We start from the raw sequence: 119,372 nt of genomic DNA, 5'->3' as shown, positions 1-119,372 counted from the left end.
TTATTTCTAAGGTCAATAATGAACCTTTGAGCTCAATATTTCTGCTGTTGATGGTGGTTTTGTCTTTATCTCTGATAGACACCATACAGCTTTAAATGTGCAAACTAGTTTAGTTAAAAAGGTGACATTTCTCAATTACAATATATTCACCATACTAAGAGCATCATGCAGCAAACTGTAAAAAACGAAATAATAAAACTAATAAATTAAATCCAGACATTATCTGTTTTAACTCAGTAAGTGACATGTAGTGACACTGATAATAAATTAAAAACCAACATGGAACAAACCAAATGTCAAATGACCAAAAAAAAAAAAAAGATCAGAAAACTAAATATTACAGTTACAGCCAAAAAAGGCAAAATGTCTTTAAAACGTAGCTTATAATTGTCTCATAAACAAATGTGAAAAAATATGATATTTAAAGCTGCACTTATAAATATTTTTAGATTTAAAATAGAAATAATTGCTACTTGTAGTATGAAAGGGCTCATTCATTCTTGGTGTGGAGCATTTTAGCATCTTTCAGCTCTTGTTTTGGTTTTATGGCTCTCAGTGTCACTTCCAGCATCAGCAGGCAGCTGTTTGCAGCCAAAAAGCATTAAAACCTACTATATGCTAGATGCCAGCAGCAACGGCAGCAGTGGCCACGTATAAAGTTCCCAAGCCAGATATTTCCCTCAGGAGTTGGTGGAGACCAAAACAGAGCTAAAAGAAGAAAAAACATTGAATTTTGGGTGACCAAAAATACAATGTTACATTAATGGTAATGCTGCTCTGTATCTTCCAGATGTATACTGTAAATAGGCAACTGTTTGCTTATACGTCACCCATATCTCAAATTTATAAGGTGATAATGTGTCTATGCTTCCCTCAAATGGCCAAAATAATCAGTTAATGCAGGTTCACAGACTTCTGTGTCTGTTTGTATCACTGAGTATCATGAGAAGTATCTGATTGAGGCTTAAACAGATTTGAGCCTAATGTTTCACATTTGTTTCCTTTTTTAACACCGATCTTGACACAAAAAGACACAAATCACCATCTCGTATAACACAAAACAACCAAAAAAAAAACAAAAAAACTGCACTGTGATCGTTTTGCTAGTTATTAAAAGCAGAGAGGGCTTAAAGATTCAGGTTACTTAAGCACAACAGGAAGGTTAACCTATGCAAAGTGACATTTAGAGAATATTAGAGAATACTGAGAACACCCTGGGGTGGTGTGGTGGTTGCTGATGCTATCACAGTATCATTGTTCTGGTGCTTAATCGCTGTGGCTAATGACAGGAAATGAAATCACCCACTGAAGACCAACATGCTTCCCACAGAATAATTACCGCTGTTGACCTTGTGCCTTGCTCTGGTATTTAAGTGCACTATGATAACTGTCAGCACACACTCGCAGCTTAGTCACTGTATATCGCCGACTACCTCAGGCTGTTCTGTTAAGCTCTTACTCATTTAAGACAGAGAGATGCCAACTGAGTCACTGAACTCATTTTGTAGTTGTAGCCACTGTTAGGAATGAAAGCATTTGTCTGATAAAACCATGATGACATCATGAGGAACTGTCTGCACATTGGCTATTTTCAGTTCTTCAGAGTTTGTGCAAACAGTGTGATAGTCTGCAATAGTTTGTTCTGATGGAACATGTCATGCTTGGTAATATTTCTTGCATTTACTCAGTTATTGCAGTTATGGATTGCACTTTTATACCTATCACTGTTTTCCATATTACAAAGCAGTGTGTAGAGTAGTTTTGCATTCCAATTTCACTTCAACTTTTTTGTTGTTTTTTATCTAATTGCCTTGTCTTAGACATTAATTTAAAAATATATAGGAAGGAAGTTGTCTTGCATGATGTTAGCTACAGATTAGTCGTATTCTGTAAAGATTTACATGCAATACATGATATTTGCATTTAAGAATCAACCAATAATCTATATAGAGATATTGTACATATTGAGGCGTTTAAAGGATTAATTTGACATTTTGGGAAATACTTAACTTTTAGTTTATTTGCTAAAAAGGGGGAAACAGCTAGCCTGGCTCTGTCCAAAGGTCACAAAATCCACCTACCAGCAAAGCTCACTAATCTACATGTTATATCTCTAAACAAAGTGTAAAAATGTCTAAGCTTGCTGTCTGTGTCCTTATATTTATTTACATTTAAATTAATATAAACTGGACAAATATGAGAGTGATGTTGGTCTTCTCATGCAAGAAAGCCAATTAATGTATTTCCCAAATTTAGAAACTACTTCTTTAACCCATACATACAGTATTCAAGTCATATTTGACCCATTTCAACATTTGAGAGTAATAAAGGCACCCTGAACACCTTTCTTTTAGCCTGAAATTTTATAACTTTTCCCACAGTGTTCTGAAATACAAAAAATTGATTTTTTTTTCTATTTTTGCGAAGATGATGCACATTTTTGTACATAGAGGCTGTTCTGGGTTAAATTTGACCCATATTTATTCAAAAATGACCATTCAAAAATGTTGTTGCCATTCTTCACATTCAATAAAATGAACTGAAGTCATTATCACTGTTTTAGGTAACACATGATCATAATACAGCATCATTTTTTATCCATAAACAAATAGCATAAAACCTAAAGAATACACTCTCTCTGCTCTCTGAAAGCTTGTTAAAAATAGATTTGTAGTTCAGAAATTTGGTATTCAGACTAATTATGAGAGGATACTGTGAAGGGTCAGAATATGAACAGTATCTAAGGGTTAAATGTAAACCAGTGAATCAATGATCCAAACCAGTGTTTACTAATCCCATTAGAACTCTGTTTATCTCCTAAAAGTCAAATCTTGACAGCGCCCTTTACACCGTAGAAGCTTTGGCTGCTGCTCCAACCCCAGGTTTGTTAGTGGGGTGATGCTGTGTGTGTGTGTGTGTGACCTTGGAAGCACTGCTGGGTGCCATTGATTTGTTTACCTGTGTGCTGCTGACAGTTTCTCATTACGTTTCTTTTGCACAACACTTCCAGGAGAGGAGACCGGAGTCTGCACTTCACAGCCGACGATGCGTGATCAATGTACCTGATAGATTGGCGCTGGCAATATAATTCTGTTGAATGGCTGTTTAATGGATGTGAGCGCTCCATTTAGTAGCCACAATAAGGTGCCTTTTGTGACTAAAGCAGCGTTGTGGGGCTGTATGAGGAGGAAAACAACATCTTGAGGAGATGTGTTAGAATTAGATTGGAAGACAAAAGAGTGTGGGAGAAATTGTGTATTATTATTCTGTTATTGGAGAATATTGAAACTATTTGCAAAGTATAAAGAGAAAATGTAATTTTGCCTCATCAAGGCATTTTATATATTATGTAATATTCTTTCAGATGGCGTGCATGCAGTTTGAAGAACCTTTTAAACACAACTAGAGGATAAATACAGAAAAAAGAGAAGCACAATGACATAAAAACAATTTCCTTTGTATATGTGGGCATCTTATAATTTTGTTCTAATTTTGTAATTACCCATTAAAACTATTTTCTCCAAATACTTCCAATTTTGGATTTAAACACAAGACCTCTGGATCTCTGTAATGATGCTTTTTCCAACAAACCTGCACAGCGTACACTGGGGCTGTGGATAAATTAAACAAATTCCACCATTTCTAAAAAGTCTTTATAGCAATGAGCAAGTCTCTCATCATAGACAGATAGAAGTTTCTAACTCCAGCAGTGTTTTATTTTCAACCCCTCTCCCAAAACCCCCACAAATGCTTTCTTTTTCATGTCTCCTTAAATAATGTGAAATGGTCACAAGGAGGCAGTGTTGTCACTCTCCTGGCAGTCCCTCTGCCACCACCAAAATGTGGCGATGGAATGAATCCACTTATTCAAGGTGTTAAAAGTGCTCCTGATTTGCCACTGTAATCCTGTCCATTTCACAGGGCCAAAACAAAGTGGGAACACCCTGAAGCTTCCTCGCTTCGGGGAATACCAGTTCCTGTTCCTTCTATGACACGAAGTGACACAGCAACCGACTCGCGGACACGTCAAGGTCTAATTACACCTCAGGTGACAAGACCCTCATGACGTCCTTTCACTGAAATGGGATTTTATGAAGATTGAAAGCTGACAAGACAAGTGCTTCCATTTAAATCAGTTAGGATTTGCATCAAGTCGGTGGGAAGAAGTCAGGAGCGCTGATTAGATCCCTGGCTCTTGTTTAGAGAGGGAGGAACATTGATTCTGAATGCACAAGTGTACAGATACAATAGTAAGAGTGAATATACCATATATGATACCTCGGGGCACAGCACAGGCTGTCTAGTTCTAGGTGTTGTCAACATCATATTTAGTGGATTGGGACAGGCTGTAGGGTGAGGACGGGGGCAACTATTCTCTAATGATCAAAATAACACTTTGTCAATGTAATAACCCACCGTTCTTCATTCTTTACACCCATCTGACAGAACATTTCTCATAGCTTTGTTTACACCAGCGCTGCTGCCCTTGTGGTCCTCTCTGACTTATATAAAAATGTTGCCTCATAAACCATGATTATTTTCATTGCGATTGATGTATTGCGATCACTTAGAGAAGTCCCTTTGGAAACACGCGTCTTGAGAAAGACGTATAGGCCCGCAACTTTGATTCAAACATCAATGACAATGTGAGGCTTTGTTTATGAAGACGGGGAGCAACAGATGGCAAGCATATCTATAAATAAGTCGTTCCTCTGAATAGGAGATTAGTGCATTTGAGCCGGTTTTAATGGTCTCTGGAAGAGATTAAAAAGTAAGCTGATTCATAATGCGTTTCTCTTTGCAGTGAATCACTCATAAACAAGAGTCTGGGAAGAATCAGTGGAAAAAAAAATCTCAAACATGCTTAAGACAAGAAGTTATATGCATAAGAAAGCGAACATGATGCGTGTGTTCTCTGCATGGCTGCAATTTCATGAATCTTACAATGTTACCAGGTGCATCACTGGAAATTATTAATGAAAGCATTTTACAGCCTCGCAAATGACATATTGCCTTCATTTTCCTCTTGCATCTAGATCGCTGCAGACCTTTCAACCCTGCAGACCTCACAGAGCAATACGTGCATACATATTTCCATCCATTTATTTTCCATACACACTATATATGCTAACACTAACACTGCAGCGGTTATTCCAGAGTACAAATCAAGCCATAAAAGTATAATAACCAATAGCACATTCCAAAGTTCACGGAGGATATAATGTTGATAAATATAAATAAACCATCTTGGTTTTCGCCTCTGGGTCACATTTTCTCCAAGTTATTGAAATAGAATTGAGAAAAAAGTCTCAATTATATAACCAGTGCTCATCAGCCTACAGATAGCCGCCCACCTGAGGCTACCTCAGCATCCTACACAAATATTGACAGAATTTTTTATCTTCTCTCCACATTTTCTAACAAATATGAAGCTCGTATACAAATCCTATTTTTTCTGGCCGCTAAACATCCTGAATTCCCAACAAAGACAATTTTGCATTTATTGTATGTTTCCAGGAACTGCAAGGCTGAGGATGTCTTATAATGTAGATTTGTGGATGTATCTTTAGATATCTGTTGTCTGGACAAGCTCGATATCTGTCTTTTAATGACACTGTCCTTTCTCTTTTAGAAAACTGGAGTCTCACCAAGTTTTTTTTTTTTTTTTTGCTCTAATAATGACCAGGGCTTTATGTGGCTGTTTTGCTAAACAACAAGGTTTTCTTATTTAATGAATTCATAAACACGCCCAGGAGAAAAGCATGCTTGACCTATGAGAAGGTGAATGGATTTCCTGAGAACGATTGACAGGTTGTCCTGACAATTAAAAGCAATCAATGGCTTAAAAGAGTAAACAGGACAATTACAGTATGTAGGCTTCTGAAATGTTCTTGTAACTGGTCCAACTGATTTAAAATATGACAGGTCAGCTGTGCCTTTGTTAACATAAATCATCTGAACATCTTTTTAATACCATACGTATAGTGATGATTAGTATGCTGAAGCCATGCACATGTGGAAAATAATTTGTACAGTCACTTCTCAACCAATTCACCCCAAAACATACTGCATATCTCACTCATATGCAAACTGATGACTGGCTATGCTATTTTCACATTTGTATCTGCTAGGTGGATCTGTCAGCAGCTGTCAGAGGTCGTTTGTATGCCTGCATCGTTCTACTTCAGTAAAACAGTGTGTGAATCAAACCTACAAATATAACCGTAGAAATGTGTTTGGCTTAATATAATATTTGTCTAGTGACTCATTTTGTGTCTGACTTGCTCATTAGTGAGTTCAGCTATCATAGTAGATGATATTTTTGTTTCCTGTCATAGTATACAGACAGTATTAATAAAGCTTTTCCACCATAGTGGTATTTCTATCGTGTCTTCTTAAATAATTTCTGTAAGGATGAGAACATAGATCTATGTTGGAGAAAAATCAGATCAAATTATAGGCTAGTAAACTACTTTAAAGGTATATGTTGAATAAATGTCCTGGGCTTATCTCACCGATAAAACACATGCTCTTGAAATAATGCATTTACATGCATGTGCATTGACATTTTTTAAACATTGCAATCATTTCGGTGGGTGACACTTGAGGTTTTTATTGTTATTTTGTATAGCAAAGGTCACGCAACTTTCACTAGATATTTGGAAGCAACATATTCCCTCAGTGGAGATTCAGGACTGATGGTCCCTGTAAAGCTGATAATAATTTATAAGTCTTAATCACCATGTTTGGATTACTAGCCTGGAAAAGCCAGTAACTGCCCCAAAAGCCCCCAGATCCACTGTGTGTCAATCGCTTTTTGGTAATTTGATAACATGAAAAAGTACATCAACTGGATCTTGTATCACTACCTAATCTTGTTGTCTTGTCTTGTAGAGGGATATCACAAAATGTAGTTCTAACATCTGTATTATTTTAGTTTTGTGTTCATCTGTTGAATTTTCCTACATAAAGGTATGTTTAATCAAATTACCACAAATTAGCTGACACACAGAAAACCCAGGGCTAGTTAATATTCCGGTATAGCAGTGTTGATTTGTTCTCTGTTCAAAAAAATATAAATTCAGAGTGTGCTGTAGCCTATTTGATAGGAGCTAAATATGTTTATGTAAGTTAAATATTTGCCCCGACGCCCTGAACAGGTATGTTAATCACACTTATCTCAACTACACTGTCGGTGATCACTGTGTCCCCAGATCTGTATGAGCAGGTGTGAAGCTTTAAGTGAATGGCAACGGTGAACCTTCATATGAAAAGATTCCACATTCCAAAAAGCTTTACTGTACTGCACACCTTCAAAAAGACAGTGAGCTACAGTGAGATGAGCTGCTGTACAGATATTTAGAATAATTAACATCATATACAAGCAGACAGGCTTTGTCTTGACAGAGGATATCAGACGCAGACACTTTACCTTATAGCTCTGTGGTTCTGAATCACCGCGTGGTGAGTATATGATAATGATATGGTAATGGCGGGATTCAGCACCGCGGACAGCTCCTGCGTGTCGCTCCGCCTCCTCCACCGGCTGCGTGTGGCGGGCGGCGACCAATAGCTGCGGCTGCCTCAGTTTACCACTGGATACATCAGAGGGAGCTTCAAAGAGCTTGGAACCTCACTCCTGCTGTGATGCGTAGCGGGGCTCTGCGGGCTGAGCAACACTTCGATGGGATAAAACCTCCCGGTCACATCTAACCGCTCAGTGTGTGTGTATGTGTGTGAATGTATGTGTGTGCCGAGAGGACAGAGGACATTACCGCCCGCGTTTTTTTTATTGCTTCACAGAAATAGCTGGCGGTGCCCTAACTTGGAGCTGGTTGGACGTTGAGCAAGTTTTGTATTTTTATTTGCTTGAATTACATTTGAGTCGTTTGCTTGGAGTCAAAGGCAGAGATGGGGAGCGAAAAGTACTTGCCGGAGCTTATGGCAGAGAAGGACACGCTGGATCCGTCTTTTCAGCACTCCATGCGGCTACTGGATCAAGGTAAATGTCCGTGTTTGAGTCTCTCTGAAAGTCCTTTATCCATACTGCAGCTCCTCTGTAGAGTTACAGCAGATATTGGCCATTTCTAAAAATCAAATGAAAATGATGGAATACTTGGTTTATGAGCCAGGACAGTTTGAGTCTATAGCACAATGTTCAGGTTTAAAGTAAACGCTCAGTAAAGGTGGCTTCAGGCTACATGACACCACCAGTCCGCCTACTTCAAGTTATAAATAAGAGGTTTGTGGGTCTGCTTACAGTTTCCTGTTCGGTCACACTAAAATAGAGAGGTCCTCTCAGCATCATGGCTGTTTTGCCAAGTTGTTATGCAGCAAAGGTGCCATAGTCAGCCTTCTGTAGTGTAGAAATCAGTGTAACAGGGCACAGGCTTGACAGAAGACACACCTGCTTCATCACTCGGACCAGAGGTTTACAAACTTTTTCATGTGAAATAGACTCTAAAGGGTGAAATTCATGCTGTTGGAACCTTTAAATGAAGATTAGCTGGTTGTTATGTGACATCAAGCAGGAAAAATGTGCATGAAGGTAGCCTATCTGATGGAAAAGTGAATAGCTTCATATATTTGAACCGAAAACCCATTAGGCTATTTCAAATAGCATAGTATGAAATTATAGTCCACAGTTTATTGATGGAAACAACAATGAGACCTTTAAACACTAAAACCACTTGACATCCCAGTTTGCATGCTGCAGTCATCTCTATCCCATGCAGACATGTGTAAGCTGTGGTGGAATAATCACACTCTCATTCAAATCTACATGTGTTCCCTCCTTTGAAGAAGTGGACGTGACTGAAATGGAACTTTGAACGCATGGAGCAGCAGCAGCGCTCACAGACGCCTTAATTAATCCGTTGCTCAGCTTTCTGCTTTGAAGCTGTCGGAATTTTTCAAACACTTCTTTAGACGCAACCCATGGAGCTCCTCATGTGGGAAGTGCCAGTGCTGTAGCATCCCAAGTGCATCCTTCAAGTGCCACTCGTGGGCTTTGTGTAGAGTGTAGCAGAATGTTGTTGGCTTTAAAGGTAACAGACAGGAGCACTAGTCCACTATAAACAGTCCTGCTGCACTGTTACTAATTCCATTTAACCCCCAGATGCAGCTCCTGCACCAAGCTGTTTTTATTCTATCTGGCTGTCTGACAGTCCTAGTCGCTGCTTCCCAAAGCTGGGACCTCAGCGGGTCCTTAAAAAGGTTCCAAAGGGACCCCAAGCAAAGAGAGGCATGATTAAATTTTAATGTTGTTTACTTGCTGGAGTTAACCAAAACAACAAACAGAATGACTTTCTGATTAAACTGTCACCTTCAGAAACTACAGTATGAATATACATTTACTTTAGGGCAGCAACTATTGTAATTTCATTTCTCATTAATCTCCATTAATCGATTTACCGTTTATTCTGTAAAATGTTAGAAAATAGTGAAAAATGTCCCTCGAAGTTCCCTAAAGTGCAAAGTGCTGTCTTCAAATTGCTTGTTTTGTCTGACTAACAGTCCAAAGATATTCAGTTTATAATGAAGAGTATAAAGAGTATAAAGAGTAAAGTAGCAAATAATATGTAGGATTTTTGCTCGAAAATAACTGAAATGATTTGAATTGATTAATCCTTTCACCTTGAAGTCACTTTATGACATTTTTACAAAATGTAAAAATCTTCATTTCTAATATAAACAGATTTAATCAGATTAAAATTGGCAAATTAATTGCATTTTGGAAATGCTGGTGGTCTAGTTGTTAGTCGCTGATATGAAAGAGCATGATGCTCCTGCAGTATCTCTAGATAAAATAATTCTGTATGTGGCACATGCTTCACTGTGGAACACCTGTTTAAAACTCATGGATTCTTTTTTATTAACCTCCAAACAGTGTGTAATCACCTTTTGTGATGTGTAAAATGAAATCCCTCACAGAATCTTCTATTCATTCAGTGTATGTTGGAGAAATGGATGTAATGGCCTCAGTCATATCAGTGGCAGATTTTGAGTCTTGTTTGAATGAATAGAGTTGGGTTAATGCAGAGGCAGGAGAGCATCTCTGGATATCTCTCAGTGGGCTGATTCATATACTGTAAGGTAAATTCACTCCAGTCTGTGAGGAAGAGCGGTCCGTGTTTTACTCAGCACTTTTTGTTATCGGCTGGTTTCGTTATTCAAATCTGGGTTAGTCTCTTTATTTTCCTACGAAGGAATATTCTCCTCACTGAAAGAAAGATTGGTGCAATGAATACTTAATGCCAGTTGAAAGACACTTACCAACCACTTCCTTGACAGAGTCTTTCTGAAAATCTTTTATCCATACTGCGGGTTCTCTGTAGAGTTACAGGAATAGTTGGTGTGTGAGCCAGGACAGGCTAAAAAAAAGGAGACTTGTAGAGTAAATGTTCCCGTGTTTTACATTCAAATAGCTTTACCTAACACAACTTCTTGATAGAAGACTTCCAATAAAGTTAGTTTGTGATATTTATGGTGAGGGCAAAGATTGCAGTTGAAAACCATTGCGAGAGGCAGAATTAATCCGTGACATTTTATGAAGTAAGCAGAACTCTGCGGTGCACAAAATTTGGCCGAAACAGTCTGCCGCAACTCCAAAACTGTAAATACTGTTATCTCTCTCTTACACAACAGATGGAACACGATGCAGCTTAATAGAGCACTTCTTCTGCCATCTTGCTGATGAGTTCTGGAGTTGATTATGCAATTGGCAGGGGATGCAGGGAACAGAGAAAGAGTAACTAGAGTTACTGCATGCAAACGGAGAATATGAGATTACTCCAGGTCTGGAGAGACTTCCATTCACTAGAAATTAGGGAAGCATTGTGTTCGAAGCTCGGGGACTGGGCGGGCTGCTTTGATAAGTTTGGGCCATTTGCGGAGCTCCTCTCCCACAAGGACCATATCTCTGCCCTTGTGACGAGCCTCATACAGTCAGCAGCAGACACTTGGAGCTGAAGAAATATCTTAAGCCAAAATAAGAGACATGCAGGACCAGCAGCCTACATGAAATGAAAAATCCTCAGCAGCATACTAATGAGTGATTTCTAGGTGTAGAAACACCTCGGGTGGCATGAAGTGCATCTGTTATTTACATGAAATGAGTGCAAGCCTAAGGTACACAGGGGCATGTGGACTGCAAGTGACACTTAATTCCAATATTTAACTTTTTTGAGTGTTAAAGGTAAAGTGTGTAAGATTTAGTGGCATCTAGCGGAACGGACTTGGCAGAAAGAGAATATGATATTCATTAGTATTAGTAATTTAATTAGTGTATAATCACCTGAAAATAAGAATTGTTGTGTTTTTGTTACTTTAGAAGGAGCTCTTTATATCTACATAGGGAGCAGGTCCCGCCATGTTGCACCGCCGTGTTTCTATAGTAGCCTAGAACAGACAAACCAAACTCACCGTAGGTTCTCCTGTATGCTTGTGTAGCAGTTATGGCAAGTGGAATCACTAACTTTGTTACACTTGGAAGGGGAGGGGCCTGGGGGGTATTCAGTTTGTTGCAATCTGCAACCTCACCACTAGATGCCACTAAATCCTACACACTGGTCCTTTAAAATGTATTCTTGACCTTGGAAACAGTAATTTGACAGAAAAAAAATCTTAAACTTGGGGCTGTCACTTTTTGTTCAAAATTCAGATTTTAATTCAAACATGGGAAAAAATAAAATATTCAGTCTTCCTATTACGTGCCCTATTGTCCTGTAAACAAGGCTATTGTTCTGTGTGCTAACATAAATGTAGAAAACTAGCGAGCCGTGCTGAATTATGACAACAAAGCATCTGAGAAGTAATATGTTGATAAAGGTTATGTTGATGTTGTTTGCTGGCTTTGTAAAATACAGCTGCCTCACAGTAATGTTAGCTTGTCAGGCAGGGGAGGCACCGCAGATTAACAGAACATCAGGTCTACATCTGAGTTTAGGATTAAGCCACATGGCTAGTACTGTAAGTGTATCTTGAGTTAAAGTTTTTGTATTTTGGTCAAATTATTATTTTCGGTTAATCGATTTAATCTTTAAAATGTCAGAAAATAGTGAACATGACCGAGGCTATATCTTATTTTGTCTGACAAACAGCCCGAAATGCAGGGATTTGAAATTTGTAATGATATAGAACAGAGAAAAATATGCTTGATAAATAATGTAAACATTTAAGGGATTGTCAAAATTCTTGACAATTCATTTTTCTTCTGTAAAGAGTAACACCTGCACACTGACTCCAAACCACACAGTCGTTTAAATGGACAAGTTTTTGATCCCGGTTTGATCTTTTCTCAGGTCAAAATATTTAAAAATGCTCATCACATCCATACATATACTGGATACCAGTAGGCTGATTCCAACCCATCCAGAGTGATAAACCTCTCAAAACAGTTCACAATTCAATGTAGTATACAATGAAATCTACAGAGAAGTACAGAGACGATAATACGCCAAATATATCAAGAATATCAAATAAATCCCAAAAATGTCAAAAGTCAGGTGTAATTAACAGAAAATCTCCACTCATATCATAGTTTTTATTAACACACAGTAACATACATGTATGTTACTGTTGACACTATGAGTAGTTAGTAGTCTCAACAATAATGCTTTTTAAAATGTTCATTTTTTATATACTTGATATATTTGATGTATTATTGTCTCCATTCTCCCACTTTTTTCGACTGAAGTAGACTGGATGTGAATAACACTACTTATGCATAATACATACTGTATATACTGTAGGGGCTTTTATTCATATAATAGAATTCCCATTGTTTACCCATATGATGAATATTATCTTTGTGTAATTTTCCTAGAGAAGCTGTTAATAGTTTAATAGTAGTTTAAACATGTAAAGTTCCTCCTTGCACCAGATGTATTCTGTTTATTCAGCATGTGGATGCAGAGCAGCATGCAGCCCAGTCTGAATGTTTCAGCACCTCTGGCCCACTTTGGACGTTTTAACCTCAATGCTGCACATAAGCTTCCACATCTAGTGCTTTTTAATTGGATATTCCTCAGCAGGAGCCCAGCTCAATGTTTACATTACATTAACAGCCTCTGCTAGCTTGACCATAAAGAAAAAACACCAAAAAAAACCCCTACAGTATCTGCATGGACTGAGCAGGTGTGGGAAAGTATCCTTATTGCAGACATGATGCCCCATCCTTAATTCATACATTTCCATCTCATCAACAGAACAGAGGGGTATTTTTAGCTGTGCTTTAGTTTTGCCCCAAGTGAGAGCAGTTCCTGGGTTAGAATGCCCAGAAGTGAACAAAAATAAGCTTTGGCATACGATCAAAGGCAGAGATATCGTTTTGTTGGGAAAACAGTGCTTGATAGCGATAATGATCTGTGGATCTGCGGCTGGCCGACATGCTAAGCCACACAGTGAGGTGGAGGCGCAGCTACAGCGCTGAACCTGTCTGAGTCTGAGAGCTGACTGGTGATTTGACCCGCAGATGTAGTGAACTTGCAAGTGAACTGTAAGAGGGCAGACGGGGAGCTCCAGCAACCCGCTTTGCATTCAGACAAGTAGTGGAAGGCTGCTGAGCGGCGCTGTGGCTAAGAGGTGTTTGCAGAGCTCTGTCTCTGCTTTGCAGCAGCTCTCGCTGGAATCCAGGGGTGAAATGTAGGCCAGGACAGATTCCAGCTATAAAACCTAACGGCACCTCGTTTACAGACGCGACGAGTCACATGGCTGCATTGATTTCACTGCTAATGTGGGATGCATGTTCTTATTCGTGACAGCAGCAATAATGAGCCAATGAATGTGATAGTGCTGGAAGAAAGCCATGTGCAGTCATTTCCAGATTCACCTAAAAGAACATAATTGACCAAGTCTAACAACTGGTGAGAAGCCAGAAAGCAAAAAAAGTGCCGAAATACAATAAACAATTAAAAGCTTGACATGTGCTGTGTATATAATTACAGCTGCACTAATCAGTATTTTAATATGAACAATGGAGCATATACCGTATTGGCCTGAATATAAGACCATATTTTATTCTGGAAATTACGTTAAAAAGGTCTCATCTTTTACGTGTTCACAACATCAGATATTCTTTTTGAATGAGTGTACCACTGTAACACTGGCTCCTACAGAAATGTGCATTATGGGTTGTTTGTAGCCTTGATGTTGCTAGGCTAGCGAGTATCTTACAGTCTGATATTGAGGCTTGTGTAACGTGTTTTTCTGCCAAGGAGGAAATAAATTCATGACGAGTGAAAATGAGTCCAAAGCGTCTTCCGACGTCTTTACTGCAGAGACGGACCGCAGACTGAATCTGTCAAGCTCCCAATTACCACTGTCACAGATGATGAGGATCGCAAAAAGACAGACAGTGTGAAAAAAGCTAACTGTCAGAGAAAATAATTTTGACCGCTTTCAAGATCCTGACAGGAGAGTGTGTGACTATACTGTGGTATATCTTCAAAAAGTCTTTTTTCGAAAAACAGGTGTTTGAAACTGGAGGTCACCTTATATTTGGGCAAATATTGCACTATGTGTAATGAGAAAGAGGTTGCTCAGAGTTTAAAACCCTAGGGAAAATACACCTCACTGTGATGTTCCCCTCTGCTTTAGGCAGCATTTTAGCATCTTTCAGCTCATTGTTTTGATTCTACCTATTTGTTTCTCTCACGCCACTCTCCTGAAGCTTATTTACAGCCGTAGCAGGACACTGTTTTAAGAAAAAGACTGTGATAAAGTGACTGTATGTCACCTGACCAGCACACAAGAGAATGCAGACAAAGTTAGCAACAAGCTGCTAGCTAAAGAGACAGATAGTTCCCTCAGTATGTGTTGGAGAAGGAGAGTGAATGTTGTGTTTACATTCATCTGGTTGCCAGAAACATGACTGCATGTCTCCTGAATGTGCAAACAGGCACTAACTTGATAATTTTGTGTTAGTTTACAAGGCCGTACTACACTGATTTATTTGCTTTCTCAGGAGTTCTGCCTCCAAGTGTCCAGAAAGGCTTTAACTAGCTTCCCAGTGTAATACACATGCTTTATTCAGGCTGGGTAATACTTTTTTAGTATTGACTGAAATGTGTCTTTTGTGCTGAAAACTGTAAGGTAGTGAAAGTTAGCAGCTCCTTCTCTCTCTTTTTTTTTTCTGGACCTATTTCCTGCTCTAATCAAGCTAGAAAACAGTAATTAATAATTGCGTCACTCCTCTCCAGCTGTTGTCTCATTACTCTTTTTCTCGCATCTCCATCGTCGTCAAGTCGGTCCCATCACCATATTGCATAGGATACAGTCTCCACCTGGTGCAAAGCTTGCCTCAGGCTCAGCTTGTTGATTTAATGTGGAGACTGTCAAATGTCCATGTTGAACATGTTCTCCGGTATAAATGCTGCATTCATATTTCAAATACCACGAAGATGTGCATTTTCCTCCTCCACCTGCGCGCATACATTGCTGAGGGCCTGCCTTAAGCTGTCTGCTAGAGGAGACTCTCAATTAAAGCGGCCAGCCAAGGCAGCTTTAATAATGCAAAGTGCACTTGTTCAGGTAGGAGCCTATGCTGGAAGCTGATATTACACATCTCAGTTAAGGAGATCATTTAGAAGTGTGTTGCTAGGTCTTTGGTACAGCTGGGTATCCTTTGAAATGTTTTAATACTAGAACTGCTGATAAGATACTTTAGTTTCTGCACCAATACTGAAACTATACTTTTTTTGATACCTCACTTTGAGTTTTTGTGTTAATTTAACAAAAGAAGTTCTCTAATGTTAAACATTTAAACACAAGCCGTCGTACTGGAACATTTCCTAAAAAAAAAAAAAATAAAAAAAATAATTAAAATTCACCCGAGCAAGGCTACAACAGCATTAAATGCCAACGTTGGGTACTTGACAGTTTTCGAGCAGGCAAGGAAAGACCTTTAATTGCAGGATGAATTCAGAGAAGAGCACATGTCCTCACCTCAGCAATATATCCTCCGATTAAGGCCTCTCCGCATCACTTCCAGATTCATTAATCATCATTTTAATGATAGTGATAATGTTCTCTGCAGTACTGCCCAAGACAGGACGCAGACAGACTGGGATTACACTGGATTAGTTTGAAAAGCAGAAGAAAAAACCCCCAGACTGTATCAATCTGTTTACTGTGCCTGAGGCTGAGAGACAAAGGGAGATGGGGGACAGAAAAGAAAGAGAGAGTAGGAGTGAGTTGGCAGCGCTGTAGAGAACGTAAGAGTCTTTTACCCGAGGGAAAGGTTATTTGTAAGGGGATTGTACCAAAGTCAGTTACAAAAGGGAAAATGCAATCAGAGGGAAGGGGGACGAAAAAATGGAGGAGCAGAATGGAATGGGAGTTTGAAATCGAAAAAAAACAAAAAAAAAAGCGGTTATGGGAGTGCTTTCATAGATGAGTTAGTGATAAGTAAAAAAAAGTTCAGATGTCTTAAAACAAAATATAAAAACTCACTCTACTGCTTTCATACCATGTACCTTAATGTCATCATTTATAACTAAAACACATCCTCAGTGAGCATATACTGCACTTAAAGGTGATGAATCGGGAGGAGTGGCGCATTCCATACATGACTAAATCATTGTCATTACTGCTGTGATGAAAGACAAATGTGATTTTCCACTTCGTCAAAGGGTAGGAGTGGTGTAAATTCATTACTTTTACACCGTGGAGGCTTTCCAAACACCGCACGCGTACAGTTCCATCCTTTTTAACGATAAAAGCGTTTTATTTTTGTCTCAGATTCAGTAGGAAATGAGAAATATTTTCTGCACTAAACTGCACTATTACAGTTAATATTTGACTTTGGAGCTTGTCTTTACTTGAAGGGGTCCTTTCTGCGCCCCTGTCTTGATCTCCCCCGTGACAGCCGCGGCTTCCCTTTCCCTCTTCTTTATTTATGTCGTTTTGTGTGGTTGGCACCTCTATAGAGAGGATTGCACTGGATTAGCTTCTCCGCCTTCCCAACTGATCCGATCCATTTTGTGTAATCCAACTCAATTTAATTATGTTTATCGTTCCACCTCGCTGGTGCCGAGGAGCAGCAGCACACCTCTACCGAGATAAGCCCGGGGACCTTGTGCCTTTTTGCTGGCAGAGTGTCTGCCTGAGCCTGTTGCTTTATAAACAGATGGTGTAAGTCACCTACACTCTCAGTAAATAATGTGTTTGGTGCAATATTATGTTAACAGAGCTCTCCTCAAACATCGGTGTGACATGGACAAAAATATCCAAGGTTGGAGATCATAACCTCAGTTTTTTTTTGTTGTTGTTGTTGTTGTTATGTGAATTTGTACAGTTTAGCAGGCTCTCCATCCTTTGCTCCCTCTGATGTTGGGAGAATTAATGTGCCTGCTATGCATACTGTGTACCAGGCTCAGAAAACACTGGCCTATATATGAACCGCTTTTGAAACTGAGTGATGAATTGTTGTGATTTTATCTCATATGTCTTGTTTTGTTTGTTTCTTTTCTTTTTTTATATGCTACAAACCCTCTCGTGAAATAAAGTTTGAATTTACAATCTTCCTCCATTACGTCCGCGAGTCTAATCCTTCGCATGTGATATCGAAAAGCGCACAATAAAAGCCCTAAAAATACTTTTTCAAGCACTATGTAGTCAGCGGACACAGTTCAAGAGCTCACAGAGAGCCTGACCATGTTGGGAAATTGGACTTTTTCTTCCTTCTGAATGTAGCAATTGTGCAGCAAACAGCGTTAAATTTTGTTGCGAGATTAAATGTATTCAGGCCTTTGGGCTACTGATCTCACAATTACTGTATGGGTGAGAAATGGGTGAGAAATGCCTCCAATCCAGTCTCACACACACACACACACACACACACACACACACAGCCTGTGTCGGTGTAGTCGACCACACTGAGCAGCAGATGTTACAGTACGACGAGTAGTGAGGATGAGAGGAGAGAATAGAGCCTGCTCTGTTTTCTGTCTTGAATGCCTCTGTAAAAACTCTGGTTTAATACACCGGGGCTCTTCTTGTTTTATATATTTTTTTTATTTTTATTAGGTTTTTTAATAGGGGGAGTTGTGCTGAGCTATACCACACTGTTTTCCTAAGGAGCCCTTTCATAGCAATGCACACAAAGAAACCAACAAAGGATAGTTTCACATTGTGTATGTCATGTAGAAAATGGATATTGCAAATCCCATTAGAATAAAAATAACATTCTTTTGTCACCACGCATAGAAAATAATTATTATTTTGATGTAATAGAAAGAAACAAAAAAGTCCCCGAACGTCACCATTCTTTCATAAGCGACCATTAACAGCATTCATCTTCTTTGGTGTGTTAAGTATTAAATGTCCTGCTCACCTTTTTGAAAACAGAAGAAGAAGCAGAGGCTTTGGTGGCGGTGGTGGTGGTGGTGGTGGTGGTGGTGGTGGACATGAATCTTTAATGAGTGAGGGCGGTGGGATATCAGTAAATGAAAGTTAAGTGCATTTTCTGGGTTTTTAGAGCAGGAAAAGTTATCCTGTAATGTACCGAGAGAGGAGGAGAGATGGATGCTCATTTACCACCAGTGCCAAGAGACTTTTCCTCATGTCCTGCTGGGCCGCTTGCTTCGCTGTGTCTCCCGTCTCTATTTTAAGAGCCTGATATTAAAGCCTAATTGTGTTCAGACTTTTTAGGGACATCTCCCTCTGTTTCTTGTACCCTTTTTTTTCTCTCTCTCTCTCTCTCTCTCATATGACATGCAAACAACATCATTAAATATAAAACAGCAGTGTATGTAATTTTTATGTGTTGGAATGGCTGCTTTTAAAATACTTAGCGAATGATCTCATCCCCTCATTTCTGTTAATACAACATAGCAACCAGATGCAACCTGTGTATTGTTTGGTTTTTTTTTTGTCACCTTGTTAACAGGTGCCTACTGTTGCAGCTGGCTGTAAAACATTCATTACTGTAAGTCTTAAAGGCAAACCATAAACAAGGGGTCTGATCAGGATATACAACCCTCATAACAAGCACAGTTATCCACTCTCTCCTCGGTAATAAAATGGCTCTGTCGCTGCTTGTCTTGCTTGACACTCGAGCTGATGGCTCATAGTGAATATGCTCCTGCACTGTGCCATTTGGCAGCACTTCTTGTTAAAGTTTGACCTAGGGTTTGCCCAATAAGCAGGCTTGTTAAAGTTTGACCTGGAAGTGGATCTCTGTCTGTCTGCTTGTTAATCTGTCTCTCTCTCTCTCTCTCTGCAGCTATCATTAGTCTGTGGAAAAGATTTGCAGTTTCTATGGAGTCTGTTTTTTTTTTTTTTTTTTTTGAATATCCTCAGAAAAAACAAAGGCCTTGCAGCATACTGTTAGCAGTACATGGCTCTCACAAAAGGAACAGATTGGAGTTTTAATTATACAAACCTTTATTTAAAAGGCACAGCTGTTCTGCATGCAGAAATTATCTGGGCAGAGCCAAAGAACCAGTGTTATTTGTATGTTGCTTAATACTGATAAAAAAAGACTTTTAATATAACAACTTGACAATAGGAAATATAATTACCCCAAAAATAATTACACTAGTTCCAAGTGCAGTTTTTCTTGTTTCAGAAGTTTTCCATAATGATTATCAAAACTAAGTGAGGCATTTGAATCAAGAAAATGACAATTCTAGGAAATTCTTGAGACCTGTTGATTTGTATTTTAACCTAAAGGATAAGGCTGGCATTATTCTCCATTTTTCTTATTGCTAACAAATTGCATTAAAAGACTAAAACCAACAATGTCTCTTAATACTAGAATCACCCCATGACGTTTTTTCATTTGCATGTTACGATGTTTTAATAAAATATTCATGTCCCTCAGTCTTTTATTTTCCTAAAATAGTATTGTTAGTATTGTTTCCAGATTAGAAACATGGGCATTTATAGCTATAAGCGGCTCCTGTATATGAAATGCGTTTATTTCCACGTTCATGTTTAAACATTCTAAGTTGCTAGGCAACGGAGTTGGAGTGTGTGATCTGACAACTACGTCAAGTCATAATTAAATTATAAAAGGGGCAGAGGAGAATGACCTGCAAAAAAAAACCTTCACCAGGTTCTTGTAGTGCAGGAAAGCTGACTGTGGAAAATGCACAGTCAAGGTGCTGAATGTCTGCTCAGAGTGTGTTCAGATGAGGATGATTTATCCTACTCACAAATGTTCATTGTGTGTAAAACTTATATTTAGTTTATTCATTATTCATTCATTTTTATTTGGTATGTTACCATCTATTGTTAATAGGTTATTTAGCCTTATTTGCATGTTGCCTCACTCTAGTTTCATGACCAGAACATCAAAAGAGAAATATATAAGCTATTTGCATTATGATGTGATGTTATACATTTTTAAAAAAATAAAGCTTTAATGGTTACCTCAAGTTTCTTGGTGATATCTTATTCACAGACAGTTAAAATGTCTAAATTAATAATTGATTAGGTGAAATTGTGCGCTTGACTTTGTCATGTCGATTTTGTTGTGACATTAAATCATCCATAAGTGCGGCAGTTGTTTATTGTTATTATTATGGCTTATTATTGTCCATTTTGGGACAATGATAATAGGCTACTTTGATGAATGTCATTTTATAATAAAATCACACCACCAAAATATGCAAATATTCCTTCTAATACTCATTTTCTGTGTCATTTTGGATGAATTATATTGACCTCCATGCAAAGTGATTGGTGCTCTTAAAGACACTTAGATTATAAAACAAGAGGACCAAAACATAGGTGATGACTAAACAAACTCATTTTGTGACTTAAGACATTCTTTTGTGAAGACATTGCCTTAATACATTGACAGAGTACATTTTTTAGTATTAGAAATGCGGTAGCCAGGAGCATGGGTAAATTTTACCTGTTGGTGGTTTTATGTATATAGCGCCCCCTGGCAGCTCTAGTGTTAATACTTTACAACTTCCCTCCCCTGTCTGTGGCCCTCAAAAAAACCTGTTTGTAATGTTTTTATCAAACATTACAGGGGTAAATAGTATACATTTGGCAGGGACTAACTGCAAGGTTGGTTGGTGAACCACTGTAGTTGGTGAGCTAATCACTAACCCACTAATGATAGTCAGTCACAATACCTCCTGGAGCTTCTCTCTGTTTTCTCTCTACTGTTCGGTTTATTTCTCCTTGGCATTTTGTTCACCACTGCACACCATTTCGTTCAATGAAAGGTTATTGAAGAGAGAAAATAAAGCTCTCAGACCTAACGAGCCTTCTAACAATGAGTTAGCAAACTCGTTTGCTCGTTAGCTTAGCTCTGTCACTAGCGGGACAATAACCTCACACAGCTTCTTCAAAAGACACATAATATACGTATGATTGACTCCTGTCTCATGACTGTCAGCAAACCATTGCTCTTTTGTGGAACAGTTTCAATCCAATAAAGGAAGATGAATAAACGTGATTGGTGTAACACAGTTTATAAGCTATGATGGCTTTCTCCATTCTGTACTCAGTCAGCACTGTCAAGGCTGCTTGAGACTGGTCAATGGTGCATAGCCATGGCTCAGATTTCACCAAAATTGGACTTGATGTGAAAAATCCACGCAGATTTACTTCACCTCCTGCGAGCATATCCACTGACTGCGACATTTCTTTTTGGAATTAATTGAATTTGCCTCAAAATGTTGCAGTATAAAATCCTGGTGTGTCCAGGCCCTTATTCACTAATTATGGCAGCAGGACAGTGTATGTGGGACTGACTCAAAATAAACTAGAGTGCCCATGTTCATTGTAATGTAGGAACATGTCATCCAGTACAACAGTGTGGCTCATTGGTGTGTTTTTAATAGTATTTTGACAACAATGGAGCTCTATGGCACAGAGGAACAAGATGTATCAGGTTTTTGATATGCAGGTAATACTTGTTCATTGGATCAATTCTTTGTTGCATTTGGTCTTTTCATGGAATTTGGTGACAGAAAATAGAATTTCACCAGCCTTCTCCTTAAAGTATCTTAAATGAATGACTATATTCTGTATTAAGAAAATAAAATTTTAGGACTTAATAAAAAGCAAAACATGTTAAGATGGATTTTTTTTGCAGTGCACAGCAGCTCTGTCACTGTGAGATATTTATAAAAACTCCAATTGCTGCAGCTGCAGCTACTTATTAGGCAACTCATTCATTAGTGACAGGATCACAAGTATCACAACTCAATTCTTCTCTGTCATATGCAATGCATCTTTGGCAGAGATGACTGTAATTACAGCGAGCATGCAGTCCACACAGCCAACGCCTCCTGAGCAGGCGTGTCGATGTGAGGCTGCAAGAGGTGAACGGATAGAAATCAAGTTTATAGATCTGTGGTTCGCGTGCGCTCAACCTTCCACCGGAGGGCCGGGGTTTTAATTGCTGTCTGACCAGGGCTGGTTCTGTGTGAAGATGGGCCACGTTGATATGAGAAGTAGGGGGAAGGAATGGTTTTCTTTCTTTGTGGTTGTTGTATTGACAGCTTCTCATCCTGGAGGAGCTGATAAGAACACAGGACCCAGGGAGACACACAGAGGAGTGGATTGCATTTCAGGGCCAGGAATCAGAGCTGTTTTCGGGGTCTAGTCAGCCTTAGAGGTCCTGCGCTGGCAGTCATATCCAGCATCCGAGGACACAAAAGCGGGCTGAAATCTCACAGAGGCTAACAGTATTACTGCAGGTCCGCAGCTGAGGGAGAAAATGCCAGAGCAGGTGGCATGCATGAGCAAAGAGCTTGTAACCTTGTAACATAAGTGAAACAGCTGCATGCGCGAGGAGCATCGTATTCAAAATCAATGAGGGAAAGTGCATTGATTTACAAAACAAAACACAAACACAAGGGACCTTGCTGCATGCTTTATGTTAGGTCAGTGTTTCAGCACTGCTTTGTATACTAGAGCATCTGCTCAGACACATTTAAACAGAAACAAAGGGATGTTAATGTTTGCTCCCTATTGTTTTACTTAGTTGGTATACTGTCACTAATTTCTCAAATCATCAGGCTTAATTTAGTTTGTGTTTTATTAACAATTGTAATGATAGAAAGGTGTAAGCAATGCAAGAATCATTTATGACTAGCATAATATACGATAGTTTATTATATTGTTTAGTCATATAATTGTGTGATAGTGTGACAGAATACGATTTTAAAAACTGTAACTGATAACAATGTTGAAGGCTGATCTCAGTATTTTTGTGATGTTGCTGCTCATAGTTGAAATATTTTGTCATTATTTCATCTGCCATTATGTAATACATCTTATTATATATATTCACTGTTAAGTTTTATTCTTTTCAAAGTGGAAGCGTCTCTGAAAACAGCCTTTAGAACATCATAAGACACAAGTTACTAACAGAATAATTAATTTACTGAACACTTTTGATTAAAAGTATATGATGCAAAGAAAACTTAATTTGACTGCAGACTTTTCAGATCAATTCAGCGGAGCTTCAGTCAGAGACGAACCTCCATATATCAGAGCAAGATCACATCACCGATCAATATATGATGTGTAACAAAAGCCAAATATCGGGGGACACTGATACACGTATCTAACCCCTCTGTCAAGTGACATCACTCCAAACACTTGACTTATTGCTTCTTTTACTCCTTTACACAATGCTTTTGAGGCTGGAGAATCTCCAGAGCTGTAGGACAAATTGCACTATATGTGTCATAGATCTCACTGTCAGAAGTATATTACCCCCACTGAGCTACTCAGGTCGCCCAGTGAGAGATAATTGTGACCCCCGCTGAGAGGGAAGAGCCCAACTTACAGGAGCCACCTTCCATTCATCACAAAGCACTTGTTTAAAGCCCTTTCTCTCAGAGACTAAGTGGTAATTCAAGGCTCATTCCTATGATGTTTTTTTCTTATTTCCTCTCCATCTTTGGTGCTTGTTACAGTTTAGCAGCGGTGTCCCTCGGCAGATTTCCGATGCTGTTTTCTCACAAGTTTTCTTTCGTTCAGAAATAAAGGTTTGTGGTTCACATAAGGATCAAAATCATGTCACGTTTTCCTCTGACATATGTTACACTCAACAATAGCTCCACTGTCCACTCTAGGGCTCTATTAGCTTTCTATTCATATGAAATGCAAGTGTTTTAAATGCGGTAAAAAAAGATTTTCTTTAACAAAATGTTTCTATATCAGGACTCATTGTGTGCACCAAAGCATATTTGCTTTATTTATAAAAAAGCACAAGGCACATTTCCATTGGAAATCGGTTCTTTTTAGTCTAACTGTATTTCTAACACGCATTATTCCCTGTGCTTTTTTCTTATTCATGAGTCAACAGTGAATTACCTGAATAAGGCAAGGTGTATTTTTAGAATATATGAAGCCAATAAGGGCTTTTTTTTTCTTAACTATTCACTCGAGTACCTGATATGTAATTGGATTTTGTCTAACCTTATCCATGAATAGAGCGTCTTTTTAAAAAATAAAAGTTGAATTCATCGTTCAAAATCATGTTATGCTGCCAGAAACATTCCCATTAGCACCTTTTTCAACAGTGTACTATACTGAAACACTGTTGTGTTATATCAGACGCAGTGAGTGGCTAATCAAATATTTCTTATAGAAAAACGTCAAATGCCACTTGAAAAACCATGAGGGAACATATAATATTTCACATTTTTCAATTTTTCAGCAATCACATCATGTGAAGACATTTAAGTATTTGGATAGTGACACAAATCTCATTCACACGTACACACACAGCACAGCACATGCCATCTTCACTGCAGTGTGCTGCTGTGCCAGAATCACTTCCACTTTCACTGTAGCCGTATTATTCATTTCCAGTCTACCTACTGTTCTCTTCACATAACACAAATAACCCCCCTGGCAATCGGTAGTGTCTGCCTTATTATCATATTTATTTAAAGTATCATATGACCCATTTCATTCCAACATAGATTCCTCTCGTCATGATTGAGTAGTCCCATATTTAAGGGTAGTCTCCAGAGATGCTGCTGTGCATAATGGGAACATTACTATTAAGCATAGTCACAGGCTTGTCCTTGTCATTAAAATGAGAAGAGAAACACTTCTGCTCTTCCTAACTAAGCGTTATTTTAGGTTACAATGACTAAATTATTACAGATACATTCAAAAACTGCAGACTGTAAAAACGGAATCCTTGATCTTTCCGTAGAGGGAATGTTAGAAATCCAACTCACGCGATCAATGATCTGTCATGTAAGCAATATGAGATGAAATAGTGAATATGTTTGCCCCGTGGCTAGTGATATAGTATATAGAGTCATGTTGGTGAAAGGAAAGGGCTGCGGTGCCTCCCTTTGTAACGTGACCACTCTAATGGACCACATCTGATGAACGGTCATGATTGCACCAATAATACAAGGAGAAGTCTGCCTGATTGCCAGGTATACACATCAGCGCAAGCTTTAATGGCCGAATCTGTCACTAAATGTCTCAAGCTTGTTGACAATGGCCACTGGCCTGTGGCTGGTAATGGAAGATTAATAGCGGGTTACAGGTTCCATCTCTGATCGGAGTTATCGAATGGTTTCCCTTGGATACGTTTCTCAGGACTTGGCCATGTCTGGGCTGTATTGATCTGCTGCTTGCAAATTTATGGTTATGTTTCTTCAATTTGCACAAAGGCAAAAACATCGTTGTCTCTGCTGGCATCAGTCATTGACCTCCTGCAGATGCGGCTGCGGCAGTAGGTCTCAACTCTCTCTGTTCCTCGGTCCCAGTGGGCCGGACCCTCTCCTTTTGTGACAACATGAATGTCATAGCTGTTATTTTATCCACCTAATTAACCGTGACCTTCTCGATGCTTTGCATTTAGGAAACATTTATTGCTAAGCACTGCTGCTTTAAATACTGTACATGCTGATATGATATGGCTGTCTGCATGAGAGGGGGCTGGGGGGGCAGACAACTGGTTTGTTGTTTTTGACCATTCAGCTGATTTCAAGTACATAATGTCCAGACTTTCAGGCTCTACTTGAGTTGGGGTCATGACTTTCTTATAGGAATATCTTACAGGCTTTTAGATACTAAGCTTAGCCTAACCCACCCAGCCTTATAGCCCCAAACTTTAGCCAAATTGATTTAAACTCAGCTATGGCTGTAGCTTCAGATTTAGCTCCATCTCAGCCTAGCAACCCCGGCCCGCCCTCCGTCCCAGAGCTGTCTCGTTTAGCTTCAATGCACGGGGTTTCATTACCTCTGCCTTAGTCAAATGGCTGGGAGCTCTGGACTAATATTTCAACTGAGACATAATTAATGAGATGTGCATGTCTGGTTCTCTCTCCTCGGAGCAAAGCACTGTACTACGTCTGCTGGGACTAAGTATAGGAGCTAAGAGCAGCGAGAAAAGGAGCGGACTCTTACTGCGGCTACTGAGGTGTAGCAATGGTGGAACAACGATAACAAGCCATTTCATGTTTGTTCTACTGGAAGAAAAAAAAACATGCTGACTGCATTGACTTTGCATTGGCTGCACTTTGACTCTGTATTACTTGACACAGACTTTCAGACACATTTATCAGTCCAACACTCTCAACACTGAATTTATAGAGAACATGCTGTGCCTTGTATAAGATTGCCTTAAGCACATCATGGGTTTCTAAGCATACACAGTGTGTGGTGCTAACCTGTTTAGAAATGCAGGATAGAATTTAAATAGTAGAAAGTACTGCACAAGGAAATGTTCTTTAGGTAAAGCAAGAAGGAAAGGTACTGTACAGAGAAAATAATTTAAAATGCCAATTTGTGACCTCACAGTGTTTTCATCAGGGTGGAAATAATAGAAACTGATTGCACCAGATACTCTATAGGCAACACAAATTTTACAATAATCATAGATACAATTACAAATGAGTATAATGCCGTCCTATATGCAATTAAGAATCATGTCTATTGAAAGGGTTTATAATATTTTTACCTCATTCGACCCAGATATATTAAGGCATCACATTTGAAAGTGTTATTTACTATATAGTGCACAATGTTTACTGTCCACCGTTTTATTTGTGTGTCTAAATTCTGAGTGTGACATTAATACACTATGTAGTGCCCTCACAAATCCCCACATTGTAAAGACAAAGTAGCGTCCACAGTATGTGCACTAGATTCTGCTTATAATCCCATAATGCAATGTGTGATATATGCAAAAACTATAGTCAGGCAACTGTCTGTGAGGATTAAAAATGAGAGTGATTGATGTGTTTTAATTGCATAATCCTCTGCAAAGTGTCTTGTCATAATGTGTCTTGGATAATCTAGATATTTTTTCTGACGGTGTATTCATTTCTAAGCGTTTAATATACCTTTTGTCCTTGTTCTGCCTAAGAGTACCTTAAGAACTATTTTTCTGTGATCACTTGTTTCATCTTCTAGGTTCCCTGTATGTGAAACTGAATGAGCACTTGGCTTGTGCAAGTCATATCCCACATATTAAATGTTTCACAGTCACAGGTCTGAATGTGTTAAAAGCAGAATTTTATCCAAATTTCTCTCAGATATTCATGCCAAGAATGTAAGTGGTGAGACTTGGCATTGTATTTCCTGAATTCAAAGCCAGACAGAGCCTTTAAAGGTGGAGAGGGAGAGCACTAACAGTCAAATGCACGTTGTGACAATGATATTTTATGCAGTATAGGCTTTTCTAACGTTCTTGCACAGTGTTAAAGTTGTTTTGCTCATGTAGTTTATTCATTGAAAACTCTGGAAAGCAAGGTAGTAAACACAACATTTACAACAAAGCTACTTTACCACAGTGAATACAGCCCTTCAGCAACACTAAAATCATAAACAGGATATGCCATGTTTTTGCATAACAATGTTAACGATGGCTTTGCCACAGCATAACGACACAATTGTAGAAATAAAATGTAATTGTAGAAGCAGTTTCCTGGCCCTTGATCAACACTATTCCCACGTGATATAGTGTCTTCAAATTAGTAAATCCAATACAGATACTCAAAAATAACTTGTTAACTTTGTTAGCTCTGAGCTGACCTTCCACTCCGCTTCACACTCGTGTAGTCTACTGCTATAAGGTGGTTCATTATTTTTCGACTTAGTTAGATAACTTGAATTTATGATTTATCTTCATAGAACATAGCTTAGGGTGTGTTTTAGCAGTCAATAGTATGTAGTTTTAAAGTTTTATTGGTACATTTTTATATTTCACAATTTCAAATGAACAAGATTGGAAGATATTCTCTACCAGCAGCACAGTTAACACCACATAACATGTGCATGACCTTTAGCTGCTGAGATGCATGTAAATGCTTTAAAGGTGTGTTTTGCACCCGTATTTTCACAGCGATCATTTAATGGAGACTTTTCCTTTCAAAGTCTCATGCAACGATTTTCAATTATCTACCATTGCCACAGGACAACAACAGTGCAGATTTTTTGTTACAGATTTAAATAAGCCATTAACCCTGTAAGGTGCAATTTAAATCTGATCGCTCTAAGCGTCAGCTCAGACTTGAACCGGGAGAACTTGACTACAGCAGTGGACAGCTGCCTCCTATATTTTTCTACTTGGAGCTGCCATGCTAATGATGTGCAGTGGGTGGTGATGCACTGAGGCATTACACATGCCTCTGCCATGGTGTGAGAACGCATTCTCACATTCAGATGACATAAAGCCACGTCTTCAATGTGTTACACTGTGAACTGTCATCCTGAAGAGTATGCATACCCTTCACAGTCCCTTGTTTTTTTCTCATTTTGACAGCCTTATTTGCTCATATGTCTCAGGTCGCAGGTCTGACATTGACAATGCTGTCAAAGATTACTGTCTGACGATATACCCAGAGCTTTAGTGCCGGCCTACATCTCTAAGATAAAGGACAGTGGAGGGAACAATGTCTTTTAAGAGCGATGTCTTACCTTGTGGTTAAGATGCTCAGTAATTGGAAAACAGTCCCTGTTATTTTAGCTCATCCTCCCCTTGAATTTTTATTCCTGTTGTTGTTTTTCTCCTGCTCTGGTTGCTTGACTGAAGCATCGTGCCAGTGGGTGACAACACGCAGCAAAATATGGTTAACATGTTTCATGTGACACTTCAATTTCCTCACTGTCAATCAGTGCAGCTGCTGTATCTCTCTTATTGCTCTGCTAGACTGACAGTTCATGATAGATCTAGTTCTCGGTTAGCTGCAGATATGTGCGATTACACAGACGCGTATGCAAATACATGCATATACTGTATGTAAGTGAGACACACATACACCTGCTCATACTGCATATTAGGGATACAGTGATTAACCGATTTCACTATTAACCACATTTTAAAATTTCACGGTTTTGTGACCATAAAGGTTCAGCTACACTGAATGTTTCTGTTGTCACTCTCAAAAAAGGGACTTTATGGTACGTTACTTTTCTATGAATAACAGTTTAACTGTGAGGAAAATTAAACAAAACTAGACAGGTGTGTTAAAACAAATGTGTCCATAGGTGCAACCATCAGACTGCAGGCAGAAGTTCTGCCGCAGATCCAAAATAAACTTTGTGTACCAGCTTAAAACGCCATGTTGCAGTGTAGGTACACAAAGTTACACAGGCTGTCACAAGAGTGACTCCTGTCATTTGTGTTTGAGGGGGTCTAAAATAGCTTAAGAACACGAGAAGTGTTCTGGCAGTGGCAGAGGGACTCAACATTTAAGTGTTGTATTCATCAAAACGCCTACATCCTCAGTGTAGGAGTATTTTGAATACATAAAGAATGGCCAGGGGGTTGTTCAAGAAGATGGATCTCCAATTTAATCAAAACTTGCTGAAGAAAAGTAGCTGCTAAAGGATTCTAAATCTCAAACTTAATGCAACATCCTCAAGATCACCATCCAGCTATACATGCTCAAGTGAAGGTAAACACACTAAGTAATAACTAAGTTAAAAAATCATTACTTTAGTGGGAAGTTACTCAATGAAACATTGAGTTGGTTGGGAATTAAAAGTGTCACTTACAATCAATGAAGTAGTGGTGAGTTAAGAGTTGGGCTTTCAGTGCAAAGTAAACCAACGGCAACAAAGCAGCAAAAGGAGCACTGCACCATTTATAAATTAATGTTCACCAAAATGACATGTAATCCCCTAAAGGGCCTCGGTGCAACCATTTACATCCTGTTGCTTCCTTCCATCTGTGTTGAGTTAACACAAGGTAAGGTAGGTTAATACGCCAGCTGTAAAAGACTAACTTAACATTAAGATCTTGTAGACTTCCAGCACTATACCATGGGATCTAATTAATTGCATTTCTGTGATTAATAACACCTGCATAAGAGATGTTCTCAATTTCTTTTCTTTCTTTCATTTTTACTAAAACTGCAAAAAAAACCAAGCTATAATTGACAGGATTTCCAGGTCATGTGTAAAATTAGATTATTATTAAAATAGATGATTAAAAATCAATTTAAAAAAAAGGCACGGATGACAGTTGATAATAAAAAGACTTCAGTTTACCTATTACCTACATTAGTAATATTTTCCTCTAGGGGATCAATAGAGTTCATCTTAATCTTATATTATTAATAATAATTCAAAATACTATATTTTCAATATTAAATATCAACTAAAGACATTACTGCAATGTCCAATCGAAGTTCATCTTGGCATGAATTATTTATTTTCATTTTTCTTATTCACTTTTAGCCTGAGACTACCTCTGATACTGCTGTAGTTCAACCCACTGTTGCAGAGTCCTTGGTGTAGAGTGTGTCTTATGCTGTCTCATCAAAACAAAACACGCTTATGTGATTTTATCCATCAGTAGTATTGTGAAATATATTAATGCATAATAATTGTGAAACTGTGACTTTTCCTCAGACTATAATCATACCATCAAAATCTATAATCATTGCATCCCTACTGCATATGGGCTCACACACTGTAAAAACTCCATCTTAACAAGCCATGTAAATATATCTTCTTGCAGTTTTACACTTTTTTTTGAGAATACCATCCCTTAAATAAAGCAAAATACTACATAGTCCAAGACTTGAATCTGAAAACCCTTTAATTCTTGCAGTGAGAGTACTTTAATCCTGCACCAAATCACTTGTTATCTTTTACAGTGTTATTAAAAAGAGCAGCCCTTATGATTTATGGTTCTAAAATAATCTGAAAACCCTTGCAAATAGATTTTATTTACTGTAAATCCTGCACAATCTGGGCACGGAGGTGATAGCTCCCGGGCCATCATACGCCTGTTGTGGCCTTGGAGAGATTGTCATAAAAATGGTGCGTCCTGGAGAGACAGCCGGCGGCGTTGCTGAGTCGACAGCCCCGCTGCGTCTTAGAGTAGTCCATTAGCTCTACCTGCCCCTTTTCTCCACAGGATCCCAACAGCACTAAATGAAGCCAGGCATATTTTCATCTTCCTGACAGCCTGGCTGCGGCTGCAACCATGGGAGATGGAGGTCTGTGTCAGCCTGCACATTCTGCTGCATTTCTGTTGGCTGGATTGGCCCAGATGCTCATGCACAGACCACTATATCATTCATGCAGGGCTTACTTTTTTTGTTGCTTTTTTATAGGAACAGATTTCATTACAATGAGGAAGAGGGAAGCTGTCGTAACCATATAGCTGAATGTGAATTTCATTATACAGTCAGAATATAGCTTATACTTTGGAGAAAAATGAGATTCTTGAACACCTTGACTACTTTATTTTTCAGAGGTACTGCACTGGAGGAAGAAATTATATCATTTGTTAAGTTAAAATTCAGTGGGTGGAGTCAAAGAACCATATTTTGTTTGGCTGAGTGCCATTACATTATGAAAGCCAAATAAAAAGGCAAGAAGTAATCTAGTTTTTTAAGCTTAGCACTCCTCCTACTTGCTAAAAAAAAACTAAAAAGAGAGAAAACCATCTGACTGTACTGAGCTGACCAAGTTGGCTAGTTAACCTCCAAGTTCAAATGAGCCATACAAGCCTTCAGCTGCAGTATCTAGGCAACATCAGAAATGCAGTGGTGTAATGGTAGCTGTGGAAGTTGCCATACAAATCTACCCTATTGGTTCACAAACCACCTACAGTGTGTCTGGTGAAGTGCTCTATTGCACACTTTCCATAAAACGCAAAGCAGCTGCAGCAAATCCATAATCTGGTCATTACCTAACTTTATGTGTCACTCAAGTGAGTCACTTTAATTAATTGCTATTCAATTTATAAAGTTGAATTGTTGGTAGTAAGTGGACCTTGAGTAAATATTATTTTATCAAATGTTATTAAAGATTTGGTTGTTGCTGCCTTCAGTTTAAACTTCAATTATGATTCTGCAGAATTTCCAGTAAACGTCATAGCCGGTCTCCACAGAGGATGGTGTTAAGGGTAACTATAGGTCGAGCTGATGCCCACCTCCCAAATCTCAACACTTGCAGCCCTGTGTCCTAAGCATGCTGATTGGTGGATCCAACTTTGCAACATCCAACCTTTTACTTGGAGTTGTGTCTCTGGTCACCTGGCAATTATCAATTTGCTCTCCTTCTAGCTCTATTTTGGTCTCCACCAACACTAGAAATAGCTAGAAATATCTAGCTCTTTAGCAGCTAAATGCTCCAGACCTAAAGTTGGGCGCTGTAATACCAAAATATAGTTGGAGCAAAATCTCTGTGGGTCCATCACTACTTCACATTAGGCATAGTCATTTTATGCACGGTTAATATAAAATATGGATTGCTACAGCTTTAATGTATAAGAAAAAGTATAAAAGAAAAATCTGTGAATGACACCTTTGCATGTTCACTTATGAAGAAGAGGACGTACATTTACTCAATTCTGTACAAGTAATTGTATTTTATTTATAGTCTAACAAAGGTTTTCTTACTGCTGTTTTTGTTTACTGTTCATATGACTCCACAAAGCGGCATTTTTTCTTAGCTCTGCACACTGAGTGTTAACCGAACCATCTGCCTCTGAAAAATGTTAGTAGAACAAAAACTCCAATCTGCAGAATGAATGCTACCCCATAACACTGGCTATACCTGGAGTATGTATGTGCATTTAGTAGCTGTTGATGCTAGTGGAGAAAGCTTTCAGCAGTGTGGAGGAGTTGGTACTGCAGCTCAATCTTAAACCATGGTGACCTATACAAAGCTCACCACCTACACAAGTTAGAGCAAGTTAGAGATACATTTAAATGTGTCTGTTTGCCAAAATGACAAAGTGAGAAAGTGAAAAGAAAAAAATATGCACAGTCAAGAACCATACATTCAGTCTGAACCAACAGTGAAAATACGCTCCAGTGCTTTTGCTAATAATTTACTCTTACATTTCTCAGAGAGCCCTTGTGAAAACGTGTTATCATTCCCATGTTGCATCTCCATCTACTTATTACTTGCTAAGTTTTGTGCGGTTGTGAACACAGTCAAAAGAAACTTTCAGACATATATAGGCTACATACACACACTCAATAGAGCAAAAGATTTCTACTGAGCACTGCTTTTATAGCTTTCTCCTCCTGCCACTACTCTCCTACCTCGTTCAGTTACAGCTTTAATTTTCTCCATCCTGATATTGTTTGGAGTCATGGCAAAGTTAGCGTGGCTCTGAGGACGCAGGTGCTGAGAGCCACAGTGTCATCCCCTTTGGTGTGTGGTCGATAATGAGACTGAGAGAGCGGCATGAATAACTCCATGAACTCTTTTTCATTTCCTTAATCTCTGCCCACAGGCTAGTCCAGTAACACTGAGTCATTATTTTCCATCAGTTTGCTGGCTACTTGATCACACATATCGCCTCCTATGGGATAGGATAAAGAAGGGAAGAAAAAGCCACTGCACAAATGAAAAATGCTCTGTAATTCAATATCTTTAATAAAGATGGTGAACAAATCTCATTGTTAAGCTCCATGTAGGATGATTAATTGCACACTTCCTTGCAACTTCAGGCTCGCAAGCAACTTGTGACCTCAGGCTACCAGACCATAGAGATGCTGTATAAGTAGCCGCAGGACAAGCTCTCTCTGTTTCAGGCTTTGACCCAGTACAATGAGCCTCACAGAGGCGTATATTCTTTATATTGCTTCTTCTCATTTTCTTCCCGTTGATCTTGTCACCAAGCCGGCTCCCCATTGAGGTCCTCTGCAGTATCCTCTTTCATAGAATCCCAGGTTTGATGTGCTTCCCGGGGATCTGGGAAGTGCTTGGCAGTGCACGCCGGGTGACTCAGCGAACATGGAATCAGCAGGCCGACACTATCACTCCTACAGCAAGGGCCTGAAGCAAGGCTAAGCACTCCCAATTGATTTAATCACTTAGAATAGGAACAGAATATAGGGAGGCTCTGTTCATGTCTCCCCCTGCTTTTAAAAGCTTGGCCACGTACAAAAGGTTAATCAGATATGGTGACCTACTGGAGACTGTGCTATCAAAGTAGGAAGGTTTATTTTCAAAAAGGACTGCAGATTAATCAATCAATAATGCCATCCACTGGGTCAGCCCAACACAGTAACATACTCGTTTTACCTTTCATTTCATTTCAAAATGGGTTCCCAGCAAAAACAGGGAGAAAGGTGAATTATGAAATATAAGTGGCAAAGCATGATGAGGTGTAGTGATATCAGAATATTATAGGCAACATAGATCCAAAGATCATAACATCTATTACTTCCTCTACTGCGAATAGTGCTGAAACAATAAGCCAATAAACCACTTAGGTCATCTTCAGAAAATCGTTTGACAACAACTTTGGTAATTAGTTAATTGTTCCACCAATCAAAAATATTTGCTTCACATATTTTCAGATTGTCTTTTCTTTGGGTTTTGGACTGTTTGTTGGACAAAAGAACATTTGTAGACGTCCTTTTTAGGGCATAGAAATTTTGACAAAACAATTCATCATAAAATTATCAATAGATTATTTGATAATAGAGCTTAACTGACATTCTTCAATCAAAAATGCCAAACATTTGCTGGTTCCAGCCTCTCGGTTCTTAAATATGACCATCTGCTACTTTTTGTCTTTGGGTTTTAGACTGTTGTTTGGGCAGACATTTGTCTTCACATTGGGCTCTCAGAACTTGTTTGAACTACCTTTTATAAATATATAAAGTGTTTCGACCTTTTGTGTAATAACCGCCATCTGTATAATAACTTTCTATGTGGTTTAAATTCACTGGTTCTGTCTTTATGTATACTGCATTTATTTTGAAATATATATATACATTTTCATAATTTACATTTTCAAATATATATTTATACATGTTTTGTTGATTTTTATATGTTATTATATTTGATGTCTTTTTATATATATATTTATTTAATGTTTTTACTATAATAAAGCCTCCCAGCCAAAGTATTTCATACAATTGTATGTTTATAACTGGAGGGACAATAACGATCTTGAATCTTGAATCTTGTAACTATTCAGTTTAAATATAATCATTTTAAAAATAATTCATACAGAATCAGTACTGTTGCTATGGTTACTTGTAGTATTGAGAACCTATGTAGAATTAGCAATGACTATTAAACAGTTGACTGTTGTTGAGGTGTCCCAGTTTACAGATTTAATCTGCAATTGTATATCACAATTACCCAGCTGTTATCCTTATAATGATACGATTAGTTACAGGCATAATTGTTTCATCTATATTTTTACAGCTCTTTCACCTCAAGGTACAATTTTTAACAATTAGATGTGCTTTTTTCCTCAAATTTATTTTATGTTTTAATATCTCTCCCAAAAGAAGTCTTTCTATAATTAAAGTGTTTTAAACTGACTGTAAAACACGTTACTGTTCCTTTGATTAAATTGCTGTTACTGTAATTTGTTACTCTCTAACTCTACACAGGGAAGCTTCAGACAGGGGCATGACTTCAAAGCTTGATGAAGTAGTTGAGAAAATGTCAAGGGCTTTACTGAGGACTTTGAGTTTAGCTGTGAAATACGACAACAGCCCCACTAGACACTATGGGAGAGAATGTGAAAGTACACATGTGGTTTAGAGGAGGGGGTTAATTTGCATTGCTTTGCTCTTTCTCATTATTTATTTAGTCAGAGTACACTCATAAGCAGCGTGACCTTTTAGCACAGACCTGATTGAAGTGACTTGTATAGCTACTAGCAGGCCCTAAAATACTTCATTCATACCAAGAGAGGCAATGATGATCCCTGGTGTCATAACCTGTAAAACCACATGCCAAGCCACGGCCAAGGAGTCACTCCACTCATAGATGCACTGCAAATGACAATGAGATAGGAAATATGTATGAAAACAATATGGGCTTCTTTCCCGGCAATTAGTCTTGACTGAATCGATGAGCGGCTGGATTGTCTTGTTTTTCAGCACTGCTCCTGGCTCGCAGATGATACTGGTATTGGTAGACAAGTCATTTCTGCGAAAATGATATCAGATTTGTTTAGAAAAGATCTTTTGCAGGGGTCTCTCAAATCCACTGCTTGTGGTAGAAATGTAGCCTCTCAGATTAAGTGGCTCAGCTGCATGTTCACCTCCATCTTTGGAGACATTTCAATGACGATACAGGCTGAGACATTGTTAAAAGGGGAGGGGTGGCGGTGTCCGTTTACCCAGGAGAGAGCCGATGTAATCCATCAGCCTGGCTGCTGCCCGTTCAGCACAGCCGGCCCCAGCTGCCTACTGCTAACCACCCCTCCACCTCGCTCCCTGACTTCCCTCCTTCCCCCCTCTATCAACATCTCTCTTTCTGTCATTCTCTCCTCCCCATACGCGCTGTCTAGCTATACTGTACACTTAAAGCTTCCCTGGATTTTATAATTTATCACACCTGATCATCTGCAGCTGACCTGACCACCAGCAAAGTCAGATAGAGAAGCCATACAAATAGTTAATGTTAAGTAATGAATTATAAACCACAGGCTGGCTCTCAGTAACCCTGCACACAGTAACAAGAAGGTGTGAGGAGAGTACCAGTATGTTCTCCACAAACAGAAATTTCATTTTATTCTTATTGTCAACAAATCCAATAGAAAGATCAGAACCAAGAATGTGTGAGTCTGTCTCTTGTCTGTGGCACTCAGCCTCAAGAACATTTGTTCCTAGTGAGGCATTTTTAAAATAGGCTAAAAGAAAATATAGTTTCCTTTTTTAAAGTAAGTAATTTCCTAAAACAGCTGGGCACTGTAGTTTTTAGCAAACAATAAGACTAGTAAATAGTGCATTTGTTGGAGACCATTTTCATGGTGGCACGCTGAGCAGAACTCCAGTAGTTCAGTATTTTTTATTTGAATTTTGCTTTGCCTATCTTTGTATTTTGGTGACCAGCGCTGAGCACACGGTACACAGGTGGGAGGAGAGACACTAACAGGTGAGAGTCTCATTCAAATGAGGCAGTGCAAAGTTAACTGTTGGTATTTTGTTGGAAACTGGGTCTGTTGTTTGTTTCGGGTGCAAAATCCATCCTGCGCTTTGGTTGATTTCATTAACAAGAACAAACTAAATACCTGAATGTGCAGCAATACCAGAATAACGCTTAAAATGTAAGTAAACTATTTTAAAGGCTCTCTTACCTGTAGATGCATTTAAATCTGCATCAAAAATGAATGTCAGTAAAGCAGTCTGCATTGATCTATGAATTAATGTGGATGATTCTTACAGTATCTCCACAGCTGTTTTATGCTGTGAAAAGCTTCTCCTTCAGTTCATTAAATCTCTGCAGCATGTGAAGGCAGCAGGACTGATATGTTGAAAAATCTGCAGCCTCTGATTTGAGAAGGGCCATGTCAGAGCGCGTTTCCATTATGCACAGCCATTCACTGTTTACCTTGATTAAGTCGTGTAAATGACACCAGGCTGCTACAAAATAACCACACACACCTCTACACACATCAGACTGACGATGTAAGATTACCAGGGCTCATCAATCCTGTTCATCATCGCCTCCTTTCCAACTTTCTTTTTAGCAAAAGCGGCATTTCATGTTTGATTCTTGAAATGTATTTCGGTGCTGTTGTGTCACATCAGTTCCTATATGATGTGACCATCGTTTTAACAACTTCACCAAACTGTCCTTTTTAATAAATGATTTTTTATCATTGTACTAATTAACTGACACCCTCCACACCCGCTGCCTCTGGCTGCAGACGTGTGTTGCTGTGTGTTTATGTCGTGCTGCTCTGCATGTTGCACAACAAAATGATTTCCTGGAGCGTTTTTCTATTTATCGTGCTGTTGTCATGCTTCACTGTGATTGGCTCAGCTGTTTCAGAGCTGTGGGACCAGTGATGTGACTGGCTGAGAGTGTTTTTATTAATCACCACACCCACTGATCTATATTCTATATTGCATTTTGCGCTGCTACAAACATTGCAATTGCGAGATTAAAATAAGGCACTTTGTGTTTGTAATGCTTGCCTAAACCTTTAAAGAAATTGTTTGACATTTTTGGAAATATGCTTATTTGCTGTCTTGCTGAGAGTCAGATGAGAAGATTTATACCACTGTGATGTCTACACTCCGCCAGACTTACTTTCCAAAAACATTTGTTCATGCAGTCTCTCCCATAACATGCTAAAAAAAGACACAAGCTTAATACATCGTATTTATATGAATAATAAACTCATGTCTATACATCGTAGGTCATTATTTCATTTATGATCAATGGCAAAAATATCTGTTTTTATTATTATTCAGTAATGCTTAAGTACTGTTTCTTTTGTTAATAGCTACCAATGCACAAGAATCAAATAACAGTGCTGTGGTCATATAGTGATACCATTTAAAATAAAATGTATACTACTTTCTAGTTTCCAGTGAGTGGCTTCAGGGGAACCTGAAGTTAATTCTCCAGATTTGCAAGTTAAACAAGCAAAAGTAAAATAAATGAAGCTACCAAACTACAGTAATTAGTGTGAATGTAATTCCACTCTTGAATTAATGATTCATAGGCTAATGTTTAGCATCCTAATTTGCTACTGCAGATTAAACATGTGTTCGTCCACCTTGGATGTAATCTCAGCGGTGTTCTGTCCCAGTGATAGCTCACCACCCTGTTTCTTTTTGCTAAAATTAGCACCTGTGTCCCATTCTCAGTAGCCTTATAGTTTCAAAGTGAAAGGTGCACAGAAAAGTAAAAGTGAACAATGCTTTCAGTGTGCTTGCCTGGAAATAAGAGAACTGTGTGTATCCATTTCTTGTCCATTCAAGGATATCACTTACTGTAACTCTATATGCTGTCATGGGACACTGAGTAGGCACGCTGAAGTACTTTTCACTGTTGTCCAAACTGTGTCCATGGCTGTGAGGAATACATAAAAAGAGTAATGTTCCTGTTCATGAAATCCCTCAATCGAAACATTTGTCTTCGTAAAATCAGATCGCTACAAAATAAGAGATGATCATAAACATAAATAACTCTGATGATTTGAAACTTCAGACAAAAGCTTAATCTGGAGTAATTTGTCTATGCCTTTTTATTGGGGTCAAGTCTCCCGCAGACAAATGATAAGGGAGTAAAAATATCCCGTACAAGTGAACTTATTATTAAGAAATATGAGGGCAAAGAGAAATGATCACACTAGCTGTATTAATATTTGATCATTATGAAATCATTTTAATCTCCTTTTGTAATTAAACTTTTGACAGTCATGTAATGGAGGTTTGGCAAAAGAAATGTGGAAAATATCACCTAACTATTTAATTAGTTCCTGAACTCATTAGAGAATTTCTGCATATACATTACCTAAAAATCTGATGAGTCATATGGAAATGACATGATGGGTCATTTCAAACAGAGAAATGAAAACTATTGTTTTGCCGTCATTTATGTGTCAAACATGAAGAACTAATTACTTGCGTATCAATTTATTGAGAGGAGGATGACATAAAGATACATATGCATTAAGCAGCTTAATGAGCTTTTCCTCTTCTTCATCTCTGTCTTGTAGCAGTCTCAGTAGGGGCGACCTGTCACAGGGCAACAGGAAAGGAAATGGACTGTATTCTGCAAACACAGAATAGAGCTGTTGGTTTTCCTTCCCCTGCGGAGCTGAGCTCATGGTCAAAACATTTTCTTTCAGTGAGCATCTATAAATTGTAAGTCTGAGCTTCCCACTGTGTATCTAGAAGCTCAAATGATGACATCTTCCACATCACAGTTATAACATTTTACATTTTAGCCGTTCAGCTGATGCATTGATTCTGAGTGACTTTGCTTTGGGTAGAATGAGCTTCAGTTCCCTGGATTGCAAAAAAAAAGAAAAATCACAATCAAAAATAAGGAGTGCAAAGGTTTCGGAGCCTTAGAGGCCTTAAAATATTCATGTGACTATAGAAGGATCATGTAAGTGCAAAGTGGAAGTAGAAGGAAAAGAAAATAAGAGCTAAGGAGGGATAGAAGGGATTTCTCCCCTCATAGGAGGCATATCATCCATGCAGCTGGCCTAAGCAACTCTGTCAAGGCAGTATGGAGTCTCTCTTCCCCTTTCAGACCCTTCTGAGACTCATTAGGACCTCCCTCATAACTGTAAAACTTGTCATGGTCTACTCCCAGAGCAGTAAGGCTGGAATCTTTTTAGGAATCTGGGTATACTTCAAAATGTCTGACTCCAGCTTAATCAAGACATTTTCTTTTAGATCTTATTTTACTTTGCTTACATGTTACCTGCTCCACAGCTGCTATTCTTTGCACTTAAGTAGGTCCGGCCAGTCAAAGGCAAATACATAACAGCGCTAAGTAGTATTATGTTTGAGCAATTATGAATTCTTCACAACCCATTACATAAAAGGTGCTCTTATCTGCAATAGTACTCTGGTGTTAATGTTGCAAGGTGCAGTTAGAATGTGAGGAGGGGAATTAAAGTAGTGGTCATTTTGTCATTGGGAGTAAGTGGTGATTATTTTTAGGGTTAGTTTTCCAATATCAGCAATTTCTGAAAGACATCCATTTGAAAAGCCCTGACTAATGAAGACATCTGCAGTTTTTTGGGATCATAATGAGCATGTGGTACTACATTTAATGATGTTTTTGTAAATCTTTTATTGCACTGTTAATAGGAAGATAAGAAATGAACATAAGTCAAATCTCTCTGACTTGACTCATAAAAAAAATCGGATTTCAGTGTCTGAGAATGTAATTTCACAATTTACTTTAATGAAAAACAGTTCATATACTGCATGTTTCTGAAAGGTATTTGTACACTTTGAAATGCAGACTTATTTTGTCATTCGTAAAAAAGATTTGTCACTACAGCATGACTGTAGTACAGCCAGGTCTTCACAAGATATAATCTTATTTGGCTCCTTTCCCATGTATTTACTCTCAGTTTTACACAGGAAATGATGTTAAGATAAAAGAGAGAAAAGAGAATTACAAGATTCCCTGGTTATTCCAACGCAAGGTGTTGCACAATTGCCTTCCATATCATTCTAAATCACTTTTTAAAAAAAATGCGATGAGCAAGCAACTTAAAGCCCCTGGAAAGGCGAATCCATGATTGGCTCTTAATTATGTAATTTGGGATAATGTAGTAAACACTTAAAAAGTATGAGAACATAGCCTTTGCTATGTTCTCATACTTTTTAAGTGCATTGCTATGTCATTCTTTATAAAGTCTCTCTCTGTCTTCCCTTGTTACTGGGTTGCAGTTAGGCGTGGCAAAGCAAGGATTTTAATTATGTAATAAATGTTTGCCCAATATATTTAGGAGAAAGATGATTGATGTGGTTATCTCACCAAGCTGAGTGCACTGCACTTTTTGCTTTAGCCTGACATGGTTTGAAAGCTACTGTGTTAGCTAACTAGCAGACTGGGGTATACCACCCAAATCTGTATAAATTACAGAGTTGATAAGTAGCTTAAAAGTGAAGCACAGCAAAGCTGATGCTAACCATTTCATGTAGGAGAAGGGAAGATGCTAAGACACTTAGCTTCTTAGTCTGGGAATTATAGTTCAATAAAAACACAGATATGTTTGGTCTACCCTAGTCTGCTAGTTAGCTGATTAGTCAAGATAACTAGCAGACTACTGGGGTAGTTTATAATGAGCTCAAAAGTTTCACATAGAAAATACAATGCTAACCTTGTCATGTAAGTGAATGGAAAATGAATGATTAGCGCCATGCTCCGAGAGGTATAATTAAATATAAACACAGATTCTAACCTAGTTTGTTAGTTAGTGAATTATTCAAGCTTTCTCACCATGTAGGGTCAGTTTGATAGATTTGGTAGTTTATTCCATGGCAGTAAAATGTTTAACTGATTGAATGGAAAATAAAATGTTACTTGAGTTGAGCCAGGCGTGATCTGATCACGCCCCCACAGCTGAAAAATGGTTTGAGCATCCAAATGAGCTGTTTTTGAACTAGGTTTTCTAATAGTTATGAACATCACTCAGATTTTTGTTAATGCTCAAAGAGACACTCAACTTTGATATTGTACATGCATGTTTAGTATTTTAAGCCAAGGTTCGTGGCTTTATGGTTGTTTTTAGTACAGTCAAAGAGAGCCTGGCATGTAAAGAACATGTTATACTACACTTTATATAAGTATAACAGTATGTTCCTGACCATGCCTAACTCTGCCTTACTGAACTTGTTGTATCTTTATAGGAGCCAATCACTGCTTGCTAACTACAGGCTATACTCAGTATCAATCACCATTTGTTTTCCACTTGGTGAAAGTAAATTCTAGTCATATTTTAAAGTCTATCAGATTCAGCATTGACTTCCTGAATGAGCCAGCTGTCTTCTGTTCATGAAAAACAAGCAAGTTTACATTTGTGGCATAAGCAGTTGGAGTCAGCATGTTGTCCTGCAGTACATCATACTTTATGTGTGCACCAGCCACAGCTTATTTCTAATGCTGCAGTAGAAGCAGAGAGAACATGAGCAAGAGCAGGAATTGATGCAGGAATTTACCATTTATGTGGTGCACTTTTCCTCTGTGGAATCTAAATAACCTTTCTCACTAAGCTTTTTGTTCCACAGGGTCTTTACAGCTAATTATTCACTAAAACTGGTGACATACTGTAATGTTTGAACTTGTTCGTATTACTATATAATGTATATGTTTAATAATTAATACTAATTAAGATTTCACTTTTCTAATTTACATAATTAATGTTAGTTTCTATGTTACCAAAGAGTAGCAACAGTGCTCACTTTTGCCTTTCAGGGTTTCATTGGAATACTCCCTGGAATTAAGGGAGTATTCCAGTGATTTAATACTGCACTGCCATGAAGTTAGGGTCAAAATCTTTTGGTCCCTAGTGTGGGTCAAGCTTCAAAAATGGGATGGATCCTACTTTTCAATGGAACTCAATAGCATCTCTCCTTAGACCCTCCATGCCTGGTAAATGCCTGTGTTTTTCAGACTCCACACCCCTAGTTTGTAATACAGGCTTAAAAATAACCTTTATGCTGTCGTCAGGCTTATTTTCTATTTTTTCTCTTCTACTTTTGAAAGCTCCCTTCAGAGCCACACAAGACAGTTTACAACTGTTATCACATACTGAGTAGTACTCCTCGTGACTGGGAAACTGAAACCTGTGTAAAATCGGCGGAGTGCCACTTTAAGTTACAGTTATTTTCTTTGCCAGAAAAACACTGGATGCTGGGTTCTGCCCACTGAAATTACTCAATCTACCTTAAAGAAATGTTTAAATACCAGAAGCACCAATCTGTCTTCTTTTTTTAAAAACTGTGAATAATGATGTGAGTTCACCTGCGATGAATAATCTGTGCCTCTTTGAGGAGCTAACATAGAGAAAAATACACTGAAAAGCATTTATAACAGGCACCTTTCTGCCTGATACTAGCAGTCAGTGTAATGGGTTTAAATGAATAGCAGAGATGGACTGATTTTAGGCTTGTATATCTACTGTGTGATCATGTACTCAGCGGCATTGACTATTAATCCAAAATACAAAACTGTCAGATAATCTGTGGTAATAAAACAACAGAGGATGTGTTTGTAGAGCTGATCCAGCGAGTCTTTGCCAGCCCTCGCAGCTGATGCCAGACACTGTCTCTATCTCTGTGTAGAAATGAGTGTATCTCCGCTGGAGAACAGCAAGTGCCTTATTTCATTTGCAATATTGATCTTTTTCGTTCTCGTATTGTTTGATGCTCACTACCATGAAAAGGCGACGAACTGCAATCTAATTGATTTTGCTCAGTTAGGAACAGGGTTTGACTGAGCTTGTTACGATCAGAGGACAAGCGATGCTGAGACGCAGTGTATTAGCTCAACACCATGTTGCAAAATGTTAGAAAATAATATGGATCTGATAATATCATAACCACTCACGCACCCTTTAATGTTTTCCTAATGCTTGGTGTGGAAATGAATTTCTCTATTTACCAGAATCTGAGACGCAGAGTGTGTAGATCCAAACCAGCGCAGAATGCTTTTATGAGGCACTTACACGCTTTCAAGGATTTGTCTGCAGTTTTAATTGACACTCAATGAGTAATTGAAATAAAAAATGAAGGTGGTCTGGTCATTATGAGTTATGATGATTCAGTGTATTTTGATAATGCAGCCTGAGATGAGACACAGATAATGATGTACATTAAGCTGCACAGTTTTCATTTTCATCCTCAAATCCCCCTCCCCAGCCCGTCACCCGTTCACAGCCTAATGACAGTTTTATGGGAAACTTCATTAGGCGAAGGGATGTTGAACCGATAAACATCAGCTCATGTTAATTGTGGGAAAAGTGGCCATGCTGTGGTCCTTTCATGTTAAGGTCCACCAAAAAAAAACAAGTTTAATGTTGAGGTTAGGGTGTCACCAGACAGATGATTTATTGTTAATTAATACATGTTTCATATAATTTATCTTTTTACAGCTCCATCCTTTTACTTTCTCTCTATTCATTCAGGACATTCATTCACTGGGGCTTGCTGTTTTGTTGTACACAGTGGTCTGCAGATAGTCTAATGAAGAAAAAGCATCACAGGCTCTTTGGTACTGTGGATTGCTAAACAAAGACAGTGATTAATCTAAACTGTAATCTGAGCAGAGAACAGTAAATGTGTGTCTTTGAGTGTTAGACCAATATATTGGGATCATACAGGCCTTTTATTAAGTATCAGATCTCACCCAGTCATGTGGTCCACCTCTGAGTCATGTGGTAGGCATTTTTTTTGTCCAACAGCCAAAGTAATTGTGTATGTGTACTAGCTCTCTATCACTCTTTTTTCTTTCATAGGCACATGTGCGCCCACACATACCCACATAAAGAGTCTCTGTAGAGATTAATGTTTGGATTGATTACAGAACATTAACTTCTTCTTATTAACCAAGCTCAGCTGTTACTGACATTTTGGATCTTCTTTAAAAAGGAACAGATGTCTTAATTTGCTTCTGGGAGGAATTTTCACCAACAGTCATACAGTTGTGTAATTAAACAGTATGTCTAAGCAACAATCAGAAATTAGCCAACAACACCTAATGCCTGAAATTAGATATAATATCAAATGATCTTAGTTTTAACCAGTCCAAGTCGTTTTCAATTCTGTGACATTTGGAATGTTTAAATACTAACCGCTTCAGATTCTCCACCTCACTGACTCCACTACTGCTGCTACTGCTGCTGCTGCTGCTAGTCAACAATGCACAGCTTGAAGTTGAGGGTTGCCAGATCATCAGATTGAGTATCTCCCATATCCTGCTCTTTCATTCTTTATCATAATAGCACACTTTTTTTTTTTTTTTTTTTTTTTTGCAGAAAACACAAAACCTGGCAACTCTGCAAAAATCTTGCTGTTAACATTACATGGAGTTAAAGTGACTGGATTGTTTGTGACTGGTAAAAATATTGGCAGGGACAATGCAACACATCTTGATATTGGTATGGACATGTCCGTACCATCCATACCCAAATCTACACCTGATTGAGCAGCTCCCCTTACCACAAATGCCTAAAAAGATCCTGCAGTAATGTTGTACTCTACACAGTGTCACTACATGTTATTCATTCACTTCATATCCATTACTTGTTGTAAAAGCATTCCTCTCTGTCAGTCTTACTGTATTTATCCCCACCAATAAATAGGTGCAACGGATCACTCTGCAGTAGGCTTACAATATACTTGCTTTATATGAACACAGATGCATAGTTCATCACATACTTGACTGGATACTTTGTGTGTTATGGAAAATTAATAAGCACAAGTACATTAAAAAGTACTTACCAGTACAGTAATTCAAGTGCTCAACTTACAACTGGGAAAACTTCTGATTTATCAAGTCTTTTTGTAGCTTTTCTCCTTTTGCAGCTTTTTCTTGTCTTGTGTTTGTGTTCTCACTCTTGGACAGGTTGTGTTTTACTATTTGTATCATTTTTAGAATTGAAGGACATTTTTCTTAAACCTGCATTTACTGATTTTTTGGCCACTTGGGGGCAGCGGAAACAAGCTAACACAACACTAACATATTATCACCTTTTAAGTTAATATGTTGAACTTGTTAGTAAACAGTTGCTTATTTACACATCTAGCAATTATAGAGCATCATTGTCATTCATTCTGAGTCGTGTTTCTGTCCAACTGGTGAATGTAAGTCCAGTATTCACTCTCCTTAAGCTCTGTTTTTGAGTTTTACTAACTCTTTAGGGAAATATCTTCCTAGCTATGTTCACCAGCTAGTCGCTAACTGTGTCTGTTTAGTGCTGAGCAGGTAGTCTACAGCGGGTTTTTGGTGTTTTTTCCCAGAAAACAGCTGCCTGCTGGGGCTGAAAGTAACACTATGAGAGCAGTGAGAGTCAAACGAAACAGTTCAGTTGCAGCCAGACAGCTAAACAATGAGCTGAACCTTGCTATAAAGCGCCATAAAGCCGAGGGGAGCTGCAGTGTTGCTGATAATTCTGTTTAGGTTCATCACTACATGCAATGCCTCTCTCGTCATCAATTTCATACATTGTTATTATGAATATAATATATAATATATATACTTTGTATAGATACTTTGTTTGTGTTTTTTTGTATGTGTTTTACTATTTGTTGCATTTTCTTAATGTTTTTTCTATTGTATATGTTTCGTACTTTGGGGCCACCGTACCAAAGGCATGCAACTGCTTAGTTAAAAGCAAGTACTGCATTTTAAAATGCTGCTGTAAAACTGCTGCAGTCTTCAGAGTTTAGGCCTTTGAGTGGAATACTTGTAAAAACTCACTATGTTCAGACCCAGCTGTCTTCTGCAGGATGTTTCTTTTCCACTTATGTCTTATCACTGAGTTGTCACGCTTCTGTAAAGCCACCATGGATGTATAAAGAGAACTGGATACAGCGTTGGAGGTGGGGCCCCGCTCATTCCTATGAAAGTTGCTCAGTGGTGCACGAAGCCAAAAAAGCCACTTCCTGCTGTAAAGAAATTACTCAGATGAATGCATGCTGTGCACACTCTATGGGTACATTGGGCCCATAGAGTGTGCGCACCGGAGACTTCCACTGGCTGAGACAGCTAACTTCTGGTTTAGCCCTCTGGCTAATTTGAATGGGGTTAAAACAATTTAATCGTGTGGCTCTTCTAGACTTTCCAAATGTTATTGGACCAAATGAATCGAATTCTGATAGTGAAACAAATAAATTCACATGGTTTGTGTTGCTCAAAAAAATGTATTTACTCTTTTACAGCTGCTCCTTTTCCCATGATTGTGTGTGGGAAAAATGCTTTTTGGATCCCTGTCAGACCCAGAAGTTGTAATTCCATGGTTTAGCCACTATGTCAAATTGGCTTCAAAGCCCAGTGCTCTTCCTGGGGGCTTAAAAACCACGGACAAAACACTTTCTCCTTACAGAAACTTTTGCTCATGTGCAGCCTCTTGTGACAGTGCAAGAAATTACAAGGAGTTATTAGCTAAACCTTATGTTGCTGCCTAGCTAGCATAAAATGTAGCCATTGTGTTCACTCTCATTCCTGTTGCAGCGTGGCTGTATCCTATCAAACATTTTCAAATGTTATTTTTGTTCACAATTTCACCAAAGTCCAGTCAATAGTGATGCTTGAAGCATCACTCAATTGTCTGTCTGTGTGGGATTTTGTAGCTGTTTGTGCACCATCAGTAGTCCCTATTTTTAGCTGTATCTGTATCAATTTTTTACTGCATCAGGTCATTTGGGGATTTGGGAAGTCTAATTGGCCTTTCCAGTCCATTTCCAGCCCTAGTAACTTTTGGTGACAACTACCTATATGGCACCTTGGCAGATATGTACTTTAAGAGGCCTTGATGTTTTGGCCATGTAACAGAGAGGGATAATTAGTCTGCATTGGTTGATGGAAAGCTGCTGGATGTTTTCAATTATACTCAATTCATAATGGAAAGACCTCATTTTACTGTGTCTTTAACTTCTTTTTAAGGATCTAAAAACCCTCAATTGTAAAACATGAGTTTGTTTCAGTGGAAACTTCAGAGCAGTTTGCTGTTTTCTCATCTATTGTGAGAAAACAGAATATTTCATGATGAAAAATATTTTGAATTATGTATGGTGGAATATTGTTAACCTATATAAGATGTTTTAGGGAACTCAAACTCATTTCATATTCAGCATTTTTTTGGCTACAGTTTTGAATGTTCTATGAAATGTTTGTTGAAACTTACACTCACTGTACAGTATATATAACATACTGAGCAAGCTATAGAATATTCTTATATAAGATTCATAAATGCACTTAACACTTTTGTAGCAAGAGGCTGAAGCAGCTCAAATACAATTTTTTTTTTTATTTTTATGAACAGTAGTATTTGTTTCTACTCAAATATTTGGTGTTGTTTCATGTTATGTTTAATAACTCAGAAAAAGCCATCAACCAAAAAGTCTACTTTATCAAATGGTAATATGGTAACTTAACTCCAATATTTGCATTGCACCACTGACATCTTTATCATCTGAGGAGCAGGAGGTGGGTCTTGACGTTTAGTCGGGTTATGGCTAAAAAGTGATGCTCACACAAACACATGCACATTCTTTCATGTGTCTTGGATTCTTCTGAACCTCACAGCAATCTGCCTCCCTGACCTGCTGTTTGGAAATGTGGATGCTAATGTGTTTTTTAGAAAAAAAACTGTATAAGAGAATGAACTTAGTTTCTTCTTTTCTGTCCTTTTTTCTCTCTTCTCTTTTTTTCTCTCTCAGTTGTCATGCAGACAGGGGAACTCTGGAAACTTATTAGTAGGGAAAAACCTTTTAAGGACACACCATACATGTTTATGTTTAGTAATTCCTGCTAATACGATTTTATTTAAAACTTATGTGACCTCTAGGAAACACGTAAAACTGCTAGATACCTGCATAACACTAACAGTTGATGTCTTATCCTAAAAAACCTCCTGCCACCTATTACACCTTACTGTTTAATGCATCTGCTCATGGTTTCATGGATGAGGGCAAATTTATAAACCAAAATCTTGGCAGGTTGAGAGCACTTTGATAATCCTCTTGTAAGTATGCCTTTAAACGAACAGGTGCCAAGATAAATGCACCCTGCAACTATCGTAATGATAATCAAATAACACAATATGGAATGATGTCACACAAAGTAGAAGCCTGTGGCAGTTTTGGGATATTTAAGAGGAGTAAAACCCTTAAAGATCCTAAAAAACAAGTTTGTGCACTTTTAACAACCCCGCCACCCAAGGACATTTTCGGGGAACTTTAATGTTCTTATTCAACCATTTTAAATTCGTGACTCACCCCGAGGGTGACAAGAACATCCCGAAAGATCCCTACATTTTTGCAGTGAAAATGTACTTTTTTATTTGTCTAATGCTATATCCAATACCACTGAGTTTGGCGGATTAAGATCATATGCTACCATATACTTCCATAAGAGGACAGAGTTTGACTTCCACAGAGATCCACTGAATGGAGTCCCCGACTGGCTGGATGTATTTATGATGCTTCACAGGCTGGATACTGAAATGAAAGAGGCACCACTCGAGGGGCTCTCTGTCTTAATCCGTGGACATTATCTCTACACTGTAAGCGGGTCTTGGCTCGTTACCTCGCAGTTGAGAGCCAGGCTGGCAGGGTTGCAGGGAGAGAGGCAGAAAGGGAAGGGAAGGAGGGAGGGCCTTGCCCGGCCGCCGAGAATGTAATCTCCAGATTAGGGGGCGAGACGAATTCATGCTGCCAGCCTGACCTTGTCAAGGCAATGGAGGAGCCAGAGTGAAATTGAGATTTCAGCAGGACAGGAGCAAGTTGAGGCTTTTTTTTTTTTTTTTTTTTTTTTTTTTTTGAGCGTTAGCATTTCTCTTTCAAGGGTCACAGCCTTGACATCATGATTCACGCTAAATGTGTGTGGTCACACTGGTAGCACACATGAAATGTGTGTGGGGCAAACTGTTTCTGGCACTGACCATACTGACTAAAACCCTCAGCAGTTAGTCATTCTAGTCTTTATAGCATGAAGAAACAACATTTTGTTTGTCCATATTTATTGAACTGGGAAATGGTAGTATTCTGAATTTCATTTTCATATGCAAATATAATTTGGATTTGAGATTAGACACGTATGTCGATTTGGATATGTTATGCCTAGAATGACTTTTGTCATTTAGACAGCAAAATACATTTTATTTATGTTCAGAATAATTACTGTATTTCAGCTAAAATTCAATCACTTAAAATGAACTGGAAGCGTATTTGAGATGTATTTAAAGCCCCTAAAACTTGGTTGTCTTGGAAGAAATCTCCATAGTTATTTATTAAGAGTTTAACACTCACACTTTTTTATATAAAATCCATGCATCCATGTAGGATCCCATTGCTCACACTAAGAAGTGGACCTAAAAAATAGGTTTTCAGCACCTGTAAATGTATACAGGAAGTTTTATTTTGTTAACAAGCTTCTTTCTTGATTTTTTTTTAACATTTCTACTTCTGAGTAACCTCAATGTCCTTTTATTGTGTTTATATAAGCATGTTCTGGTGGATAGAAACTGGAAAATGAGAATAATGATACAACATTCCTGTTTGAGCATTTCATTCATTTGATCCGTAATTGCAAAACAACAAAATAATGAGTCGTCTGCAGCAGACAACAGCATACAGCATCAGTTGCCGGAAAGCTGCCGATAAACTACAATTGTGCTATTTAGACAAGATATGCTTTTATTGCCTCAGACGCTTGCTGGAGCAGAAGAGAAACTCACTGTCTTCCAATTTTCAATTCAATTATTTACGCAAGGCAGCACACTGAGAGCTAAGCTTTTCTATGCAGGTGCATTCAGTATGTGTAGTGGTGAAATGAGTGTGGTGCAAATAAATAATAATATTCATAAAATACAAATGAAGAACAAAAAAATTAATGATTAGGAATGCAGGCAACATCGCCTAGAGATAACAAATGCAACTCAACACATAACACTTCACATCAAAGACTGTGAAAGATACCATACCATGTTTCTTAATTGAAATGTCAAATGTTTTTCTTATTATTTTATACCAAAGGGACATCTATTAATACTACATGAAGGCTGATATAACTCCTGACAGCCTGTCTTTACTGCAGTTAAAAGGTTTCTGTGAGAAGCATATGTTGCCAGGGGGCACTACAGTTAGATAAATACCAAAGCTAGATAAATACCTTTTGGTTGAGCCACCAACAAAAACTTGTGGCATGAAACAGTTTTTATGTACAATTAATTTCAAAGTGCCAGTCAGTTCCACTAAATTGAACCATGATATGGGTTTATATGGCTCTACTCGCTCTGTTAAAGAAAACACGTGTTGGATTTTCATTCATTTCCATGCTACCTTCACAGCTTTCGATCACAGCATAAAAGGTGTCATTAGATCTATAATTCAAAGTCTGTGTCGAGTTAATTCCAAGTTTGAGACACAAACTGGTGTTAGAAATCCCTTGAACATCCAAAGACACTGTGAGCTCTTGGATAATTAGTGTTTGAATCAGTGCATACACCGGGGAGAATGTAGTTCTCATTATATTTGTTAGCTGTGAACTTTTGCTTCACACATATTGTTTACCAAAGTGGCACCACTAAGGGCACCCAGACTGCCTTATTAGAGAACTGCTGAACCAGTGCTATTTTTCACATGTAAATTAAACTAACACTGGCTCGTTCTGCTTTGATATTATTGGTAATCCGTTATGGGAAATGAAACTAAGGTAGGTCTTAAAGTGAAAAGAAAGCATTCCTTATATTGCAATGTAAAGCATGTATTCTAGATCTGCAATGATTAGTTGGTTTAGTCGATTGTTGTGTTTACATGCGTTTTTCTCAAAAAAAAAATTGTTAGCATTGTTCATTGTTCTTTTTTCTTGCTTGGCGCATTACCGCCACCAGCTGTGGATTTGCGGAATAGCATAAAACCATTGACAAACTGTGTATTATGTGCACGCTTGCAAATGTGCATATCGGTAAGTATGGGCACTAGTGGGGGACTTGCAAGGGACAGATTTGAAAAAAAAAAGTTTTTAATACATTGGTGTTCTCTGTTTTTCACTCAGTGCATTCAAGGAAATTGTACAGTATGCACTGGGTGAATGAAAGAACATGACCATCAGAGGTCAGTTATGTGTTCAGTGGATTTGTTTTACACGCAAAAGTCAGTTGTGTATCAGTTTTTATTTATGAATTAGTTACCACAGTTTACATCCATTATCATCAACAGGTGTTTGGCATCAGGAAACAGTTATTGAACATCATAAAAATCATAAAAACACATCATCGCAAGAATGGTTAATATGGTAGTTGGATTTTCTCTTTAAAGAGGCCCAACGAGAATTACTTTACTTAGCTGATAAAATATAGAAAATAGAGAGATGATAGGAAGTGAAGGGAAAGAGATTACATGCAACAAAATCCCCTTCTAGAATCAAACAGGGATGTGTAGCGGTTCATGGTGGGCACCTCAACGTTTCAGCCACGGGGTGCCTCAAACCCTTTTACCTTCATGTGTTCAAAGTCAGAATCTAGGATAAGTTTCAAAAATGTCAGAAAAAGGTTTTCTTTCTATAAGGGGGTTGCTCATAGCAGTTTAGGAGACAGTTCATGTTTCAGTTTCAGGTTTCAATTCATCACTTGCTGACAATATGCAATAAATGTAGAGAAGTTGATTTGGGTAAACAGGGTGAAGCCTTTAAATGATGGAGAAGAAAGTTTGTTGCAGCCTCACTTCCTGGTTTACACAGATAAAACGTAATTTTATTTTCATAGAAATCTTACGCAGCTTTAAAGATTTATAAACTGAATTATAAACTGAAAAGATTTACATTTATAAACTGAAAAAAGAGAAAAGGTGCATTCTGTTTGCATTACAGATCAGAATGAGTTGCATTGCATTCACTACATGTATAACAAAGTGACACACGATCCTATTAGTTGTGAATCTCCCCTCTGTCTTGTCCAGTAACAAGATCCGGTGTCCAGATACTGTATGTATGATATATCTCACATCTCAACATGAAATTGGCAGACTTAATGACCCAGTTGCTTCCGTCACCAACTCAACTCTCCAGCACGCAGCTGAAGCCATGCATAATCCTACAAAATCTACCCATCTTATGAATTTTAAATGGGAGGGCCTAAATCACAGAATTGCTTTTAAGTGAATCCATTTCTAATAGACAGCAGACAGCAGGGATGGTGTCCTGTTGTGGTGTGTCCTCACCCAAGCGAATGCATTTTATAGACCATAAATATATTTTTAATGTGTGCAAAGGTTGTAAAGTTGGCATTTCATTCATGGGAGTCCCTAAACAACCTCACACTAGTAGAGCTAGATCTGGAAAAACAGATTATGGTGTAAAAAGTAGGGTGCTGCTGGAGCTCTCTGCTTAAAGGATGAATTCTATTTTTCTCACAACGTGCATCCTAACTTCATATCTTTACTGCAATCTGTAATAATGAAGGTAGGACTGTAGTTAATTGCCGAGATCTAGGAACATACCAACATCCCCAACAAGAAGTCCAACTAAGTGTGACACATCAACAGTCCGACTATCAGACAGGTTTTAAACAAACCTTCAAAAGTGTTTGGAAGCACTTTGAAAACTTAAGACTAATTGAGAAGTGTCACAAAGCTACAAAGTCTCATTTGTATTTGTTAGGGTTTCTGTGCTTTATGCTAATACTCATCTACCATTCACCAACAATGTCGACTCGTGGAGCTACGTGAAGAATGAAAGGAATTCAGCTTTTAAAGCCAGTGTGTCTCAGCTGCTCCGAGACCCAAATGGAATGAATATACAAAATATTGAATTTTGAAGATTTCCTTAAGTTATGCTTCACTCTGTTTGACTCTCTGATCTATGGGCTCCAGAGGAGACACTTGGCCTATATATTGCTGAATATGTATGTACAACTTGTTCCCCTGATGAGGGCTGTTGCTGCAGAAACATGTTGGTTTTTTCTTTTTACTGAAGATTATTATTTCTATAATTTTCATATGCTCCATAGAGCAGCTGTGAATGTGCAACAGATACAGTGTCATTTTTTAATAATTTTGATTTGTGAGGTTTCAAAATGTTTGTTACTATAACCAAGATTAAAGGATAATAGTGGTTTCTCACAATGTGGGTTGTACTTAGTCACAGTGGTGCATTGACCTACATGCTAGCATGCTCACATGCTAACATGTCGATTTTTTTGTAGGTAAGAAGGTTCACCATCTTAGTTTAGCATGTTAGCATGCTAACATTTGCTGATTAGCACTGAGTGCAAAGTACAAGTATGGGCAAATTTAAAATTCAACCTGATTACTATTCATCCTGATGGAAACATGAATGTATGTACAAAATGTGATGACATTTCATTCAATAGTTATATTTCACTCAAAACCACAAATGTCAACCCCATAGTAGAGCTACAAGAAAAGTCAGGAGATCACCAAAAGTCATCAGCATTTATCCTTGTCATCATGTTATCATGTCCGATTTCATGTCATGAGTTCATGGCAATCCATCCAATAGTATTGGAGATATTTCAGTCTGAACAAAAGTGATGGAAAGGTAAAACCATTTTGGAGCCTCACAAATCAAAAGGATAGAATAAGATATGTTACAAGTTTGCAGCTCCTCCAAGACTTGAATAGAAGCAAAGGAATGCTCTGCTCTTTAGGAGAAAGAAAAAGCAATATGTTTCTGCAGAATCAGGGGATGTACATAGATATTCAACACTGTATAGGCCAAGTTGCTCCTCCAGAGCCCATAGGTCAAACAGAACATACAGTATTTTCAGGAAATCTTTCAAATTCAATATTTTTTCATTCATTCCATTTGGGGGAGCTGAGACACATTAGCTTTAAAAGCTGTATTAACCCACTGAATTCCTTTTATTCTTTACATAACTTCACAAGATTGTTGATGACTTTGTATCTCTGGTGATATTTCTCAATGAGTCTCTGCATTCTCAGGCTCTGATTCACCAAAGGTTTGTTTTGCACCTCTCAAAACAACCAGATTATGATATCACGCTATTCACTATCCATTTGCACTCGAAGAAGAATCTCATGGAGCTGGCAGGGAAGAAAAAGAAAACAGCAGGCCCATTGTGTTTGTGACAGTGATGCATGTTTAAATCTCCTTCTTTTGAACACTTGTTAATGACTCGGAGATGGAGGTGGTTCTCAGTTCACGTTGCCACATTTTCTCCCTCATAAACTGCGGCACAAACAAGATCTGTTGAGAGAACTGTGGTTAGTAAATTCCCGCCAGCTGATTCTGTGTTACCGATGTTCAGAGGGTGAGCTCATTTGAAACTGCAGTTTGGCTGCTTATTACACCTGCTGATTGATTGCCGTGCCCTGTTGGGGTCTATTTGGACTTGAAATGTTAGATTTTCTTAGTGAGCAAGCTGGAAAAATTGTGCTGCAAGCTTGAGAAGAAAAAAAAAGAGAGAAAAATTGACGATTTGCAGTTGAAACACAATCTCAGTCACAATCTCCCAATACATCAGAGCCTGAATGTTTTGAGGACAACGCCTCGTGGAGGGAGGAAACTCTGTCTTGGCATGTTGCTAGGCGATGCATTAATATTAATGTTGTCTTTTCTCAGAACGTGTGCACTCTCTGCCCCCCTTGGGATAAACTGAAGCTTAAAGATATCTCCATCTTACTGATACTTCTTTTATCCTTGTTAAAACTCACATCAAAGGTTTAATTACTTTCAGCAAATGTAAAGCTGCAGAGCTTTGTTGAAAAATCACAATTGCCTTTTTAGTTGCTAGTTTGCAATGCTGATATGCTTGGCTCATTTCTGACCTAGTGTAATTGAAAAAAATGGGTATATAGTATATCTGATTGTGTATGTCAGAGTTTATTTGCTTGAATCTAATCACCATCACACCTGATTCTGAAGCGATTTTCCAAAATCTGTATACAACATGAACTGAAAACCTAAAGTGTCATGATTGTTCCGCTGTAATCTTTTTTTTTCTCCACCCATTCAAAAATCATTTTGCACATGAGAAATAAATCTGTGATGGAGTTCGCCCTCTGCCTCACCCTTTCCCCTGCTGGGCTTTTAGCCGCAAGTCTTTGTCGTAGCCTCCCCGCAACTCTCAGCTGCCTTCTCTGCAAAACCATTTTCCTGGCACTGAAACACAGATGTTATCCATCTGATTAAACGTTCAAGGTTACATCTCTAAATACATCAAAGTCTACCTCTCCCAAAAGTAGAAGCGTGACAGCCAATATTTTTAATAGCCGGAGGTGCGAGCTTCAGTGTCCTCCCCATCATTTTTTAAATAAGGGACTTGAAAGGGACACTGGTACATGTAGTGTCTGTGCAAGTAAATTGATATCGCTGCTTTAATTACAAAGTATTATGGTGATGGAGCCTCAGCCAACAGGTGAGACGAATGATGCTGAGGGGACTTAATATTTATTGTCAATTAAAATAGTGTTGTTAGGATGTGTTTACTACAGCCTAAAAAGGGTTGGGCAGATCTGCAGGCTAGTGTCCATGAAAATTAATCAACAATTATGATAATTCATTAACTGATTGTCATTTTTCAAGCTAAAATCCAATCCATTTGCTGGTTCCAGCTCATCCATGATGCTTGTCTTTGTTTTATATGATTGCAAATTGGATATCTTTGGGTTTTGGACTATTGGTTGGAAAAAATGTCTTTGAAGACATGTCACCTCTGGAAAATTGTATGAAAATTGTCCTTCTGGGGACTAGCAGATTAAACAACAACAACAAAGAAATCTCCAGATTAAAGGAATAGTACAACAATTTGGGAAACATTCATATTTGCGTTCTTTCTGAAAATGAGATGAGAAGATTAATACAAAACTCATCTGTGCATTACTTATAGGGCTGTAACTAATAATTATTTTCATTATTAATTAATCTGTCATATATTTTCTTAGTTCATTGATTATTTGTCCAGTTTTTAAAATATATATATTTTTTAATTAAATTTAAAAAATGCTCAGCACAATTTAGCCCAAGGGTGAGTCTTTGATTTGTTTGTTTTGTCCAACCAAAAGTCAAAAAACCCCAAAGCTATTCAATTAACAATGATTGAAAAGAGTCAAGCAGAGAACCCTCCCATTTGAGAAGCTGGAAGCAAAGAATGTTTGGTGAAAAATGTCTGAAACGACTGACTTTTAATTCAGTTGTTGCCATTTATTTTTTATCGCTCGACTAATCCATTAATCGACTGATCGTTTCAGTTCTCATTTAGTATGGAGCTGGAGATGGCATCTGGTTAGCCTAGCCTAGCATAAAGACTGACTACCCTGGTTCTCCACAAGGTTCTACAACACACCTGCCAACACCTCTAAAGCTCACCAATTAACACGTTGTATGTCAAATGTAAAAATGACAGCTTGTGGTTTCACATAGTTATGTGCCTCTCATCTCACTCTTGGAAAAGAAAATGAATATGCTTATTAAGTGTTGAACTGTTTAATAGCATTTGACATTCTGACTCGTCATAGAAGGAACAGCACAGGTGTTACTAATAATATTAACGATGGCTCTGTTCTATTCAAGTGTCCCAGTAACCCACAACAGTGTGACAGTGAGCTAGCGTGCACAATACCCTGAAATCAAAGAAGGGATTCAGCCATCATTATGTTTATTATTTATACCTGTGCTTTTCACACTGTGACATGTTCTGTGAAAAAGGATAATCGTTAGTTTGAACCCCACTGAGGACAAAAATGTTTGACCTCTGAACATTTTCCTTCACAGCTACACCTGAATATCTCCTGTTTGCCAACACTGACTCATTACTTTTCTATCTCCTTGTTTGCAGAGATTGAAAAAATTCAGAAAGACGAGGGGAAGGAAGAGGAGAAGTTCATCGACGTCGTCATCAACAAGAACATGAAACTGGGCCAGAAAGTTTTAATACCAGTCAAGCAGTTTCCTAAAGTAAGTGCTATAGTATCACCACCAGAGACTTCTCCAAGAATGTGATGTGCACAGATAGAGAATTTTAGATTGTGTTATTTATAGATAATGAAGCCAACTACAGTAGCTCTGGTTTTGATTTAAATTCCTTACAACAGCCACTTGACAGTTTTTGTTGATGCTTTATGTTATTAGATGTAGCATATCTGCAAGACGGCGTACAGGCAGAGTGTTGGCTGACAGAACTGGGGTAGAACTATATTAGGGTTGTTACTTCCTTTCTGAAGAATTGTTTAAGCTTTTGAAATGTTACAACTGTAATTCTCACTCCTCCTCCCTCATACACACACCTCTCTCTATTACACTGACCTTGGTCAATGACGCTTTGATGTCTCGGTATATTAATTTGTCAATGAATATTTATGAATATATGATTCAGAAGAATTATCTCAAAGTGGATTTCATTTTCTTGAGTGTGCAGTGGATTTATTATGATACATGGTGGATACATGGACTTTTAGGTCTTCTCACAACTCCTAGAACTCCTTTTTTCCCCCCAAAAGTTCAAGATTCGATCCATGCCAATGAGCTAAAAGTGACACACAAAGACCTTATAAGAAGAAATTGATAGCTTGGAGGGTGAGAGTGCAATTGCAATGCATCACATGTACGGATTTCTAGACAGTCAGCTTGAAGATGACCTCCACTTGAGGCCGTTTTGAGCGATAACACTGTTGCCACATTTGAGAGCACTTCAGCCTCGCCCGCCACAAGGAGCCATCACCGGCAGCGGCGTTTATTGGTGCCACGCGCTCGGTGCATGACAAGGATTTCCCGCCGGGAGCACGATGGGGAGGCTGGTGTAAAAGTGAGAGGGCCGCTCTTAGACGGGGACATCACTCAAGTTTTCACCTCAGCCCTCCAGGGGGAAGGACAGTGGTAACCTGCAGTGTGTGGATAGAGAGGACAGTGGGGAAGAAACACAGCACAAAAATCTCTGGAGATGCACATGGGTTTAGTGACCCCAAAGCCATTCTTTTCTGCTCAGTTACTCTGATTTGAACTTTAATGACATGCACAGTAAAATAATGTGAGTGTCAGTTTAACTTGCAGCGTGTAAAAATCAGCAATATGCCAGGTTTTACATCCACAGCAAGCATTTAATTAGACACTAACGGTAGCTTTGAAGACCCACTAGAGCCATATCAGCTCCTTGACAAACACTTTAATTGTAACTTAAAAATTTAAACTTTTTAGTTCTGGGAATTTATCTGAGTGCAGGAAAAAATCTGAGGGGGAACAATCACCATTAAATAGAATCTAGGATATTTGCAAACCATGTCTTTATACAACTTAGATCAATGTAATACTCACTGTGATGCCAAAATCCGAATTAAGCCTTGTTTGACCTTTTCTTCATCCATGATTATACCTAGTAAGCACTGATTTGGTGATCTGAAGGTCCTTGACCTTATGATGGCGCTAGATGAAACATCAAGGGATCACCGAGGTTATTTAGATTGTTCCTTAGGGGACTATGGAAGTCTGTACCAGATTTCGTGGCAATCCATCCCTTTGTTGAGATATTTCAGTCTGGACCAAAGTGGACAGACTGACCGACATTGCTATCCATAGAGCCACACCGCTAACATGGCTAGCTGGGGATGGTTCAGCTAAATTATAACACTTTAACTATTTTTGATTGTTAGATGCTTGCAATGAATTTGTACATCAAATGTTTAAATCTTTTGATACAGACAGGTGACAAATTAATGGAAAAACTGGTCTGAATGCTTGACCCCTATAGTGAGGGGATCTGGTGGCTCTGTTATGATTTGGGGGGCATTTTGCTGGCATGATTTGGATCCACTTGTCCCCTTAGAGATGGAGGGGTCACTGCAAATCAATACAAAGTTGTTCTGAGTCATCACCTTTATCCTATGATGAAACATTTCTATCCTGATGGAAGTGGTCTCTTCTAGGATGACAATGCCCCAATTCACAGGACACAAGGGGTCACTGAATGGTTTGATGAGTATGAAAATGATGTGAATCATAAGCTATGGCCTTCACAGTCACCAGATCTCAACCCAATTGAACACCTATGGGAGATTTTGGACCGACAGTGCTCTCCACCACCATCATCAAAATGCCAAATGAGGGAATATATTTTGGAAGAATGATGTTCCATCCCTCCAATAGAGTTCAAACACTTGTAGAATCAATACCAAGGCGCATTAAAGCTGTTCTGGCGGCACATGGTGGCCCAACACCTTACTAAGACACTTTATGTTGGTTTTTCCTTCAATTTGTCACCTGTCTGTACATTATATTCACATTCATGTTTGTCATCATGGTACTCGCAGTCTGTGAAAGTTATACTGTATGTAGTGCTAGCATCTTGCTAGCTTAAGTTTATTTAGATGCTAGCTTACATAACTATAGTTTCAACAATATTTCAGTGACTATATGTTAACCTGTGGTTAGGACTTGCTTCAAAATTTAAATTTAAATATAGCCCTTAAAAAATCTGTTCCATGTTCCCCAGATGTTTAAAGAACTTCTTTAAAAACAAATTTACCATAGTTTTAATATAGATGTCTAAATGTCTTTGAACCTGATAAGCTGCAACAATTAATCAATTAGTTGTCAACTATTAAATTAATTGCCAACTATTTTGATAATCAGTCATTTTTTATGGAAAAAAAGTCCAAATTCTCTCAAATGTGAATATTTTCTGGTTTCTTTAGTCTTCTATGATCATAAACTGAATATTTTTGGGTTGTGGACTGTTGGTTGGAACAAAACACATTTGAGGATGTCATCTTAGGCTTTGGGAAACAGTGTTTCACCATTTTCTGAAATTTAATAGACCAAACAACTATTCAATTAATTGAGAAAATAATTGACTGATTAATCAATATGAATACAATTATTACATGACAGCCCTAAACCTGATAATCATCAAATCAAAGCCTACTCTATGGTTTTTGCTTGAACTTTGAGAAAGAGTCATTACTCTCATCAGGTATGAGCATGCACTCCAATTTAGAGCTGAAATTAATTCGACAATATAATGTTGGTGAGGATGGAGGGCTGTGTATTGTATGTAGTGTCCCCTTGAGGCTGATCTGAGTCTCCTCGGTTCACAGCTAACCAGATATGCTTTGACAGCTTTGATAAGTAGAGCCACTAATATGCTGTTTAGAGCTCCAACAAGCCACCGAAGGAAGACAAATTCAATTTGTTCTATATGGCAGGTTGCAATGGCAAGAGTGATCGGTTTGACTTGAATGGGTTTTCTCCTGAGCTGCAAGCATTACCTTTTGGCTTCTGGCATTGAAGTGGCACTGCCATTTTCCAAATAGCCATTTAGGAGCACATGTGGAGAGGTTAAATCCATCCTCTGCAAACATAGCTTTTTATCAAAATGAACTGGGCAAGGACACCATGCGGCAAGCTCCGGGCTCCAGGCTGCTGATTCTCTGTGATAAAATGCAGCTGTTCCTCAGTGATGATTTTTAATGCCCAACACTGATGAATTTTGAGCCTTTCTGAGATATTGGCAAGAGTGATGATATTATAGTGTTGCATGGTGTGGCTCTGTTCTATAATGGACATTGCAGCAAGCAAATCTTGGATTCTTTTTAATATTTTTTTTCTCATAGATGCTCACCCAAGTATAGCGTTTTTTTTAGATTTAATTGAAACCTTGTTTACAGAAATAGAGCGTCTAAGATTTTAAATCATGATTTAACCAGTATGACACATAATCTCACACCTACTCAAGAACTAAAAATATCCCACCTTTTGAACAAAGATGCACTATCAGCTCTCATCTGTACATTTGCTGGATCTGTGGGCCTTCTCACAGAAAGCATCTTTTGACAGAAAGCACTGCAGGCCATTAGCAAGGCATAAGGAGTCCCACTGGTTTATTTCCAGTTCAGATTGTGGCTTTTCTCTTTGCCGGGAGCAGTGATTTATCCTCCTGCTGTCGTTCCTGTCCTGCTGTCCTCAGCACAATCACTCTACGCTGGCTCTCTGTGAGCACACCTTTCGCCAGCCTCGCAGTAATACATTCAGCAAATGATGAAAAGATCTCGGATGTGCCTCCCCCCTCACCCACCCCCCGAACCCCCCACCTCCCTCTCTCCCTCCCCCTGCCACCCTTTTCTCCTGCACCCCCTTCAAGTTAAGTGTGATAAATCATACATCCTTTCCCTGCTTGTGTCTGCTGTCTTTCTCATCATCCACATGACTTTGTTTTCTTCAGCTTCCAACCAGGATATGGCGCAACAATTCAAATTCTGCTTTTATATATTTTTTTAAGTCATCACATCTATTTTGATTTTATTTGTATTTATTTTTTGTGCACCTAAAACCACAACAGAGCAGCAGGTGGTAACCTGTGATTAAACACATCAGCTTTACAGACAAGCAGCAGCGCAATCCTCCACACCGTCTAATGACGTGAGCCAGCACAGGAGCCCAGGCAGGTTTTTGTAAGTCACATAATCCCTTGTGATAACTAAAGCATTAGCAAAACCCCAAAGCATCAATCACAGTCGGAGTCAGGCGGATTTTGATATCTGATAAACAGCAGGGATTACATTTATGTGTTTAGTAAGACTATATTTGGTGGATTGTCCATATGAGGAGATGTTAGTTTCCCTCTTCAAACATATCGACTGGCTGGTGATGTGTTTAAATGTCCAGATTAAGAAGTCTCGCTGACATTTACAGGCATTAGTCAAACAAATATAAGTCAAGTCTACATGATTTCTTTTTAAATGAGCCTGTCCTCCCAAGAAAAACAACACTATAGGTAATAAGTTCATTCGCCAAAAACGTCAGTTAGTAATTCAGCCTTGGTTGTATCCCTACTGTATGTTTTTAGCAGTCTGTATTAATATCGATAAGTGAGATCAATGCTTCTTTTCAAACTTGACTTATTCAGTGTGCACATAAAGAGTTTCTTGTATATTATTTCACACTTACATACTAAAAGAATATCAGCAGGTGTAAAACACATGCAAGTCAAGAAGCTGTGAGTTTATACAGTGAAAATCCTCCAATATTCAAAATGAAAAAAAGATAATGAGGAAAAAAAGAAAAAATATCTCACACTTTCTGTTTTTCTTTCTTCTTACTTCTGCTGATGAACTTGACATCTTTAATGTTCTGTGTGCCTTTAATTCTGCTTTATTTAGAATGACAGAATGATTAAATTAGAGACTCACCCGTAGGACATTCATTGGATTAACACAGAAATTAATAAAGTAATCTTTAATTAAAAGTTTTCAGAAGATGAGTCTCTTCAGGTGTTCTGGTGGATAAAACGTAGTGGATTTTATTCAGCCTATTCTTGTGGCATACCTTGTTCTCATTCAACAAAGTCTGTCTGTGTTTGAAATTGCCCAATAAAACCCATAATGTATCTTTTACAAAGAGCACTTGCTACTTCTTCTCTACTCCGCTCACCAACAAGCCAACCTCTTACTGTGTCTCTGATTTCACTGAAGCTCAAATAAGCTGAAAACAAAATTCATGTCTGCATCAATTTCTATTTTACAGCCTGTCTGATATTTCTGTTCACATAAATTCGCTGCTAAGGCTAATTTTGCTGTGCTCACTTCCTGATGAACAGTTGATATGGCATCTACATCAAGATATGGGGAGGAACATAGTCGCGTTTTGTTCTTGATCCTTCTCCTTTTGCTTAGACAGAAGACTTAGATATCCTCACAAACATCCTGGACACTGTGTCCAATACTCAACCTGTCTGAGGGATGGAAAGGGTGCACGATATCTATGGTACACGGAGAGATGTCGGCTGTGTGATGTGGCTCTGCAAATCATTGTTCAAGAGACGGCACAGCTCAGTGATCAAGGCTCTATCCAGGTGGAAATGATGGATGCGCAGGACATCGGTTAAACTAGGCACATTTAAAACATTTCCTGACACCCTCTGTTCGCCCCGGTGGTGCTGTCTCTTTGATGATCCTTTTGTAAACTTGAATACATTAGAGGCAGGACACATTTTTATTTGCTTAGATAAGTTTAAATTGAATTTTCTTGACCCAACAATTCATATCCTTGTCAATATATTGATGAATTTCACCAGAGGCAATGCAAGGTTAGGTGAGGTTAGGAGCGTACAAATGGAGCAAAATTAGCATCAAAGTCCATACCCTCTAATATGAAGATAGTCTTACATATTCATCAATCTAAGGTCATAACTTTGCAGGAGGCCGCTTATTCACATTTGCAAGTACAAGGTTGGAATTAGCACAGTGGGGCATGGTATTTACTTTAAGGAAAAGGCTGAATGGGGCCCAGTATGACCAATTCCAGTCACAGGACTCGGTGTAATTATAAAAGTTGAAGGAACATACAGTAGCGGAGAACTGCTGGAGTTCAGCCTGGCCAGGATAAAAACCCAACTGCATTAGAGCGAATCACTAAAGCTGGCCTCTCAAATCCCTCACCCAGGAATTGGCAGGAGCCTCCTAATAAGCACTTACTCTCTGTACAAAAGGAAGGAGAGATATAGGTGAGGTGTAGAACAAAACTGGCTTTTTTTTTTTTTTTTTACCTCCTGCTAGCTAATTGATGACCTAGATAGTTGAGGAAGACAGCTGTATAACTCACTGTTAAAGGAAAACATGGAGAGGGGGGAGAAAAGCATCGCTCTCCTTTCGCCTGCCTGACCATCTCCAGCTGCTGGTGGAATTGTGTTTAGCCCTTGTTAAGGTTGTATGACTTTGATGGGTGTCTGCGCACAACATCCCGCGACAAAGTAATGCATAACATTTGGGTTTTTATGGCAAAAAGCGGTGACCTTGTGAAGTAATCTAAGCCCGGAAGCCTTTGATGGACGGCGACATGCCAGAAGTGGTCAAGTTAGATGTTAGCTCAAACAAGCACATTGCTGCACACTGGAAATTTATCTTAAAATATTCCAACAGATTTAGGAAATGTGCTGAAGTGATACTAGAGTGTAAAGCTCTGATGCAGGCGGCATGTACAATTATACTACTGTATGCGCTGGTTGATATGACCTAAAATACTGTATATATTACATAAAATTGTCACATTTACCTTCATAAGAACAAATGTCATGATGTTTTTTTATGTTTTTTAACACATCAGTGCTATTTCCTTTCATATATTGGTTAATTTCTGATTTGTCTATGCTAATTAATCATAATCTGACCAACTGAAGATTCTGGGTGTCTGGACTGGGCTGTGGGCTGATAGGATGGTTGAAAAACAAGTAAGATGTTATAGGTTATTGGTATTTGTTATTTTGTCGCTGTCCTCAGTCTAAAGTCAATTTTCCAGTTACATGGAGTACTACTTAGCCTGTGAACACAGTTAATGTCCTCTGTGGCTCTGGAGGAGCTTTGTCAAGTCTGAGAAAATGACTCAAGTAGCATCACTTGAGTAATGGTTGCATTGTGGGAAGTGTACAGAAGGAACTTTAGGTGTAAAAGACTCCACTGCATCAATTTTGATCCCACTGTGTGTGCCCTTTTATAATATCTATAATATAGGACAAAAATTGTAATGTGAGTAAATTAAGGTTCATAACAGATTTCTAATATAGTTAATTTGATAAATTGGTCTTATTTCCCATGGCCCCCTAACTTTTCAAAACCCTACCTCACTTTTACAGTTTCAGTTTGATCTATTCATAAAAAAAACAAAAAAAAACTTGCTGAACAGTGTCTTCTTATTGTGAGAGGTGATCAAAATGATGATACACTCACCTGAGTCTCGGTTGTTGCAGTGTGCAGCGGGTGCTCTGCACACTGCTTTTGGCACTGGATTCAGCCCTTTTTGGCAACACAGAGGTACAGGCCTCTCTACCTTATTGGTGAAGGCTGTCAGGGCTGTCTGCCATCTCAGAGGGAGACTGCAGGCACTACTAACCCGCCCTGCATGGCTTTTTGGATTTAAAAAAAAAGTAATTCAATTTGTGCTTTTATTTACAATTTATATTGTCCTAAAATACACTAGAATTATGGCAGTAAAGGACACTAACCTTTGCAGGAAAAATGTGAATACATTTAATAATATATAATATATAATTGCATATAAATACATGAGTATCAGGTGGAAATTAGCTGTGATTACAGGGTTAGTTCATTAATAATGCAGCAATTTACATAGGATTAATTTTTTTTACACTATAGTATCATCATTATGGAAAGCACAGATTTTTATCATAATTTGTTTAATGCAAGACTGATATGATTGTATATAAATGCACAAAATAACATCACTTATCACTTTTTATACAAAGTACCTCTGACTTCATTGTGTCTCCATCACTTGTGAAACCAAACCTACATCCCCGCTACAGAACATACTTGTGAATTTTATGCTTTTAGATTTTCAGACAAAGTGTACACTGCAGAACATCTTCATGCAATAAAAGGTCAAGGTGACAAATTGGTCATCTCAGAAAAGCTTCCATACCGATCCTATCGAGACACGGACGGGAAGAAATTGCTGATAAATTTTTATTATCTTCAGTCAAGAGCTAACGCCGGTTGAGCCACGTGTGATTGACCTAAGAAATGTATTTGCTCTTTATCTCAAACACACAGATTCTGATTGATGCGTGCTCTCTCTTGCTCTCTGTTGCAGTTTAACTTTGTTGGCAAACTCCTCGGGCCGCGTGGGAACTCATTAAAGAGACTACAGGAGGACACGCTCACAAAGATGTCAATTCTTGGAAAAGGATCCATGAGAGACAAAGAAAAGGTAACACTCCAGTCTGTTATTTAATTTTTTCTCTTGCTCTCCTCAGTCCTTTTCACTCTTTTACCCCTCAGTCTGCTGCAGTTACTCTTTCACAAGGTTTGAATGGGCGGGCTGGACTGAACACAGGAGTTAAGGGACCCCCCATAACAGATTTTAATGAGAGGAAGTCCAGTGATTTTTCATGAAATAAAACTGGGTTTTTTAATACGCTGACATGAGGTGACTTTGTGCTCTTGCCCCAGATTTTTCCTCAATGCTGCAAAAAAAGTTTTTTTTTTTTTTTTTCCCAGAGAAAGTTGTAAGCTCTCCAAATTGTGCAAATGCACATTTTTGTACATGACTCACTGTAGACAATAGTGATGCCTGAACTGATTAATCTGTTGATTATTTTCTTTAACCAAATAATCAATTCTTTGGTCTGTCAACATGTCAACAGCTAGTGAAACACACCCATCACAAGTTGGTTTTGTATGACCAACAGTCCAAAAATATTCAGTTAACTGTCATAGAAAACCAAAAATATTCACATTTAGATGATGGAGCCAGTGCTTTGTTTTTGTTTGTTTTTTTGTTTTTTTTTTTCATTTTTGCTATAAGAACACATCACAGATTACTCACTCTTAAAATTATGATCACATGAAGCTGATTCATTCTGAACTATTTTCATTTGTATTCCTCTTTACTATAATTGGGAAAAGACGATCTGAGCAGCTTTATGTTCATAATTCTGTTTCATATCAAATCAGTGTGAGCAGATCACCCCAGTAACTCAGACTTCATTTGATTGACAGCTCAAGGGTCACCATGAGCACATCCAGTTTTGAAAAACAGCTTCATCGTGAAAACAAATTTCAAAAGTTTATGTAAATTCCAATGATCTTGGGAGCGGCAGACACGTCCGACATCTTCCACAGAAAACAAAATACACACAGACAAATCAAATGCAGACTGTACACAGGGCAACACTCCAGATCCGAGACATCCAGACACTCTAGATGTCTGATTTTGTATATATTGTTATATAAACTCTGTCACAGGATAGAGAAAAATGCCCCTTCATGATAAATATACATAAATGGAAACTTTGTGGTAAGAAAGGATGGATTTTATGAGGAAGCTATAACCTGAAATTTCAAACACAATCCAGTTTAACAACGCCTGTTTGTCAATGATCATGTCGGTATATAAAGAGAGGATATAAATGGCTCCAGCAGTGGCTCTTTAGCAGCAGAATTGATTGCAGACTCGGTTAACTGGGAATAAATCGACTTCACTTGGCTCGTCTGCGTCTCTCCTCTCTGTCTGTTTGTCGGGAGGGTTGATTTGTTGGCGGCGATGATTCTTGCAATCATACAGCACATTCTTTTTGATTACCGTGATCAATAGTCTTTGATGGTCCACTTCTGTCGAGTACTTGAAGAAAAGATCTGTCATGGAGATGTGCTGACCTCGGCAGCCCTTACCTGTCTACGCAAACCTGCCGCGGGATTTATGACTGACAGCTTTCTGTCGGGGACACTCCGTACAGCGCTGCTTCCTCTATTTTTCTTTCTTTTTTTTTTTTTAGGGGGAAGAGGGATACACCCTCGCTACTACTTTATCTTCAGCTGGTTGCTGACTCTCTGTTTTGAGCTGCACAGCATGTGTCATCGTAGTTTCCAGCAATTGATATTCCTCGTGTACGTCAGGGAGCCACTGCAAAGCAAAAAGATGGGTCTACTTTCACCCAGAGATTTTCTCAAACAAGTAAAAACAAAGCTGTCTTGTTTTCACAGAAGCCCCAAGTGAAGCACTGTTGCCTTTCAGGACATGTTTCTATTTATATTGATAAAATACATACTGTGCTGTACTTCTGGGCTGCTCCTGACTGACAGGAAAGGAGATAATGTACAGTTTTCACCCTGCGGAAGACATCAGATGTAAATGTAATTGTAGCCCTGCTACTCAGAAAATACAGTATACAGTAATACATGTGTTGGAAGATGAAACCGTACAATGTTCAGTACATTACCCTTTAAGCTCTTAGACACAGCAAAGAGCCAGGATAATTGCTCAAATGCTGCTGCGGGACCTTGATCTTGTGTTGACAGGAATGTGAGTGTAGAGAGGTTGAAAGGCACCGAGCTGTCGGAATCACAGTCTCCCCGCCTGGTTATGGCACCTCGGTTGTCCTGCCGCTGTCAGAACAGGATGATGTAAAGGCATCCGTGTTCCGCGCCCCCTCCTCGTTAGCGCTGTGATTAACTCATCCATTTTCCTCCCTGGGACTTGTAGTCCCTCTTTAATTTCCCTGATAGACAAAACAATCACATTTTCTTTGTTTCACCTTCAGTAAGTCGTGCGTTGGATTTAATTGTGAGCTGCTGCAGAAAAATACCTTCACTGTTGGCAAGAGCGGTCCATACGAACTGTCCTCCACTCAAAAAAAAATCGACCACTTTGTGTCTGGTCCTTGCAAATAATTTATAAGCCCATCTTCAATTGGACATCTAGGGGATGATGTAATTGAAATCACATTATCAAGATGAATTGTGAGAGATCAAGTTCAGAGCGTTTTGCAACATTTTGTACATTTTATTGTACTTACCAGTTTACAGGCTTACAAAATAATAATCTATTGACACTGTCATATGAATCAATGACTATTTAGCTGCTCCTGCTGATTGTGCAGTCACTGTAGAATCTAAACAACAGTTTTCTGCCTCATTACTTTATCTTATTGTCAAATGCCATATCTTAATCTTTTTTATTGATCTGTCTCAGCACCGATTGCAAACTCAGGAGATCCCCTTTGTTTGTATTTTTTGTTTTTTTTCTTTGAGAGTTTGTTCTTATCTTCACTGAAGGTATTGATGGTGTTGGGTAGATTGGGTACGGCCCGGCACAGTGGGCTATGTAGCCTTTTTGAGTGTTTTGCTTTCTGGAACAGATCCTGTGGCACACAAGAAGTGATGTATTTCATTTGAATCGATGGAATAACCGCTTCAGCTGTGTCACCAGTAGAAGCCAAAGTACAGTAGCTCAACAGACAATGAAAAGGACACCGCTAAGTGGTGCCTACTAAACGTTCTCAACGGAAAATGCAACCAGGTTTAAAAACATCTGCATGATGAGCAAGTTTAGCAAGCTGAGACAAAATAATAAAAAAAAAAACTCTTGTTTAGGACTCATTTGATCAATTAATGGAATAAGCTGAATCCAGAACATGTTTTCCTTGATAACTGATTTAAACAATCAATCAGCAAGCATGCTCATTCCCAATATATTTTCTATTCATCAAGTCATTGATTAATTCTCTAATTGTCTCAGCTTTAGAAATTTTATCAAACCATACTGCAATTTTGGTACTGACTTACTGGTTTTGACCCCAAAATTTGCAAAGAGACTTTGCCAAAGACATTTAGAATATTGGTGTTTTGGGTTTAAATATTTCACTCAGACATTACAAAGCTTCAATGAAGACTTGGAATGAGCCAATACAGAATGCGGGGGAGAGTTGCCTTAAATGTAATGTGTGACAGTTGTGATATGCACGTTTTCTCTTGCTACGTAAATACCATCATGACCTCATCACATTGGCATGTGGCCAGAGCAGAACTAAACATCCCTGAGAAATATCAGCAAGATTCGGCCACTCTGCAGGGAATGGCAGCTGGAAAACCGGTTTAGCACAAAGTAAGTAAAAATTAAGATCCAGAGGTATTTTTGAAATATAAAGTTGTGTATATGTGGCGTGGAGCTAAAATCCACATGGTTGTCTGCATGTATCTGTTCTTCGTCAGTTAGCATAGTTTTCCGGTCATGCATGCTAGTTCTGGTCTGTAAGGAACGCCAAAGCATGTGACCAGCAGTTCATTTGTAGCAAGTTACATTTGTAACTGCCTAGATTTTTGGGCACAACCTGATTATTTTCCCCTTTGTTTACTTTTCCTGAGTTCTACCAAATAGGGAGAGGAAAACAAGGTTAGTGCCCAGGGATGTGCTAGAAAAAGCTTCAGAAGAAGTCATCAGACAGGATCTCTGTACGAAGTCTGGCGAAAGCATATTGCATATGCCATTTCACTCTGTACAGGTATTGTGAGGCAAGAACGAGCCTGGAGGAGAAGGGAAGCCACGAGCTTCCAAAGTCAGGGTATACGAGAACTTAACTTTGGATAATGCCCCAAGGAAGTTAGAATAGATTGAAACAGTAATAGCTTGGTCATCTTACATTAAAATAGAAGGCTTTTTTGTATGTCATGATTTTTCATTCATAGTTACATAAATAGTAAGTAATATAAGAAATTCCTGGTCTTAAATTCATAATTTAAATAAATCAGAAACTTGATTTGATAATATAAAATGTTATGTGAAAAGTCGTGTGGAAAAAGAACAGCACAATTAAATATGATAAATTAGAAAGAAATACAAATAAATATGAGTGGTATTTACATGTAATGTAACCATACATTTTTTCAGGACCGCAGACTTGCATACCAGTTGGAAAACCAATATGGCTGCAAATACTAGAGTCATGATGAGAGAAAGACATGGCAGGGAAGGACCGGTTTGTCGGATTCATGAAGAGGCACCAACATTTGTCAACACAGCGTCCACAGGCTGCTAGCCTTTCCTGTGCCACCAACTTCAACCAAGTCAACGTCCAAGCCTTCTTCAAACTGGCTGTTGTCCTGGAATGCTTTACTTTGAAGCCAAGGATATGTGGAACATGGACGAGACTGGTATTATGACAGTCCAGACGCCAAACAAAATAATGTCCACCAAGGGGGTGAAACAAATAAGGGCAATGACCTCAGCAGAGAGGGGCACCCTCATCACCATGGCCTTTGCAGTTAATTCACAAAGTAACAGTGTACCAATTCATCTTTCCCAATAAGTTCCAGCCCTTCAAAATTAATGGCGGACCTACTGGCTTCATTGGCACAGCCAATGGATCAGGCTGGATGTAGCAGGATGATTTCATTGTGTTTCCCCAGCACACCCTTACGTCAGCACAGGCCAAGATGATCCTTTTTCTTGACAAGCATGCGTCACACTTGTCCATCCAGGGGATTGACTTCTGCAGGGAACACAGAGTTGTTTTTCTTGTCTTTCCCTCCCCATTGCTCCCACAAACTACAATCCAGGACAGGAGTGTGTATGGGCCTTTGAACAGGTAGGTCAACACCACCATCGACAGCTGGATGAAGAACAATCCAGGTAATAACATAATTAAGATAAAGAGAGAACTTAATAATAATAATAATAATAATAATAATAATCTTCATTTTTAAATCACTTTGCTGAGCAAGGTATAAAACTTTGCAAAATGCCTAGAAGATATAAAACCATACATGACTTTCTCCAGATCAGAGAAGTGCAAAAATTATCTTATGATCTAAGAAATTAAGACTATGGGGCTCTATGACGTCCCAGCTGTTGTAGCAACAGCTCTGCCATATGCCACCACACCAGCCAACATAATGGCTGGGTTCAGATGGTCCGGAGCTTATCCCTTCAACCTGCACACCACTCCATTTCAGGAGGGGGCAGCTGAAGAACCATCTGCAGCAGCTGAAAGTATGGGGTGTTTCAAATGTGTTGCTGTTCGCGTTTACCCGAAGGCTGGACCCAAAAAAGCCACCACCATGGGAAGAAAGAGGAGGACAACAGTTATACTAACAGAAACACCAACAAAACAGGCCTTGAAGAGGAGAGAGAAAAGCGAGTTGCACCACGCAGTTCCAAGCCCCAGAAGAAAAAACAAACAATGGCTACCTGGGAGAAGAGACACGCTGGATGCCAGGTTTGTGGAGAGGATTTGTTTCATTGAAGCCTGGAGAAGTCTGGGTGCAATGCTGGAGCTGTAAAGAGTGGAACCATGAGGAGTGCACAGAGGGAGGGAAAATCTACAATTAACTTGGTAAACCCACAGCAGGCAATGGGCCCCCTGGAAAAAATCCCAATCAAATTAAAATGGCACACATTTTAATGTATTTTTATATTCTTTAAGCCATTGAGAGGTTGTAGTCTTACCTTGAAAAAAATGTTATTGACCAGCTCACAAGAGCAACTTCATTTTTGGATGAAATGTTGTTTATGCACTGTATGCATCCATGTTTGTACTGTTTAATGTAATGTTTAAATGCTGGCAGGAAGTTGTTTTCATAGCATGGCCTTGTATATCTGTCTTTTGTCAATAAAAATTGCAAATAGAAATGGACTGCGTGGCTATAGCATAGATTGTAAAGCTTAGTGACCTGGGGTGTTGCTTTATTTAAAAGCATGCGTCGTATTGGCCAATGCTCAATGTTCAGTTAGATATCATTCAATTATATTCTAAATCAGATTTACTGGTACATCCGGTAAGTCTTAATAATATCGTTATGTTTTATACATTATCTGATCACATCCTTGTTATGAAATCAATGTAAAAACAGTTGCTTGACTGAAATATTGTTGATTTGCCATGAACTATTTGTTTAATGCTTTTTTTTTTAGCTGTGTTACAACTGCAGCTCACGCTGTTACAATTGAGACTCACATGCTCTTCTATTGCAACATCGGACTGCATCCACTTTCAGTTTAATTCCTCATGACTTGTTTTCTCTATTGAAAAACGTGAAGTGGTTTATGATGGCAGATACATGTAGGTCATTTGCCTGAATATACTACATATGTAAGTAAAAAATATCTGAGTACAAGAGTGAAAAGTGAAAAATGTTACAATTATGGTGACTCACCCTATGTAGATGTCAGACAGTGTGGAGTAAGGTGATTGTAACAACATTAAATATAAGTGGAAGTAAATGGATAATCTAGATGTAGTTTAAGTTGTTCATCAAATGGGATTTTTGCAGCAATGGTAGTCAGTGGTAGTTATAGAACATTTTAAATGTTGACCAAACACATTTTTCAGAGAACTTAAAAATACAACAAGATAAATATAAAAAAGAATTACATCACAAAGAAATGAAAATAAAGATAGATAAAATTGCACAGAAAACCATAACATTCAAAAAGCTGAGTAAAAAGATGTGTTTGAAACATTTAAACAGATGAGGATTAAATAGTGAGAGGTAAACTATTCCACAGTGTAAGATGTTTAATGGTCCGTGGATATCAAATGAGTGTTTAATAAAGAGCAGTGACTGGTCAGTATATCTCAGGGCTCTAAAGGTGGAATGGGAACTAAGGAGTTCTCAACTGGTGCCAGTCCATGCAATGCATTAAAACTAAATAAATAATCTTTATACCAATCCCTTATTTTACTGACAACCAGTGAAGGGAGGCCAGTACAGGAGAGATACTGTATGGTCTCTCTTCTTGGTATCCATGTGGAGTCTTGCTGCTGCAAACCATATAAAGAGGAACTCTGGCCCTTGTGTCTGTAAGCCACTTTGTATGTCAGAAGTGCAGATGAACAATGCTGATAGAGCTGTTCCAGTTCATCATTGCAGTAGATGGCTGTACTGCATGTGATGCGTCACCTGTCATTCAGACTCAGACTCAGATTCATCTGTCCTTAAATATTTCATTTGAATGGGAATGCTGGGAGCTTGACAGTATTCTTTACCTCTAAGCTCCGTCTACAGGAGCTCCTGCGTCCAGAGTGTTGTGGCTCTCTGTTTCCAGGGTGAACGGCTTTTCATAAGCAGATTTACAGAGAAAAAAAATGTAAACAGGAGGAAGATGCTGCCAATAGATATGAGAAACAGACAGCTGTAATCTCCCGCCGTGGGCTGCTTAGCTGCTATAGGACGCTGCTGGATCACGGATACCTCTTATCAGTGCTGGGAGAGGAGCCCCTGTGTATGAAAACTGCTATAATATCATATGCAAATAATGTGGTCACACATACAAAGTGGTTTCATACCAAATGAGATATCTAGTAGGTATAACAATGACAGTTTGCACATGTTGAATAGACTGTATAGATGGGAGTATGGAGTAAAAGAATGGAATACTTTTTAAAGAAAAAGAAGGCCCCAAATGACATATGCTAACATTAGAGTGAGCCGTCTGTCGTTTGCTGATGATAGTTAAAGCACGAGATAATGATTGTTTTTCACATCTTTTTTTTTCATGCAAATATACCGAGGAACACATGAAAGGGAATAGGAGAGACAGATCTGCAAGCAGTCGTCTCTCTGCTCGACACCGGCAGCTCTGTCAGCGCTGCTGCTATGCGCAAGGAGCCCTCTGCTCGTAAAGCACAGATTTATGGGGGAAATTAACATATCATTAACATACCACAGGCACTCTTATTTATAATTAGGTGACATCAGAGACACTGGCATGCATGGTGCTGGAGAGGGAAAAGGGAAAGAGGAAGTTGCCGCCATTGGAAGGCCCCGGAGAAGACTCTTTTTTTTTGTTGTTTTAAAGAAGAAACTGGGACGCCGAACCTGTTGTTTCCTTTGTGTAATGTGGTGGGAGACTTTTGGGGGTTTTACTGTCCTATTTCTCGCCATCAGTAACATTATACTGGCCTGCTTCTGTCAGGCCTGAATGGCCTGCGAAGCCTCTCACTGTTTACATGGTAGACTTGTCCGTTGCAGTCTAAATGAACTGTGCTTCCACAGGCGGAGGTGGAGAACAGCGAGTTACATCTGCTCTACTTACAGAGGTTTCAGTAGAACTAAATAGCAAATTCATGCTCTTTTAGGCCTGCACTTCTACTTACACCTGTTTAAAGCTCAAATATGTAACTTTCCACATGTTGACACTCTCTGTGTTGGCGACAGGTGATCGAACTGACGTTGGAACTCCAGCAAAGATGGCGGAGTTGTTGTTGAAGCCTGCTGCTTGTTTCAATCAGCCACTGAAAAACGTATATATTATATTTAAGTATATTATATACTTATTATATACTTGTATATTCTCTAGCTACTAAAGTGAGATACTGCTGGGTTTATGTTGTCAAGCGCTGTGCATGGAAATAAAGATGTCATATAAAAGCAAGTCTATTGCAGCATATGTTATCTACAGACTTTATTGGCACTGTCAGCTAGACCTGTCTGACCTGACAGCCTGATCAACATCTTGCCTTTGCAAAATGTTTTATGATACACCACCATACAGACGGATGGATCAATAAAAACAGTATTTGAAAACATGGACACCATGGATCAGCTGTGTATCTTAAAAACTATGTTCATACTGTATTTATCCTAAATTTGAGCAGCATATTTTTTGCCGCTCTAATGCCATGGCTTCAGGAATGGTAATGTCCACCTCTTTTGTCTAGACTGAAATATCTCAACAAGTGCTGGATGGGTTGCCATTAAATCTTAGTAAGAAGCATTCACCTCTCATTATTTTTAATATAGGAAACAAAACATATAGATTAGCAGTGCAGTGGATTTTATACCATTATTTTCAGTCGGAAAAGTGACCCATATTCACATTAAACTTAATGTGCTCTGTCACTGTGCAGGAACGTATATTGTGTACAAACTGTGCGGTGGTTGCACCTCCAGTAGCCACCAGATTTGACCAGTCTCATCTGTTTAAACCCGTGACCTTCAGTGCGGGATAATGCAAGGAGATGCAGTGTTTCCTCTCTAACAAGCAAACATTTAAAGGGATTAATTTCAACATTTGATTCTCCACATCTATAATCAAAGCGGGTTAGTGGTTGCGCCATATTTTCTTCTGACAGTAATGTCAAATCCTTCATGAAACACATTCAAACTAACTTTAAGAAAGATGAATGCTTCTTGATGGCAACACAGTTTCATTTGAAAACTTAGTAAGACAAAAATAATTTGATAAATGTTTATCTCTTACCTCTAGTAATAGTAAAATTGATAAGGAATTTGTGAGGACACCTATGTTTTCTCTTGGTGTTTTCAACAGCTGCCGTTACTACGGGCAACCATGATGCACTCAGCTGAAAGTCACCAGTTAACACAATCAGTTCAACTGCCGATGTGTTCTTCTGATTGCGCACAAATTCATGAAATTCAATCACCTCTGCCACAAAGTCCTCCTCAATGTCCATGTGATAATTTTGTTGTCTTTTCGATGTCTTTACTTTGACAAGTAAACACAGCTAGACATTGAGCTGGATGAAAACTTTTGCTGCTGCACTGCCCTGTCACGTTCAAACACAACGTAATGACGTAAATGATGTTTTTACAGCCCCTTCTCATTCCCAGAGCATCAAATACCAATGCTTAATCACATCCCTCGGGGTCTGATACCGACGCACTTCCTTTAGCATCTGTATGAGATGCACCAAGCTTTCAACTAACTCCATTGTAAACCCATCTGCATCATTATCAGACATGATGAGACTGATGTCATCTATATAAAGTGACATTTTCCTTCTTAGGAGGAGATGGGTTGGGTGGATGGCTGGATAGTTAGACGGCACTTTGCTGCAGGAGACCACTGTACACTTCCCGCTTCCAAATATGAGCGCCATGTATCCAACTGTGAATCGGGACAGCTTTTTGTCATAACCAGACCACACCAGTTGCTTTCAGAGTGTAATATTGCCGCAGATGGGTTTACATTGGATTTAGTTGAAAGCCTTTGTGCGTCTGCATGAGACGCCAGAGGGGCGTGACAAAACCTCTGTACTTTACAACCTGGGATGAGAACGTGTTGGTTTTTACAAAGAGTGTTGAAGCATAGCGTGAGGATTCACTCCTCATCACGTCCGCCCCGCATCACAGGTAGCTTGCTCTCCTACATTGTGTTTACTGTTTTTTCTTTTTTCTTTTTGTCTTTAAGCTCATGTCTTGTGAGGCCCCTGGAGGCCAGAGGCCCGGGGCTTAAGCCCCAGTAAGCCTGTGCATTAAGGCTCCACTGCTACTCCGTGTCTGTATTAAAGACGATTTCAAACGAGTACTCATTTTTCAACTTGAGGCTATAAATTGTATTAACATAAGATTTTAATATTTCACCCTATCAGTATTCTTTTTCTTGCCAGAGTGGCTGACTTTATTTTGAACGAGCTACACTGATCACATAGATGAGATGCAACAAGCAGAGCAGATAATATGATGAAGTGTAAGAGAGCACATACATCTGTACATTTGTTATGAGGAAAGACAGCTGTGAGAGGACAAAAGCAATCAGTCATATGTGACGGCTGCAGTTGAAAGGATTGTAAGGATTGTCTGTTCACAGAAATATACAAGAGCCCACATAAATATTTTCTGTCTGACTTTTTGTAATTCTGCAGCAGCAAAGCATCAAAAATCACTGTGTAACAGTTATGGAAAAACTCCCCACAGTAAACGCTTGCCGAAGTACAAAAAAAAACCCTCAAAAGATAAATGTTCCTGACTGTGACAGCTAACTAGCGCACATTTCTTAGACAGAGGATATATGATACCCTACTGTTTTTTTGTACCATCAGGAAGAAGAGCTACGGCAGAGTGGCGAGGCCAAATATCACCACCTGAACGAAGACCTGCATGTCCTCATCGAGGTGTTCGCCCCGCCGGCTGAGGCCTACGCCAGGATGGGTCACGCTCTGGAGGAGATCAAGAAGTTTCTCATACCAGTATGTTCTCTTCTGTCTTTCTCACTTCACACACAGACACACACACACAGACACACACACACACACACACACACACGCACACACTCAGACTTTTCTTTTTCTCCTCTCGAATCTCTCTTCAGCTGCTCTTTGGCTCCAGCCAACTCATTTTCAGCCCATCCACAGTGATGCGAGTGAGTAACAGCAGAGACGACCCGCTCTTTCCCTCACACTCTAACTTGCAGTGTAATTCTGTCAGGGCCGTCGGAATGTGTGTGTGTGTGTGTGTGTGTGTGTGTGTGTGTGTGTGTGTGTGTGTGTGTGTGTGTGTGTGTGTGGAAACCGTCTGATTCAGTGTGTGATCCTGGGCGGGAAGTCGTGGGTATAACAGGAATAAAGGAGTGCAGGAGAGGGAGTCTCTCTGCATGGGCCAAACGCTCCTTGGCAGTAAGACGCAGCATGGAGCTTATTTACTCTTCCTCAATTCATTATGGATGATCTCTCCAATGCTCTGAGCTATGATGATTTACATCTCATCCTTAATTATCAGCAGACCCCTCCCCCTCCCTGGTACCTCTTTCCACTGTCGCCATGAAACATATTTATTTCTAGAGCAGCAACATGACGATACACATGTCAGTCGTTTTATGATTAAAGTCCTATTTCCATGTTAATTATGTATTTTAATTTAATAGCAAAAAAAAAAAAACCAACAACACTGTGAAAAGATAAAGGCAAATGGGATCCTGAGGATTTATCAACGGGAGATCTGAAATGTTTTGCTGCCTCAGGAACAGCGGTCACGGCAGTACTGTAAAGTGCTGTTGCTCCTCACGTTCATTTTTATACATAAATTCTCATTTTATATATGAATATAGTGTTATATTTTATTAATATTTCATCCCATATTTATTAAATTTTTTTATCTTATATCTTCATTTTATGACTAGTGCTCTTGAGCTGACCCGTTTTCTCGTCCAACACATTTCATCGTATTGTTGACCCTGTGTTAACCTACATACGACTAATAAAACTAAAACTGAACTGAAACTGAAGTACATTAATTAGATATTCCCGAGCTGTAGCCCTGGAGATAAAGGACGTAATTTAATACAGTGTAATTGAAAGCGAGTCTATTGCCATGTGTGTGTGTGTGTGTGTGTGAACATCCTGCCTCTCTGTGTGCAGGATTACAATGATGAGATCAGACAGGCTCAGCTGCAAGAGCTCACATACCTGAATGGCGGCTCGGAGGATGCCAAGGTGCCATCGGTGAGGGGCAAGTCAGCCGCCCGTGGAAGAGGGACACCTGTTCCAGGTCCTCCCAGGTAACACGCTTCCAAGTGTGTATATGTGTGTGTGTGTGCAAATCGTTGTGTATATGTGCACTTCGGTGCATCTGGGGATTGGGTATTATTTACAGTTAAGGAGCTACTGGGAAGACTTTTTTTTTTCTGTAAATGGATGTGTACAGTATCCTGTTGCGTTCTCAGAGTCAGTGGTGTCATTTAGAGTTACAGCACATATACGACTGCCAAAGTCACATTAAAAGCTTTATTTCTCGATGGAGACTTCCATTTCTTCTCTGTCGAGTCAGCGAGACTGTCCTCACCAGAAAAACATTAATACTTGTCATTTGTTCGAATGGGGAAAAAAAAAAAAAAATCTGGGTCAGATTTAGCAAGAAAATGGGGCAACGCAAATGTACTCTGCGGTTCTCACTGAATTTGAGGCCATAACGTACGTGTATTGAGCTCCTCATTTACTAAATCAGCAGTTTATTAAGCTGCGTACTTAAATTCCTCATAACAAAAAAACATTTATTACTCATGAAATGATAATATTACAATCTTTACGACTACTTATATTATTAATGCAATGGGAGACAAAAAAAACTTGATGGGAAATGAAAAAGAAATGAAACAAGAGGCATAAAAAGAATACCCAAGCCTCCGCAACTGGTGGAGAGAGAGAGAGAGAGAGAGAGAGAGAGAGAGAGAGAGTGTGGACAGAGCAGCAGGTGGAGGTGGAGATGGTGTCAATACAGCTGATGTGCTGTACAGTATCACTACAATACTGAGTTAAATGCAGTCAAAGTCATTCAATCAATCTTTTATTTAAAAAAAAAAGTGGTGATTTTATAATGCAATCATAGCCCCCTGCTAGTGTGGTACAAAATAATCACATTATAATTATTGCTTTATTTTTCTCTCTAAGAATCAGACTTAGTTATAGGTCTAATTTTATTTTTGGATATTTTTGTGGTGCATATATCTATATCTGAAATTTCTGTAGAATAAATGTAAAGTCACAGTTCTTTTCTCACCACAGCCTTGTGGCTCCTCGAAATCCCATCTGTGCCTGTTACTTGTACAATCGTCCCTTAAATGTGTGTGCAATAAGGAGGGTGACACACCAACGCAAACACTGAAATGATGTGTAAACTGTGAGTCCAGGCTTCTACAGCTGTTCAGTAAATACACCACATATGTTTTGGGCAGAATGCATCAAATCATGGCCCAGAAAATCCTAAATCTGGCCTTCTATGTTTACATTTTTCTGACAAGCAACCTCTTGAGTTCATGCGAACGAACATAAAAATGACTCTCAAAAGCAAACGCTGAAGCACCGAAGTGGCCTGATGTTGTTACAGCACAGCACAAACAAAGACTACAGTCTGCATTTTATTCACCCAAACAAACTATCATAGAGATCAGAAAATGCTCAAATAAACAGCTTATTTTGTCATTTAGATCTGAGGATTTGTTGGTGTCAGCTGAGTGACAGGAAGCAAAGCATATCATAACATAATGCTACATATTGAAATAAAATGATTCTGTGGGATACACTGAAATACATCTCAGAGCAAACCAAACCTAGGCTTCCTGTTTAATGTGATGGGTTATCTTTCTCTGTGTGAAAGTTGTTTCTTATATTCTACAAGAATAAATTGCAACAAATATCTTCTTCTTAAGGCAGGAAAATGAGCCCTGATATCTCTAACTATGCTGTGTGCAGACCTCAGCAGGAATTACAAAGAGAGAGAAACCATAGACGACTGGCACATCCCTAGAAACTAAAGCACTGCTTTATCCTTTTAAAAATTCTAATGTGCAACTTTTGCACATGGCTGGTGTCAAATGGCATCAAGACGTGACTGCTGGGAGACCATACAGGCACCATTTGAGTGCCTGTAAACCTCCAATGTTTCCTCACCTGTTCATATGTATGTCAGGATGTTTTCTGTACACTAAAGGAAACCAACAAGAGAGGCAAAAAGATCTAACGCTAGTGAGACCAGCTTTCTTTGGACGGAGCTGTCAATAAAGATTAGTGAAACTTCAATCAGAGAGACAATGTCACTCACCCCATCTCTTCCCTCCGTCATTACTCCCTCCCAGCCACACCTCTTGGCTTCTATCCATTCATACATTTTACTAAAATCCGAAGGGCAACTTCTTTCTGATTCACCGTAACCATGGTAATGACTTGGGAGCATTCACACATTATTCCAAGGCTGGTACCTCCAACCCGCCCCCTGTTAATCCTGTAGGCACTCTAGATTCATTCATTCAAGTGTTGGCTAAAGTTTATAACTTTTATAAAGAAACTGTGTAGGCTGTATATCTCCATATTGAAAATGTGTGCTGTATTACTGGTAATATAAAAGCCCTTTCCAACAAAATTGTTCCAGGAACTATTGAAGCACAGGAACTAAACTCAGGAACTTAAAGTCATTCCTGTTTCTGCATCTGAAGAACCGTGCAGATTTGACAAAATAGTGCAATGGTTGATTAAAAAACAATTGCACTTTTCACACACAAGGAAACAGAAGCAGTCATTGTTGATTGTATTTACTGTGGTGCAACATTACGAGAAATGTCACTTTTTGAGGGGGTACCTAACTCCGTATTTTTATTTTTTAACAAATATGGAGCATCTAAATCAGGAGGCAATGGAAGACTCTTCTCTGTCCTTCTTAGCCACACTTTGTTATTTAAGCTGATCTTTCTAAATTTGGCAAACAGCAGTTTTTGTGCATCATTCTTTTTTTAACCAGGAAGTCTCATGAGATATCTCTTGTACAAGTGAGACCTGTTCAAAATGGCAGCGTACAATAGGTGTCACAAAGTTACATAAAAACACATTAATTTACAACTATCACATCTAACACAACAAAACAGGATCTGAGAAATGTCAGTGAGATACAACTTCACTATTTAAAAAAAAATTACATTCCTTATGAAACAGTCTTTGAATGTGATGTTTATAATGTGACGCTAGAAATGTCTGATTTGAAGGAAGCATTTCCAGATGAAGTTTAACTTGTAAATGTTTCCATGTCCAGGGTTCATAGTATGAAAATGCAGTTAAACCAAGTTCAGAGCAGACTGTGGGACAGTGAGATTTGGTCAGATGCATTTCATGAAGATAATCAGGACCTTTTAACAAATGTTTGCTTTACGAATATGAACCTCATAAGTTTCCCTCAATGAACATGTATAAGTTACAGTGGTGAGTTCTTGTTTCAGTGTTCAATGTAAAACACGGAGATGAATGATAGATAGTATCAGCCTATACAGGGTGTCATCATAATCTCAACATGTGGACTGAACAAGATCTTTACATTATAGAGTATGATGCCTCATAAGAATTCGGACTGATATTCATGTGTTGTGAAATAGGTCAGTCTGTCCATTAATTGAGCAAGCGTCTGTAATAGGAACACAGAATTGATAGTAAATAGTGTCTAATAGTGTAATGTCTGGTGTCCATAAACATTAGCAAAGTAAAGCCAAATTTGCATAAAAGCCTTTGTATGCAAATGATTTTCAGTACATGCTTGTCTGTGTACTATCCCTGTGAACCCACGCTAATTCCAACTCCTCGGAGACCTCACAAGATTACAAATAAATATACTCGTGGCCATTAGAACACGCTCTGCGTCGACGCTGTGCTGTAAAGGAAAAAAAAAAAAAAAACCTGCACACGGTTGTGTTGTTTGTTCTTTGTGTTTATAAAAGAAAACACACTTCTTTCATCAGATTTTGAGATAAACAAGGTCACCCATATGGAGTGTTTGTATTGCTCTGAGTCAGAATATAATTGGCTGTGTTTTAAATTACAGTGTAATTAGCATTTACCATGCCTAATTTGAGTGTGATAAGACTGAAGTCCCACAGGCTCCTGAAAAGGAAGTTGCGTGCCATTTTCTACATATTCACGCTAACATGTGCTTACTTCGGATGAATATCACTGCTCTTGATGTAGACTTTGTAACTGTCACATATTCCTCTTTGCTTCGACTTTGACTGAGGCTGTTGCTGGAAGAGAAGTCCTGCTTTTAAAGGGGAATCGACTGACAGAACTGTTTTTTTTTTTTGTTTTTTTTTCTTGGCTTCAGGGCAGTCCAATTTCTATCAAATAAACATCCACCGCTGTCCCCATTAGTCAGAAAATTAGAGGGTTTTTTTTTTTTTTTCTCCTCCTGCTCCAAAGCTGTGATGTTTCCCCAGTATGCTGCACAGCTGAAATGGAAAGCATAGAAATAAAATGACCTGGAGAGAAACCTTTGTGGTTTCCTGCCGCTGCTTCAGATCAGTTAACAGCTTTTAAAGAAAGCCCAGTCGGTGTCAAAAGCTCGAGCAACATTTTACCAAACCACAAGGTCAGCTCGCCTTTGATTTCCAACAGAGGAGCTTGACTTTGCTTCCATCTTGATTACAGTGCAGGTTAGACTTTTGGTTCTGTGTTAATTCATCTAGATGACTGTACAGATCATTATCTCACAGTAGCTATTTTGGTGCACAGCCTCATGAGAGACATGCTTGTTTACCTAAATATTAAAGGTAAAATCAATCCTATAATACCTAAAATGTTAAAATGGAAGATCCGAGTTTTGTGCCTGTTCCTCCGAGGCCACATGCAAAGGTTCATTTCAAGACTGAACGTTTAAAATCAACAATTGCAGAGGGAAACATCTATCATGGAAACAGGCAGAAATACCAGTTTTTTCATCTGCATTTTCCTTAATAGACAGGAAAGCCATTCAGCCACAAGACATGCTGTGTTTTGAGTAATGGATGTGACTCACTTTTTCTCGACTGGAGGAACTTGCCCTCCACCCTCGCTGTTCCTCTCTCTCCACCTACACATATAACCGAACGCTGAATGTATCAGATTCATCGCTACGGTTGTACCATTCTGTCACTTTGGCTGATGTAGGAAATCACTAACTGGAGAGGATGTAGATGAGGCAGCTTGACTCCAAACATAATAAATTACAGTACCTCATCCTAAAGACCACATATTGATGATATATAATAGTGTCCTTGTAATAGTAGCTTTTAATGCTTAAGATCATGATAACATGTTGTGCAGAGAGAGGATGTGTGCCACCTGATCCAGCCAAACTCACCCAACAATGCATTCATACCCATTTCTTCCAAAAATCATTTTTAATTTATTGTACTCTACACAAAAAAGGCTTAATTAATATATAAAATATATCTGATTTTCTGTTCTTTCATCTAAAACTTGTTTATGCCTGTTTGTGTCTTGTGTAAGGAGTCGAGGAGGAGTCCCTCCCCTGCATGCAGCAGTGCCCAGAGGAGCAGCACCCAGAGGAGCCCCGCCCAGCCGTGCCCCATCTTCCAGAGGGAGGGGGGTGCAGAGAGCCAGAGGTGCCCCCCCAACCGCCGGATACCGGCCGGCTCCTCCCATAGTCCAGGACACATACGGTGAATATGTAAGTACAGTATATTAAAACTCAAACAAAGAGTCAAACAACAAGTCAGTATTATACAATATAGAATCATTCCAGCTTCTCAAATATGAGGATTTGCTGCTTTTCTCATTCTCGTCACTGAACATTGAATATCTTTGGGTTTTACACTTTCGTTCAGGCTAAACAAGCATTTCAAAGACGTCACTTTGGGCTCTGGGAACTTATGAGGGGCATTTTTCATTCTTTTCTGGCAGTTTCTGCAGACTAAACAACTGAATAAATCAATTTAAAAAATAATCAACACACTATTTGCAACTCTACTTGTCATGCAACATGTAAAGATAATGAGTTCGGAGTATCACCAGTGTTGCAGATCAATGTGCAGGAGGTGAGACACACATTTTGGATTCAAACATGCATATTAGTTTGAGGACCAATACACCCATTAAAGGTGTGTTCCCTTAAGTTGTTTGTATTTCATGAATATAAATATGCATGTGAACATGAATCAAAGGGTGTAAAATATATCTGAAATAAATCACCATGTAATGACTGGTATCCCTAAGAATTACATTCAGATTTGACAGTTAATTCTAAATGACATTTCAGAATTTTCACCTCAAGATTTATATCCAATGTCAACCTTTAGTGCCAAACAGGAAGTAGTGTAAGGTGGAAAGTAAGGGTGTGAAGGTCAGAGTGGTGGGTGGTTGTGTAGTGTATCAGACTTTATTCTATTGAAAAGGAATATAATTTTTTAAAACTTCAATAGCAATTCAGCATAGTTTTCTACAATGTATTTAGCAGGGTGAAAATGTTTGGATTATTGGCATAACAAGGACACTGTTTCTGTAAAGACATATTACTGCAGAATTAATTCTATTCACATAATGTTATTTTGTAATCTGGGTGAATGGACACTTTAAAGATGTCCATTTCAGTCCAGAGGAGGGTTTAAATATCAGCCTGTAAGAGTTGAACATGCATGCAGCACTTTTTTTGTCTTGCTGCTTGAGGTGTTAGCATAAAGAGTGTGAATTTGTTTTTGTAGGTGTTTTTGTGATTTGGTCTTTTAGCTTACCTGCACAGTCTTAAGGGAACCTGTCTGTAATATCAACAGCTGCCAGAGATGAATACATTAGGCTTAGAGTCAGAGCCTTTGTGCATTTGCCAAGAGAGTCTCCTGCCGCACTGTCAAGGCAAGTTCCCTAGAGACTCCGGCATCAACATCGCATATTTAGCAGATAGAAAGAGAGAGGAGGTGGCCCACGTTGGAAAATTGCCCCAGTAGCCCATACCTAACCACATCTGACAGGTTTATTCAGAGGTTGCAATTCAAATGCGTGGAGGTCGTAGAGAATGACTCCTGGACCAGCTGTTTCCCATCATTGTCACAGTTGTAAACTGTATCCCCCGACACCTGCACCTGTGTATCTGGATAGAAAAAAAAGACCCCCAACATCTGCCAGATGATAAATCTAACCACATCACTGCAAATTAGAGGCTGAATGAGTTGCTCTGTATTATTTGAATACATCACCATCCCAGGACAAGTGTTCTCCATCCGGCGCTGACAAATAGGCTCTTGTATTCATCAATGAAATGACAAAGAGATGTTTCGTGTTCACATTTGTTGCCTTCATTTATCACTGCTTAATATTCACTCATATGCATGTTCCCATCGTTTTCTTTTTGCTGTGCGGCATTGCCACGGGCCAAAACATTTGTTTAGCTGAAGGCGTTGTCTTTTCTCTTGTTCAGACAAAAAGCACCAGACTTATGTTACCTCCTGGTGATTTTGTCATGATAACGCATGAACGTACAGTATCTTTTTCTGGATGGTTTTTGGCTTACATAATCTACCTCTGTTAAAGCTCCTGTTTGTGCTGGAAGTATCAGTATCAAATTACTCAGAATCCGATTGTTACCAAACAAAATCACAGAAATGTTATTATCCCATGATCCAGTCTTGGCAGCCCCATCAGTCTTGAGTGGTTACTATGATTGCAGCCAAATCTCATTTCATGAAATTCATTAGGCGCATTGAGATCTGTTTTACCTGCTACTAATCCCATTGGAGAAGAATAAAACATAATGTAATTCTCAATTCAGAAATAAGGCTGCATGTCATCTTTTCTTTCGCAAATTCAACATTGCCAATATGGAGTCAGACGAGGCTAATCGAAGTACAAGCAGAACTTCACGGTCATGCTTAATCTAGAGGTACAATATCAAAGTGTAACTGTGTTACCGTCTGTTCACACATAAGCTTAATTGAGAAGACCAAGAAGTGCGATGCATGTGGGTTGGTATTGTTTATATTAAATCCTCCAGATATACTAATCCATTCTGAGCATGGTGGGTCCTTGCTGACTGTATATACTGTATATCTGGTAGCTATTTTATTCTAAATTGAGTGTATTTCCACTATATATTAAACAGTGCAATATTTCTCTTTAATCTTAGTTAAAATCAGCTGTAATTTGTTTTCAATGCACAAATAATTTTTCTTCTTCTACTGTCATTCACCATGCTACCAGCAAAGCTATAGGGATGGCATGTCAGTCAGTTCAGTTCAATCCACCACTTGAAAGAGTGAAATATCTCAACAGCTCTTGGATGGATCACCATGAAATTCGGTACAGATATTCATGGTCCCGTGAGGATGAATCCTTACGGCTTTGATGATCCTCTGACTTTTCATCTAGCTCCACCAGCAAGCTCACTTATCAAGCGAAATACCTCTACATCTCCAAGATGGATTGGCACAATTTTTAGCTACAGACATTCATGGTCCCCAGAGGATGAATACTGTTGACTTGAATGTGTGAATGGTTGTCTGTATATTGAGTGGTATATGCAGACCGGAAATAAATTCTTGTGTGTATATAGTCAAACCTGTCCTCATTGTACCACGGCTCTTGCCAAGAGGAGAGTTTGGATAGGCCCCAGCTTCTCATGACTCTGCAGTCAAGTCCAGCTAGTTGGATCACAGACAGTGATATCGAATTTCATTTTCCATGGCAGATGTATTTCTGCAGGGCTAAATTATTAATGACACAAATTCCCCAGATAAGATGTGAATAAGATTTATTCAAAACTTAGCCAGGATCAAAACCAAAGGTGGCAAAATAACATAAGGAAAGCCAAGACATTTGTCAAGTGTAACACAGCGTAGTTATACCCATACTTGATGCATGGGGCAATTTTTTGGCATCCTCAATCTGATAGTGTGAGTAGTACATCTACCCCTAGAGCAGAAAAGCTTCAGCAAATTCCAGCCTGTTCAGCTATCTGAAATATGCAGGAAGCACTGAATAAATGACATATAGCTACTTTGAGACATTTTAGACTAAGACTGATGACAGAGGGATACAAATACTCGATTATTTGTTTTCTTAGAGCAATATCATGTGGTGTTATTTTGCTTTTATCCTTAGGAAGTTAAGAGAAGTGTGGCACAGCTGCATGGAGGCGAGACATTTTTCTTTGAACAGATGGTATCGTAATGTAGTCGTCTGGGGAGAACACGGCTTTTCTTCATCTTTTGATTTGCTTAATTTTCTTGCTTTGTTGTCTGCATTTGTGACACCTTTTGTGTTTTCGCACAGGCCGTTCAGCATGTGCAGTTCACTGTAAAGTTCATAACGTGAGGACAATGCGTTGTTGAACTCATTTGGATTTTGTACAGTGTGCAGGGCACAAATCCATCGCCTGAAAAAGCCTGCTCTGGGCGTCAGTGGCATCCTATCTGTTACAGTGGTATTGTAGAGCACAGTGGAGCGGCTGTGATACTGCTGTTGTAACATGCAGTGCCAGGCCCTCTGTTAGTCTTCAGTGGCCTCAGAGGCCAGTCCTTATCTTTTAACAACACGCCTCTCAGCCATCCACTGGCATACAAATGAAAGACTCACTTAGGGGCTCCTCTCTCTCTCCCTTCGCTGTCTCTGCCCCCACCCCCACCCCCTCAACCTCTCACTGTCACACTAATCCTGTTTAGTGTTGGAAACACAGCAGTGTTGCAGTATTATTGTGCTATTGTGCTCTCCAAGATATTTTGAGTAAATGGTATATCAATACGAACACATCAGATATTATAATAGCTTCACTCACACAAACATCACAGGCAGCTTCCCATTTTAAAGCTGTTTTTCCACGTATCAGACAGCAAAGAAAAGAATCTTTTTCAATGTGCCAACATGATTTATAAACCAAGCATGTTTCTCCTCTCTGCTCGCTTGTAACTCAATTATAGAGTAGCTGGGCTAATAAATGGCAATAACATGCCATTGTTAAAGTTTAATGTGGTCTTTAAAACCAGGCAGTGTTGTATAATGTGAGTGGACAACACGAGTCAGGTGGAGGACTCAGTTAACACTAATGGCATATGGCCTTTGCCGAGAACCAGCCAGGGTATCTACCTGCTAACACTGTGTATGGTCTGCATCAGTTATGGTTACAGTGCATTGTGTGTTATGACACAACATGGTGTATGAGAAGAAACAATACTTTTGGTTTATAATAGAGTGAAGAGCTTAAGCAGGTTTGTTAAGTGTCTTAAAACAATACTGACGTGCAAATTTGTACGTGGAAACGGTTCTTAGTCTTAACAATTCTTACTCTCCATTCTGGCTTAGAGTGACCTCGACCCATCTCCACGTACATAATGGCATGTCAATATCATATTAAGACAGACTTGAAAAAACCCAAATAAATAGAATTATTTGGTCTTGTACTGGCCCCCAATGTGACAATCTAAAGGTCCTTAACAGTATTGTAAGAATAAAGCCTCTTTCACTAATAGTTCCTAGTAAATTACTGGGATAACCTTTCAGGCACCACTACTGATTTTCACTATTCACACCTACAGCGACATTCTGGAACATTTCCGTCTTGCGCCTTATTCACATCTGCCATGGCAATGCCAGAATAGATGGGGCAATGGACAGTCCAGCAGATGGTGGTAATGCAATACTTATGGATGCTAACTGCCATAGAACTAAACAGAAGAAGAAGAAGATTGGGCAAAGCCATATGTGTGTACACAGCGGACTGAGAGAAGCTCCCTTATTTCTGTATCTGTCCAGTTTCCAGCCATTCTTGAAAGAAGGAGCTTATTTACAAACAAAAGAACTTGTATTGCTTGTCAGTTATCAAATTACCCGTGAAAGAATTAGCAAGGCAACCAGAAACAAGTTATGGATTCAAATATGCCATTGGCGGCGTCTTGTGATTGGTTTGCTCGTTCCACGTCTTTTGTCAGACAGGCATAACCTTTAACATACTTGTCCCTGCAATGTTACTGTCTTCATTCACAGCACAGCCACACCGGCATTTTCCATGAAATTTTACAATTCACACATAACCCCATGCAGGAAATGTTCCTGAACATTTCAGGGATAGATTGCATGTGTGAAAGGGGCTTAAGTATGAAAAAACGGTGTCTGTCACAGACACCATTACAGTAGACTGGGTTGGTCTGCTTTAGCTGCGCTTCAGGCCAACCTGCAATGAAACGTGTTTCCGTTACAGCCTCACAGCAGGGGATAATCGTGGTGAGCCACACTGCTGTGGTCCTGCTCGCTGGCAGGGTTGACTGCTGCCAACCCATGACTTCTCCCCTTCAAACAAGCAGTGTGTTGCGAGAATCAACTCATGCTTATACTGGAGACCAGAGAGCAAGCTGTTTTTAAAAGTCTCTCTGTGTTCAGCTATCTGCTTCTAACTGAATTTGTGTGGTTTGAAGTTAAGTTTCTCTCATGCATCCCTGTTTGTGCTATCAGATATCTGCCTTATTTTACTATTTCCTGATTGCTTTCAGTCCTATCAGAGCTGTGTTAAGTTACTGCTGATGAAAACACATGTTCTGTTATTGCTGCTTCATATTAAAAGCTTTTCAATGAAAAAAATTACAGGAGGGGATAACAGGAATAACTTTTATTGATAACAACTTATACTATACCGTTTTTGTAGTGCAAACAAAATCAAGTAAATTTTTATCTGGAAAACTTTTAAAATAATAAAATAAAATTCCTAGGACATTTGTGGACATTCATGGTCCCCTTATGATGAATCCCATTGTTTTACTGACCCTGTAACCTTTCCTTTAGTGCCAACCAGGCTAGAATTTCCACTCATACATAAGAAAATTCACAAGCCCACCAATGCTCCCCTGAGGACGAACCCTCCATTTTGGACACTATGATTTTTCCTATAATGCCGCCTTCAGGCCAAAATGTCAACTTTGCTTGAAATATGTCCACTAATCTAATTAAAAGCTTATCATGGAGTTCATTCTCCAAGGGGGATGAACACTTGATTTTAATGATTCAATGTTTTTTGTTCTGGCAAAATCATCAGTAAAGTGTTCATTTCATTCAGCACTTTAGTACTGAGGGGTGTAAAGTAATGAGATGTAATTTCAGCCTCAATGGGCTGCTGGCAGGCCTTGTCAATTTAAACCTGCTAGTTTGACAGTGGTAAATTGGTGAAATCAGCCTGTAATGTTTTCACCCAGGTGGTGACATGATTTTGTGTAAGTGCCCGACATGGGTGGATGTGGCAATCCTGATGTGGGTATGTTTTGAATATTCAACTGATATTGTTAAATGTACTGTAGACTAGTGCATTATCACCTCTAGGAACAAACATAAAACAAAATCCTATCTGTATTTAGGGCTCAAGATGCACAGATGGAGCTAGCAAAATAAAATGCAATTAAAGGCATGAGGAAATGCTAAATCATGAGGCAGCTGTGGCTCAGCAGGTATGGGTTCAACCCTGAGCTCATGTTCACATGTCAAAATACCCTTGAGCAAGACATTAAACCCCAATTGCTCCTGATGGTTAGCCCAGTGCCTTACATGGTAGCTTTCCACCATTGGAGTATGAGTGTATGTGTAAATGTGTCAATGAGAAGCAAATTGTAAAGGGCATGGATAAAAGCCCTATATATAAATGCAATCCATTTACCAAATCAAAGACTCTTTCTCCTAATATTATACTTATTCTTTATGAGTAAATAGTATCATTTCCCTGTTGAATAACTACAGTACAGTACATGAGAACACTATAGGAAGGAATGTTATAGAATTAGTTTATAAAGAACTTGAAATGAGAAGCCAAGTCAACGCAGTGCTGTGTAATTTCTTTTTTCTTGTTAACGTTAATAACATTTCCCCCCAGTATAATGCTTGCCACTAACAAACAAATTTAACCAGAACATTTATTCATCACATCTAGCCTATTTATTTTGTTACAAGAATTTTTGCTTATATTACTGAGGACAGTAGAGTAGAGCACTAAGTCTGCAGGTGACTGATGGTTCGGAGAACTTTAATTTAATTCAGACCTGCTTTATTACAGAACACACCCCCTGCTGCCTTCATAACACAGGAACATAATAATGTATGTATAAATGCATTTCACACTAAATATTTTTATGCAAGTGGAAAATAATTTCATTAAGTTGGTTTAAAAACAAATAAAAGCAGGCAGCTGAAGATGTAGGAAAGACATTTCCCTGGCTTTAAGATCTCTGCTGGCTCTCAATCATGAACTGAAACTTGTACCAGTGATCTGAAATAACATTGCATTAAACTGTGTAGCCCCACCTTTTCAGTACATTACTTTCAGCTTTTCATGATACTGCTGCTCTGTATAACAGTTTGTTACACAACGTTTTTGAAAACTCAGCCTGGAAGGCAATCAGATGTCTGTTATTTCTAATCATCAGTGTGTTTTTCACAACCTAATTTTACATGTATATGCAGCCAAGAAGTGTAGTACCTGGAGTTTGTTCATTTTTTGATGTTCACAAGTTCACTCTCCATATATAGTGCTGCTGAACTGGAAGCCTCGTGTCTGGGTGCTCACTGACTTCTATTGATTTAGTTTGAGATGATTATCAATTCACTGAACATTTTTCATTACATGGTGTACTCATAGTTTTTACATACTTGTCTTTTGAGTTACCATTTCAAATAGTTTCCCTATTAGAAGTTAAGGAGAAAGTTATGGAACACTGGTGCCCTTGAACAAAGTAGAAAGGAAATAAAAACAATAATCTCATGAGTTTATTATCATGAGGCCATATGGAGAATCATTTGGGGTGAATACATTAATTTTGTATTGGCAAAGCCTCCTCTGTTTCCTCTTGAGAAATTAAATGATTTCTTTTATGTTTCAGTGTTGAGTTTTTGAAACCAATATGAATGAGAGTTCAGTGATGCACTGTGTTATTTCATTTTCTGGAGTCACCTGTCAGAAGTGTAAATGTTGCCTTTGAAATCCAAAAAATAACCTTATTGTTAAATATCATGTGGTCAAATGGACATATTTATAATGTGAATATATCTGTGGTCACTTTGGAGCCAGTGATGACAGCTGACCTTGTCATCCAGGGCAGGTTTTGACTGTCCTCGTGATTTTAGTCATGAAGAAACTGTTTTGTTTGCCTACTCAGGCTGCTTTCACAACACATGATTTTACTTTCTGTCCTGCCGAGATTCCCATCATTCAATATTCATGACCACACTTGTTTATTCCAGCCTGCAATAGGAACTGTACAATAGACAACTTTCAAATAGATTGAAATAGAATGATCCTAAGGGTTCTCATACAAAAACAAGCGTGTTTCTGACAAAAACAGAGATATTATCTCAATTCCAAATGACTTTTCTAGCAATGCACACACTTACTTCAGTAAGCCCCTTTTAGTTAGATCAGTTTCAGCTTCAAACAGTTGTTGTTTGAGCAAATAGTGTATGTTGCATTTTGTTCCTTTTTTCACCACTTTGAAATACATAAGTAGAAGGATAAAATACAGCTGATTTTGACTTTATGCCCATTTTTGCTTTTGTTCTGAATTTGGCCACTGTAGCTCAAGTTTCTGCCAATTTGTTGTACAGTAATCCTAGTTGCTATTTTTTCCTAATCTTGACCTTTGTAATGTAATGAATGATGAGCTAAGACCAGCTAAGACAAGCTAAGAGCCACTGCTAGAATAAAATCATTTCCAAAGACCAAGATGTTTGAACAACAGATGAGAACATATGGTTAGTTGACTAAATCTACAAAGTACAGCACCATCAGTCTCTTTGGTGTGATGATCTGATGATAATCTCATCAGATCTCATCTTCTTCTGTCAGATCAGTCCTCAGAATAAAACTGATGATTATAAACATTAATGGTGAAAGTCCCTAACATTAATTGTTGTGTATACTGTATGTTGGTTGCAAAACTGCAAAACCTATATTTATCAGTACAATATGACATCAACTTCATCTTAAAATCACCACAGAGTTGAATAATTCCGTCTAAGTGGATTGCATTATATTGTGCAGTAACATGGATCACCTTTGTAAGCCTCTTCCCTTCAAGAAACACTAATATTTTTTTTAAAACTACAGTTCCTTAGAGCCATGCCATGCAGCTTGATACAAATCAGCACCACAATTGTAGTTCTTCCGGTTTGCAAAGTAGGGTTGTAAATAGGGTCGTAATAAGATATATCTACTGAATATATCAAATACTGTATCTAGTACAGCCAATCTAGTAATTACACTGCATCTATATTTGTTAAGAAAAAGTAAAGATATTGATTTATTTCAGATATAACTTTATTTCTCTGAAACAAAGGAGAAATAATTCAAACTGATGGCCTTAACATTAACCTATCATATTGTTGAGTTATCAAGGACACCTCAGTGTTTTTGTGTTGAGAAATGTTAAAGATATCATTAAAAGAAAACCTTAACATGGTGACAGAGAGGAAAATACTTCTGGCCGGGTCCTCTGGTCAGCCAATCACAAAGCTTCAAATTCTGGATTTCAAATTCAATTTATCCCTGGGGCGCTCTAAAATCTATGTTTTTATTGAAAGAACATCATCAAATGATTACATAAAACAACACAAATAACATAAGAGCTCAGATAACTACAGAATGCAAGGACAGTGATTCAACAACATGCAACTACATGGTTTTAGCAGTGTCCATAGCAACCACCATAGCAACGTTAGAAAGCCTGCAAGAATATCTGTAATAACTGACAACTTAAACATCATTTACATTCACTGAATGAAGATTATGTTATCAAATCACTTTAATGTCGAAACTAAAAATATAGCATTTTCGCATTTTTTTGTTTTTGCAGACAGAAACTTGATGGTCATGACATGGACGCAGGCCAATAGAAAAGAACAGGCCAAAAAAAAAAGTAGGCATCTTACAATTTTAGAGCCATTATTGTGAAACTAATATGTTTTGTGGTGTGGACCAACTAAGCTGTCACACACTTTGTTGTGAGACTGGGTTGAAAAAACATGAACATGTTCACTGCTCCCCCTCACCCACCCATCACTTAGAAATATTAGCATTGTTTGTACTATTGTCTGTGGTATGAAGATTATCTTTGACAAAAACTATCCTAAAATGGTAAGAGTAACTATTTTCTTTTTTCCGTTTCAGTAAGCAGGAAAAGGTTTGATGGGAAATTGCAAATCAAAGTCTCCAGTTTCATCTGTCTGTTGAGAAGTGCCTTTAATTACATCCCTTTGACAAAATTGCACTGCTTTTTGAGAACTGCTGCTTTTGTTTTTTAAGGGCTTCAAGGAGTTTAATATTGTCAAAAGTACAGTTGTTGACTGAACTTTGTCCTTGCATTAGCATGGGAAATTGTTGACTTTGCCAAAGCAGTAGTAATGGCAGAATTACAAATGCCAGGTGGGACTTCAATTCCCTCAAGCTACCTCTAGACAAATAGAAGAGAACTGACAAAGACCTCCACAAAAACCAACAGACCTCCCAGTCACACACAAACAGCAAAGGAATCGCAAACAACTCTTGAAAGCCACCCAGTGGGATGACCACAGAGAGGTTTCAGCATATAAAAATTATCCTAAAATGCACCTGCCAGGTTTCCCCCACAGAATAAGAAAAGGTAGCCCTCAGATAAAAGAAATGCCTTGAAGCAACTGTTGCAGTTACCAAAGCTTAAGTAACCATTTGAATAATATTTTACCCAGAAACAAGCAAGTGTTACATCTGGGGCTCTTTGTTGAGAGTCATATGTAGTTCCTTCACACATACTTCGTTTCTGGAGGATTAAAGATAAAAGAGTCAATTCAAATACTGTCATTTGGCAAATGCACATTTCTAATCAGGAATTAGGGCCTTAATAATAATATGGATGTGATGAGCATTTTCTTCTGGTGCTAAATCTTACAGACATTCATTTCAAGCATGCAAATCAGGGGCAGATGGAATTAGCCAAGAAGTGTGTGGGGGATGAGAGATGTGTCGCTAGGGGTCGACGCCTTTTGTGGAACAAAGTCCCATTTATCCCAAATTAGGACGGGTGCGGCACTGGTTCGCTTTGATGTTCCTCTTGGCGGGGGCCTGGGTGGAGTGCAGAGGGGGGGACGGGGCAGATTGCTGGAGCACAAACAGATGTTCAAGGCTTATCCTTTGAGGTGGTGATGAAACGTAGCCACAGCAAGAGACTTTACATCCCACTGTCACTCAGTTGACACAGAGACAAGGGCAGGGCTGCAGTTGCCAGTCTAATGGTGCAGTATACAGGCTACAGATCAAGCAGTTTGGCCTAGTATTGGTCCTTTAACACTATTTAAGTTGAAGGCTTTGGTGCATTGCAAGTTTATGAAAAAACTACCCTGTAAGCATTTGATGGATAGGTTATTATGATTTGGTAAAAGTTCCTATTTCAGCTTCAGACATTGTTGTAAACCCATATCAGAAAGGTATTTAGGTCACAATTTTGCAAAAAAACAAACAAACAAAAAAAAACGTGTTGAATACAGCAGTTCTTATCCTACATATTTTTTCTCAACTTCATTTTAGCGGGGTTATAATGTTGCACAGGTTGTCATATCAACACCTCTTCAAAGTCAAAATGTTTGCTGGCAATTTTCCCTTTTTGCAACTCAAGTAACTGGTTGCATTTTCTGTTATTTCAGGAATATGATGACGGCTACGGAACAGCTTATGATGACCAAGGATATGAGTCATATGACAACAACTACAGTAATCAAGGACAAAAGTAAGTTCTCTCTATTTCTCTATGAGAAATTACCAGCCAAGTATTTCTTGGATTTACATTTATAATGGACAATTTATATCCAATCTCATGATTCAGTGCCGATGCAGGAAACAGTGTGGCCTTTGTGTAGTGAAGCAGGAAATGTGCAGTTTGGTAAGGTGTCCAGCACATCCAGCTTTCATGCAAAAAAAAACAGTTAAGTGAAGAAGTACAGTTAAAGCTGCAATTATCAATATTTTTTTATCTTGATAATGGATCAACTGATTATGCATGATGGGAAAGGTGTTGCTGGTAGTGATGAACCCACATGGAATTAGGTTTCCCTCAATCCTCAGAGCATTTTAATATCCTTCAGCTCTCTGTTTTGGTTTTACAGCCCACAACTTTACTGTTTTGGTTCATTCTCACTCCTCTCATCCACCTCATCCAGCCCTGCAGTAGCCACCTGTTTTCAGTGAGAAAGCTCTGACAAACCAAAGTTAGCAACTAGCTGGTGAACACAGTGGAGCATTTAGAAGCTAAAGGCACAGATATTTTTGAGTTGGTCAAGACCAAAACAGAGCTAAAAGCTGAGTGAATATTGAACTTAAATTCACCAAGTGGACAGAAACACAACCCCAAATGAATGCTAATGTTGATCCATGTTGGCTGAATGTGTAAATAGGCAAATGTTTGCTAAAACACTCACCACAACAGCTTTATGAAACAAAACTATGTCAATGTTGTGTTTACAACTTGTTGCACTGCCCCCCAGTGGCCAAAAGAATCAATTATTGCTGCTTTAATGTTGTCTTTTTTATTACATTAACCATGATATATTCTTGACACTACCTATGCTTTAACCATTGTAGTTCCCATGCATTGAGTACTATAGAAGTTTTTTTTTTTTTTAAATGTCCAATAATCACATTGTTTCTAGTAATAAGACTGGCATTAGGAGGAATTACCAACTCAGAAATTGAAACTAGGTTATGATGTCATCATGCACTTTAGAATTCCTACCAGGGTAAAAAAAAAACATGACAATGGCAGTACTCCAAACAGCTTGAGCAAGTGCACTGAATTAAAATGGACTCTTGAAAATGGGGTGAGTTTGTATTTATGACACTCATAGTCTAAAATACATGTTTATTAGCTGCATCTGAGGGCAGTGAGTGAGCTGCAGTCTGGCCATTTTAGCTAGAAAGAATCTGGCAGAATATGAGGTCAAATTTAACTTCTGATGTATTTTAAGTTCAGTGCAGTTGGATTATGGTCCATGGGCTGTTATGAGTCATTTATGCTCATTTTCTGCCCTGTTTGAAACTCACACACACACACACTTCCTGTTAATGAAATATTTTGTGATGTGTGAAATGTTTTGACTGACCTTTGAGCTGTCCATTTAACACTAAACTCTTACTCATTAAAGCCCACTTCAACCTCTGAATTGCACTTTAAATAAATACAGACAGGTTTTTAAGATTTAAAAAGATTGGATGCAATCCAATTTTAAATCAGGTATTCCAGAATCAGGTATTCCAGTTATTAAGAATCAAATATTTGAATCTAAAATTTAAAAACCATGGTAATCAATTTTTTTTATAAGGAATGACCAGCCCATTATTAAGTATATTATCTTTGTTTTAATTACCCTTTAGAATATCTGACCAAAGGTGCATTTTGCTCGATGTGTTTTTCATGTCAATACAAACAAACAGTCTTATGTTGCTCCATTTAATAGAGGGTCCTGCACAGCTAAATGCAGAATATTGATTTTCTTATATCCAGGGAGCTATCACACACTCCAAGCCACACAAGGTCAAAAGGCTTTTGCTTTGGTTTGCTGGTGCCCCACTGTATTTTATCAGCACATTGTGTGCTGCATTTATGTATGCCTGCCTGTGCCATTTCAAAGAAAGAATGATTGTTGCCACATTTAGAGTGTCAAAAATTGGATTGTATTGGCAGCAGCTGGGAAAAAAAGGAAAACAGACACAGAGAAAAAAAAAAAAAAAAAACATTATTCTGTCCCCTGGCTTTTGTGAGCAGGGTGGTCGATGTTTTCTTTTGTGGAAGTGTCAGGATGTATGTCACCCAGGCTTCATCCATCTTTTGTGCTATCTCTTTTTTTAGGGGGCAGATCACACACTCCACACACACACACACACACACACACACACACGCATACACACACTCCTCTCCCTCTCTAACACACCGAGGTTTGTATCTTGAAGTGTCGGCAGTAAGGTGTAGACATGCTTGCTGGGAAGGGACGCAGGTCCGACTCAGGAATCTGCAGCTATTTGTTTGAAAAGCAGGCTCGTGAATAATGATGGCGGTGTTTTGGTGAAGGTGGTAGCAGTGGAGGGAGTGGCGGCACACAAGAAAAATGGAGTCCGTCATGCAAGGGCTGGAGGCTGGGTCGACTCAAAGAGATTTTCATGTCTGTTATCTGACGGGTACGAAGCAAGTAATAGGGCCCAGACACTGAAGCTTGCGCCTCCAGAGACAGCTGATTCACTTACTTCTTTTCTTATTTGTGTGTCCTGTGTCCTGGTTTGTTTGAAAAGTTACTGTTACTGCTGGCTTACATTGTGTATCTACACATCATTACCATCATACAGCATTTTTTTGTGATATAACAGGCCTTAGATAGATTAAATTCTGACCATTTGTCCAGAAACACAGGATATATTGTGTTGTGGAGCATGTTATCTGTGTTTATCTGTTGTTTACTCTACAATGCTATTAAATGACAATGCAAGATTTTTCATTTCTTGCTTTAACATTTGATTTTGAGACAGTTCATTACAACTTCATGAAAAAAACACACCGCAGCTCCATATATTACATCATGGCTCTACAGTAATTCATTTATTTCTTATAATAATTGCATTTTATCAGGTGTAATTAAGTGAATATAATACTGTGCCTCCATAGCTTCTTTTTATCCCATTTAGCTTTGTGATGGACAAAGGTGTGTTATTTTCACCCCTGAGGAAAATCATCAGGACCCAGCTGCAGCAGGCCTTCAGCAGAGAGTGTGTGTGTGTGTGTGTGTGTGTGTGTGTGTGTGTGTGTGTGTGTGTGTGTGTGTGTGTGTGCGCACGTGTTTACGTGGACAAGATGGACAAGAACTCTCCTAACAATGTTTCTCACAGCCTAAGGAGCTCCCAGTCACCAATCTGAGCTCTGACTGCGTGGCAGGATTTCAGTTGCCGGAGGATAACAAGCAGAACAATTTACAGTCTCTCTGTCATGGCATTACCCCGATGGCTTACGCTAGAAACAGACCTGCCATTTGTGAACAGGAAGGGAAAGGAAGAGGGTGGTTTTAAATGGCTCCTGCTATTAAATAGATTGTAAAGCTGCATCACTGGATTTGCTGTTATCTTCATTATCTTTCCACATTTATTATCATTCCACATTCTAAATATATTTCCACATTACATGCGATTCATTTAGCTGTCGGTGGTGATTAGTTTCTGACTTGCTGCTCAAAACTACAAATATAATATCTTAATATGTTTAAGTAAATAATATCTTACTTACCTACACACAAAACAAGGCAGTGGAGTCCTGTTTTACCTTTGAAAACCAGTCACCAGAAACTGTTGATACCCAGAGGTCAAATGACTTTATGTTAATGCTGAAGTTGTTCAGCAGGAAATTGATCAACAGTAGAATTTTAGAAGCAAAAATGTGAACATTCGCTGATTCCAGCAATTTAAATGTGAGGATTTGCTGCTCTTTTTCATTTTGATATCATTGTGATTTGAATATTGAATTATACCTACGGTATCACTGTGGGCATTTTTACTGTTTTCTGACATTTTATAGACTAATCAAAAATAAACAAGAATTGGCTGATTAATCAATAACAGCCCTACTATTTATGCATAGGTGACTAAGGCAGGAAAGCAGCCCGTCCTTTCAGCCAGCCAGCAAAAACAACCTATAGTTACATTTATGCCATCTAGCGGCCGTAGTAATTATGATCTGGGGAAGTGACGCAGTTCAGATGATGTTAATATAAGGTGACTTGATAAGATGATTTTGCCTTATTAGAAGGAGGCAGGCTGTGGGGATGGCTAGATAGTTAGATGGCATAATGTGCTGCAGACCACCATTCGCTTCCCGTTTCCAACCATGAGTGTCATGTTTACAACTGTGAGTCAGGACATTTTTTAAAAAACCATAATATTGTGGTGTTTACTGCTGCCATGACGAAAAATGGGAAAAAATACCCAGCGCAATTTCTCAGAGCCCAAGGCGATGTCTTTAAATGTCTTGTTTTGTTTGACCTACTATCCAAAACCCAAAGATATGCCATCAACTATCATGTATGACAAAGAAAAGCGGTGAATCCTCACATTTGAGAAGCTGGAAGGCTTTTATCTTGAAAATGACTGAGAGGATAAATCAATTTTGAAATTAGCAGTCAATAAATGTTCTCTCTATCAACTAATCAGCTAATTGACTAAACTTTTCTGCTCTATTTACATACCTATAAGAAGTTTTGTTGGACTAATTGCTTCATATAGTGTACAGCTGGCATTATTAAAACTCCATCACATTTACACTAAAAAGTACAATATATCACTCCTGTCTGAATTACAATTGTGTAATAGTATAAAGTCTCACAAAATGGAGATACTCAAGTAAAATCCACTAACAAAAACTTATGCCAACAGAGTAATTTAAAAAATGCCATAATTATAAAAGAAAACTACACATACTGGCTTTAATACTGTACTTTATTGCAGCGTTTGAGTACATATACTCAATAAATGTACATATGAGTCACTCCCCAGCAGTGATAGTAATAAACTCTTAATGGATTTTTATTGGGTTAAACTGGTACAAAATGTTATATAGTACATAATTGTCCACAAAGGCAGAAAGACAGTAACCTCTGACAAATGAGACAAGACATTCTGTGTAACTATACTGTACACATTATGTCGCACACAGCAACTAGAATTGAGTAATTTAGACATAATTAAATCTGAAAGGCAAATAAGGCGCTCGCAGCCTTTAGACATGAGACTTGAGCTAAAAAGCTGTTTTTATACACCCTATAGACATTTTTGAGACATTTACATCTTTTAGAAGTGAGCTGACGCCTGGAGGAACCTCGTGGAACGCTACCTCAGCATGACAGCCATGGCAGTCAGACTGCAGATCACAGCCTTCCTTACCATGTTTATACAACACAGAGTACCAGGGGTGTACGGGAAAGAAATTCAGCCTTGGTCTTATCCGCTGGGACTGCCCCTGGGGGTGGGGGTGGGGTGCTCAGTCAGGTCGGTGAGGGTTAATTACATATATACAATTCATAATCTAATCTAACCCTAACTTGGTTGTGATCAGCCAGTGAACCCAGTCCCGGAACATGCACGCAGCATACTCTCATCTATCAGCTATCATCTTTTTCGGAGAGGCAGCAGAGGACTTTATCTCGGGAGAGTTATCGGAAACTGCAGTGCTTAGGTACCAATCAAGTGCTAAGGTCAAGGAGGCTGGAGGAGGCTGCTTGTGAGGAGGGCGTCCTTAATTTTATTAGCAGAGAGAAAGTGACGTCTCTATAGGGAAATGAGAAGGATGACAGCAGTGGCACAGCCCTGGCTGGACACTTGGAGAGGTCATGGTTAGGTCGTCTCTCACAGCTCGGGTGCGATCAAAGCATTATTTCATACTTGACACCTTAGAGACTGCAGGCTGCTGACACCTCGCACCTTCCCTTGCACCTTGCTTTGGTACGCTACATCGTAGGCTGGATCCCGGAGGCCCGCAGGTACAAGGATAGCTGTGTGACAGTGTTTTAAAGGGCAGACGTATCCCTGAGGAACAACTGTAAATCTTAGTACAAGAGACGGGCAAGGAGGAGATCCGAGGACTGGAGTGGCTGGATTTCTAAGTTTCATGGTGCAGCATATTAGAATTGATTGCTTGAAAGAGCCCAAAAAGTCCTCAAAACAATCCCCATCACCAACACACACACACACACAAACCTCCAGTCTTTGTGATATTCAATTAATAACTTACACGTAGCTAGTTAGTAATTTTACTCTGCCGAATACTACAAAAAGACTGCAATATATACCTCTCTATCAAACACTGACGAAGATACTAAATCTAAGCAGCTTCACAATAGTTTTGTTGATGTAGAATATTTCCGCGCACACACCCACACAAAGACACCCAATATATAAGATATAGGGACGGTATGAGGTGGCTAACATTAGCTAATACGAAGCTACTTTCACAAGTATGTTTTCAGCCGCCTGTTTATCATTTTTGCTACATACAACACATAGACAATTGCCACAAAGATGCTAAGTGGCATAGATGTGAGTGAATTATTGTATGGGAGTTTATTACCAACAGTATCTACCATTTCATATCTATGGTGCTACCTAAGGAGTGCTACATTGTGGCCACCAAGGGAACTCAGCAGGGAAATTAGAGCTGCAACAGTCAAACAGGTTCCCTTTAAACCTTAAACCTTAAAACACACTAAGCAAACAGTCAGCTGCTTGGCACAATAAGGCTGCCATTGAGCATTTTGAATTGGTAGCGTAGACAGTTGGTGACAGAAAGCTGTCTGACTGTCTGTTCAACCTATTAAATAAGTGACCCATTTAGTGAGGTTCCTACTTATTTTTAGCCATGCTAGCAGCATGGCTCTAGGGATGGCAAAGTCAGTCGGTCAGTCGGTCGGTCGGTCGGTCTGTCATTCGTTTGGTCAACCACTTTGGTCCACCCTGAAATATCACAGCAATTCCTAGACTACAGGCTAAGATTACATTTTTTACAGATATTTATAGTCCCCAAAGAATGAACTCTACTGACTTTGGCGCTCCCTTAACTTTTCCTCTAACGCCACCATGAAGTTCAAATTTGTGGTTTGGAGTAAAATCTCTCAACAGCTATTGGACTATAGCAATGACATTAGAAAGAGACAATCATGTTCTCCACAGGGTGAATTGTAATCACTTTGGTGATCCCCTGACTTTTTATCTAGTGCCATCATTAGGGGAACATTGTTATTTGACTAATACTTTGGTTTATGGCCAAATACATGCAAAATTAGTGTCATTCCCACCAGCCTTAGCTGTACTTTTTTATTGTTTAATGCTAATTAGAAAGTACAGCTTTATAGAGCACTGGCATGGTTATAGGCTCTTAGTCTTGTTCACTTCCACATCTTCTTTCCCTTATAGACAAGCAAAGGACACAGGCTGACAATGCCAGCAAAGTAAAGCACACATATTCATATTCTGAACATATCATTTAAATAGATGCTCAGTTGCATGAAAAATTGAAGGTTAGATTGTTTTGTTTGTCTTTCCACGCTGGTCTTTTACATATAAGTGACAGAATACTGTTTCTCTGGTTCTCATTCTGTTCTCTCATCCAGGCAGAAAATGTACATATACTGTATATGTTGGTTGACTATTGTCTTGACACAATGTCCATGTTGAATCAGGCTCTGTCAGCTGAAGTTCTTTGAGGTCTGCCTGGTTTGTCAGGGCCCTAAGGCAGACAACACCCATTTAGTACAATGTGAATATCAACATTGATTTTTTTTTTATAAGTTTTAGCAGGGATTGGCTGTGTTAGCTGTCTGCTTCTGAAATGCCTGAGGTGGCTTCACAGATCCTGGTTTCCTAGATGCTGTTTTCAAGGTAGACAGCTCGTCAAGATGAATGACAGATGCTGCGGCGGGAATTAGACCATCTGAGGGAAAGAAGGGCGGGATTTACAGCACGCTCTCTGTCTCAAGACAAAAAAAGAAGTTGCACATTGTAAATTTATTGCCCCTTCAGTAAGACATAACAAAGTATTTCACATATGCCAGATAGTCACATTGTTACAACCCAAGCATGTTTCCAGACGATAGATTTTGAAGAATACTGTAGACTGACTTGAAGAGACCATGTTTTCCCTGAAAGGATTTTATGTACTCTCCAAAAAAGAAACAGGAAAGGAGCACAAATGGTCAGCTCAAAGCCAGAAAGAAGACTCATTTGTAAAGTCAAATCTTTGCCGTAGGCTATTTTGTCCCTCTTTGTGACTCTTCAGCAGGAGGTCAGCATTGGAGATAGCTTTGCAATCAGCCACCACACAGAGCAATCACCAGTGTATCCATAAGGAGGGTTTCCATTTAAAATGATGTGGGCTTCATTTCATACTAAATGGTGAAAAAAAGGCGGTGCTGCTTTTTTCCCCCATCCATTTTCATTGTATTGTTGTCTGTGGAAATCACCATTGAGCTGGTATAATCACAGCAATCAGTGTGGGATATTTTTAGCCAGCATTTTACTTTTCAACTTTGTGTCAAGAATGAATGAAAAACGAATGATAACACTAGCATCAAGGAAGTATTTTTACTTAGGGATTCACAGTCATGATCAGTTAAAGTATGTAATATGCAAGAAATAGGGTAAGACAAGAAAAGCAGCCTATCGACTCCACATCACACCGGTGCTATATTACCTCTGCAGCTCCTCGTAATGTCCTACTAGATTTCTTCAAATTTATCACAGAGGACTGGAAGAGTAATGGCGATGTAAGAAAACAAAGTCCACTAGGGACGTGTACTACATCATTCAGATTTAACACCACCATCTGTTTCCCGGTGCCCAGGAACAGCAGCATCAGTGCTTAAGATGAAGCATTTACAGAGATGACAGATGCATTGGAGAGGCAGGGTCTTTACCTGTGGAAAAGTAGGCCTGGAATCAGATTCCAGATGAAAGAGACACACTTATCTAATAGGTGTTGTCTTTGCCTCACACGGTCCATGCCGTAGCTTTAGACAGATGTGAGTTTTTTTTGGTTTTTTTTCTTGGCCAGTGAAGTTCGGGGAGACACAAAGCAGCGGACGCCTTCTGCTAATGAATGTCAAATCAAAAGCTGACCTATTTAGAAAGTCAAAGCACTTCCACACCTATGACAGGGCGATATCTCGAGTGAGATCTAACCACCCCAGGCACCTCATCTCATGCTTGTGTTCATGCTGCCAGCTGTGCACTTTTGACTAGGCGAAGCTGTGATTTGGGATCAATGATGATAAATGTGGAACGCATGAGGATATGATACTGAAGTAGTCGAGAGAGATTTCAGGTTAAAATTTCCCAATTTCTTTTCCTTTGTATCTCATACCACCTTGGCAACACATCCTTTTTTTCACTCACAGGAAACTAAGGGAGCTTAAAAGGAAATGTCGGTATTTTTCAACCTATTTTCCCATCTTTTTGTGTCTAAGTGACTAATGGGGACAACCATTTTTGAAATTAGTCCAGTATTGGGCGAGAGCGCTTCAGCCGGCAGCTGCTAAACAGGCTGCAGTGTAATCCTACGGGGCAACAGCACCCCGTCTATATACGTCCACTAAAAGTGCTTGTTTTTGCCACTAACAGGCTCAGATTGTTATTGTTAGTGTCTGACAACATTATGGAAAGAACCATAAATAAAAGGTTTTTCATTACTTTTCGCTTGATCTGGTCTGTTTGTTAGCCATGACTGAAAATCTTTTAGATAACACTAAGCTACACTTTCCGTACTCCAACAGAACAAACTCCTCCAGGTACCCCTCTTTCCAACTCTGTCATGGCTAAATATTTAACTGATTTCGAAAACAACTCAACTCTTGTGAGATTTCAGAACGAGACTTCTCCTTGAGCGAGACTTGGTTAGTCACAATAACAAACAGACCGGATCAAGCGAAAGGTAATGAAAAACCTTTTATGTACGGTCCTTTACATAATGTTGTCAGACACTAATAATAGTAACAATCTGAGTCTGTCAGTGGCAATTACAAGCACTTTTAGTGGACATACATTGATGGGGTGCTATTGCCCTGTCAGATTACATTGCAGCCCGTTTAGCGGCTTCCGGCTGAAGCGCTCTCACTCAATACTGGACCAATTTCAAAAACGGTTGTCCCCATTAGTCACTTAGACACAAAAAGATGGGAAAATAGGGTCCAGGTAGAAAAATACCAAAGTTTCCCTTTGAATGGCAAAATAACATCAACACATATTTTCTCTATCTATTAAAGAATGTTTACAGCCTTTTCTTGGAACATACTTTACTGTAAACTTCAAGTTCACTGTAAAGAATTATTTGAAAAAGATCATTTTCAGTCAGAATGTTTCAATATTCGATGCATACACTACAGAGAGCTGACTGATGTCAAATGTTTTGTAGGGCACGAGATGGTGCAGAGCTTTAGGCCACACAAAGCAGAATTTTACCAGAATCTGTGACCTTCAGGATGTGTCTCAAGACTCCCTGGTCTCTGTAATTGAGAAGAGAAAGTAACTACGGAGAGAAGTTGTGTAGCAATATTGATAAAATGTCACCTCAGAAATTAGAGGCGCCTAACAGCTTTTGTTGCCCTCATCTCCTTTGTGCAAAGAACAGGTCTGCACTGGCAGCTATCAGCACAGCAGACTGCTGTTATTGGTCCTTTCTGCCTTTGGCAACAGAGAAACTTCAAGAATTAAGTGAAAAAAGGTATCTTGCCTCCCAGTTTTTGTGAGATAAACATAGTGAAAATAAATTAAGGGAAAAATGCTGACAGCCTACAGCATGTAGGAAAGCCTCTGAAAGTCTTTGCGGTGCTGTGTAGCATCCTGGTTTGTATTATTTGGATGTTTTTTATTGTTGAATATGGCAGAGCTGTACAGGAAAGCCCAAGATTACCCCGTATTTCACATACTTTACAATATATCTGCAAGCACCTGTGAATTGTGGCAAATTGATTTTCTGACATTCATAAAAATTGATGTTTATTTCGAGGGCGACCACTCTGGAATACACCCCAGCATTTTAGCATGGTGTGAAATCTAATTATTTAGCATCCTGTCAGGCCTTGTCTCGGGGTACACAACATGACGAGCCAAAACATGCATTCATTTGTCACGTGTCTGTCTGTCGCCCTCTCTTCTCTCTCTCTCTGTCTCTGTCGGCCAATGAGCGGTGTCAAGGATATTCCACTGACTTGACATCCATGGCAGATGCATGGTGGCACCTCTGCTGCAAGGGCTGATTGGAAACCTCAGAGCAACAACAGCTGGCCTCGCTTCTTGGAGGGAGAGTACATTAGCACAGGGGAGAAGCCTTGTTTGCTTCTGCTGGCTTGGCATTGTTTGTGGTTGAATTATGAACTGTGTAAAATTTATGCTAAGCCTGACTTAAGGCACAAGCCTCTTTAGGGAACTGTCTCATGTCTCATTGAGCCACCAAAGTATTCTTAAAACGATTCCACACACTGTCTTCAATTGGTCTTGTTCATCCGTCCCAAGAAATTGTTTCAGAAAAACAATAAAACAGCCATGTTGTTGCTTTTGTTGCATTATCAGTGGTGGGGAGGCTGCCAAAGTAAGGATCAGTTCACACAAATTACACACAAAAAAACATATTTTTTCACTTTCCTCTTGTGGTACCTAGTCATGCAGAAAAATTTGCGGTTTACTTGCCCAGATTTTGATATTTGTGTCTGAGATTTCAACCTCCACCCCAGCAAAATGGAGGTGAATGAAATTTAAGTGAATTGAAGAGGATTGAAAAAATGAACACAATTTAAAAAATACAACAAAATAATTAAGAAGCAATGTGTCTTTGAAGAAACAATGTCCCAATAATCTACAGTCTTCGCTCCCTTGTTTTTACTGAAACTACTCTCTAACAAAGAAATAGTCCCTAAAATAATGGTTGACAGCAAGGTCTGTGGATTACCTATCCAGAGAAACAGGGACTCTGATTCTGAAAGGAAGCATTTCAGTTACATTTTTAAAATGTAATTCTGTGAGCACTTTAAACAAAATTCCATTCACTTCCATTATATTGGCGTGAGAAATCTTAAATATGGAGGTCTCAAAACCAGGGAAAAGTATAATAGAATATAATATTATTTGAGTGAACCAACCCTTTAAGCAGTAGCCAAGGGCATCATTTGAATTTAAAATTTTTGTTTACAAAAGGTGAGGGGATCCTTCTGTGTACTAAAATGTTCAGTAAAGGTTCAATATGATGTTCAGTATGATACTGCACATTTCATTTACTTTGCGGCAAGCTATCCGATTTGCTAGCTAAAGCACTAGCTAAAGTGCTAGCTAAGCTAGCAAACTATCTACTGTAGACAACAGCTATGCTAACGTAAAGCAGCTGAACAATTTAGCTTTATCATTCAACAAGACGGTAGCATTTAGCATTATGTAAACATGTTTAGCTTTAGTAGCATTAATGGTGACTTTTTACCACTGGGAAATTTCATGAGCATGGCAAATGTTTAATGGAATATGTGTTGTATAATCACAAAATCATTCAGTTTGATAGCTGCTATAGCTCCACACAAATCTTAATTCAAATGGACAGGAAAAAGACAGTGAGGTATATCTTCACTCTGTCAGTGAATTTATTTTCATATACAGGAAGAAAAGACTAATTTAAATGAATATGAGGTTTAACACTCTTTTTTATGAAATACATACTGCTTAGCAGACTTAATAACATACTGAATTTGTATTTTTATGAAATACATACTGCTTAGCAGACTTAATAACATACTGAATTTGTAGAAATTGATTTCCTGGATTGCTGCAAACTGTGGTGTAATTCAATAGAGAAGCAGAGTGTCTCAACACTGACTCTCAGACCTCAGTTTGGCTCTTTGAGATCACGCCACAAATGCTACTCCATTACAGTAACAAGAGTAAAATGTAATCCGTTACTTCCACTCTGTCACCTCTTTGCCCTCAGCAGTCGGGCGGTGTTGATGTGGTGTGTTGGGGTTTCGGATGGTGCCTTCAGCTAATCCGGAGAGCAGAGAGGTGCTGCTGTTGCTGACAGACTGACTGACAGGCAGGCGGAGAGGACCCAGCTGTGATGGCTGGTGTCGGCTCAGTGGCAGCCTTATGATGAATTGCCTCTCTTGAATGATAGCGCTGTTACTGAATGATACTGACGCAGGATTGTTCTGTCAGCATCTCACCAGCGACTGCAAATAAATAAATAAATAAATAAATAAATAAATAAAAAATAAGCAAGAAATGAACCGCTATGCAACTTGCTTCCCCGTCTTTTTATTTTTCATTAAAGTTGCCAGCTCTCATAGATCTCCATATGCAGTGATATGGACCTGGAAGTTTGTGCAGAAACAGGAGAGGAAATTGCCTAGTACAACCACAAATATGGCTGAACTTCTGAGTGATTGAAAGCTGCCTCTTGATTCTTTTTTTTTTTTTTTTTGGAAAAAAAAAAAAACACCTCCTGTGTGTTTTTCTTTGCTGGCACTGCATAAATTATATGCGATTGCATCATGGTAAAAAATTGTTTTGATGCTCTACAATAATCCTGAAAATATGTTACATTCCACTTATCTGCTGATAACTGCAATTTGTGTGATGTAAAATGTATTGTTTTTTCTTTTATTATTCTGATATTCACCTTGTTGTTCTGTCTGTTTACAGCTCAGATGACTACTATGAATATGGACACAGTGGGGAATCATATGATTCATATGGTGAGTTGCAGACTTCTCTTACCCTCATAATTGTTGTGTTAATTGTCAGAATATCAACTTCCAATTACTGAATCTGCACTGCTGGCTTTATCTCAGTTGCCATAGCATCTGGGTAACTCTTTAATGTCTTTGACGCATTCGAAATAAACATGTTTGACTAGATTTATTCACAATCCAGACATTTATTTATTTAGTTCATTTGGCTCATTAAGTGAGAACAATGCCACTCAAAATCAAGAGTGATTAAAAAAAATATATATAGATGTATAATATATAATCTTTTTGGAGAAGTTATAGTGGTAACTATCCCCAAATGACCCCAAAAACATTAATTTTATGGGTATATCAAATCAGAATGTTCTTACATTATTTAAACCATCATCCAAAAGATTGCTACAAACAGAAACTTGAACACTGACTTCAATGATTTTTTTTTTGTTTTGATTTTTCACTGCAAAAAATTCCAAACCAAATGCTGCCCTCAAGCTGTAATGATTCCCTCACTTCTGAGAAGAGAAGAAAAAAGCAGGGAGACTTTAACAAGCTGATTTGGGAGCTGCAGTATCACTCCAAGATTTACTTTACTCCTACTTCACAAAAACTGCTGGAATCACATATCAAAAAAGAACAGACACTGAAGTCCACATGATCCTAAGAAGCAGTTTAAAAATATTCATATGTTTCTGACAACTAAAGTTCACTCATAATGCCGAGTTCATGTCTGCTAAGTCTTTTGGCGGATGAAAATCAGAGCTGTTCTGAAAAAAACTGCAGTTTCCGAGATTGCGTGTAGACATATAGTTTAATACTGAGTTTAACGTCTGAATATGCAACATTAGCAAAATCAGTTGGTGTGTGTTATGTATAGGTTGTTTTATTGACCAACAAAATCTGCAATCAGACCATTTAACAACTTACCATGTGACTTCTTTAAGTTCAGTAAGTTTTAGCTTTAGCTTTAGGTTTAAGGCCATTTTCAACGACTGGTCTACTGTTTTTTGTGCCTGCAAAGAGCAGCGGATAGCTCCAGTTCCAGACAAAGTTCAGACAAAGTTAACACACCACTGAGATAATGTTCAACAATACTGTGTCAGCTTTTGACAAGATACAGTAAAAAAGTGGGCCAAGGTCAAATCTGCTGCAGTCTGCTAATATAGAGTGCACTCAGATGATACTAGAGCTAATGTGCAGTACATCACGGTGGAATGTACCATGCTGCTGTACAGCTGACGGTCCATCCATCTCTAATAATGTATGTGTAGCATTTGTGTGAATGGGAAAATAATGTATAATAATTACATGATAAACTCTTAATTTGGCAGAAACTCTGGTTTCCTGTCTGTATTATTAACTCTAAATCTTTTCTGACAAGGCTGCTGCAAATATAAGAATACACATTGAACCTGTGATGGATTAGTATGTGCATTTTTTTCTGCTGAGTTCAGCGACAAGCTTCAACATTTAATTAAGCTCTCAGACAAGATTACTTAAATATATTATGTATTATATGTAAATGTTTTCAAATATTTTTAGTTAGTGACTGACAGATAACATAATTAGATACTTCTTAATTACTGTGCTGCATAATTTCTAAGTGTTATAGAGATTTATATCGCATATTTTCTTAAAGTAGACTGAAAGTGACTGCTGGAACTTTTTTCCTTTTAAAATATACATATAACTACTTATTTGTCAAAACAAAGCAAGAAAGAACTTTTATATCCATGGCATCATTAACCTTATTCACAACCTACGTGCTTTTTTTTTTTATCATCCTTTAGAGATTTGAATGTGTTTGTGGAAGTAAGTCAAAGCTAATAAAAACTTTCTCAACTTTCCTGACCACACAAGTGGAAGAACCAAGTGCCTTCAACTCATTAAGAGTGTTGCGTAGCTGCAAATAAAATAAAAAACCGCAGAGCACATAACTGCCGCACGGGTCACACAGAAAAAAGGCGTCAGTTCAAAGGAAACAGATAAACAGCGTTGATGTGCATCCTTGTTCTCAAAACACAAGGTTACCTTGGTCGGTTTCTTCAAAGTGAAGTGAAGTGAAAGGGTGACAGGTTTAATTAAGGGGTATTGGCTATGTGCTGCCAACAGAGAACCTCTACACAGGGGAAAAAAACAACCTTTGTGTGCCTCAGCTCAAGGGAAGTCTCAGTGCTGGCTGAAGATCAGACAAAGGGTGCCATCGATACTGGCACTTTAACATTGACAGTACCAGGGGGTGAACAGGGGCTGATTTGGGCTAATGGTAATTGTGACCTTTTTGCTAGGAGCCGCTAAACAGGTCCTTTTCAAGTAGTTGTTTGATCCTCTCATTCAATTATCTGAGATGCATCCTTCCAGGTGGATGTCAAGCTTCTTGGTGCGAGTCGCTGTTTGTATTCCCGGCTTGAAACTGTGCTTTTGTCATTGCATCGATACCAGGCATTCAAAGCACTCAGAACAGTCTGCTGTATTATTTTCATAAAAGAGAGCATATTTACAACATTTCCATAGAGCTTGAGAGACTTACATGGCTTGTTATGAATGAATGATTTAAGTGTAACGCCTCTGTAATCACTCCCCATCTGTTTCTTTTCTTTTCTTCTTAATCAGGTCAGGAAGAGTGGGCAAACAATCGCGGCAAGGCACCGTCAGCACGAACAACCAAGGGAGTGTACAGAGAGCAGCCATACACCAGATATTGAACTGTTTATACAACCCGCACCTGAGTCCTCATGGCTGTTTCAACCCAAGTAATGGATTTTTTATGGACGCTCCCACCTTTTTAGAAATGAAAACTAAACCGCAAAATAATACATATGTAACGGTGATAGCGAGACACTGAATGAGTAAAAAAATGGCTTTCAAAAATGGAATCCCCCTGATTATAAAAACATACTCCCACTGGGTAAAATGTGTAAAGCAATTTAGGTAATCTATCCTTTCCTCTAGGAGAAATCGACTGGACGTTGAGATTAAGAAAGACTCCATAGTACATTAAGTTCCTCTCTCAGCTATGTGATTGTGAAGAATGACATTGTATCAAGCTATTTTACTTGGTAATGATTAGTGAATCACTATAAGCTGTCGATACAATGTTTCTACACAGCTGCCAGTGCAACTTAATTTATCGCCCTCTATTCTTTAAACCTTGAACTGCGTGGTTGATCACTTTAAAATGTAGTAGTTTAGTTCTAGGAAAGTGCAGTACTGTAGATATTTTTTCTGAGGGGTAATTGGTGAAGTTGTGTCCCTTGTAAATTATACATTTACAAACTGAAAAAGAGAAAAGTCATACTGTATACATATTGTATTGATGTTTCCTCCTTTTTTTGTAAAATAATAGTTCTTTAGTGTTAAAGGGCTTATAAAAGCATGGTGTGCAACTGTGGATATTGTCAGCTGTTTTATTCTGAAAAGCCTATGTACTGTAGTTGTGTTCATGATTATGCCCACAAAACATCCACTTTAATCCATCTATAAATAGCTGCTCATACTTTATGTACACCAAACAACCAGAGCTGCAAAACAGTCCAGGAGCTTTTTTCATTTTTGTGATTTTTTTTAGATGCTCTAAATAAGTAATTTTGATGTCATTTTTTTATTTAAAACAAGATACTTTACTGACTTTGTAGGCCTAATATTCAACTTTAAGATACTAAATCACATGCTGGTGAATTGGTAATTATTTTCATCTAGAGATTTGTTCAACTATATTGATTTTGAGCTTATGTAAGCCCTTTAATATTTTCCTCTTTGTTGATGCTGAATAAACATTTTGAAAGAAAACACTTGTGTTTGAGAGAATAATTATGGACTCATAAAAACAAACTATAATTTAAACTAACAAACCCAAATGAAAAAAAAAAGCCAAATAAATTTGGAATATTTAATGAACAGATAGAAGACTGTTATGAATTAAAACACAATGGATATCACCTCACCTAAGTGAAAAATAAAATCAAAAGTCATATGTTCTAGCATAAAATCCAAAGTGGTAGCAAGATGGCATTACCAAAAATACTTACAAAGAATGCAAACAGCAAATGGCTTTGACTTTGCAGATGACCTTGGTAATCTGATAAGAATTTGTATTTGAACGACATGTGATGCATTTTGTCAGAAATCTCTCCGACTGAGATTTAGAGGATTTAGCGATAACAACATTGCCACTCTTGAAACTCTATCGACTCTGTTTGTTCATATAATTCGATGTGAAGCGAGCGCTGATCACGTCAGGCATCATCAGTAAACACACATTAACTTTCTGAGTGTTTACCCTGACAGAAACGGCTCGTAGCACCGCATGAAAGCCTCCTTGACCTCTAGGGCCATGTTCAGTTCGGTTCAGCACAGAGGGTTGGGGGCGGGTGGGGATTTCTCTCTCTTCTTGTTTTGCTCTTTCTGTTCTCCTCCGGTCATGTGACCCTCTCCCAGTCATTTAAAGAGCCTGCCTTTGCCCTGTCCATTAAAGAGACTCTAAATGACCCCCAGCTGACCTCCGCAGAGAGAGGATGGCAGTAGCTGTTTAAAAAGACCTCCGTCCCACAAGGTAAACAACCTGACCCAGTTTAACCTCTCCCCTAACGTAGTTGGACATAAACCCTCTCTAAACTTAAATGTAATATGTTTTCCTGTCTCTGTTAAGTCCGTAATCTAGCCACAAAGCTGGGAATAATTAGATATCTGTAACAAAAAAACTGTAAAAAAATATGATAAATAGCAGTAACATTTCAACAAACTGTATAATGAAATAACTTTATCCTAAGACTTTGATAAAATATATCCTCTGTTACAATAATGAACCATAAAATATAATATGTCTTGTCACAGTTTTGATATTATCAGTGGTAAAATGCTGTGAACTGGCATGGTTATAGTGTTGTTTTTATTCCTTTCTAGGTCGATGTCTCGACTTCTACCAGGCCATCCATCAAGTGATCTCATTGGTGCTAAAGGTATGTTTGTTTCTGCATTATGTCCCTGATTTCTTTGTACATGTAAATATTGAATATCATATTGAACTACGGGGTCAAATAAGAGTGAAAAATATTTCAAGCTTCAATGTTGGATCTTGCGACCCTTCGGGATTTTTGAAAAGGTTCTAAGAAATCCACATAAAAATGTATAGAATAGGTTAATTTAACTGTTCTTTTTATTTAAAACGTGTGTTATCTCTGGTATCTATGAGCATTTGTATGTATGTAAATATAATAATGTACTGAAATTATGGGGTCAAATAAGATTAAAAAGTATTAAGAGCTTGAAGGTTGGATCGACCAAAAATTTGAGACTAGGTTAACTTCACTTTTTACAATTATTAAGAGGCGTGTTATTTCTCTGATGTCTATGATGATATTTTTTTATACTATACAGATACTGATATATATAAAAGCAAACCTTGGGGATCCTTGAAAAGACTCTAAGTCTGCAGAAAAATAGGCAATAGCTTCATTTCACAGTTCTTTCAGTTATTCAGAGATGCATGTTATGTCTCTGATGCCTATGATGACTTTTGACAAAAGTCCATGACGTCCACAGCTAAACTGAAGTTTAATTTCAGTGTTCCTTCAGTTGTCAAAAGATGTATGATCATACGTATTGTTCTAGACAATACAATATACACAGTTAAAGAAGGGGTAGAGTTACGCATTTAGGGTTAGGGTTAGCAACAGTCTAACAACCAAAATCCTCTCAGATGAAGGGACGACCCTCAGAAAAAAAAAAAATCACAAATGGTGGTCTTATCTGTGTTGATATGAAAATCCTCAGGTAGGACGAAATGAAATATTCCACAGAGGACACATCCTTATCATGCCATATCAAATATTAATGTGACTTTGAGGCAACTTGATGTTCTCTTGACGGGTGTTTAATGCTGAAAATATTTTTCTGGGGCTTGTAAAATCCTTGAAAATTGCCCCTGGTTTGGAAGCTCGTCCCTCAGCTTTCCTGTTATACCCTTCTACAATCCCCTCAGGGGAATTCCTGTCACCCTGGACTCTCTGCTTCGCTTTGTACCTATACATTTAGTGTATAAGAGAACTCTGTGTCTTCTGAACCACAACGGGGTCCCTGTTGCTGCAGTTTGAAAATGACACCTTGTGCTTGTATTAAGGTAGAAACTTAACGCCTGATTGACTGCATTACTAAAAAAGTCCAACCTTAAAGTGCAGATACCAGAATGTGACAAAGGACAGTCCTAAAAAAATGTTCTTTGCTTTTTTGGTGTTGTTGAAGCTCATATTCGTTTTCTCTCTCTACTTTCTTTCCTTAATAGACTTGACGAACCACACACAAGCTTCCTTCCAAAAATCCCACACAATGTCAAACCGAATCCCGAAAAGGCCATCCAACCTCATAGAGGATCTCCCTTTGGCCATACGGTGGACTTTTAAAATTTTCACAGTCTGAACTGAGGTGAATCCTGCGGGGGATTGGGAGATGGAGTGACCTGTTGAGATGCAGAAAAGGAGGAAAAAGATAATGCATGTATCACACATCGTCATTCTCCGGAGAAAGGGAGGGAGAGAGGAAACCCGTGAGGCAAATGGAGTTCCTCATCCTCTGGGACGATCTGTCGGAGAATATTTCCTTCGGAGCTTCACCGGCTCTGTATACATTTTACATACACACAGGAGTGCTCTGAACTGACTGTGAACCTGCCCTGTTTGATTCAGACTGTTGTTAGAGGCGATGTGTCTACCTCTTACATTAGACATTAACTGTCGCCTACTAGGGAAGAAGAGCAAATAAATAATGCAACATGCTAAGGGATTGACATCATATTTCAAGCAAAGACACTTCTAATCTCATATTGTTGTGCTCATTAACCTACATCCAATCCACTCAAATGAATAAATAATTCACCAAGTGCCTTATTGTTGCATTGTTATGACAGTTTTAGATGTTTAGTCTCATTGTCGGAGTTAAAATATGGGGCACTACAGTAGAAAAGGTAGCTATTTTTTCTTCTATAATGCTGTTTTTTTTTCTTTTCTTTCTTTGGTTTCCTGTATGCGTGATGCTGGAAAACATCACCCATCCACACACAAGAGTACAGTCTATTCCAGATGTATTGCTTAATCAGAATCGACTTCAGTGGATATTACAATTCCAAAATAGCTTTCTATCGGATAGAGCGCTTCATTCTGTCTTGTGCATAAGTCCAGATGGGCTGATCCGTATTCCACACAGTTGTATGTCCTCAGTGGCAGACAATAGTTTTCCATTAGAGGAAGTGATTCTCTCTGGAGCCTCGGGCCAACCTCAGACAATAACATAGCGACCTAAAGCTTGCATCTCAGGCTCCCGGAGTCAACTCTCATCACCTCCGGGGGCTGAATCCCCCTCTGAAATGGCTTAAAATGACAGGCTTATCTGAAGTAAGCTTGTCCAAGTTAATAAAGTAAGAGCAGCTTATTTGATTAAGAATGCATACAAAGGAGGATGTAGTGATCTGTCACTGGGAGACAAGTCCATTTCAACACTAGAATACAGATCGATTGGTCTGAAAGTTGGGTTCAGAGACCACTGGAGGTGCTTTTATAAGGCTTATGGAGGATATGGAGTAAAATTAGATGTAGGTCAAAGGCCCTGAAAACCTATTTTCTCTATCAGCCTCTTACCATAAGTGATGAAACCTTATGTGAACACACCATGATCTGCCAAAGTTCAAACTGTTTTGCTTATTTCAAATTGGAGATTTCCATGGTGGTCTATTTGTCCTTTCCTTTCTTACTGCTTTTAAGTGGGCGAGGCTCAGATGGAGAAACATTATGTCATGTATTTCTGTGCACCAATCAGAGTGTAGCAACATTTGAGTCTAACTGTGATGACAATTGTGGTGTTGTTTGCTTGTGTTGCCAGCAATGTCAAACAAATCTGATCAAACCATACTCGCACAGCTGAGTTTTTTGAGTAGGAAACTCTTAAATAATACCTAAAGATTTTTTTCTGAACTGAATTTTTTCTTACTTAGTGATGTAATTAAAGCATCCTTCAAAATATTTTAAGGATTTATGTTTTTGTTTGTAGGAAAATGACACAGTCCATGTGTTGTTTTTTCCACCCATTTATTTACAACACCCCCTGAAATTCCACATACATGGGCTTTAATTTAAATACCTTAAAGGTAGAGTTAGTGATTCTGGAGAAAGATTGTTCAACACACTTTTTTGTCAGATTCAGTGAGTGTCTCCTCACAGTCCGCTAACTATCCATTCTGTGTGCGCTGAAAGAAAATCTGGTATTCATACACAGCCCTGGCTCTGTAAATGTGAAAGAAACAAAGTGGCTTGAACCAAGCCTCACAACACTACTCCAGCCAATCAGCACAGGACAGGGGGAAGTCATCAGAGAAGCTGTCTGTGTGAGGACATGACAGTCCCCCGTCTCCAGCACCCGTTGAATGGTGAGGGAGGGCTGGCAGACTGGAGAGAGAGAAGCTGTGGCCAATTCACATAGAAATGCTTTCTCATGGAACAGATATGCTTCCATTTTATTAAATGTATCAATCCACACTGACTCTGAGACAGTCTCACGGAGACCCCTCGCATTTTTTAATGCTCCGAGTCTG

General features: G+C 38.7%; 1 protein-coding gene across 1 annotated transcript; it reads left to right on the top strand.

The window, feature by feature from the left end:
* Positions 1 to 7,576: 7,576 nt before the first annotated feature.
* Positions 7,577 to 114,578, top strand: khdrbs3 (KH domain containing, RNA binding, signal transduction associated 3). Its single transcript, XM_044336617.1, has 9 exons — positions 7,577 to 8,002; positions 58,145 to 58,263; positions 66,901 to 67,017; positions 78,371 to 78,517; positions 79,685 to 79,824; positions 85,064 to 85,244; positions 97,202 to 97,284; positions 110,751 to 110,803; positions 113,408 to 114,578. Exons 1-9 carry the CDS (start codon positions 7,912 to 7,914, stop codon positions 113,497 to 113,499), a joined length of 1,023 nt encoding a protein of 340 aa, XP_044192552.1. The 5' UTR covers positions 7,577 to 7,911; the 3' UTR covers positions 113,500 to 114,578.
* The last annotated feature ends 4,794 nt before the right edge of the window (positions 114,579 to 119,372 follow it).

Source organism: Thunnus albacares, chromosome 19 (assembly GCF_914725855.1).
Source record: "Thunnus albacares chromosome 19, fThuAlb1.1, whole genome shotgun sequence".
Taxonomy (NCBI): domain Eukaryota; kingdom Metazoa; phylum Chordata; class Actinopteri; order Scombriformes; family Scombridae; genus Thunnus; species Thunnus albacares.
The sequence above is the reverse complement of the archived record's forward strand: the minus strand, read 5'-3'. Positions and strand labels throughout refer to the sequence as shown.

Excerpts from the sequence above, each read along its gene's own strand:
- khdrbs3 (XM_044336617.1), top strand. The coding sequence starts at position 7,912 with ATGGGGAGCGAAAAGTACTTGCCGGAGCTTATGGCAGAGAAGGACACG. Across the intron at positions 79,825-85,063 it reads CCTGTTCCAGGTCCTCCCAG|GAGTCGAGGAGGAGTCCCTC; the intron begins GTAACACGCTTC and ends GTCTTGTGTAAG. Across the intron at positions 85,245-97,201 it reads AGGACACATACGGTGAATAT|GAATATGATGACGGCTACGG; the intron begins GTAAGTACAGTA and ends CTGTTATTTCAG.